This window comes from Oncorhynchus kisutch, linkage group LG26 (genome assembly GCF_002021735.2).
Source record: "Oncorhynchus kisutch isolate 150728-3 linkage group LG26, Okis_V2, whole genome shotgun sequence".
NCBI lineage: Eukaryota > Metazoa > Chordata > Actinopteri > Salmoniformes > Salmonidae > Oncorhynchus > Oncorhynchus kisutch.
The window spans coordinates 18,120,853-18,246,866 of NC_034199.2; the positions used below are offsets into that span (position 1 = coordinate 18,120,853).

The 126,014-nt window shown below is 42.3% G+C and overlaps 2 protein-coding genes across 3 annotated transcripts; one reads left to right on the forward strand and one right to left on the reverse strand.

Moving 5' to 3' along the window:
* Window positions 1-6,469: 6,469 nt before the first annotated feature.
* LOC109870971 (uncharacterized) lies at window positions 6,470-13,976 on the forward strand. The gene is made up of 4 exons (XM_031805507.1): window positions 6,470-6,626; window positions 8,166-8,223; window positions 10,371-10,512; window positions 11,218-13,976. Exons 2-4 carry the CDS (start codon window positions 8,166-8,168, stop codon window positions 11,450-11,452), a joined length of 435 nt encoding a protein of 144 aa, XP_031661367.1. The 5' UTR covers window positions 6,470-6,626; the 3' UTR covers window positions 11,453-13,976.
* On the reverse strand, window positions 11,718-116,045 carry LOC109870970 (anion exchange protein 3). 2 transcript variants are annotated; one of them, XM_031805505.1, is made up of 25 exons: window positions 115,911-116,045; window positions 87,225-87,427; window positions 61,723-61,885; window positions 60,539-60,801; window positions 59,754-59,962; window positions 53,961-54,172; window positions 41,782-41,924; window positions 40,919-41,099; window positions 40,665-40,800; window positions 37,092-37,199; window positions 35,056-35,233; window positions 33,126-33,234; window positions 31,386-31,570; window positions 30,975-31,203; window positions 30,646-30,861; window positions 30,113-30,261; window positions 29,627-29,821; window positions 29,343-29,546; window positions 29,019-29,108; window positions 26,951-27,117; window positions 24,449-24,702; window positions 17,697-17,866; window positions 16,197-16,370; window positions 15,465-15,666; window positions 11,718-15,323 (listed from the first exon to the last, which is right to left on the reverse strand). In XM_031805505.1, exons 2-24 carry the CDS (start codon window positions 87,276-87,278, stop codon window positions 15,586-15,588), a joined length of 3,870 nt encoding a protein of 1,289 aa, XP_031661365.1. In that variant the 5' UTR covers window positions 87,279-87,427; window positions 115,911-116,045; the 3' UTR covers window positions 11,718-15,323; window positions 15,465-15,585. The 2 variants fall into 2 exon arrangements, with proteins under 2 accessions (XP_031661365.1, XP_031661366.1); XM_031805506.1 differs by lacking the exon at window positions 37,092-37,199 and having other exon boundaries at window positions 12,988-15,323; window positions 115,911-116,044.
* Between the last annotated feature and the right edge of the window lie 9,969 nt (window positions 116,046-126,014).

Sequence of the window (126,014 nt, forward strand, 5' to 3'; positions counted from 1 at the left end):
TTCCGACTGGCGGCTCTGGCTGCTCCATTCCGACTGGCGGCTCTGGCTGCTCCATTCCGACTGGCGGCTCTGGCTGCTCCATTCCGACTGGCGGCTCTGGCTGCTCCATTCCGACTGGCGGCTCTGGCTGCTCCATTCCGACTGGCGGCTCTGGCTGCTCCATTCCGACTGGCGGCTCTGGCTGCTCCATTCCGACTGGCGGCTCTGGCTGCTCCATTCCGACTGGCGGCTCTGGCTGCTCCATTCCGACTGGCGGCTCTGGCTGCTCCATTCCGACTGGCGGCTCTGGCTGCTCCATTCCGACTGGCGGCTCTGGCGGCTTCTTGCAGACTGGCAGCTCTGGCGGTTCCATGCAGACTGGCAGCTCAGGCATCTCCTTGCAGACTGGCAGCTCCTTGCAGACTGGCAGCTCCTTGCAGACTGGCAGCTCCTTGCAGACTGGCAGCTCCTTGCAGACTGGCAGCTCCGGCTGCTCCATGAAGACTAGCAGCTCTGGCTGCTCCATGCAGACTGGCAGCTCCATGCAGACTGGCAGCTCTGGCTGCTCCATGCAGGCTGGCAGCGCTAAACAGGCAGGAGACTCCGGCAACGCTGTAGAGGCGGAAGGCTCTGGCAGCGCTACACAGGCGGGAGACTCCAGCAGCGCAGGAGAGGAAGGCTCTGGTAGCGCTGAACAGGCGGGAGACTCCGGCAGCGCAGAAGAGGAGGAAGGCTCTGGCAGCGCTGGAGAGGCGAGGCGCACTGTAGGCCTGATGCGTGGTGCTGGCACTGGTGGTACTGGGCCGAGGACACGCACAGGAAGCCTGGTGCGGGGAGCTGCTACCGGAGGGCTGGGGTGTGGAGGTGGTACTGGATAGACCGGGCTTCCATCCACGACGCCGCGCTGCCTCCTCATACCAGCGTCTCGCTTTTTTCCGCCTCCAGCTCTTCCTTGGGGCGGCGATATTCCTCAGGCTGTGCCCAGGGTCCTTTACCTTCCAACTCATCCAAATAATGCAGCCTCTCCCACTGCTGCTGTTGCTGCTGCTTGTTACCACGCCGCTTGGTCCTGTTGTGGTGGGTGATTCTGTAACGGTTTTCCTGTTGTGAAGGAGACCAAAATGCGGCGTGATTATATTGATTCATGTTTAATAACAAAAAGGATAAACACGAACACTACAAAAACAACAAACGTGGAAAACCAAAACAGCCCTATCTGGTGCAAAACACAGAGACAGGAACAATCACCCACAAACACACAGTGAAACCCAGGCTACCTAAATATGGTTCCCAATCAGAGACAATGACTAACACCTGCCTCTGATTGAGAACCATATCAGGCCAGACATAGAAATAGACAAACTAGACATGTAACATAGAATGCCCACTCAGCTCACACCATGACCAACCAAAACATAGAAACATACAAAGCAAACTATGGTCAGGGTGTGACAACCACTTTGTAAAAAGTATAAACATTTATGCACTCACTAGTGTAAGTTGCTCTGGATAAGAGTGTCTGCTAAAATAAAAATGTATTACACTCTTTGTATACATAACCTGGTTCAAGCATTCATGATATTACCCCGAAGAAGGCACAGGGATGCTGAAACTTTGGTGTTTTACCCAATAAATTACTGGGAGCTCGGAGTGTGCGACTCTATTTTTATAGCCTATAGTTTACTCACCATTAGTCAGCACCTCCAACTTTTTAGGTGTGCGCCACCTCATGCTTTTCACCAAAAACATGTTTTCAAATGATTTCACTTCCATAAGGGGAGTACACAAAAGTGTGTTTGTGCTCTGATGGGACATTCATTGTTTTCTTTTATTGTGTTATCGACCAAATTGGGTTAAGGACGGTCACTACTGTAGTTAAATATTCATAGAGAATGTCTGTCGTAAAAATGTTGTACCGGGAACAAACACAATATGCAATCGTACATGCATGTGTGTGTGTGTGTGTGTGTGTGTGTGTGTGTTCATCATTGACTAAATTAGGTGGAATTTAAAAAAAGACAATCTTTAGAAACTAAATCAAATATGGGCCTTGGATCTTTGTCCAGGATTCATCAGGCATCCCCCAGGTGACAATCCATTTGTTGGGTTGGGTATCGATCTGGAGGCCCAGGGATAAAGGACTCCTTCCACCCAGGGAGCCTGAGCAGGGGACGGACCTGAACTGGTACTCCAAGATGAAAGCCTCTTGCTGTAGGTCTATCTGAGGGAGAACAGCCTCGAGGAGATGGATGCACTGGATGGAGAGGCTGAGGCTAGCAGGCTGGAAAGGGCACCCTCAGGGGGGAACCTGCAGCCCTTACTGTCATCTATGGCCCGTAGAGTCTCCTCCTGCTGTCCTCACCGATCCCTCACCTCAAAGTCATGGAACAAGGTAAAATAGAAAACTGACAGATGCTTAAGCTTACAGTGTCCATATTAGGACAGCATGAGGCTGACAACTCCCTGAGAGGTTGACACCTGATTATGACTCTGAGGCTATACATGTATGGATACCATATACTGTATATAGCTTTCTTATTGTTATTTTATTGTATAACTATTTCCTTTTTCTATTTCCTACTTTTTAACTCGTTGTTGGGAAAGGGCTCATAGGTAATCATTTCACAGTAAAGTCACCGTTTCAATTCGGCGCATGTGACAAATACAATTGTATTTTATTTGATACCAGCTAGATAAAATGTGAATTATCTGTCTCACTTCTCCGCTCACCATATCAGCGTAGCGTTTGAGAACTGGGTGAATCTCAAGCTCCATCAGCAGGTCTCCCAGCAATTTCCTCCCATGGTACCACTCCATCCTCAACCTCCTCTCTAGCTCCAGACTCGGGTTGAGGCCCAGCTCCTCTGCCTTCCTCTCCCCCACCTCAGTGACCTCCTGCTGGGCCTCATGTTCTATCATCAGCCTCTCCTGTCGGGGCTTGGCCTGGATGTCCTGTATCCTGTAGGTGGCCTTCTGTAACTCACCTCCAGAGCTAGCACCCACTGCTCTTTCCCAGCCAAAGCCATAAGCTCCCTGCTAGACTTCCTCAGTCTGGCTTGGGCCTCTCTGGCTATTCCCTCCCTTCTCCTCACAACCAGGATATGCTCATCATTCCCTTCTCATCTCCCGCCGGTAGACCTCTGGGGATATCTGGATAGCCTTCAACCCACCGCACCCTGCTCTCCTACCCATGTGTCAATGCTGGTGCAGGTCTACCCACTGGTAGTCAAGTCGGGCAGCCCTAGAGCTCTTATAGAGGATATCCGGTACAAGCCATTGAACCTTGACGAACCACTCAGCCCCATCAGCATTGGTCAGTAGACTGAACTTCTCTGCCTTGATTGGACCAGGGACAAACATCAAAGCCCATCTGCATCGGAGAACAAAGAGCTAATTGGCCACCTTGGTCGGAAACGTAGGGGGTGGGCCTTAAGAGTCAGAGGTCAAAGGGACATTCCAAACAGAATTGGCAGTGCTCTTGTCTTTGTCAATGACGTACATGTTTTTGCAGAGAGGGACTATCACTTTCTCGCCAAAGGTCTCTTTCAAGGTGCACAGATGTTCGACGAAAGAGAGAAGCCACGTGATGCAGTGTTTTGTGTCTGAGCCTCTGTAGCCACTGACTACCACCACCAGGCACCTCTGTAACCTCAGAGAGGAGAACCCACAGCTGCTCCAAGCTGTTGATTCATCCTGGCTTTTCATGGTCAGGGCACACAAGACTGACTGAAGAGTGTACATATTGAAGGAGTGTTTGCAGTGTTGGACATGGTCCTGGAATGAGGCACTCTCTCTCTTGAGGCAGGTGTACAGGTTATCCATGGTTTCTGCTTTCCCGTCTAGCAGCACCTATCTGAGGCAAAATTTTCCATTACACCAATAAGACACACTGTCCAAACAACACAGTTTTTCACTTTCACAAACAAGTATTTTCAGTGCGGACCCTGTGCCATCTGTATGTTTGCCCTGACTCTAACGATATTATGCAGACAACTAAGTGAAATGGAAATGTTTTCATATGACCATTCCTGCACATTTCACAAGTAGCTAATTGATTATTATTATATTATGTGTATGTTGCTTAGCAGCTCGAGATGGATGTGCATTAGCGAAATCATTGAATCATCACATTTTGCACTTAGGGGAAAAATACATGACGGGGGTTGCTGAAAGGTATTTTCACAGGACTCCTGAAAGATTCATCTGTCAAGTGGTCGTCTAGTCGAGGCACATGAAACACCACACAATGGTGTTCAAACTTTCCATTGCTCACTCTTGAGTTTAATTGAAAGGAGCAGAGTGAAGAGAAGGGCGCTGTTTTGACAAAAGTTAACACCCAAAACAAAAACATTTGACTGATGAGATGAAAGGTTTGAGGGTGACTTTTTCCAGCTTTGCTTTAATTGCTTGTTTAATTGTAGAGAAAGTGGGGGTCACCAAGTCTAAAGGCTTCATGAATAGCGGCCATTAGGCTTTAAAAAAAATATTATAATAATTAAAAAGTAAGTATGTGTGTGATTGTGTGTCTTAGCCTCCGTGTGTGTCCATAGTAGGGCTGGATGCTCATCAGAACATTCGGACAGTTGTGATCTGCAATCCAGGCCTCTTGCCATTCTTCAATCCATCTCGGGAACATTCCCAGAGTGCTGCATTCCGGAACAATTGTTCTGAGACCCGAGATGTTTTTAGAACAAGAGAGACTTGGAAAAGTTCAACCACTCTCTCCTAGGAAACAACTACTGGCACAGCCATACAACCCTAAACAGTGCTTTTTTTCAAACTTGTTTAGACACTTATCCTTCATAGTTTATGGAACAGATCACATTACCTTTTGGGATTTAAGAATAACATTTGACATACATTACATTACAGAGGGTACTATATTATTGTGCTAGTGGCTGCCAAGCCATAAATATGTCAACCTCACTCTGGCAACCATAGGCTTAAACATGCTGTCACTAAGCAATGCCATAGGGGTATGACAGCTACAAGTCACTCCTATTGCACTAGCTCTGGGCCCTGTCAACGTGTTGCGAGGCGAGTGTCACAGTCTGCAGGACATCTACAAGCTTGTCTGTTTACACAGCTCTACGTCGCTATTCAGTGTTTTAGAAGGTAAAGAAAGAGACAGGCGGGCACGGACTTAGACATTAGGCTCGTGAGTAAAGGTGGCTACTTCACATAGCAGTACTGCTCCTTTGGCTATAGTAGTCGATCAAAAACAACGACTGAGTGTTGTCTTAAAAGTTGTAGGACATGAGCATTTTTAACAAGTGGTTAAAAAGTCACAGCATCAAACCAAAAAATATATTATTGAGAGTTTATAAATAAACGAGACGGTTAAGTTATGATCCTTTTTTTAAAGGCTTCTCTGGAGCATATTGACTACCAAAAGGCTTTATAATTACAAGTAAACTCTTTTGCTTGATTGTAGGATTGGGTTGCATTTGGCACCTTCCAGTATCAGGATTGAGAAACTCTTGGGTGCGTAACAGAACTTCATCCATATCTGTCAGTGTAGTATGTGTTCCGAGAAACAGCTTGCCTAATGCTGTGTGTGCATGAAATATATATCTCACCGTAGACAATCCAATGACAATAAAAAAGGTAATGCAATGATGGTGGCGGTTGTAGCGCTAAATTGAATTAAACTGTCTACACACCTTATTTTTCCTCATCCACTACTGCAGATATATCTTGGGCTTATTTAGGCCATATACAATGTAGTTCAAGTTTAAATCAAGTCACAATTCACACGGTTTTACTCTACCCATTGTAGAGACAATGCTACCCATTGTCTTGTGCCTTGCTATTAGCCGGGAGACACCGAGGGGTCAAGAGCAGGTCTGGGAGCAGATTTATGGCATGTAATTACTCAGGAAATATCAGTAGGGGGAGAAAACTCAACACTGTGTTACTCTCAGATAAATCTATTGCCTCTCCCTGCTGTCCAATCTATTTAGGTAATATAGAACTGTAATACGATGCTTGAAACAAAAAAAATATGGACATGAGGGGAGGGTGACTTTTTTAGTGGAACTAGGGCATCAATTTACAGCTTAACAAAACTATTTAATTGGATGCTGTCTGTATGTGTGTGTGTGTATGTGTGTGCATCTCTGTCTGTCTGTATGCACTTCTGTGTGCCTACAATAGGGATGTGTTGTGGTCACTGTATGTGTACTGTCTGTCTCTGTCTGGTGTGCAGTGTTGCTAGTTAAGGGTAGAGAGCGGATCACCAAGCCTGTACCCTCTCTCCCCATCCCTTCTTCCCCCATCTAGGCCCTCCATCCCACCCCAACATTAATATACTGTACACTTTAACATACCAAAATGTAAGGCCTGCTTGTCCGTTTCACTTGGGTATAGCCGGAGGATGGGGTTTTAAGTATAGAAGCATGGGAAAGGAAGCAGCCTGAAAGTGGTTTAGAGCTGGGAGATTGCATAAACACAACTCCCAGTCCCACGGACTGATAAGACCCTGAATCCCTAAAGGGGTTCTCATTCGCCTCAGCCATGAAACAATGTTTCCTTGGTTAGTTGGTTTTCAGCAGCGACTCTACTTCACAGGAGACCGACTGGGCTCCAGATTTTGTGTGTGACCTTCCAGGAACAGAAGATGAATTAATCTACAGATATAAGTCAAGGTATTATCTTACCTCATTTGCACACACTGTATATATACTTTTTCTACTGTATTATTGACTGTATGTTTGTTTATTCCATGTGTAACTCTGTGTTATTCTATGTGTCAAACTGCTTTGCTTTATCTTGGCCAGGTTGCAGTTGTAAATGAGAACTTGTTTTCAACTAGCCTACCAGGTTAAATAAAGGTGTTTTCAACTAGCCTACCAGGTTAAATAAAGGTGAAATAAATACATAAAAAATGTATCCAGTTGTGTAAAAGTACTTAAGTAAAAATACTTGAAAGTACTAATTAAGTATTTTGTTGTTGTGTATATGTATTTAGTTTACTACACTACATCCCTAAAGAAAATATTTACCTTTCACTACCATACATTTTCTCTGACAACCAAAAGTACTCATTACATTTCGAATGCTCAGGCAGGACAGCAATATTGTCAAATTTACACACCTATTAATACAACACATTGTCATCCCTACGGCCTCTGATCTGGCATATTCACTAAACACAAATAGTGTGTTCATAAATGAGTGCTGGCATGTGCCACTGTCTGTTCATAAATTTAAAAAACTAGAAAATCATGCCATCTGGTTTGCTTAATATAAAGAATATGATATATAGCTTTATATATTACTTTTTACTTTTACTTAAGTAAATCGGTTGAGTGCAGTCAAATGCTGTACTTTTTAACTAATTGTTTGGTGTTTGTAAATCTATCACAACTCCCAGTATAACTTTTAGCTTTAAATGACAAATCCATCCTGGTTGTACCATTGTACCAGTTTTGACAGTATACGTAGACACAAACCGTACATTAGAACATTTAGATGGTACATTTGTCTGCATTCCTCTCCACATCTGTTTTCAGTGACTCCCATGTCCCAAGAGATAAATTCATTAATTTAAAAAATATTCAGTAACCAGCTGGCCATTCACTTTTTTACCAGCTATTAGAGATAAAAATACAAATGTTTCGTGTCAAACAATACAAAGCAACTTGATATTTCAATCATATCAGAACATAAGCGGATGTTCTCTTTCCCTCTTCAGTCATCTATTTTTATAGAACTAAATGACACGACAAGTGATTATCCATTTGAGTCACTTTTCTGCACAGAAAGAATGCTAGTATGCTAGGGCGAAGTGAGGTGATAGTCTGGCAAGGCAGGGCATGGATTAATAAGTAATTTTTCAAACTGCCACAAGTTGAGGGAAAATTATGTGTAGAAGCAGTTGCTGGCATGCATTTGCCAGACTGTAATGTAGTTATCTGTAGCCTGGTTCTGGCATAAGCCGGCTTCAAACCCTATTGCTAGTGTACCATGTGGTCTTAATGATGCAAGCCTGAGGCCTGAGACCTTTACTTTACATTTGCCTTGTATTCTATCAAATGGTAGGAAGCAACATGTTGATGGTGACGATAATCAGTAGGACACACTATCTGCACACCTGATAGGTAGTTGCAGGTGCAAACATTACGTATTGCCATTACTGAATTGTCATTGTTTGATTAACTATGGACAGTATCTATTTCTGACAGATGGAGAATCGACAGACTATTTTGACCTGCCTTATTGTGATCCTCGTGGCCTTATCACGTGAGCAACAATTACACTACTTCGCTTGACTTGGTCCTCCAACCTACTTTTCAATGCCCTGTTGAGGACAGTTAAATTGTTATCCTGATCCAGCAATGTCTACAGCAGTCTAGTCCTCTAATTGTCATGCTACAGCAAAAACATATAAGGCCTTTAAAAGTGGGGGAGAAAGCAATACAGTGCCTTGCAAAAAAGAGTATTCATCCCCCTTGGCGTTTTTCCAATTTTGTTGCATTACAACCTGTAATTTTAAATGGATTTTTATTTGGATTTCATGTAATGGACATACACAAAATAGTCCATATTGGTGAAGTGAAGTGAAACAAATAACTTGTTTCAACAAAAAAAAAAGTAAAAATGTCAAATTAGTGAGTGTATATGTATTCACCCCCTTTGCTATGAAGTCCCTAAATAAGATCTGGTGCAACCAATTACCTTCAGAAGTCACATAATTAGTTAAATAAAGTCCACCAGTGTGCAATCTAAGCATCACATGATCTCAGTATATATACACCTGTTCTGAAAAGCCCCAGAGTCTGCAACACCACTAAGCAAGGGGCACCACCAAGCAAGCGACACCATGAAGACCAAGGAGCTCTCCAAACAGGTCAGGGACAAAGTTGTGGTACAGATCAGGGTTGGGTTATAAAAAAATATCTGAAACTTTGAACATCCCACAGAGCACCATTAAATCCATTATTAAAAAATGGAAAGAATATGGCACCACAACAAACCTGCCAAGACAGGGCAGCCCACCAAAACTCACGGACCAGGCAAGGAGGGCATTAATCAGAGAGGAAACAAAGAGACCAAAGATAACGCTGAAAAAGCTGCAAAGTCCCACAGCGGAGATTGGAGTATTTGTCCATAGGACCACTTTAAGCAGTACACTCCACAGAGTTGAGCTTTATGGAAAAGTGGCCAAAAAATGCCATTGCTTAAAGAAAAAAATAAGCAAACACCTTTGGTGTTCGCCAAAAGGCATGTGGGAGACTCCACAAACATATGGAAGAGGGAACTCTGGTCAGATGAGACTAAAATTGAGCTTTTTGGCCATCAAGGAAAAAGCTATGTTTTGTGCAAACACAACACCTGTCATCACCTCGAGAATACCATCCCCAAAGTGAAGCATGGTGGTGGCAGTATCATGCTGTGGGGATGTTTTTCATCGGCAGGGACTGGGAAACAGGTCAGAATTGAAGGAATAGTGGATGGCGCTAAATACAGGGAAATTCTTGAGGGAAAACAGTTTCAGTCTTCCATAGATTTTAGACTGGGACGGAGGTTCACCTTCCAGCAGGACAATGACCCTAAGCATACTGCTAAAGCAACACTCGGGGAAACATTTAAATGTCTTGGAATGGCCTAGTCAAAGCCCAGACCTCAATCCAATTGAGAATCGGTGGTATGACTTAAATATTGCTGTACACCAGCGGAACCCATCCAACTTGAAGGAGCTGGAGCAGTTTTGCCTTGAAGAATGGGCAAAAATCCCAGTGGCTAGATGTGCCAAGCTTATAGAGACATACCCCAAGAGACTTGCAGCTGTAATTGCTGCAAAAGGTGGCTCTACAAAATATTGACTTTTGGGAGGTGAATAGTTATGCATGCTCAAGTTCTGTTTTTTTGTCTTATTTCTTGTTTGATACACAATAAAACATGTTTTGCATCTTCAAAGTGGTAGGCATGCTGTGTAAATCAAATGATACAAAAGGCAACAAAATAGGGAATATGCCAGGGGGGGGTGAATACTTTCGCAAGCCACTGTATATCTCCGAACTGTCCTATTCCAAATACAAGAGCTTTGTGGTCCAACAGTTGTTTCGCTGTCAGTTTTTATACCACCTATAAATAATGGAAAAACACATTCTAACTAGTGTCTACTTATTCAGTAGTACTAAAAGAGACATGGAATATTTCACCGCCTCCTCCCTCGCTCCGTAATGGTCTGGGATTTATATGAAACATAATGTTTTGTTGACACATCCTTAACAGACATGAAATCACCAACCCACTGCCGAAAATCTACAGTTCTATTGAATGGTTGATGTTTTTTTACTCTTATTTTGTAATAGATTGGGAGTTGGGATAAACGAGTCTGCTGTCACGATGTGTTTACTTTTCACCAACTCTTGTTTTTTTTCTAGGGCTTAGCGAGGGTGGCTACGTTGCACAGTGCAACAGGCTGACGTTCGACCACTACGTGCATGGTTACTGCCTCCCAAACTTCAACCAGAGCATGGAAGCTAGCAACTATCAGCACAGATGTCCCTGGCCTACCTTTAAAGGGTGTGTGTGTGTACCCCTACAACAGAGGGGTTTGGTGTACAGCCTGACCTGTCTCTAGCCTTCCTGCCTATTGTATTTTGTATTGAGGGGGGGGGGGGGGGCCTGAGCTCACATCCCCTGGCTGATGAGTGAGAACAGAGGAAAGGGCTAAGTATAGCCGCGTATGACCATTTTTAATGGCTATATCGCTAAAGATACAACCTTTAGTCATGGGAGAGTCAGACCTTTCCTGTCGCCAGGGTGTTTTTTGTGTAACTTCATGTTAGAGCTGATTCAATGTTTTGGGGTGGTAGCCTAGTGTACATGTCTAGCCACACTGCACCACTCGTATTTCTCCGACATCACATGTTTGTTCAGAACGAAGATGTAGTGCTAGCCCATTAATTACACTGTAATAATTCATATATTACTGTTGACATCGCCTGCAGGGCCCAAACCCTGGAGAACTAAATGGTGTGTTTGGGTGGTGTCTCAACCGGTTACACCCTGAAATTTGAGCGATTGGTTCACAGTAGTCCAGGCTGTTTAGTACATGCTACTTTTATTAGTCTGTTTTGACAGTGGCTCCGGCCCATTTCTCTCCTCTTTCTTAATGAAGTGTGCACTTGTTCACTCCCCACTAAAAGGAATGGAGTGAGTGAATGCCCACTTCAGGAGAGAAATAGGGAAATGGAACATTAAGTTTTTTCCCCTTTTCACCATCAGCTCCTACATCATTTTGAATCACTGTGTGGAACAAGTAGCCACCAGTACCAGGTGTGTGGAGCCTTCACTGAAGGACGAAATCTTCCTAGAGGTACACCAGATGTTCTTCTCACTCTGCTCGCGTGTGGAGGACCCGGCTTTCGCTGTCCTGATGTTGCTGATTCTGCCTTGTATCATCACCATTCTGCTTCTCCCCCTGCTGTGTGTCCACATCACCACAACCACTGGGCTCTGAGAACCAACCCTCTTGGTGGACAAATCTTACAAATGCACAAACACACACACACACACATACAAAATAAACTTTCACGTGAGACACACTAGACGTAGCCAACAGAAAGTTGGATATCTGTTTAACATTCAGAAACACACATTTTTGTACACCCATATATTGTATGCTGAATAATGGTACTTATAGTATTGTAATACCCTGTTATGTTCTTAAATAAGCCTTGAATAAAAATGTGATAGATTTATTTGAAACACATAATAAAGATTTATTTGAAACACAAATATTTATTTTCAGACAAAAAAATAACAATTTGTTTTACAGTAGTTTGAAAACCCCTTTACAATAATAACAGGCTGAACCGCTATTCAAGTATCCACATAACATAAGTATCTTTCAGTATTGCTAATGCTAAAGTAATTCATAATTTATCATAAAATTAACTCACATACTTTTTTTTCTCAGACAGACAAACCCCACTTCATCAGGTATCGTTTTCAGAGCAGAAAGACTTATCTTTGTGTGTGTATGTGTGTCACTATATTTGTGTGTGACATGGCTTCAGGATGATTTTAACACAGGTATAGCATGTATAAACCATACTCACCTTCTTAAGAGTGACACTAAAAACATTGTCCTTCATTGAGAGATATGTCATAAGTTCTTCATTACAAGTGAGCTGCAGGAAATCCTTTAAATGCCACAAGACCGTCAATTAAAGTCAAATTCACCTACCTAACAATAAACCCGTTATCTACTTCCCCAGAGTCTGATGAACTAGTGGATACCATTTTTATGTCTCTGCGTACAGTATTTGCGAGTCAATGCTAACTAGCATTAGCACAATGACTGGTGCTAATGCTAACTGTTCCAGTAGACTTCCAGTCATTGTGTTAATGCTAGTTAGCATTGAGGTAACTAGCTCGTAGCTTCATTGTCAAAATCTTGAACTATCCCTTTAAAGGGGACCGTCACCTTTATAACTTTGTATTCATTACATGGTGCAAACTTGTAGGACAAGTTGGGAATGACCCATTAATAAAAATTAAAAAACTGGACATACAATAGGATGTTGCCACAGGGTTAGCAGTGCTATCTTATTACTTATGAAGGTAGATACATAAAAGATATACAGGTAATCTAATTGCATACATTTCTGATTGTCTACAGTACTTCCTAACGCCTTCACAAATGTCCTAGTCATCCAATCAAATGAAGAAAAAAAAGATCCCAGAGACTTCAAGTGAGAGACGGGTAAGTAGCAGCGGCTAACAAATAACGCTATATTCCTAGATTTTGGGTGGGTGGTCTGGTCTGTACTAGCATGGAGGTATCAGGCGACGAAACATTGTGGATTCCCAACATCTAACATGCCAGGCCTTTTTCATGGGCCTAGAACTATTTTCTTTTCATGTCCCTGCTCCAAATCTTGAGGAATCCAGACAGAACAGAAGAAAGTGGCTACACTATACCTTTTTATTATCTTGAATAATAACCACTCTTCCAAATCTTTATTTTTTTTCCCAGTGATTGAGTGATTGTTTTACTGAGTGTAGGCATATCCACCACAGGGCCACGGGGATCTCTGGTAGCCCTCAACACACCAGCAAGCCCGTGTTCTCAAACAACAATGACCTTTCCCCATTTTTCCTTCACATCAAGTGAGGGGGAAGCTTTCTCCCCTTGCCCTCTTCCCATTTTCATGTCTGACGCCATGGTAACAGTGATACCTTTTGCCTTTGACATGCCAAATACAATGCCAGTAGCTGTCTATTACTCCAAGCCCAGAGTAAAGCACGGCCACTTTGGTCTGAGATTCTATTGACTTAAGTCCTTCCTTCAGAAGCCAAGTTGACGCTAGCATACCTCCAGTTTAACAGAGCAGCGGAAGAAACAGTGCAGACAAAGTAGAGACTATCAAAACAACATCCCTGGAAACTTACTATATAGGCCTGTACATTCAATACGTCTCACACGGTAGGGGCTAAGTAGGTTGTCCATACACAACATGCCATTGCAATTCCAGTATCTACACTCTTAGGGAAAAAAGCTGCTAAATAGTAGTACCTTGTAGGGTTCTTCGGATTGTCCCCATAGGGGGAACCCTTTGCAGAGGGTTCTATCTTGAATCTTTTATATAGTGTTCGTTATAGAACTCCCTGTATATGGTTCTACCTAGAGCATGCTGGGAAATACTGTATGATATATGGTTCTATGAAGAACCCTTGCCTTCCAAAGAATCCTTATTGCCATCCAAAGAATTATCAAAGAACTCTTTCCTCCAAAAACTGTTCTTAGAATATTAAAGGTTCTAGGTAGAACCCTTTCCCTTACAAAGAACCCTTGTCTTCCAAAAAGGGATCTTCAGATGAAAACGGTTCATGGTAGAACCCTATCCCTCCACAAATAACCTTTTTAGAACCTTTTTTTCTAAGAGTGTAGTGTTTGTACGACAAGAGTCAATAAGACATGTGATGTTACACTTCTCTAGTGGGGTCTATTTAAAAAAAAAAAAAAGCATTATCATATTATACAATACATAATTTCGACAAATTCAGCAGATGCTTCAATATTTGAAACATGGTCTCCACTTCACGTGTATCAATTTAAACCTATGGTTCTGCAGCACTGTTCATGATAACATAGTCCATTTTAAACAGACAAACATTCTGTGTGGGGTAGAAACCTGAACCTTGGGGAAAAGAGTCCATTCCAATCACTGTACATGTTAAACACATGCCAAGTTGTATATTATCACTTCTGAACCACCTGTGTGTATAATTTTAAATATTTCCTTGAATGGTTTGTGTACACAACAGGGACACAAAACCAATGATCAATGATCTATTTGCTTTACAAAGGTTAGTTTTACCTTATGCTATAGTACCCTTCACACCCAACAGTTGCCTACAGAACATGGAAGTACACAATGACAGTGGTGCTACACAGTGATTTTGATACCTGTGGTATAATTCCAGTGACTTTGACAAAGGTTTTGAATAATGTTAATAATTGCAAATTCCTCCAACTAACAGGCATTTAGAATGCATCCCATATGTCAATATCGCTTCATATAATTTTGGCAACTAACAACAAACTAAAGTAAATAGGTAGGCTAACATTTAATTCGGTAAGAAAAATTTAAACATGTTCAAGGTCAGCAGATCTCAATGTGTTTACTTGTATGCATCCACAATCATTGGATTGGCCTGTTGGGCAGAATATACCTTATAAAGTAACATCTCTCCAAAACACACGTAATCCTCATGTACTGTATCTTCGTTTCCGGGAGAACTGCATTGAGAGGGGATCAACAAATGTATCTTCTCCTGTTATTGGACCAGGGAACTGGTGTGTCGGTGCAGGTGAATCACAAAGGTCAAAAGGTAACGTATCCTGTGAGGAGCACACAACTAAAGGGAGGGCACACAGTGAAAATAATGCCGAACTTCCTGTTTGGTTAACGTGGTCATTGAATTCCACTGATAATGGCTACAGTACGAAGAAGGGTAAAAAGGCAGTTATGCTGAGGAGGGCAGTGGAGTATTGGCTCCCAGTGAAACCAGTGTGGCTGTCATACAACCAGTGTTCATTCCACCAGTGCCCCAAATAAATGGGACTCCAACACTGGGAGGGAAAACCAACCTACTGGAGTACTTGGGGTTGTTGTCATTGCACTTACGCCCGGAACCTGTAGAGAGCTTGACCGTTAAAAGTAAGAGGAAGAACCCATGTCCAGGGTTTGAGTGGGGACGAGTGTTTATGAATTATTGGTCTGTGTTTAAAAGGTGCAATGTCCATGTCACGCACTTGAGGATTCCTGACACGCTCAGCAACAGTAGGGCAGCAGAGCTACTGACCTCTTTGAGAGGAAAAACTGTTGCAGCAGGAAAACCAGAAACAAATTATAACAGTGGGGTTATTCCTTTACATCATTTTTAGATCAAAGTACAGCAGAATTTGAATATAATATATGTATATATACACATAATGTTTCTCTGTTGGACGAAAATCCTACCGTCATCTGAGTGTTTTCAAGACACAGCTCCCAGACGTAATAAGAAACATGCTCGTGATTGGAAGATGGAGAGAGCCTTGGAAGATGGAGAGAGCCGATTGGGCCTACCCGTGTGACGTGTCTACACAAGCATGTGAATCTCATTATACTCGTCCCGACCATCCTCGTCAAAGTTGGGGGAGTCCTCATTTTCCCCGTCGAGCTGTAAGAGTGAGAGATGTTGGGATGTCATCAGAATCTTCACTCATAGTGTCTTGATGCTTTGGCCAATATAGTGAAACAATAATAGAAGAATAGGCATTTAGCAGACATTTGAATCCAAAGCGATTTACAGTCATGCGTGCATACATTTTACACGTGGCTGGTCCCAGGAATCTAACCCACAATTCTGTCATTGTCACACAACACAACACAACACAACACAACAACACAACACAACACAACACAACACACACACACACAGTGTTTTGATCAAGTCCATTCTCCAGGACCCCTGCGTCCTGTTTTCGTTAAGATCATGTGGTTTAGAGACTTGACTTCGAGGAGATAAACATTTTACAAATGTATTGTTAACTGAATTAAAGTACTGTGTAGCATGCACATTTCACAAATAAACAGAAATCCCCTTGCGAACACAGGACATCAGTGTTATTATTTGTAACGTGTGACCCAATGTTGCCTGGACCAGATGATTGTGCCTGAATTCAGAGAATTCCAGGAATGTCCACCTACCGCCTGAAGCTCACGCTCCTCAAAGATCCGGGAGAGGATGAGGCGGCGGAGCGGCACGGTCATGATGAGGATGAAGGGGAAGGCGAGTGAGGCCACGGTCGACTTGACCACCCACAGTAGCACAATGCAGGCCAGCTGGATGATGGTGAACATGTTCATACGCCACGTCTTCACCTGTGGCCAACGCACACACAAACATGTAAATGGGGTTAGTTATACTGCTTATGCTTATGACAAGTCTTACATACCTGCAGACTTTAAGTACAGCCTTACCCATAATTGAAATAAATTGAATTCATATTTTATATTCATTTGTTTAGGAATAATGATCTGGGCAGGACAATTAACACATACTGTTCATAGAGATGAGACAGACAGACACTGAGTGTACAAAACATTAGGAACACATTCGTCGGGGCATGGACACTACAAGGTGTCGAAAGCATTCCACAGGGATGCTGGCCCATGTGGACTCCAATGCTTCTCACAATTGTGTCAATTTGTCTGGATGTCCTTTGTTTGGTGGACCATTCTTCATACACACAGGAAACTGTTGATTGTGAAAAACCCAGCAGAGTTGTGGTTCTTGACACACTCAAACCAGGGCACATGGCACCTACTACCATACTCCGTTCAAAGGGACAAATATTTTGTCTTGCCAATTCAACCTCTGAATGGCACGCATGTACAATCCATGTCTCAATTGCCTCAAGGCTTAAAAATCCTTCTTTAACCTGCCTCCTTCCCTTCATCTACACTGATTGAAGTGGATTTAACAAGTGACATCAATAAAGGATCATATCTTTCACCTGGATTTACCTGGTCAGTCTTTGTCATGAAAAAAGCCGGTGTTCCTAATGTTTTTTTGTACACTAGTAAATACATGTTATATCACTGTCATAATTCAACCCCATCCTGTCACCGAGTTAAGATTTGCTACCCTGCCCATGGAATGACTATGGAAATGATTATATGGCGGGGCAGCAGGTAGCCTAGTGGTTAGTGTTGGGCTAGTAACCAAAAGGTTGCTGGATCAAATCCCTGAGCTGACAAGGTAAGAATCTGTCATTCTGCACCTGAACAAGGCAGTTAACCCACTGTTCCCTGATAGGCTGTCATTGTAAATAAGAATTTGTTCTGAACTGGCTTGCCTCGTTTAATAAAGGTAAAAAAAAATTGAATTAGATGGATTGAGCTCCATCTAGTGGGTGGATCCCCTTCTGTCTTTCACTAACATTGACAGCCTGCACCTGACTAGACACGGATCAAAAACATACCTATTGCAATACCGACATTAGATCAATGTCTATGGTCAACTTTATCCTTTTATCATTTGATTGCAAAGTAAGTCCACACACACAATTCCACTCAAGTCCGACATCATGCACAAATAAACTCACAAACAAACATGCAAAACCAGGATACCAAAATAGATTGGGCACAAATCTATAACAAAAGAGGTCGAGTAGACTCTCCATCGTATTCTGCTATTGGGCTCACCTTGGTCACGTATATGTGGTCGGGGTGGTGCTTGGCGGGCGTGAACATGAGTGTGATGCGCTCGTAGAGCTGGATGCCAGTGATCGACGTGACGCCCATGTAGAGGAAGATCCCGAACAGCACGGCCAGTGGGATGTTACGGAGCACGTCCGTCATCACGATAGACATGCCTTAGGAAAACACAAGTCAAAGGTGAAAGGTCAAATGTGTGAGATCCAGGTCGCATGGGGATCTGTAGGTTGGTTGAATTCAGATCGACTGAGCCAGTTCAGCAGTAATCTTGGTTAACCCGGAACTCAAATCTGGTTATATTGAAGTAGTCTGTCCACGAGTGAATAGTTCTGGTGTAACACCATTCAAGAACGTCTGTTACAGTACCTTGAAAACGCATTCATTCCCCTTGGTGTTGTTCCTATTTTGTTGCATAACAACCTGTAATTTAAATAGATTTTTTATTTGGATTTCATGTAATGGACATACACAAAATAGTCCAAATTGGTGAAGTGAAATGAAAAAAATTACTTGTTTCAAAAAATGATAAAGTGGTGTGTACAGATGTATTCAACCCCTTTGCTATGAAGCCCCTAAATAAGATCTGGTGCAACCAATTACCTCACATAATTAGTAAACCTGTGTGCAATCTAAGTGTCATATGATCTGTCACATGATCTCAACATATAACCTGTTCTGAAAGGCCCCAGAGTCTGCAACACCACTAAACAAGGGGCACCACCAAGCAAGCGGCACCATGAAGACCAAGGGGCTCTCCAAACAGTTGGGAGAAGTAGAGATCATGGTTGGGATATAAATAATATCTTAAATTGACTTCGGGGGGGGGGGGGTTGAATAAAACATATTTTGCATCTTCAAAGTGGTAGGCATGTTGTGTAAATCAAATGATACAAACCCCCCAAAAATCTATTTTAATTTCAGGTTGTAAGGCAACAAAATAGGAAAAATGCCAAGGGGGGTGAATACTTTCGCAAGCCACTGCAGGTTTAACCACAGAGAACGCTATATACACAGATAAACTACACCACTGGTATTAGAACATAGTCCCTATCAACCATTGATTGTTTATTTTCCTATTTCTTAGTTTGCTGTCCATGTTACATTTCTGAGTGCAACAGTACAGTACACCTTAGAAGATACTCTGGGATACACTAGTGACCATATCCCCCATGCATCCCGCAAAGGTGGAGGTGTTGCTAACATTTACGACAACAAATGTCAATTAAAAAAAAGAAAAGAATGACTGCATCTTCGTCTTTTGAGTTTCTAGTCATAACATCTATGCAGTCTACTCAATCACCTTTTATAGCTACTGTTTACAGGATTACTGGCCCATATACAGCGTTCCTCACTGAGTTCCCTGAATTCCTATCGGACCTTGTAGTCATTGCAGATAATATTCACATTTTTGGTGACTTTAAAATGGAAAAGTCCACAAACCCACTACCAAATGCTTTAGGAGCCTTTATCGACTCAGTGTGTTTTGTCCAACATGTCTCCGGACCTACGCATTGCAACAGTCATACCCTGGATCTATTTTTGTCCCATGGAATAAACATTGTGGCTCTAAACGTTTTTCCTCAGAATCCTGGATTTACGGACCAATATCTTATTATGTTTGCAATCGCAACAAATAATCTGATCAGACCCCAACCGAGGATTATCAAAAGGTGTGCTATAAATTCTTGGACAACCAAAAGATTCCTAGATGCCCTTCCAGACTCCCTCCACCTACCCAAAGACGTAGAGTAATCTGTTAACCACCTAACCTAAATGTAACTTTGCGTATTACCCTATTACCCTAGTCACACCTTTTAAAAACAAAAAATATTTGTCACAAGAAATTAGCTCCCTGGTATAAAGAAAATACCTGAACCCTGAAGCAAGCTTCCTCAGACAGGGCCACAATGTCTCCTGATCCCTCCTGTCTCAGCCTCTAGTTTTTATGCTGCCATAGTTTATGTGTCGGGGGATAGGGTCAGTCTGGTGTATCTGGAGTATTTCTCCTGTCTTATCCGGTGTCCTGTGTGAATTTAAGTATGCTCTCTCGAATTCTCTCTTTTTTTTCTCATTCTCTCTCGGAGGACCTGAGCCCTAGAACCATGCCTCAGGACTACCTGGCCTGAGTCTCCTTGCTGCCCCCAGTCCACCTGGTCGTGCTGCTGCTCCAGTTTCAACTGTTCTGCCTGCGGCTATGGAACCCTCATCTGTTCACCGGATGTGCTACCTTGTCCCAGACCTGCTGTTTTCAACTCTCTAGAGACAGCAGGAGCGGTAGAGATACTCTGAATGATCAGCTAAGAAAAGCCAACTGACATTTTCTCCTGAGGTGCTGACACTGTTGCACCCTCTACAACCACTGTGATTATTATTATTTGACCCTCCTGGTCATCTATGAACATTTGAACATCTTGGCCATGTTCTGTTATAATCTCCACCCGGCACAGCCAGAAGAGGACTGGCCACCCCTCATAGTCTGGTTCATCTAGGTTTCTTCCTAGGTTCTGGCCTTTCTAGGGAGTTTTTCCAAGCCACCAAGCTTCTACACTTGCATTGCTTGCTGTTTGGGTTTTTTGGCTGGGTTTCTGGACAGCACTTTGTGACATCAGCTGATGTAAGAAGGGCTTTATAAATAAATTTGATTCCAGAAAATTGGAATGGTAATGGCGCTCCACCAAACTGGAAGACTTCAGACTATCTTGGAAATACAGTACCGTGCAATATCGTAGAGCCTTCACTGCTGCACGATTAGCATATTTTTCCAACCTAAATCTAAAGCATTTTTTTGATACTGTCACAAAGCTAACTAAAAATCTGCATTCCTCAAGGAGAGGATGGCCTTCACTTCAGCAGTGCTGAATTCATGAACTTCTTTGATGAAAAGATCATGATCATTAGAAAGCAAATTACAGACTCCTCTTTGAATCTACATATTTTTCCAAAATTCAGTTGTTCAGAGTCTGCACAGAACTGCCAGGACCTAAGATCAATGGAGACACTCAAGTTTTTTAATCCTGTATCTCTTGACACATTCACAAATATAGTCATGGCCTCTAAACCTTCCAGCTGCCTACTGGACACTATTACAACTAAACAACTGAAAGAGCTACGTCTTGTGCTTTGGCCCTCCTATGTTGAACATAATAAACAGCTCCCTATCCTCCATATGTGTCCCAAACTCACTAAAAGTGGCAGTAATAGAGACTCTCCTGAAAAAGCCAAACCCCCCAATCCTCTCAAAAATGTTAGAAAAAGCTACTGCTGTCCTGAAGACAAATAATGTATACGAAACGCTCCAGTCTGGTTTGAGACTGCACTTGTGAAAGTGGTATATTACCTTTTAATGGCGTCAAACCAAGGCTTTGCATCTGTCCTTGGGCTTCTAGACCTTAGTTCTGATTTTGACACCATCAGGCACAACATTCTTTTGGAGAGATTGAAAACCCTAATTGGTCTACACCAGGTATTCCCAAACTGGGGTAATGCCGTCGGGGGTACGCCAAATAAAAAAAAAATATATTTGTGGAGGACTTAATTCTTCCTGCTGCCGAGGATAAGTTTGGAACAATGCTGCGGTAAAAGGCCAACAAAAACTATACAGACAATATCTTCATCGAACAACACTGTTTCACGACGCATCAGTGACATGGCAGGAGATGTTTTGAAACAATTACTGCTTTGCATACAAGCCAGTGAATTCTATGCATTACAGCTGGATGAGTCAACAGACGTTGTGGGCCTGGCACAGCTCCTGGTATATGTCCGTTACGTTTATGGGGGGGCCAATTAAGGAAGACATCCTTTTCTGCAAACCTCTGGAAACCAGGACAATAGGAGAGGATATATTTAAGTACTGGACAGCTTTGTGACATAAAATGGACATTGGTGGTCAATATGTGTTGGTACTGATGGCACAAAAACCATGACAGGGAGACATGGTGGAGTGGTAATGTGCGTGCAAGCGCTCCAGATGCAACTTGGGTACACTGCAGCATCCACCGAGAGTCTTGCTGCCAAGGGAATGCCTGACAGCTTGAAATACGTTTTGGACAATACAGTGAAAATGGTTAACTTTGCTAAAGCAAGGCCTGTGAACTCTCGTGTATTTTCTTCACTACGCAATGATATGGGCAGCGACCATGTAACGCTTTTGTGCTCGTTATTAAGAGGCAAAGTATTGAAACTGTTTTTTAAAATTTATTAAGAGACTAGCTTAAAGTTTTCTTGACTGACCACAATTTTCACTTGTCTGACCGCTTGCATGATGACGTGTTTCTCACACGACTGGCCTGTCTGGGTGATGTTTTTTCTCACCTGAATGATCTGAATCTAGGATTACAGGGACTCTCCGCAACTATATTCAATATGCGGGAAAAAATTGAGGCTATGATTAAGAAGTTGGAGCTCTTCTCTGTCTGCATTAACAAGGACCACACACAGGTCTTTCCATTGTTGTATGTTTTTTTTGTGTGCAAATGAACCCAAGGTTATGGACAATGTCAAATGTGATATAGCGAAGCACCTGAGTGAGTTGTGTGCACAATTACGCAGGTACTTTCCCAACTCGGATGATACAAACAACTGGATTCGTTATCCCTTTCATGTCCATGCTGGTCATTTATGAACATTTGAACATCTTGGCCATGTTCTGTTATAATCTCCACCCGGCACAGCCAGAAGAGGACTGGCCACCCCACATAGCCTGGTTCCTCTCTAGGTTTCTTCCTAGGTTTTTTTCCTTTCTAGGGAGTTTTTCCTAGCCACCGTGCTTCTACACCTGCATTGCTTGCTGTTTGGGGTTTTAGGCTGGGTTTCTGTACAGCACTTTGATATATCAGCTGATGTACGAAGGGCTATATAAATACATTTGATTTGATGTCCTGCCTCCAGTCCACTTACCGATATCTTACAACAAGTGGTTCTGTGAAAAATTGAATTGAATCAGAAGCCACTGCCAGATTTCTGGATTGGACTGCTCTCAGAGTATCCTGCCTTGGCAAATCACGCTGTTAAGACACGGATGCCCTTTGCAACCACATACCTATGTATGACAGGATTCTCGGCATGAAAACTAAATACAGGCACAGACTGTGTGTAGAAAAAGTCTGAGACTCTCCAATACAACTCAACATTGCAGAGTTAGTCTCATTAATTTTTTTTTTTAATGAACAAATAAGGTTTTATATGTAAGGTGTCTAAGTAAAGAGCAAAATGATTGATTATTATTATATGTGGTCTGGTCCTATAAGATTTCTTTGTCACTTCCCGCGAGCCAGGTTGTGACAAACTCACACTCATTCTTATATTTAATAAATATAGGCTTACAATGATTGCAAAAAACAGCTGGAGGCTGGGCTTTCTCCTATAGAGCTACATGTTAATTGAATGGTCTGCCTATCCATGTGAGAGACACAGACTCGGTCTTGACCATTATGTCTTTACTGAAGACTCATCTCTTCAATAAGGCTAATAAATTTAATCTGGCCAAGGGGTGCAACCAATGGACTGGAGTTACGAACCGCCCTTGCTGTCTCTGCCTGGCCGGCTCCCCTTTCTTCACTGGGATTCTCTCCCTCTGACCCTATTATGGGGGCTAAGTCATTGGCTTACTAGTGGTTTTCCATGGCATCCCTAGGAGGAGTCGTGCCGCGCTTGTTTCGCTATACTCGACTTGAGTGGGTTGAGTCACTGACGTGATCATCCTGTCTGGTTTTGCAGCGCTTCAGGCTTGTGCGGTGGAGAAGATCTTAGTGGGCTATACTCAGCCTTGTCTCAGGGTAGTAAGTTGGTGGTCTATTGATATCCCTCTAGTGGTGTGGGACCGTGCTTTGGCTAAGTGGGTAGGGTTATATCCTGCCTGGTTGGCCCTGTCTGGGGGTATTGTCAGACAGGGCCACAGTGTCCCCCGACCCCCCCATGTCTCAGCCTTCAGTGTCTATGCTGTAATAGTCTATGTGCTGGGAGGCAAGGGTGAGTCTGTCCTATCTCATTAATTTTTCCTGTCTCATCTGGTGTCCTGTGTGAACTTAAGTATGCTATCTCTAATTCTCCCATCTCTCTATCTGTCTCTGTCAGAGGACCTGAGCCCTATGACCATGCCTCAGGACAACCTGGCGTGATGGCTCCTGACTGTCCCCAGTCCACCTGGTTGTGCTGCTGATCCAGTTTTTGCTGTTTTGCCTGTGGCTATGGAACCTTAACCTGTTCACCAGACGTGCTATCTTGTCCCAGACCTGCTATTTTCGACCCTCTCTCTCTCTCTCTCTACCGCACCTGCTGTCTCGACCTCTGAATGCTTGGCTATGGAAAACCAACTGACATTTAGTTCTGAGGTGCTGACCTGTTGCACCCTCTACAACCACTGTGATTATTATATGACCCTATTGGTAATTTATGAACGTTTGAACATCTTGAAAAACGATCTGGCCATGTACTCTTATAATCTCCACCCGGCACAGCCAGAAGAGGACTAGCCACCCCTCAGTGCCTGGTTCCCTTCTAGGTTTCTTCCTAGGTTCCTGCCTTCATAGGGAGTTTTTCATCGCCATGGTGCCTCTACATTTGCATTGCTTGCTGTTTGACGTTTTAGGCTGGGTTTCTGTATAAGCACTTTGTGACATCTGCTGATGTAAAAAGGGCTTTATAAGTACATTTGAATTGATTTTGATCAATGACACCTTCCTTCACATCACACCAGGGCCTACACCCAATCCTTTCCAGAAAAACAGCATCCTCCTCACCCACGAGCACGGCAACTACCAGGCCCGTCACCCGCTGCTCCTTCACCTCCTGGATCATAGGCTTCTCGCCAGGCGCTGTGGCCTTGCTCATGACAGTAAGGGCGTTGACATGCGTGACAGAGCGCACAGTGGCGGCTGTGAGCCAGGGCAGGCCTAACAGAGGGCACATGGCGCCCAGCGTGACAATGAGCAGCAGGTCCAGGTGGAAGCCCGATCCCTTGACCAGGCGACGCTCCTTCTTGCTGACGATTAGTCTAGGATGGGAGGATGGAGGAAGAGTAAAGAGAGGGGGGGTAAGGAATGGGTAAGGAAGGTGTAAATCACACACACCTGTACACATACATTCACACATGCATCCACATGCATGTTTACACATACATGCATAAACACATATGTGCAAAATCACATGTATGTTCACACACACACACAAGTAAACACCCAGCACACGTATGCAGCCCAGGTCACCACATATAGAAACAAGCACTATTTTCATGTTCTTATTTGTTTAGTATTGTGCCTGTGATATAAAGTCAGTAATCTTCACTCTACTCCAATGTGATTGGTAAATGCCAGAGAAGGAACAGATGTCAGTTGGTTAATCATTATGGCCTGCAGCCAATTGATAGTTGACATTGTTGAACTTGCAGTACCTCCAACTCTGTTTATAGATTTGCTTCACAACATCATCCTACCAAAAACGGGTTTCTCGATAGCAACCCCTACACTGATATCACCATGGTTACCCAACTAGCACGTATGAGACAACATATATCCTCATCGCCTAGACGGCATCCCTATCCGTGTCCTCAGAACATGCGCAGACCAGCTGGCTGGTGTGTTTACGGACGTATTCAATCTCACCCTATCCCAGTCTGCTGTCCCCACATGCTTCGAGATGGCCACCATTGGTCCTGTGCCAAAGAAGGCAAAGGTAACTGAACTAAATTACTATCGCCCCGTAGCACTAACTTCTGTCATCATGAAGTGCTTTGAGAGGCTGGTCAAGGATCATAACACCTCCACCTTGCTTACCACCCCAATAGGTCCATAGACGCAACCCTGCCATAACACTGCACACTGCCCTATCCCATATGGACAAGAGGAATACCTATGTAAGAATGCTGTTCATTGACTATAGCTCAGCATTCAACACCATAGTACCCTCCAAGCTCATCATTAAGCTAGAGGCCCCGGGTCTCAACCCCGCCCTGTGAAATTAGGTCCTGGACTTCCTGACGGGCCACTCCCAGGTGGTGAAAGTAGGAAACAACATCTCCACTTCGCTGATCCTCAACACTGGGGCCCCACAAGGGTGCGTGCTCAGCCCCAACCTTTACTCCTAGTTCACTCATGACTGCGTGGCCATGCACGCCTCCAACTCAATCATCAAGTTTGCAGATGACACACCAGTAGTAGGTTTGATTACCAACAATGACGAGACAGCCTACAAGGAGGAGGTTAGGGCACTAGGAGTGTGGTGTCAGCAAAACAACCTCTCACTCAACGTCAACAAAACAAAGGAGATGATCATGGACTTCAGGAAAAAGCAGAGGGAGCATCCCACCCCCCCCCTATCCACATCGACGGGACAGCAGTGGAGAAGGTGGAAGGTTTTAAGTTCTTCGGCGTACACATCACTGACAAACTGAAATGGTCCACCCACACAGACAGTGTGGTGAAGGTACAACAGCGCCTTTTCAACCTCAGGAGGCTGAAGAAATTTGGCTTGGCACCTAAAACCCTCACAAACCTTTACAGATGCACAATTGAGAGCATCTTGTCGGGCTGCATCACCGCCTGGTACGGCAACTGCACCGCCCACAACCGCAAGGCTCTCCAGAGGGTGGTGCGGTCTGCACAACGCATCCACCAGGGGTAAACTACCTGCCCTCCAGGACACCTACAGCACCTGATGTTACAGGAAGGCCAAAAAGATCATCAAGGATAACAAGCACCCGAGCCACTGCCTGTTCACCCCGTTACCATCCAGAAGGTGAGGTCAGTACAGGTGCATCAAAGCTGGGACCGAAAGACTGAAAAACAGCCATCACTAACACAGAGAGGCTGCTGCCTACATACAGACTTGAAATCATTGGACACTTTAATAATTGGATCACTAGTCACTTTAATAATGTTTAAATATCTTGCATTACTCATCTTATATGTATATACTGTATTTTATACATTCTATTGCATCTTACCTATGCCACTCTGTCTTTGCTCATCCATTTATATATATTCTTCTTCCTTTACTTAGATTAGTGTGATTAGGTAGTTGAAGTGGAACTGTTAGATTACATGTTAGTTATTGCTGCACTGTTGGAACTAGAAGCACAAGCATTTCACTACACTCGCAATAACATCTGCTAATCATGTGTACGTGACCAATAAAATGTTATTTTATTTTATCTAGTCTAACAAATGTGACTGGCATAACCATGGTAATTGACTCCCTCTTCACTTCTAAAGTGACACGTTACCATAGCAACAGGCAGCACTTACGAGGTGATCTGTGTCTCCATGAAGATGAGGATGAAGACAAGGAGGGCGGGCACCACCGAAGCCCCCATCATCCACAAGGGAAAGGGCTTCTTGTCACCGAATGGACTGATCAACCAGCCCCGCTTGTCAGGAGACGTGACCGAGAAACCAGATGGTACATTCAGCTTCTGTAAAAATTATAACGAGCAAGAGCAGGACAGTTTGTTGTGAGTGACTTTATTTTAAATGTTCAATGTGTATCAGGGATGTAGTGGAGCCTTTAGATATGTGACTTGTTTCAGGAAACTAGGCGTTTGTCGCGCGTCACCACTTCACAGGTGAGCCATTTGAACGTAAACTTTTTGGGGAGCAGAAATGCCTTCTGGAACATGCAAACTTTCATGTGCCTTAATAACAAACGTGTAAGCCATCTGTACATACGAATACAATTGTTAAATTATGAGCCTAGATGGTTTAGCCAGGGAAAAAGTCAGCTACCTTCCCGCTGGCCATGATTGGCTGAGATAATGAGTGGGCTGGACATCCTGAGAATTGATTTCGGATTGGTCTACCAAGTAGCACGCTTCTGTCTATAACAAGAGCTGGTCAATATGTGTAGGTAATCCTTTCTAACCCTGCTTTTTTGAAAGATATCACGTAGTAGAACTACATAAGTGTTGCTCTCCACTTTCTGTCTGGAGGACCAAGTTTTGAAATCAGTGGAATTAGACTATGATAGCTAAGGAGACAGAGAAAATTCTGACGTTTGATTGCAAATATGCAGACGGAGTCGAAAAGAGAACACACTGGTGTGTAAAAAACCTGCCTCCGGATTACATCTTCAAACTAAGGGCAACCATGGCATCCGTGACAGAGATGGTGAAGCGTCCATCCATGTATATGGTAAGATAGTCTAGGTAGCTACATTTTCAGATAATTTAGATTTTCAGATTTTCTAATTTTGTCAGAAAGTCATTTCAAGTTAAAGTCTATGTTAGCCAGCCAGCTAACACATGTTTAATCTGTGTAGAAATATTATTCATATCTAAGAGCCATTTGCATTGCTAGTTATAGCCTAATGTTAGTTAGCTAACATTGATCCTGGTTGGTTAGCTACCTGCAGATTCATGCAGGGTAGTACCGTTATGAGATGGGATTTTGGTTCATTGTTTAGCTAGCAGGCTAAATGTCTAAACAAAATACTCCAGTATGCAAGTAACCATTTAAATAGAATGTTCATGATGTCACTGTGACAACTGTCGATAGACATAGCTGGTAAATTCGCTCTGGCTATCTACTCCGATTTCAGAGTACTCTCGTCTGAGTGTGCTAGAGTGCAGAATAACTGACACATTTACGAACGCTCAACACACGATGAATATGGCCGGTGTCAGTAAACGTTGGCAAATTAAATTGTTACCAGCAGCACAGTTGCAGTCATCTCTGCTAGGGCGAGTAAAATGGTCAGAGAGAGCTGTTTACTCATTTGTGTCTGGAAGTAGCTAGCAAGCTAGCCAACATAAGTCAGTCAGCTTGGGTGCTTGACTGCTGTTGTTAGGGCAGAACGCTCGAATCAACCCTGCACCTTGGCCAGAGCGTCCAAAGTGCGCTCTAAACGCTCCAAGAGCAAAACGCTCTGAATTTACAAATAGACCATCTGACAGCACTATGAATTTACGAACGCCCAGAGCACACTCTGCACTCCAGATTAAATTTACGAACAGACCCGTAGTATAAACCAGCCTTCAGTCTTGAAATCTTTGGTTGTTTAGTACATGGCCTCACATAGATGGGTGGGGCTAAAGCTTAAAAGGGTGTGAACGATGCCAAATGGGTGTAGACAAAGAAGAGCTCTCCAGTATGTGTACCAAAACATTCAAGGGCCATTTTATCAACTTTCAAAGCAGAATTACTTTTCCATTGTTCCTCAAATGTAGTGTATGCTATACCATTTTTGGTATAGCATACTTTTATCCTCTACTTTTATCCAATGTAAAAAACACAATTTCAAATTTTGAAACATAAGACCGAGTCAGGCCGGTCAGTCACATATACGGATGTAGGTGTTGGCAATGGCAGTTATGGTTACCTGGGTGTACGTGTCGGGGATGGAGTAACTCAACAGTACAGAGAAGAGGATGGAGATGGGGATGCCAAAGTCTCCGATGACTCTTCTGGCCTGGGGGGGATCACATGATAAAACAGAACACTCTCCAGATCATAGGGTCACTAGTATAGATTATACTGTATACGGTAGGTGTAAAATAGGAAAGCTATATTCATACTGCATTTGTGACATTGTTATTGTTATTATTAAGGGAGAAACACTTGGACCAAAACCTATACGTTGGATTGAAATGAGCCCAGAGAAAACAAATGAGGGGTTTCTGAGAAAATGGCTGGCATAGGTTACCTTCCCGCCCAGGAAGCGACTATTGCGCAATTTCCTGAGGAAGAAGGCCACAAAGAAGGTGCCAAGCATAAGGACGAGAGACAGCAAGGCTGTGTTGGGTTGGTTTAGGACCGGGCCCCCGGGGTCTGTGGGGTTGATGAAGTCCATACCGGGCAGGCTGAGAGCAGGCGGGTAGCTTCTCATCAAAGGATGCTCCTGGAATACCTGTAAGATGGAAAAAGGCTAAATACCACATCTGATGTATCAGACTGTCCTCATGTAAAACATTACCCATTGGTTTTTACCTTGATGAGCTTCGAGAAGGTCTCATAGATGAAGATGAGCGAGATGAGGAAGGCGAAGATCTCCTGGGTGAAGGGTGAGATGTATTTGACCAAGAAGCTGCCCTCGGCCGCTACTATCAACAGCACTATGAAGACGAGCCAGAAGCCAATCCACACCCGGCCAGTCAGGTACTCAAAGCCCTGGGCCTGGCAGAACTGAGGGTGGAAGAGGGTGGAAGAGGGAGGGAGGGAGAGATAGGAGAGATAGGGAGGAAGGGAGAAAGAGAGGCAGAAAGGGAGTGAGAATGGAAGAGTGAAATAGATATTTAATAGGCTCCGAACTGGGGAAAATGGGGTTTCAAATGGGCTGTGCAACATGAAGTAGCCTATTAGATACACATATCTTACGCTCTTAAGACCTCTTTTTAAAATGCTTTTAATTATCATGATTTTTGGATGATTCTTGTCCACCATCGCCCTGCTGTAAATGTGTTTATTTTCAGGCACCTTGTAGAAGGCCTCCTCAAACACCAGCAGCGGTCCTGAGAATCCGATGATGAGCAGGGGCTGTCCGGCCAACAGCGAGAACAGCACCCCCAGGGTCGCCGTGGAGATGATAAGCTCAGAGACTCCCATCATGCCCTCTGTTTTCTCTCCTGTTTAATTGGAAAGGATATTGACTGAGCTGTAGTTTTTAAACTTCCTTTATGTATCTTCTCAGTCAGTAACAGCTACTTTCAAGTTAATGAGAACACTATTGAATATTGTACAATATTAGATGAACTAATCAGTATCTAAAACCTACAGTGACATGTAGAGGTACAAGTAAATTGTGAAAAACAGCTAGCTATGTTGTCGCAAACGTTTTTGGCAATGGGGTGTTATATTAAGCTAGCTGGTTATTTAGTTAGCTAGCACTTTATGGAGTACAAATCCTCTCAGGACAGCTAGCAAACATTTCATCGTTTGTTCTGAAACGTCGGTGAATCACATTCTTGAGGTAGAAGGAAAACAAATATGTGCCGGCAAAGCTCTCTTACCCAACAGTCCTCCGAAGGTGATGGTGGGCGAGAGGGCTGCGAAGTAGATGAAGATGATGGCGGCAATGCACTGTGAGTCCAAGGCGTCCTTGATGTCACTGGCGTAGCGTGGGTAGCGTCGCCTGATGTCATGGATGAGGCCCCCGAATGGGATGCCTGACCGCTTCATGGGGTCCACCTCTTGGTCCTCCTCTTCCTGCTCGTCCTGGCTCACCTCTGCAGTGCAGTGAAACAGACAGACATCCAGTAAGCCTGTGTTTTTCAATCTACTCCTGGGGAACTCCAAAGGGCTGCAAACAAAATAAAGAAATAAATACAATTATGATCACCTTTGGTCTCCTGGTCTGTCCCGGGGGTGGTATGGGTCATGCCCTTCTTAATGTTCTCTCTCTCCTTCCTCTTGCGCAGCATCTGCTTCTGGAAGGAGGCTACCGTCTTTAGCAGGTCCTTGCCCTCCACGTCCGACGGGGGGATAACGATGCTGCAGTCCAGGAACTCATTGATGCCGTTCAGCAGGTCCTGCCGGTCATCCGCGAAGTAAGCCACCTCGTGGAAGTTCTGGGGATGTTTTGAAGAGATGAGTAATGGTCTCACTGACCCAGACTAAACCTCAATTTTTTTCCCAGGACTTTTAATCTGTCTGGGAAACCAGACCTAAATGTTTGTACTATTTGTACCATTTACAGCTGAGAGGAATTATGGGAAAAGTTGTGTGCCATGTTTTTTTTCAGGTCAGCTACCTTGTCAGACATCAGGGTGGAGAAGGAGCGTCCGATCTCGTGATAGTCCATGTTGGACTGAGCGGGGCCGAGCAGGGCAAAGAGGAAACGGACTGGCACCGGCACCTCCAGGACCGACTCCAGCAGCACCGCCTCACTCAGCCTGATGAAGGCCATGGCCGGCTGCTCCAAGAACTCCACACACCCTGAGGAATGACACACAGTTAAGGATCTTTGGAAACAATGCTAATGTTAATAGGTAAGGGGTAATTGGTGAGGGCTAAGGGAGACAAGCTAGGCTAATATTGCAGCCAATGGGTGTTTCCAGGGCAAGCCATTTTGCCTGAGAAATAGCACCACACATCTGCTACTACTGTCAGTGGAGAGATGAGTTGTGCCAATTAGAAATGAAATCAACGCTAACAATTGGTACACACCGCCTTAAGGCTGACATGTGAACGGACAGAGCCAATACTTACACAGGCAAATGTAGCCGTGAAAATAAATGTACAGTACATCCAAATGCATGTTTCACACACACATACAGTACCCGGAAAACGTTTGGACACACCTATTCATTCAAGGGTTTTTCAAATTTTTTACAACTATTTTCTACATTGTAGAATAATAGTGAAGACCTCAAAAGTAACCAAAAAAAGTGTTAAACAAATCAAAATATATGTTATATTTGAGATTCTTCAAAGTAGCCACCCTTTGCCTTGATGACAGCTTTGCACACTTTTGGTATTCTCTCAACCAGCTTCACATGGAATGCTTTTCCAACAGTCTTGAAGGAGTTCCCACATATGCTGAGCACTTGTTGACTGCTTTTCCTCCCACTAAGAGCAAACCAGATGGCGTATCTCTGCAGAATGCTTTAGTAGCCATGCTGGTTAAGTGTGCCTTGAATTCTAAATAAATCACTAACACTGTCAACAGCAAAACACCTCCTCCTCCATGCTTCACAGTGGGAACCACACATGCGGAGATGTCCATTCACCTACTCTGCATTTTTGGTTGGAACCAAAAAACTCACATTTGGACATCTGACCAAAGGACAGACTTCCACCGATCCAATATCCATTGCTCATGTTTCTTGACCCAAGCAAGTATCTTCTTCTTATTGGTGTCCTTTAGTAGTGGTTTCTTTGCAGTAATTCGACCATGAGGGCCTGATTTCGGCAGGGTAGCCTAGTGTTTAGAGCGTTGGACTAGTCACCAAAAGGTTCCAAGTTTGAATCCCCGAGCTGACAAGGTACAAATCTGTCGTTCTGCCCCTGAACAGGCAGTTAACCCACTGTTCCTAGGCCATCATTCAAAATAAGAATTTGTTCTTAACTCACTTGCCTAGTTAAATAAAGGTTAAAAAAATAAAATAATTCATGCAGTCTCCTCTGAAAGGTTGATGTTGAGATGTGTCTGTTTCTTGAACTCTGTGAAGGATTTATTTGGGCTGCAATTTCCAAGGTGCAGTAAACTCTAATGACATTATCCTCTGCAGCGTAGGTAACTCTGGGTCTTCCTTTTCTGCGGCGGTCCTCATGAGAGCCAGTTTCATCATATGACATGACCTTCATGTATAAAATATATTTTGCTTAGATTAACATTTTTTTTAGTTACTACATGATTCTATTCTATCTATTATTTAATTGTTTTGCTGTCTTCACTATTATTCCACAATATATAAAATAGTAAAAAAGAATGAAAAACACTCATGTCCAAACTTTTGACTGGTACTGTATATATACTCCTTGGGCTTACCCACTAAGACCACGGTTGCTTCGGCGTCCTTGGGAATCTTGGCTAAGAGTTTTGTGTGTTTGGTAACCTGATGGTCGTGAGCCGTCGGCAAGGGGGGGTGATGTGATTTCTGAAGTCACAAACCAGAAAAATGTTAACAGGCGAAGCGTAAACATAAGGATGTATTTCATGCTAAGCCTGTGTAAGGCCTGTGCTAAACAAAAGCTTTGCCAGACGGTCACAGAACATCCATAGGCTCTCTCCTTGGTATTAGTTGATCCAAACCCTACATTTGTCAATTTTACAGACTGTTATGAACTTCGAACAGTCGTACAGTGTCTATCTAGCATTCATCTGCAGACACAAGTCAACACAACGTCAGTGACAAAAGTACAAAATGGTAAAATCACTTTCAAATATTTTAATACGACTGGAGTTTTAGATTTTTATGAGCTGTTTTAAATTTGCCAAAGTTTCAAGCCACGGGGAACATTAAAGTTTCACAGTTAATGCATCAAGAAGTTTTAACAAGGAGCACCTGTAAGCTGACTAAGAACATCATTCATCTCATGTGGGTGGAGTGGCTAATGGAAGTTTTTTTTGTCTCCGATTCCAAGCAATATCTGGGGTTTTCTGTTTCCCACTGTGGCTGCATTACTGAACTCGACGCATATCTCAGATTTGTTTTTACACTCTAATATACACTCAGTTTGCACAACATTAGGAACACCTTCCTAATTTTGAGTTGCACCACTTTTGCCCTCAGAACAGACTCAATTTATCAGAGCATGGAATCTATAGGGTGTCCAAAGCACTCCACAGGAATGCTGGCCTATGTTGACTCCACAGTTGTGGCAAGTTGGCTGGATTTCCTTTGGGTGTTGGACCATGTTTTATACACAATGGAAACTACAGAGTGTGAAAAACCACACATACACAATCCATGTCTCAAGCATTAAAAATCCTTCTTTAACCTGTCTCTTCCCCTTCATCTAAACGGATTGAAGTGGATTTAACAAATTATATCAAAAAGGGATTATAGATTTCAACTGGATTCACCTGGTTAGTCTGTCATGGAAATAGCAGGTGTTCCTAATGTTTTGTGCACTCAGTTTGTGTGATATACAGTACTATACAATGGAGAAAAAAATTGAATATGACATATAGTATTGTATTTCTATTTCAAGGTGGAATTTGAGCAATATCTCTGTGCCTCAGAACGTGAAATCATCTACTCAGACCATTCTTCATTTGTTTTCAAAGGAATTGGACAAGGCCATTGAGCCAAGAAAAGGTGTATTATGTCCATCTGAATAAACATTCCGGCTTGTAACTGAGACACAAAGATGCAGACACAAATATCCAAAAGGCTAACAGTATCGGACCAATAGCTTTAAAGGCCCAGCGCACTCAAAAAAATGTGATTTTCCTCTGTTTTATATATACTGTACTTCCACACTATGAGGTTGTAATAATAATGTGAAATTGTGAAAATTATGATAATATCCTTTTAGTGTAAGAGCTGAAACGACCGCCTGAAATTTCAGCCTGTTTTGGTGGGATGGAGTTTTAGCCTGCCTGGTAACATCACCAGGCAGTAAATTAGTTAATAGACTAATAAGATAATTCCAAACCTCTCTGCAAATAACAGCTGCTTGTTTTCCATTTTCCACTTTCCACTCATACCACTCCCAGACAGTCCTAGAGAAATGTTGCTTGAACAATGGCTCTTTGCTAAGAAGCCAATCTTGTATCTTTTTGAACATTTTAATTTAAAAAAATCACAGTTAAGATACTTAATTTTTACCCAGAAATCATTTGATATTGAGATTAAAAAACGGTTGTATTGGGCCTTTAAACATATATCTCCAGTCCAGCCTATAGATGTGCACAAGACTAAACAAAAAAGCAACACTTTGCCCACGCCCCTCATAAACAAGCTCACAAACACCTCTTTGTCATGGTCTGGTGCTTTGTTGTCATGGTGGTGGTGGACCGCTGCATGGTCTTCGGCCACAAGGGGCAACGCAGTGTTGGGAACGTGGTTGTGGTTGCGGTGGAAGCTGCCTTGAAGGCTGTTACTAGAGTGGTTGCGATGGAAGAGGCCCTCCTTTTCGTCGTTGGGGTGGCTGGAAGCAGGAGACACAGGAGGTTGTATTACAGTCGGGAGTTGCCATGCAATAAGACTGGAACTTCATGAACATTGCTATACAATATAAAGTGGTTATTATGCACTGCGATGTCAAAATGTATTGCGTCCATTCAAGAAGTGGATGATAGTTAATGGAGTCAGTATCAAAAGAAACAAATCCTTCATATCCTCTACATACCGTCCAACGACTCTTATTAAGGATATGTTATGAAGACTCTTATTAAGGATATGTTATAAAGACTCTTATTAAGGATATGTTATAAAGACTCGTATTAAGGATATGTTATAAAGACTCTTATCAAGGATATGTTATAAAGACTCTTATCAAGGATATGTTATAAAGACTCAAGGATATGTTATAAAGACTCAAGGATATGTTATAAAGACTCTTTAAAAAATTGACTCAACCTATTCAAGTGGGTGACACACTGGTGGTTTTCTATGTATTCCATGGAACACACTGGATTGTGTTAGGTGTGCTCCTCTAAAACAAGACAGCAATGTGTGTGTGTGTGTGTGTGCTTGCGTGTGTGACCAGGCCCCTCACAGCACACAGACAGTTTGATCACACTCACACTCCGGTCCAGAGGTGACATCACCTCCATCATTAGGTCCGTTTGGTCTTGTTACCCGTCTCCCGAGTTGGACACAATAGTTCAACAAAACAAAAGAACAAGGTGTGCCACCACACCGAATTGTGCTCAAGCAGCACCCAGAGAATCTTTAAACGGGAATGAGTAAGCGATGAGCTAAATTCTACAGCCACCTTGATGCATTTCTTTCCACATCATAAATTCCTATCTTGGACTGGCTCAGCCAATTCGAAGGCTTTTCCCATGGAAAGCAGCTGGTGACATGGTGGAAAATGTTGCTGAAAGGTTGCAACTGACGGGGTGTGTGCAACAAGGCCTGGTGGCGGAGTGTTGATGACCGTCTGTTATGTGTGTGTGTGTGTGTGTGTGTGTGTGTGTGTGTGTGTGTGTGTGTGTGTGTGTGTGTGTGTGTGTGTGTGTGTGTGTGAGAGAGAGAGAGAGAGAGCGAGAGAGAGGGAGGGAGAGAGACATAGTTTAATATATTCAACCAAATGTGTTTGTCTGTGTGTGTGTGTGTATAAGTGATGCATGTGTGTGTGTGTGTGTGTGTGTGTGTGTGTGTGTGTGTGTGTGTGTGTGGTGCTCTTATAGTGAATCTGTCTAAATGGTTGACAATGGTTCAATCTGGCCCAGAGTTTGCTCTATGGTTGGTGACAGACTGCCAGGTGACTTGTCACTGACCCCTGGTGTAACATGGCTTACAGGGAGGTTGGCACTTGGCACCATAAGAGACAGACAAGGCAGGTTCCAGTTCTGGGATGAAGCCACAACCCATGTTTTGACAACAATGCCTGGGATAAATATAACTGCAAGTACATTTGTCCTCAAGCTTCACTGTCAAAATGAGAAAAAACATTTTTTTCTTGTTTTCCATAAGAGACAATAGTGACACTATTTTCATATTGTCCTTTCTGACTCTGAAATGTGTAGATGGTGACCTGTACCAATTTAAACATCAAACATTATAATAGCAACAGGTATAAAAGAACACACTAATATAACACAGCAATCGATCAATTTCAGAACACAATAGGCCTAGTAGCCATGACTTCATCCCATCATCCAAAAGGCATACATAACATTTAGATCAAAATGGATGATTGCTTGAAGCAAACCCAGGAACACACCACAACATTAGTAAGAAAACCATGGCTGCTGAGTCTCTGCAAATCATTAATGTTCCACCACAGAGTACCTCAAGGCACCATGCAAGGTGAATACTGTTATGGCCAAACATGGTACCATTCTGTCCTCTTCTTTACTGGAGGGCTTGTGTCGGGATCTGGGACCAAGCTGGGCCTAGGGACCAAACTGGGCCTAGGGACCAAACTGGGCCTAGGAAAACTGAATCTGAGTACAGAGACAGATAGAAGAGAGGGTTCACACAAATTTGAAAAGTGCGTGCTTGTGTGTGTGTTTATGCATGCGTATGTTGGAATGAGGCCACATAGGCCTGTGTCCCAACATAAGGTGACTTCCTGGGTTGTATTCAACTATTGCAAGCTACCACATTGAAGGCAACAAAACACATAGGAAAAGTCCTCCTCTATCCTTCAGTCATGTACTCATACTGCTCATCCCTCAGCCTTAAATTTAAATGGACTGCTGACACTCATCAAGTCTTTTCTCCCTATATATGGGGTGGCAGGGTAGCCTAGTGGTTAGAGCGGTAGACTAGCAAGTTCAAACCCCCGAGCTGCAAGAAATGGTTTCAATTGTTTGTGATGATTTAAAACAGTGAGATCCTTCATTTAACTAGGGAAGTCACATTGAGATTGACATCTCTGTCAAGTGAGATTTTGAAAATTGTTTTAACTGGGCTATGTATTTAGTATTAATCTCCCCCTATTTATTCTATCATTTGGTTGTAGGTCCAACTATAATCACTATATGCATCCCAAATGGCACCTTATTCCTTAAATAGTTCACAACTTTTGACCAGAACCACAGAGCCCTATGTGCACTAGGTAGGGCAGGGGTCTCCAACCCTGTTCCTGGAGAGCTACCCTCCTGTAGATTTTTGCTCCAACTCCAGTTGTAACAAACCCGATTCATCTTACTAACCAGCAGATTATTAGAATCAAGTGACCTATATTAGGGTTGGAGGTTACCTATATTTGGGTTGGAGATGACCTAGATTTGGGTTGGAGGTGACCTATATTAGGGTTGGAGGTGACCTAGATTTGGGTTAGAGGTGATCTAGATTTGGGTTGGAAGTGACCTATATTAGGGTTGGAGGTGACCTAGATTTGGGTTGGAGCCACCGTCCTGAACCTACAGGACAGTAGCTCTCCAGGAACAGGGTTGGAAAGCCCTGCCATATGGAATATGGTGCTGTTTGGGACAAAGTCATGGTCTTTCATTCTATGTATGAGATCTGATGGAGACTTAGGGATGATGATAAACAAACTTGAGGTCATATATTATATACAGTGCATACGGAAATTCATGATTCAATCTTCCAGTCACATTTCATAGGCCTCTATGAGAGGAACTACCAGCAACATAACCTATGTACAGTGTAGAGGTCGACCGATTAATCGGAATGGCCGATTAATTAGGGACGATTTCAAGTTTTCATAACAATCGGTAATTGGTATTTTTGTACACCGATTGTGGGTGATTCTTTTTAATTTTAATTTTTATTTAACTAGGCAAGTCAGTTAAGAACACATTCTTATTTTCAATGATGGCAGAGGAACTGTGGGTTAACTGCCTTGTTCAGGGGCAGAACAACAGATTTGTACCTTGTCAGCACGGGGATTCGTTTTTGCAACCTTCCGGTTACTAGTCCAACGCTCTAACCACCTGCCTTACATTGCACTCCATGAGGAGCCTGCATGGCAGGCTGACTACCAGTTACGCGAGGGCAGCAAGAAGCCAAGGTAAGTTGCTAGCTAGCATTAAACTTATCTTATAAAAAAACAATCAATCTTAACATAATCACTGGTTAACTACACATGGTTGATGATATTACTAGTTTATCTAGCGTGTCCTGCGTTGCATATAATCGATGCAGTGCCTGTTCATTTCTCATCGAATCACAGCCTACTTCGCCAAAAGGGTGATGATTTAACAAGCGCATTTGCAAAAAAAAGCACTGTCGTTGCACCAATGTGTACCTAACCATAAACATCAATGCATTTATTTAAAATCAATACACAAGTATATATTTTTAAACTTGCATATTTAGTTAATATTGCCTGCTAACATGAATTTCTTACAACTAGGGAAGTTGTGTCACATCTATTGCGTTATGTGCAAGCAGTGCAAGCAGTCAGCAGGGTATATACAGCAGTTTGGGCCGCCTGGCTCGTTGCGAGCTGTGTGAAGTCCATTTATTCCGGACAAAGACCGTAATTCATTTGCCAGAATTTTACATAATTATGACATAACATTGAAGGTTGTACAATGTAACAGCAATATTTAGACTTAGGGATGCCATCCGTCAAACCCAAATATAGGTCACCTCCAACCCTAATCTAGGTCACCTCCAACCCTAATATAGGTCACCTCCAACCCTAATCTAGGTCACCTCCAACCCTAATATAGGTCACCTCCAACCCTAATATAGGTCACTTGATTCTAATAATCTGCTGGTTAGTAAGATGAATCGGGTTTGTTACAACTGGAGTTGGAGCAAAAATCTACAGGAGGGTAGCTCTCCAGGAACAGGGTTGGAGACGTTTTGTTTTCGAAATGATAGTTTCCGGATTTGACCATATTAATGACCAAAGGCTCGTATTTCTGTGTGTTATTATGTTATAATTTATTCTATGATTTGATATTTGATAGAGCAGTCTGACTCAGAGGTGGTAGACAGCAGCAGGCTCGTAAGCATTCATTCAAACAGCACTTTCGTGCATTTGCCAGCAGCTCTTCGCTGTTCTTCAAGCATTGAGCTGTTTATGACTTCAAGCCTATCAAATCCCGAGATTAGGCTGGTGTAACTGATGTGAAACGGTTAGCTAGTTAGCGGGGTGCGCACTAATAGCATTTCAAACGTCACTCCCTCTGAGACTTGGAGTAGTTGTTCCCCTTGCTCTGCAAGGGCCGCGGCTTTTGTGGAGCGATGGGTAACGATGCTTCGAGGGTTGTTGTCGATGTGTTCCTGGTTTGAGCCCAGGTAGGGGCGAGGAAAGGGATGGAAGCTATATTGTTACACTGGCAATACTAAAGTGCCTATAAGAACATCCAATAGTCAAAGGTACAGTATATGAAATACAAATGGTATAGAGAGAAATAGTCCTATAATTCCTATAATAACTACAACCTAAAACTTCTTACCTTGGAATATTGAAGACTCATGTTAAAAGGAACCACCAGCTTTCATATGTTCTCATGTTCTGAGCAAGGAACTTAAACGTTAGCTTTCTTACATGGCACATATTGCACTTTTACTTTCTTCTCCAACACTTTGTTTTTGCATTATTTAAACCAAATTGAACATGTTTCATTATTTATTTGAGGCTAAATTGATTTTATTGATGTATTATATTACGTTAAAATAAGTGTTCATTCAGTATTGTTGTAATTGTCATTATTACAAATATATATGTTTTCTTCAATCGGCCGATTAATCGGCATCGCCTTTTCTTTCTGGTCCTCCAATAATCGGTACCGGTATCGGCGTTGAAAAAAATCATAATCGGTCGACCTCTAATACAGTTCATTATATATACAAAAAAATATATATTTAATCAATTTTAGAATAACATTGGAAAAAGTGAAGGGGTCTGAATTCTTTCCGAATGCAGTGTGCTATTTTATGTGGGATAGCCCTCTGAGCTAAAGCCTGGGCAGCTGACCACTCACTGGTGTTTGAGCAGCAGGGCACGGAGCACGTTGGCCCGGTCCTCCGCTCTGATCTGGTCTGAGATGATCATGGTCTCCACCACCAGGTGAGCAATACCAGGCAAGGTGGTCTGCTCCAGGTCCAAAAGGACGGCACCTTATGTGGGATGGCAGGGGGAGAGTGAAGGGCACAGATTTACTACCTATTGTAGTAGAAAAGTTTTATCAATAGTCAATTTGTGACTGTGTGTTTGTGTGTGTGGTGAGGGCGTCACCATGTGTGATGGTCCTGCGGAGCTCCAGCAGACTACGGAAGGAAAGCGAAGCCACGTGGGGTTTTCCCCAGCGGTCTGTCTCCTCTTCCACATCCTCCTCAAACTTGATCCAGCGGGCCGTCTCCTTCCAGCGCATTTCCTGGTTCTTATCCACTATCAGCTCATTGAGTTCCACAAACACCTATAGAGACCAAACAGACACCTAGTTATCCATGACTTCCCATATGGCTCATCTTCTCTTTTTCTTTTCTTGGTTTGTTCAAGAACTGAGAAAAAAGTTGAAAATCTATTGAATGGAAAAATGTCAAATTCAATTATATTAAAGTCTATGAAGTAAAGCAGAATGTTTTCTTCTTAAGTCTAGGGAAAAAGGTTTTGGTCTAATTGACATGTGTGCTTTGCACTGTCGGAGACTTATTGAAATGTTTCTGCAAGGAATGTTCTTGGAGCACACAGCGAGCTAACAGAGTCGATGTTAGCTCCAACCTTCCTGGAACATTAAAGGGACCAAATAGACGGCGATCACTCCTTTGCCAGACTATGACATCATACGAATGGGACACAAGGGAGCTACTCAGATAACACTTTGATAGAAATAGTACACAAAGTTAGAAAATATGTTGCAAAGGTCACGGATTAGATTATACAGTCTCATAATAGATCTTCTAAGTGTTATGACTGAGGGCTTAGGCCTACAGTATGTCGTGACTCCAACTGTGAAGTGAAGTTCCCTGGCTTTAGATCTGCTAAATGTTTAGTAAGCAATTACTATGAAGATCCTATGTTTTCAATGATTTAATATTTCCAATTAGTCAATTAATCAATTGACCAATCAACTGGTGCCGTGGAGTCTGTTCTCTCACCTCATGGGTCTTCTTGTCAGCCGTCCTCTTCTTCTTCACGCTGGACAGTTGAGAAGAGCTGTTGGTGGTCTGGAGGAGCTGGCATCGAGATGACTTCTTCACCAGGTGACGCCTCACTCCAGGGTTGTCCTCGAATCGGTGACCTTAAAGCACAACAACAGGAGCAATTGTTAATGACACTGGGAGGTCAGCTGCAGAAAAGGTCAACTGTGCTCACTGGAAGGCGTAGTATCGTACACACTCAGGTTGTATGAGGCATTTGACATGTGTTTTTACTTGTCTGCACAACACAACCGTTGTGCGGTGTCACATTTTGTTTTTGCAAATATCACAACTGTTATGTCACGTGTGTGTGTACCAGGCAAAAGACTGGCTGAGTACGGTCTCTATGGGGGAGCTCTGTCTTATGACAGAGAATAATAAATCAATCTGATTATAGATGTCTATTAAAAGCGCAATAAGCAGTTGAAACAAGAACAAAGCGCACTCCCTGCCCCTGTTTCAGTTAAAATCTGCTGGATAGGGCTGGAGAAATGTAACCACTCTCAAATTCATGTTTTGAGGCTTTAGTGTTTATTTACATTTACTTTGCTTACAAACATTGGAGCAAAACAAGCTTATATTTTGGGTTCTGACTGGGTACTTCAATGGGTACATAATCATGATGGTCGATTGCCCCTTTAAAGTTTCCATGGGAAATAAAGGGAAAATACGGCACACAGTAGGTACATGGGGTAACAGAGGAGCTGGGCAAACAGACGGGTCGTTATGTTGGGTGGTTTTTCGCCCACCACAGACCTTTAGAGAATAAAAAAAAAGCCTGATTCAATTTTGAAGCTCTTCAGGCCACAAACCATATTTTATTGAATTTTGCGTAATTGATGCTGTCTACTCCTTAGCGATGCGGGCCTGGCGATGTGGGTGGAACGAGGAAGAGGACGCTCTAAGGACAAGGGTGTGTGTGTGCATGTGTGTGTGTGTGTGTGTGTGTGTGTGTGGGTCGATGCTAGTTACACTGCCAATCAAAGGGCTGGTTTTGCAGACACTCTGGGGAGAAGGCCTGGCCAGACCACCTCTAGACCTCAGCTGTTTTCTGTTGTAGTCACACCCACCACAGTGTGTGCCATAAACAAAGTCTAGGAAACAGGTTGTTTTGTTCCCTCTCTCATCCTCCATCCCTCTGACCCCAAGTTCATCCCTCCATCCTTCTATTCTTTCATTCTGTGGTGTTGTTCAGGCAATATAATCATCATTACAAATGCTCTATGCTAACAGGTTTGGGAGTGCTCCCAGGGGTAACTCGGTATTGAAGTGGAAGAGACACCCTTTGGCTGGACTCGCTCTGAGCTTTGCTAACTAAGTAAAAGTTATTCTGCTGCTCGTAAAGTGCGCAGCAAATTCCCCAGTGTTGAATGAACACTGAAAGTGTGAACCCATATAGACACTGAACTGTGTTGAACTAATAAACTGCTTAGTAAAGCTTTATTTGCATATTTCCCAGAGTGCCTTCCTTTTCAAGTAAATTGTAGAGTTACCACCCATGACTGAATTTGTTAATGACAGAAACATGGTTGTTGCATTCATACATTTTCAGTCCTATGAACTTTACAAAGTGCAATCCTAAGTGAATGTTGTCATTATATTATATTGCAATCTATTTCATGAGGCCCTACACTCTAAACATAATAATGAACTCTGTAAGTGTTGAATTAACACTTATTGGAGTAAAATAACCCCTTGCGTTGGTGTTAACACTTTTCAACATGGAATTCGAACCCGGGTCCAACAACTGTCAACCCAACATCTTAGTCATTGCGTCAAAAGATCTGAACCTCTTGATGAGGTCTATAGGTGTTGGGTTAAGGTCGCTACAATATGCATGTAACTTTTGTATATACTTGTGAATTCAAGTCATCATCATCATAACTTCCCAAAGTATTGCCTGTGATCTTGAGTAGCTTCTGAATGCCCCGTCTGTAGATGCTATCTGCACTCTGTGCCCCTCTAATACCCACTCTATGCCCCCCTCCTATGCCCTACATAACCCCACTTCTCTCCCTCTGTGCCCCTTCTGTGCCCTATTTGTGCCAATGAGTATGGCCTCGACAACCCCACTTTTCTCCCTCTCTGCCCCCTTTGTTTTCGATTCTACAATTACCAGTCTGGATGGAAAAGATTTGATACAGATTAACACAGTAGTGAACATAGTGTATGCCCTCGGTAACCCCAATTATTTGCCATAGTAAGCGACCAGTGTCTGTCTCTCCAATGTCCTCTGTAGCACCCCGTGCAGCTTCACCCTCTGTAAATCCTCTAATGGCCCTTAGTGTGGAACTCATGTCATTCTGCAATCGGTATTCCACTGCTCTCTCTGTAGCCCGTCTTTTAGTGAGTAGTGTGTATATGTGGCTTACACATCTTGTATATCGTCAATTCCTGGTGGCAGCGTGACTTTCCCAATTAGGACAATTGAGATATTGATCAATCAACATCATCATCTTTCAGCTGCAAAACAGTCGACCACAAGCTTCCTCCAGTAGCTACGGTCACTAGCGAGGTTTGCAATTTGACGTGGTTGTGAATGATCAATAGGTGACTCTTCTATGGGCCCATTAGTAACCCTTGTCCCTTCTCTTTTGCATCTCTGGGAATGCTCTGTAGCTAGTTATATCCCTTAGGTTAGCCGCTTGTGGCATCTATATGAACCCAGTAGAAGGTGTAATGTATATTCAGTATGTATTATCTATACAGAGGGGCAGAGAGCCATCACCAAAGTCAAGCAAAGAAACCAGATGATGAACCAGAAAACAGATGACACTTCTCTGAACACCTGTCCCCTTTCTCCCTCTTTCACTCTCTGATGAGCTCTTTGGGTCCATTCTGGTCGTCATTGGACACCAGTGCCCACACTGTCATTGCGACCAGCACCGAGGTAACCCTCACAGCACTACTGCAGAAGTGTCCAAATCCAGTGCCAGTCATAGAAACAACAGTATAGTTTGTCTATGGGATTTCATTCTGCCCCAGTAAAGGAGGGGCCCAGGACCGAACAGGGGCCACATGATCAATAGTTTAGCAGGGGACAGCGAGGGATAGAGAGGGTTCCAATTCACCCAGGCCAACCAAGCATTGGCAGAAATTAGCTTGTATTTATTGCTCCATACAATCAATAAAAACAACTCTGAATTCTCACTAATCAATTACCAATGTCAGGGCTTTCCACCAAAAGAGTTGAGTGCTACTCCTCCACTTTAGACTCACATTCTCCATTCGTTAGTATGGAAAAATGTACAGTTGCTCTGAAGTACTGTAGATGAGTGAATGGGAACGCTGATGTATTTCAGCAAATGGAGCCATTTATAGCCATGGGAAACAATGTAAGCTGAAATGTATGTCAATGGAAAAAACAATCAATCAAATACTAACTAGCTGTATCAATAGTCATACATTATCTCAGGCATAATTGAATGAGAACAAGGTACTGTATGTGCTTCTAAGAATAAAACAGATTCTAATATTGGCAAATATGAGCCTTATCTGGAAACAGTATACAAAACAAAAAAAAACGAATTCATGATTCAATTTTCCAGTCACATTTCATAGGCCATTACAGCCTTATTCTAAAATGGATTTAATAAAACATGTTCCTCATCAATCTACACCCAATACCCCATAATGACAAAGCGAAAACAGGTTTTTAGATTTATTTGCAAATTTATTGCAAATAAAAAACAGAAAAACCTTATTTACATATGTATTCAGACCCTTTGCTATGAGACTCGAAATTGAGCTCAGGTGCATCCTGTTTCCATTGATCATCCATGAAATGCTTCTACAACTTGATTGGAGTCCACCTATGGTAAATTCAAATGATTGGACATGATTTGGAAAGGCAAACAACTGTCTTTATAAGGTTCCACAGTTGACAGTGCATGTTTGAGCAAAAAGGTTGCAGTATCTGCTTGAGGGGGAATGTACACGGCTGTGACTATAACCAAAGAGAATTCTCTTGGGAGGTAATACGGTCGGCATTTTATGGTGAGGTATTCTAAGTCGGGTGAACAAAAGGACTTGAGTTCCTGTATGTTATCACAATCACACCCTGAGTAGTTAATCATGAAACATACACCCCCGCCCTTCTTTTTCCCGGAGAGATATTTATTCCTGTCTGCGTGATGAACTGAGAACCTAACTGGCTGTATGGACTCCCGAGAGAGAGACATATTTCTGTGAAACAAAGTATGTTACAATCCCTGATGTCTCTCTGGAAGGAAATCCTCGCCCTGAGCTCGTCAACTTTATTATTCAAAGACTGAACATTAGCGAGTAATATACTCAGAAGTAGTGGGTGGTGTGTGTGCCTCCTGAGACGGACTAGAAGTCCATTCAGTGGGGATGCTTAACAGCAGCAGGGATTAGGAGACCAGTCAGGATCGAAGCAAAGTTGAACGGAGCAAAGTACAGAGAGATATTTGATGAAAATCTGCTCCAGAGCGCTCAGGACCTCAGACTGGGGCAAAGGTTCACCTTCCAACAGGACAATGACCCCAAGCACATAGCACACAAGACAAAGCAGGAGTGGCTTAGGGACAAGTGTCTGAATGTCCTTGAGTGGGCCAGCTTAAGCCCCAACTTGAACTGGATCCAACATCTCTGGAGAGACCTGAAAATAGCTGTGGAGCAACGCTTCCCATCCAACCTGACAGAGCATGAGAGGATCTGCAGAGAAGAATGGGAGAAACGCCCCAAATACAGGTGTGCCTAGCTTATAGCGTAAAACCCAAGAAGACCAGAGGCTGTAATTGCTGCCAAAGGTTCTTCAACAAAGCACTGAGTAATGGTCTGAATAAAGAAATTAGCAAACATTTCTAAAAACATATTTTTGCTTTATCATTATGGAGTATTGTTTTTAGATAGATGAGGGAATTTAAAAAAAATCCATTTTAGAATAAGGCTGTAACCTAACAAAATGGGGAAATAGTCAAGGGGTCTGAATACTTTCCGAAAGCCCTGTATGTTGCAGTATGTTGTCCCCTTACACAGTTATCCTAACCTACATTAGGTAAGAGAATATAATGTTACCATTGCTGTATTAAAATGAGAATGATGATAATAATGTGATAACAATCCCAACTCCTGAATCCAAGTGCCGACACTCTAAACATAACAATTAACTCTGTAAGTGTTGAATTAATGCTTATTGGTTGAACATAACCTCAGTGTTGGTGTAAATAACCAGAGTTGAAACAAAGCCACACTCATCATTATCATATCTCCCAGGATGCTCTATTTGCACGTTGAGTTTCACAACTGTTTGTTTCAATATCTATGTTTTGATTGATTTATTAAACTTATGCTTCTCAAATATAAATGATAAGTATTTTCTAAACTAATCCAATTATGTTACTTGGGCTTATTGCATCCATTATTGAAATGGTTGTTCCAGTTTAGATGCTTTAGGTAGTCTCATATTGCAATCTTCCTGACCTTGGCAGACATTCTGAATCCAGGTTGCGGGTGATAAAACGTTCCAAAAATTGGTTATGCCCACGCTGGCTGGCTTTCAATAGGAATTACACATATATCTGTCAGGTTTGGTAAATAACACAACATGTTGTCTTGTTCAGATTACCCAAACATGAGTTAATTTAACCACCAATTGGGTTTTCATTCATTTAATTCATTAACTTTTAACAAACTCATACACTTCTGTAAACTTCATTAAGCTACAAAAGTGTCAGTGTTTGACCGTAACATGTAAAAACAATTCAACAGAACTGATGAACAGAACTACACTCACATGTGGCCAAAAACAACTTCCTGAAAGTCACACCCCTACTAAGCCACGCCTCCAGTCTTCTAATCTGACCCGCTGGGTCATATCTCAATAACCCAGCATCAACAAACCAACCTTGCTATTTTTTTAAATGCCTGCAACCCAGCAGTTGGGTCATCCAAACAACCCAGTATTTTTTTTTTGAATAAGGCTTATGAAATACACTGTAATGGGTTAAATAATTAAATGTCTATGATAACATACTCACTCAGGATCTCACTCGGTGAAGTCCATAAGACTGAAAATGGATGAATGCAACAAGCACTAAGCAGTGTGTTAAAACAATACTGTAAAGTGTCTACCCGGGTCCACACTCTCAGTGTTAATTTAAAACTTGGGAATTTGTTGTAAAGTGTTGTCCATTCTTCCATGACCACACACTGCTTCCCTTGGGGGGTGGGAGCCCTGGTACTTACGGATGTGCTCCAAGGGGTCTGGGTTCTCAGGGGACCCCGTGTGGTCATGGATGGACTCCAGCAGGTCACAGTCATCGAAATCAAAAACAAACTCCTCAAAGTCCTCCAAGCCCACCATGTTGAACTTAGAAGCGCGGTGCACAACCTCTGCTCCCTCGCTATGCTGGAGGAGCACAGGGGGACACTGGGGTGAGGTGTCCAATGTCCCTGATCTGTGAACGTTGGTGGTTGCCTTGGTGTTGGTCCCTTCTGAATAGGTGTGTTTGTCTCCAATGACCTCCTCCGAAGAGGGGGCTGGTGGTCCCTTGTTCTCTTGCCCCCCGGGGTCTGTCATCTCCTGGGTCGGTGCCGGTGTCTGTGGTGCCTCCTCCCCACCCTGCTCCAGGTGGGCGCCCTGCTCATCCAGGGTTCTGGCGATCTCTCGCCTGCCGTCTCTCGCTGAGGGGTTGGTGTTAGCTGTCAGCCAAGCCTGGGCGTCTTCTGTGTTATTCGTCAGGAACAAAAGCAAAGCTGGAATAGTGGTTGCTGGTTACCAAAACACTATGTCCACTCTGCAGACTACTATGAGCTCAGGTGTAGGTTTTTGAATGTTTTTTGGCAGGTGTTCTCTCGCTGGCTGCCCCAGAGTTGATTCTATAGGTCCTATTCTGCACTAGTTGTTGTCGCTGGAAATCCACTCTACCAAGTGAGGATACCCTATGGAGTACGAAGAATGGAAATGAGGAAAAAAGTGTGGGAGAAAAAGACAAAAAAAGACTAAAAACAGATGTTTATCTTCTCAGCGTCCTCCTAATTAGCCCCAATCCACCTCAAAAGCGGAAGAGAAATGTCACACTGCTGCTATCCTCCCATCAGCGCAGACGGAGGTGTAAGTGGTGTCGGTAGTAGAGTTAGTGGTACAGCCTCAGGCAGCGCAGGCTTGAGCAGGCAGAAGTGTAAAGCTCTGAAGGCCTCCCTCGTGCTGGTCCCACAGCAAGAATAACAGGGGGCTCGAGCTGTCACAAACTGATCCGCTTTTTTTCAGACCTCCCTCTAACCTATTGGGCCAATTCAACCGTTTCCGTGACGCTGGCTGTCCATTGATCCTGGGATGGACACTTGGCTGGGGCGGGGTATGCTGGTGGGGTGAGGGCAGGCAGCAAGAGCAGAGTTAAGGCTGAATCAGAGGATCAATAGGAAAACATTGACGTGATAGCTCTCTTCTTCTTTCAGAAAACATCCACACATCTGAGAAAATCATAATTCCGCAACACAGACACACAGTCACATACAGACAAACAGTAGGCATACTGCTGTTACACAGCATGGTAGTCTGCTTTGGAGCAATAGCCTGTCTCCAGCACAGGTCTCCATGGAAACTGTGATTATTTCTAGTAGTCTGCCACTATTCATCCCACAACGGGTACCTGAGCTGAACACTGACCTTTCCTCAAACGTGTTTACAGTGTGTGCGCGCGTGCGTGCGTGAGCATGTGTTTCACTTGCTTAGAGTCATTCTGAACATAAGCACCAGTTGAATCTTCAAGACATTCCTGCTCTATAACATTGTCAAGCATGCTCACTAGTAATCCATATCACAACTATGCTCTAGCATTACCAAGCAGGGTCACTGGTAACCCACATCAGCCATGTTACTCTCAGTGAATGAACAAGTACACTCTCAGTGGGGCAATGGAACTCACAGTGCCATGGGCAAGATAAGCCAAATCTCTGTGAACATTTCAAATGGTTATCATGAAAGCTATAGTACTAGATTCAAATGCAGTGCTACAGTACATCCTCTATGTTTTACCCCTGGACGTTTTAAAGTTATGTCCTGTTAAAAAACTATGCCAGGGCTTTAATGCCAGTTAACAATCATCAAACGTCAAACCGTAACCCTGTACCACATCAAACTATCATTGTAAACCACAAATATACTGCTGTGTGCTGTGACTGAATGACAATATGGACTCGTCGGAGTGGAAAGTGACAGGGAGGAGGTGGAACGGATATGAGCTATACGATATATGTGCTATAGCCTGACATCTTACTGTCCTATCGCCTACATCTGATAGCCTGTCTGTTTCATAGTGGGTGCCCTGTTTCTTGTTCCATTTCCATCTGGTCTGAGCATCTGGTCAAGGCTTCCCTTGCTGGGTGGGTCATAGCAGGAAGGGCCTGGGGCAGGGTTGCTGTCAAGGAGAATCAGCAACTGATCTCCTCTGTTAATTATTGCCCAGGGATCGTGGAATGGGCCAGGGAGTGCTACCCATTTATTTGTCATAAAAATAAAGAGAGTCGCTAACCCTATATATACAGTACCTGTCAAAAATGTGGACACACCTACTCATTCAAGGGTTTTTCTTTATTTTTACGATTTTCTACGTTGTAGAATAATAGTGAAGACATCAAAACTATTAAATAACACATATGGAATCATGTCGTAACCAAAAAAGTGTATATATTTGATATTTGAGATTCTTCAAAGTAGCCACCCTTTGCCTTGATGACAGCTTTGCACACTCTTGGCATTCTCTCAACCAGCTTCATGAGGTAGTCACCTGGAACGGATTTCAATTAACAGGTGTGCCTTGTTAAAAATGTATTTGTGGAATTTCTTTCCTTCTTAATGCGTTTGAGCCAATCAGTTGTGTTGTGACAAGGTAGGTGTGGTATACAGAAGATAGCCCTATTTGGTAAAAGACCAAGTCCATATTATAGCCAGAACAGCTCAAATAAGCAAAGACGACAGTCCATCATTACTTTAAGACATTAAGGTTAGTCAATCTGGAAAATGGCAAGAACTTTGAAGGTTTCTTCAAGCGCAGTTGCAAAAACCATCAAGCGCTATGATGAAACCGGCTCTCATGAGGACGGCCACAGGAAAGGAAGACACAGAGTTACCTCTGCTGCCGAGGATCAGTTCATTAGAGTTACCAGCCTCAGAAATTGGAGCCCAAATAAATGCTTCACGGAGTTCAAGTAACAGACACATCTCAACATCAACTGTTCAGAGGAGACTGTGTGAGTCAGGCCTTCATGGTCAAATTCTGCAAAGAAACCACTACTAAAAGACACCAATAATAAGAAAATACTTTCTTGGGCCAAGAAACATGAGCAATGGACATTAGACCGGTGGAAATCTGTCCTTTGGTGTGATGAGTCCAAATTTGAGATTCTTGGTTCCAACCGCCTTGAATGGATGATCTCTGTAGTTCCCACCGTGAAGCATGGAGGAGGAGGTGTGATGGTGCTTTGCTGGTGACACTGTCTGTGAATTATTTAGAATTCCAGGCACATAACCAGCATGACTACCAAAGCATTCTGCAGCGATACGCCATCCCATCTAGTTTGCGCTTAGTGGGACTATCATTTGTTTTTCAATAGGACAATGACAAAACACACCTCCAGGCTGTGTAAACGTTATTTGACCAAGAAGGAGAGTGATGGAGTACTGCATCAGATGACCTGGCCTCCACAATCACCCGACCTCAACCCAATTGAGATGGTTTGGGATGAGTTGGACCACAGAGTGAAAGAAAAGCAGCCAAGTGCACAGCATATGTGGGAACTCCTTCAAGACGGTTAGAAAAGCATTCCAGGTGAAACTGGTTGACATAATGCCAAGAGTGTGCAAAGCTGTCATCAAGGTAAAGGGTGGCTACTTTGAAGAATCTAAAATCTAAAATATATTTTGATTTGTTTAACACTTTTTTTGGTTAGTACATGATTCCACATGTGTTATTTCATAGTTTTGGTGTCTTCACTATTATTCTACAATGTAGAAAATAGTAAACAATAAAGAAAACCCTTGAATGAGTAGGTGTGTCCAAACTTTTGACTGGTACTGTATATAAACAACATACCTTAAATAGAAAAACACACAGATAATATTATTATACAGATGTGTAATATATTTTTACATCAATAATGCCCTACAATTGCATTTTTCTCTCCACTTTTCCCCTTCAGGTACATGCTCTATGGCAGGGTTCCCCCACTGGCTCCCAAGTTATTTTAATTTTGGAAATATATTCCAAAATATTCCCACGCATAATAGAGAGATATATGTGATAGTATACAAATGTATACAAGGTTTGAAATGATTATGTTTAAGTCAAATATTATATATGTTTGGGCTTCTTGCGGTCAATTTGCAGTCAACAAATGATTTGTAATTATGTTCCGGCCCCCTGACCTTCCATTTAAGAAAAAATCTGCCCGCGACTGAATCTAGTTGATGAACCCAAATCTACAATAATACAGTACTTCTCTCTCTCTCTGGAGTGCAGAACGTGACGTTGCTGGATGCAAGCCTCAGTCTGCTCCATTGTCAGTGAATGCATGATTCACAAATCTGCGAACTGTGGATAAATGAATTGTCTTATTGAAAGCGTACGTACGAATGAGCTATTTTGCATCAGTTTTAAGTCTGGAAATGTGTACTTTTCCACCTAAAATATTTTATTATTTATCATATTTATTTTATATCATTATTTTATATCATTATTTTATATTTAATATATTATTATATCATTATTTTACGTCACCAACTACCACAACAGCAGAGATGGGTAACAACTGTATATAGAGTGCCCTCGTGAGGGAAACGTCACGATATGCCCTTATAAGGAGTTTGACGTCACTGATTTAAAAAAAAGTAGAAGTAGTGAGGATACTGAAAGCTGCAATATGTAACTTTTTGGGCAACCCAAAAAAATCCACATAGAAATGTGAGTTATAGATCTGTCATTCTCATTGAAAGCAAGTCTAAGAAAAGGTAGATCTGTTCTATGTGAGCTATTGGTCTGGAGCCCCAACCCAACCCCAGCATCAACACAGACAGGTGGTACAGATGTGGCAATTGTGCTCCAATGTCTACAAATGAGGAATGTTTGTGCTGCAGAGAATTCTAATATGTGACTACAATTGTTACAGACATGGAGTAACTTATTGATGATGAGGAGCAGTTAGTTTGCTTTTGCGACCACAGGGATTTTGCTGCCAACAAAATCACTGGTGTCCTGGTAACATTTTCTGTATTCCAAAAAGGAATTGAAGACACAAACCTGTTCCTGCTTCGCTAAATGGACAGTTATCCAACTGGTAAGTAGCTAAACTTTACTTTAATGAATGATCACTTATCATAAACTTCTATGAGCGAACCATTAGTTGGTTTATGTTTTCACATTAGCCCAAACCACTATATGGCCTATGTTTATTTCTCACAATGTTTTTGGGATATTCTGTTTAGCAATATAGGGTGACACAATGTCTATTATCTCCTCAATCCTCCTTGTCATAAATACAGTGCATTTGGAAAGTATTCAGACCCCTTGACCTTTTCCACATTTTTTTACATTAAGTTACAACAGAGTGGGCTGTTTTTAACCCAGCAATTTATTTTTGTGTACTGGGGCATTAGTACATCATGCTGTGTGTGGTAGGTGATTTATGATTGATATTTTATCCCTGTACTTTTATCCCTTCAATCTTCCCCCGCAGAACAACTGGGAAGGCAACTGGAGCCACCTGTTTTCGTGAGGTATGAAGGTGTTTTGTCCTCCCTGTCCGTCGAGGTGCCGATTATGGAACCGAGAGTTTGGCTAAAAATGTATTTACTAAGTTCCAAGTCGCAAGGTATGGCCTAGGTTCATTTGAACCAGCACAAACTAAAAATGGTACGCCTTTCAGAAAACAGGGGCTAAGCCATGCATGGTCAACCCGCCTCCAGGAGCTGGGTGTGCAGGCTTTTGCTCCAACCCTACATAAATACACCTGATTCAGCCAATCAAGGTACAGAGAAGCAGCTGATTAGTAGGATCAGGTGTGTCTGATTAGTGCTGCTGGGGGTCAGCTCTCCAGCCCTATGGTTGGCTAGAGTGGTTGATTTGGGGACTGGTCCATTCTCTATGTTTAAGTATGTGTGTGTGTGTGTGTCTTACTTTTCATGTCGTCCAGATCAGCGCTAGCCAGCATCTCAGCCTCAGCGTCGTCAGTGGGCACTTTCTGGTACACGGCTGTTTCCATGGTCGTCATACTGCCGATGCAGATGCGCTCCCGCAGGTCGTAACTGGTCCTCGGTGCAGGGTGGAGGGGACTCCTCCTGAACCAGCCGCAGGTGGTCACACTAGGGGGGTCCACAGAGGGGGGGCACCTGGGGAGGGGAGGACAGTGGGGTTCACTTGAGTATGTGTGAAAATCCATCGTAAAGATTCTTCCAACATTTGCTTTAGAAGTATGTCAGGTAAATATCTGTAATCCATTGCATCAACTATCATGAAGGACAAACAGCCATAAACCATTACATAGTGGTGCTTTTTATCCCAAAGTATTAGAACTCGAGTATCTACTTTCTACTTTTTCTTCTTCAAAAATTAACATGAGCTCAGCCTATACAAACAAACATCTTGACTGGCACACACACACAGTATGAATCATCTGGGAGCGGTCAGATTGTTGGATGTAGTGTGGTCCATCTTGCAACAGAGGGCGCCAGAACACAGCACAGCAGCACAATATCTTCACCACAACACTGGCTTCCTCACAGGGTGAGTCGTTGGCTGCTTTCACTCAGACAACGATGGCATAACAGTACATGACATTGTTACTACGTTTCTTGTTCACTGCAGCAATAATAATAAATCAGTGAGATTAACCGCCCTGCAGAGGGGAGAGACAATACCTGGTTTGCGTTCATTAGGCTCCAAACGGAAGAAAAACGAATTTATAATAAAAAATGCTCATGTTTCTTTTCTGTTGCAAAATGTTTTGCCACGTTGTGCCCTAATGAATATGTCCCTGGGCTCCACACAGTTCCACCTCCCAGGATGCTCCCATACATAATTCAAACCATTACCAAATAATTCATATTCTCATAGCTGTATGTGTTAATGAGACAGATGCGTTTACTCATACAGTACAGATCATATCTACATACCCCCCCCGAGACATGATTGTGACAGGCACACTTTGGCCATTTGAATACTTCTCTTGCAAAAGTATTCAGACCCCTTGGATTTTTTTACAGTTTCTTGTGTTGCAAAGTGCTATTAAATAAAATAAAATATCAACAATTTACAGAAAATACTCTGTAATGTCAAAGTGGAATAAAAAAAGCAAAAAATACAATACAAATATATATATTTTTAAATGTAATAAAATGTATTAGTAGCATAATAATTCAATTCCCTGGGTCCATACATATTAGAAACACCTTTGGCAGCAAGTCTTCTGTGAGTCTTCTTGTGTAACTCTCAAAGAGCTTTGCACACCTGGATTGTGCAATATTAGCATATTATGCTATTCAAAATTAGTCAAGGTCTTTCAAGATGGCTTATACAGCGATTTTCAAGTCTTGCCATAGGTTGTCAAGCAGATTTAAGTCAAAACTGTAACTTGGCCCCTGTCTTCTTGGTTCTTATTCACTGTCTTCTTGGTAAGCAACTCCAGTGTATATTTGTCCTTGTGTTGTTGGTTATTGTCCTTCTGAAAGGTAAATTAATCTCCCAGTGTCTGGTTTAAAGCAGATTGAAGCAGGTTTTGCTCTAGGATTTTGTCCGTGCTGAGCCCCATCCTGATAAACTCCACAGTATTTGCTGATGACAAGCATACCCATATCGTGATGCAGCCACCACCATGCTTGAAAATAAGGAGGCAGTGTCTCAGTGGTGTGTTGGATTTGCCCCAAACATATGGCTTTGAATATAGGACAACACATTTATTCCATTTGTATATTTGTGTTCTTTGTTTCACTTCATTTAGGTCATAATTGTGGAGTCACTACAATGCTGTTGATCCATCCTCAGTTCTCTCCCATCACAGCCATTGAACTCTGTAGCTGCCCTACAATCACCAATGTAACATCCCTGGCCAGTTAAATTCCTCTCCTGCAGCTCAGTTCAGAAGGATGACAATATCTTTGAGGTGTCTTGATGGTTTAATACATAATGCACAGCATAATTATGAACTAAAACCATGAAGATTAAAGATATTCATGTCAGATAAGTTATTGTTAGCCATCAACCAATCACTTCCCTTTTTTATGAGGCATTTGAAATGCTCCCTGGTCTTTGTAGTTGAATCTGTGCTTGAAATTAAATGCTTGACTGAGGGACCTTACAGTGCCTCCGGAAGGTATTCAGACCCCTTGACTTTTCCCACATTGTTAAATTACAGCCTTATTCTAAAATGTATTAAATTGTTTTTCCCTCAATCTACACACAATATGTTGTGTATACTGTTGACAAAAATGACAATTGAATCCATTTTAATCCCACTTTGTAACACAATAAAATGTGGAGCTCTGCGGCCAGCTAACTCCACCCTAAACTTCCGGACTTGTATCTGTGCTGCTGTGCTGCTTGTTACTACTTGGCTATCTGCCAAACTTTTCAGTTTATACTTTTAATACACTTAGCAACGTCTTCATTTCTTCCTCGCTCAACTTTTTTCATTTCACTTTTTCACCCCTGATGCTTTATTGTGACGTGGTTCATCAGGACCTCCACCAGCTGAATAAGCTAAGTAGTAACATTAACATCAGCACTATGCCATCCAATTGCAGTCGCTGTACTCATAATGTACACAGTAACTACTGCCTTATGGTGAGAATAGACGTGTTGCAAGCACAGCTTCAGATGCAATCGTTATGCAAGGGCAATTTAAGTGTAGGAAAGGATGAAACAGTGTTTGTGCCACCAGTAAGTACAGATAGTAGTAGATATCCCCTTGCACAGTCCCTGCAGCCTAACAAGTTTCTTAAGGCTTCTGCAAAGCAATGGTGTTGGCGTGCTCAACCTGTGTCGCTCATTCAGCCAACAATTTTTTTATTTGGTTCCCCCCATTAAGCAACAAGTCGGAGTCAGAGGCCGCACCTTCTCAGGTCTCTCCTCCACCCATTACTGGGTCTGAGCCGCCGAAGCCTCCCACATTTGCTCAGACAAATTGAAAACCCTAGTCATTGGCAATATCCAGCCATACACTGTTTACCAGGGTGCAGTGCTACCGATGTAAAGGCTAATCTGAAGATGGTGCTGGCTAAGGCTAGATTATAGCGATATTGCTCTCCACCTCGGCACCAACAATGTTAGGATGAAACAGTCAGAAGTCACCAAGCTCAAAATAGCTTCAGCGTGTAAATCAGCTAGAAAGATGTGTCCGCATCGAGTAATTGTCTCTGGCCCCCTCCCAGTTAGGGTGGTGATGAGCTCTACAGCAGTCTCACAACTCAATCGCTGGCTGAAAACTGTTTTCTGCCCCTCCCAAAAGATAGAACTTGTAGATAATTGGCCCTCTTTCTGGGACTCACCACAAACAGGACCAAGCCTGGCCTGATGAGGAGTGACAGACTCCATCCTAGATGGAGGGGTGCTCTCATCTTATCTATCAACAAAGACCGGGCTCTAACTCATCTCGCTCCCCAATGAGATAGGGTGCAGGCCAGGCTGTTAACCAGCCTGCCAGCTTAGGTAGTCTGCCACTCGCACAGTCAGTGATGTCAGCTTAGCTATCCCCAATGAGACTGTGTCTGTGCCTCAAACTAGGTTGAGCAAAACTAAACATGGTGATGTTCGCCATCACATCTCACAATTTTGGCTACATAATGTTAGATCCCTCACTTCCAAGGCAGTCGTAGTCAATTAACTAATATTGGTGTGATTGGTCTGACTGAAACATGTCTCAAGCCTGATGAATTTACTGTGTTAAATGAGGCCTCTCCTCCTGGTTACACTAGTGACCATATCCCCCGTGCATCCTGCAAAGTCGGAGGTGTTATAAACATTTACAACAGCAAAACAAAAATCTAAACATTTCAAAAAAATTAAAAGTCTACGTTTTCATCTTTTGAGAATCTAGTCATGAAATCTATGCAGCCTACTCAATCACTTTTTATAGCTACTGTTTACAGGCCTCCTGGGCCGTATACAACGTTCCTCACTGAGTTCCCTGGAATCCTATTGGACCTTGTGTAGTCATGGCAGATAATATTCTGCCAGATAATTTTTGCTGACTTGAATATTCACATTGAAAAGTCCACAGACCCACTCCAAAAGGCTTTCGGGGCCATCATCAACTCCGTGGGTTTTGTCCAACGTCTCCGGACCCTGGATCTAGATTTGTCCTGTGGACTGGCTGACTTTTTCCTCATAGTCCTGGACTATCGGATCACCATCTTATTACGTTTGCAATCGTAACAAATAATTTGCTCAGACCCCAACCAAGGATCATCGAAAGATTCCTAGATGCCATTCCAGACACCCTCCACCTACGCAAGGATGTCGGAGTACCAAAATTAGGTTAACCACTTAACTGAGGATCTAAATTTAACTTTGCGTAATACTCTAGATGCAGTCGCACCCCTAAAGACAAAAAACATTTGTCACAAGAAATTTGCTCCCTGGTATACAGAAAATACCTGACCCTGAAGCAATCTTTCAGAAAATTGGAACGAAAATGGCACTCCACCAAATTGGAGGTCTTCCGACTAGCTTGGAAAAACAGAACCGTGCAATATCGAAGAGCCCTCACTGCTGCTCGATCATCCTATTTTTCCAAACTAATTGAGGAGAATAAGAACAATCCAAAATGTATTTTTGATACTGTCGCAAAGCTAACTAAAAAGCATTATTCAACAAGAGAGGATGGCTTTTACTTCAGTAGTGATGAATTCATGAACTTCTTCAATTAACTTCATTATCATTAGAAACTTCATGATCATTAGAAAGCTAATTGCGGACTCCTCTTTGAATCTGTGTATTTCTCCAAAGTTCAGTTGTCCTGAGTCAGCACAGGAGTGCCATGACCTAGGATCAATGGAGACACTCACGTTTTTTAATCCTGTATCTCATGACACATTAATGAAAATAGTCATGGCCTCTAAACCCTCAAGCTGCATACTGGACTCTATTCCAACTAAACTACTGGAAGAGCTACTTCCTGTGCTTGGCACTCCTATTTTTAGTTCCGATGTACTGACCTGTTGCACCGTCTATAACCACTGTGATTATTATTTGACTCTGCTGGTAATCTATGAACTTTTGAACATCTTGAAGAACAATCTGGCCTTAAATGGCCATGTACCTCCCCCCGGCACCACCAGAAGAGGTCTGGCCACCACCCAAAGCATGGTTCCTGCCTTTCTAGAGAGTTTTTCCGAGCCACAGTGGTTCTATTGCTGTTTGGAGTTTTAGGCTGGGTTTCTGTACAGCACTTTGTCACATCTGCTGATGTAAAAAGGGCTTTAAAAATATGTTGATTGATTGATTGAAGGAATCCAAGGGGACTGAATACTTTTGCAAGGCACTGGAAATGCTTTGATGTTTTTAGATGTTCACTTAAAAACAGAAATCTACTGGAATCGGGCATAATGAGCATTGTTTGAAGTGTACAAAATGAATAACATTGTAGGACGAGCTGGTATTTGCATTGTTTGATGAGATTTTAAAGATCTTAAAATGTTAAGTACGGACCTCTGTCACACAAAACAAATATTGTAGGCACTGTACTATTTTAGTGCACTTCAGTTTTGCGTTTTCTTAATGTATCATTTATCTTATCTAGCTAGTAACATCCTAGTTTCACCTCGTGCATTACGGCGAGGTGTGTTAACAAAATATGAAGTGTTGGATGGTTACTGGATATCGTAGTGAACAATACAATTGCCTGATTTGAAAATACTAATTGTTTCACACCACAGCCAATATACTGCCTATTGTCTTGCTAGCTACTGGGCCCACCTGTTGTTGGACTCTTCATCACCTTCCTCATCCTCCGGTTGATCCCGAACCTCCTGTTGCTGTTCCCCCTCCTCCTCCTCCTCCTCCACCACCACCTCCTCTGCCGTGGCCAGTGTGGCCTTCTCTGACGGCAGATGTTGTTCGCTCTCCATGTGGAAGGAAGTGAAAGGGAGAGCCGGATCCAAATCCTCCTCACTCCCCAAGCTAAACTGAGAGGAGACGTAGTTGGTTACAGTGGTCCTAGTACAAGGAATCCCTAACAGCTTCATCTGAAGGTTCAATCTAAAGGCCAGTTGATTGAGTTTAAGTGCCTGGACCGTGAGTGTCAGTTCAAGTCAGGTGCTGTCCTGTTCCAGTCAGGCGAACAAGGTGTCGAACATAGGACTCCTAGCTCTCCCTCTCTCTCTAGGGCACCTGTTAGACTAGTACTTGGCAGATCTTCATCTTTCCTGTGTCAGCTACTGCCCGCTTTTTATTAAAGGCCTCATATTACACAGTAGACCAAAATTCCCAGCCAACTTCACACATCACATGTTGAGCGTGACGGACATTTTTCTCTGGACCGGCTTTGAAATGAATATACTGAATGAATATATATAACAGATTAATATACTAGACTTCGACTTGCAACACTCAAAACATTGTAGCGCACTGTATAAATAATAAAGGATACATAACAATAATACACAGCAAATTATCCAGTGTTAAATCAACACTGGGGAATTTGCTGTGCAGGCATTCTGATTGGCCGTCAGACATTATCCCAACTTTCTTTGTTAAATTACCTGTGGTTGGTTGTCAGGCTGATCAGTGGGCGTGGCCTCTTGGTCCCGCCCCTCTGTCTCAGACTCCGCCTCCTCCTCCTCCTCATCTACCTCATGGATGGTGGGCGTGACCTCCGAGGGCGGCATGGAGGTCTTTTTTTTCTTTCGTTTCTTCTTGCGCCGGCGGTCGCTGTCCATGCTGAGCACCCGCTTGCGTAGGCGCTGGGGCGGGGGCAGGTGGGTGGACAGGGGGTGGTGAGTGTGGTGAAAGGTGTGCCGATGATCTGTGAAAGGGAACGTAGGAGTTTAAGTGAGAATAATGGCAAAGCATGCCGGCATAGTGCATTGTGTTTGTAAGAAGTGTTATGAGCATTTACAGCCCCTTTATAACATCTTACAGGTTGTTTTCAATAAAACGTCACTATATGGTGTAGAGTGTTCAATTTTCCTGCTTTGGGGCAAGCAGACCCAGAGCTCCGCTAAAACCATTGACAACTGCGTGCCGTTTGTTAAATAAATGTTAACTATTTGGTTGTAATGTCATCATCTCATGAAGAGCAAAAGTCAGACCTACAGATTTCAGATTATTCCATGCAAAACAATTGCTCACATTTAGCTCTATCATCAGTTAGGCAGCAAGTAACTGCATGCTTATGTGTCGGTGTATGCACCTAGGGCGTGTTTACCGTGGTGCTGTTGGTTGATGTTTACTTTGCAAGCTACAGGTAGAAAAGTTGTACAGTTGGCTGAACATTTAGTGTTAAGTAGACCAAATGTACTTTTCTTCTCCAACTAGCGCAGTTAAGTAACAAGATTGTTCAATTACGATTGCTGCTGACAGGCATGATATAGGCTACATTGATTGATGGACCATGTCAAATTGGCTAGCTAGTATTAACAGATCACTACAATATGGCAAGTTAACAAGGGTACTTTTAGGGGATACGCTACACTATTTCAAAATATTGTTTCATTTGCTTGCCATCTATAGTGGCGATGACAGTAGTCCAACTGACAACTTTACTAGGATGAGGACTTGCCGGTATCAAGCTGTTTCCAAAAGCATTATACCGGCAGGCTTAAGGAACCCCAACACTGATTCATGTTAGCAAAAACTGTTAAAAGCAGACATCCTGGGAACTTTTTCCCTGTGTTCTACAAAAGCATACCAGTATAGAAGTCTACAGATTGGTGAAAGGGCTTACACTCAAAATCCTTTTCGTTGTAGTTGCGGCCCATTTTGTCTCCGCTGCTGAACACGGACTCAGTGATGATGTCCCCGAACCTCTCCACTGATAATGCCTTCTCCCAGTCCTCCTCCTCCTCCTCTTCATGCTCCTCTGTGGAACCTTCCTCATCCTCCTCCTCCTGTAGGAGAGAGATAGAGAGAGAGAGAGAGAGAGAGAGAGAGAGAGAGGGAGAGGGAGAAAGAGGGAGGGAGAATGAATAGGGGAGTTTGTGCATATGTTGTCAATGTCACAAATTCTGCAGTTACCAAGTGGTTTATAGTCAAGCTACATCAATCGCGTTCCTACATATGTAATTACTCCAATGTATTACAATGGTTACCTAAATAAGCCAACTTTCAGTGTGTCAGTGAGTCGTCACAGACAGTGCAGTCCATTCACCATATGTGTGTATGTGCAAGTGTGTAGGGTAAGTGATAGGAGAGGTAAAGGTATGTAATAGTAGCATGACCAACTGTACCAGATAAGACAAACCAAAATACGTTAACAGACAGTATCAGTGTCCGCTCCGTAGTACTATGTATATACAACGGGACCTGTCATTAGCCAATCTACTCACGTGCAGCGGATCGATGCAGCAGAGCGCTGAGAGAGGGTGAGGCTAGCCTAATGCACTGCTGGGCTCTCTACTAACACTTTTTCGTTGTTGTCATGTTGTGTTGCTACCATGTTGTGTTGTCATGTGCTGCTGCCATGTTTATGCTGTCGTCTTAGGTCTCTCTTTATGTAGTGTTGTGTTGTCTCTCATGTCGTGTTGTGTGTTTTGTCTTCTATTTTTATTCAATTCATTTTTAAAGCCACCATCCCCACAGGAGACCTTTTGCGTTTTGGTAGGCCATCATTGTAAATAAGAGATTGTTCTTAACTGACTTGCCTAGTTAAATAAAGGTCAAATAAAAACTGTAATAACACACTACTGTCGCTAATGGGCTTACAAAAAAAGAAGACACCTGTACCGTGTCAGATATAGAATTGAAATGTATTCCATTTTGAGTTTGCAGCCCAATATTACACTTTATCACAGATGACTGAAATCTAACAAAACTGTTTTTACATAGAAACACCAGGTTTCATCGTTTAAAAAATATGAAAAAATATGAAAAATATGAATACCATTCCACTCGCGGCCACTAGGTAATTTGATTGCCGGAAAGGGCCCCACTAACACACTGCTTTGTGTAAAAGCAGTAGAGATACCACCCATGACTGAATTTGACGAAGACAAGCTTGTTGCATCTAATTTCAGTCCTCTGGAGTTCACCAAGTGAGCTCCTGAGTGAATATGTTTTCATTCAAATGTACTTTGTTTAAATGTCATAAAGAGTCAAAATCATGTTTTTCCGGAAATTGGATGATGCTTGAAGGAAACCAGATCAAAGTATGAAAAATGACTGTTCCTTCTACATTGATAAAGTTTGATCATAGTGTTACTGGTCCCCTCCCCATGTCAAACACTTGGATTCATTATATCGCTCTTGCTGCTGATGAGTCCCTGATCCACCTCTACGCAGACGACACCATTCTGTATACTTCCGGCCCTTCTTTGGACACTGTGTTAACAACCCTCCAGGCAAGCTTCAATGCCATACAACTCTCCTTCCGTGGCCTCCAATTGCTCTTAAATACAAGTAAAACTAAATGCATGCTCTTCAACCGATCGCTACCTGCACCTACCCGCCTGTCCAACATCACTACTCTGGACGGCTCTGACTTAGAATACGTGGACAACTACAAATACTTAGGTGTCTGGTTAGACTGTAAACTCTCCTTCCAGACCCATATCAAACATCTCCAATCCAAAGTTAAATCTAGAATTGGCTTCCTATTTCGCAACAAAGCATCCTTCACTAATGCTGCTAAACATACCCTTGTAAAACTGACCATCCTACCAATCCTCGACTTTGGCGATGTCATTTACAAAATAGCCTCCAATACCCTACTCAACAAATTGGATGCAGTCTATCACAGTGCAATCCGTTTTATCACCAAAGCCCCATATACTACCCACCATTGCGACCTGTACGCTCTCGTTGGCTGGCCCTCGCTTCATACTCGTCGCCAAACCCACTGGCTCCATGTCATCTACAAGACCCTGCTAGGTAAAGTCCCCCCTTATCTCAGCTCGCTGGTCACCATAGCATCTCCCACCTGTAGCACATGCTCCAGCAGGTATATCTCTCTAGTCACCCCCAAAACCAATTCTTTCTTTGGCCGCCTCTCCTTCCAGTTCTCTGCTGCCAATGACTGGAACGAACTACAAAAATCTCTGAAACTGGAAACACTTATCTCCCTCACTAGCTTTAAGCACCAACTGTCAGAGCAGCTCACAGATTACTGCACCTGTACATAGCCCACCTATAATTTAGCCCAAACAACTACCTCTTTCCCAACTGTATTTAATTTTAATTTATTTATTTATTTTGCTCCTTTGCACCCCATTATTTTTTATTTCTACTTTGCACATTCTTCCATTGCAAAACTACCATTCCAGTATTTTACTTGCTATATTGTATTTACTTTGCCATCATGGCCTTTTTTGCCTTTACCTCCCTTCTCACCTCATTTGCTCACATTGTATATAGACTTGTTTATACTGCATTATTGACTGTATGTTTGTTTTTACTCCATGTGTAACTCTGTGTCGTTTTATCTGTCGAACTGCTTTGCTTTATCTTGGCCAGGTCGCAATTGTAAATGAGAACTTGTTCTCAACTTGCCTACCTGGTTAAATAAAATAAAAATAAATAAATACAAATTATTAAGGGGACAAGGTGACATCACCTTAAATCTAATTTTAATACACCAATGGTAACATGATATTCCTTTACCTAATTAAAAGTACTGCCTTTTAACCAATATCGGCGAAGGTGTGTTTGCACTCTACTGGTGCCAAAATCTGACTGCAAGGTGTCTGCAAATATAATTAAAAGTTGACCCTATTCATCTATGGCAAAGACACATATGTGTTTCCCCTTTCATCTATGTCTGGTGCAAGCTAGTTACTGGCTAGCTGTGTCTTCAGACAGCATGGAACAAAAGGGGGGAAGGGTCATTAAAAACTCAGATGCAGTTACAGTCAACACATCCGTCAGTGCTGCTTTGAACCGCATAACAAGAGACATGCCAAACAGGAGATGTAGGAAAAAAATGAGTTGCAATGTGTGTCACCAAATTTGCTTGAGATAATTTTACTGCAACGCTGCCCACTGCATCCAAGTTGATTGACATAGGCGTTTGAAAGAGCTGCCAGTGAAGGCGAGCTCATGAATATAAGCTCCCTGCCCACTCAGCCTGTCTTTTCAAATGTCCTGGTAGTTAGCCATGAGAGAAAAAGTACTTTCAGAATGACTGTTCAGAACCTTTAACACAATACAATATAGCTGTGTTCAAATACTCATACTAACAGCACTAACCCTACTATTTCAGACATAAATTCAGCATGTAGTATGATTATTGGTCATAGTATAGATATAGTTAGTATGCCAAAAGTTCCCAGATGTCATACTACATATGACAAACTATGAAGCGCATAAGCAGTGGACACAATTTCCATGCTTTTAGGGCCCATAAGGCAATTCTTCTGAAAATGGGCGTGGCTTCACAAAATGTTCAGATTTGAAGAAAATGCCAGAAAATATGCAGCTGAAGAGAGGATACAAATTCAATGCTTTAGCTAATTATGACAAATGTTAAGAAGTGTTGAGCAATGTGAAAAAGTACCCTTACAAAAAAAGATTGCAGTCAAGTGTAGTATAACTGTAGTATGCTGCAAATATTGCATCCAAATTAACACAGGTTCTTTACTGCAGTAATTTTGCAGTGTGACTGCAGTTAGAGTGCAAGATAACTGCAGTACACTATAGTTATTCTGCAATTACTGAATCCAAAATGCCACAGTTGACTGCACTTTTACTGCAGTTTCAAAACTGCAATCTTTTTTGTAGAGTAATGACTTTTCAAATAAGTTACGTTATGTTGGCAATGTGTTAGCTATGCTAGCCTTATGAACCACACAGTTGCTTGCATGTACCAGTATGTTAGCTATCTACCTGAAGTTGGTTGGCTACTAATACATCGAACTTGCCTGTATATTAGCGTAACTAACTACCCAACATTTATTGACTTGATTATTCACGACATTCTTAGCATAGCTAAGTGGTATAATTATTTTTTGTTCTCAGTGGACATTGTTAGTGAAGTCGTAAGTTCTGCTAGTTCTGCTAGTTAGTCGTTGTTATGCTAACAAGCTAGCAAGAAGTTGCATAGCAACAGCATCAACTTCCAGCAGACAGGTGAAGCGCTTGTCCACTCAACTGAAATGATACCATTTGTTTACAATATACTAAAATGAAGTAATAGTATGTAGTATATAGTCATTAAGTATGTAGTATACAGTATGTTATCTGATGGTCCAATCGCACTCTATCCCCTATCAACACTTTTTAACTGTTGGTGCCAACGAGAATGACATAAGAAACTAGTCAAGATGACTAGCTTGATTGAGCCTCGGCCATGTATATCGAGTGTTACTGTATTACCTTATGTCTCACTTATTATGAAAATATATATGTTATTGGTGAGGATTCAAGAGGGGTGGGGGGGTTGTAAACTCTCTCTCTCTGCACTGCAATATGAAGAAGTCAAAAATCCTTTGTGAGTAGAGAGAAACTCTGCCCCAAAACTTTAACATCAAAACGTTGGATATTGAAACAATATTTCTAATATAAATAATGTGGGAAATGGTTGGTGGGGCTCTAAACAATAATCATGTCAATCAGTTGTTGTTTTGTGATATCATTAAGGACGGTATGTGATTTTAGCTTTCTAAATGAGATTGTTTTTCATGTAAAGTTTTACCCAGTCAGTAACTACGCCTACGTGAGCACAGACATTATCCCGAGAGTGTTTATGAAAGGGCTCCTAACTAAATGTACATTAGACCAGACAGCGTGGTGCAGTGGCTGCACTGTTGAGAAATGGTTTAAAACTAAAGACCAGTATATGTGCAGTGCGAGCTGAATACTACCATAAAGAAATGGTTTAAAGACTTCAATACCAGAAAATGTTTATACCCTCTGAAGCTCTCTCTCTCTCGAAGAAGAAGAAGACTGCACAGGAACATTCAGCTTACAGCTGTTTATGCACTGTTAGGAAACTCGATTGAAGACCAGAGTCAAATAAGGGAAAAGGGGATACCTAGTCAGTAGTACAACGAAATGCATTCCACTGAAATGTGTCTTTCGCATTTAACCCAACCCCTTTCAATCAGAGAATTGCGGGGGGCTGCCATAATAGTCATCCACGTCTTCAGCGCCCAGGGAACATTAGGTTAACTGCCTTGCTCAGGGGCAAAATGACAGATTTTTGCCTTCTCAACTCGGGGATTCAATCCAGCAATGTTTTGGTTACTGGCCCAATGCTCTAACCACTAGGCTACCTGCAATTTCCTCTCACTGCTATAGGTATCTCTAGGGTATCTATTCTAAATAATTAGAGTGAAGGACAAGGCCCGCTTAACACTGAGTGGTACAGCTCTGGAAGATCCGTTCTAACAGACACTCCGAGACCAAGTTGCACGAGTACAAAGGACATGGTGACCTCTGGTGGACACTTAGTGACTTACACAACCAGAGACTTTCTTTCAACTGACTCCCCAGAAAATGGATCGGGCAATTTCAACAGAGATGACAAAGACATACAAGCGTAAATATGTACATTGCATTTTTAAATTTGAATGAGTGGTGCTAAATATCCATATTTATGATGAGCGTATTATTCAACTGTATGTACGACAGTTGAATTCCTTCGTCTCTCCTTCTCCCGCTCTTTTGTTCTCCACCCCCTTTCATTGTATAACCAGCCGTCATAGGGACTTTTCATTGCATTATGCTAATATTCAATACTATGCTGTGTGTGTGTTTATGTATTTCTGTGTGATTATTTCATTAGTTAGTAAATAAATAATTAAGCCAATTTGTGTATGCTGATTCATCATGGATACTAGGGTTTGGGCAGATTTATAGGATACTATGATGTTCAGAATGAGACTGAAATAGGAACAAATGAGTGACGGATGATGGATAGTATATTGAGATATTGAGTTAAATTGGGAAATAGTAACTCGTTAACTAAAATGTTCCCGCGGTGCCCCAGATTACCACTTAATTCATTGTTATATGATTCATTTATTTGCGAAATAATTGAACTTGGTATATAATTATTTGATAAATAGCCATCACTGCATTAATGGTAGTCACATCACGACATCATGTGCTTATGATCATATATTTATACAAATTCAACTAACTGTTGTAGTTTTTGGCTCTTCCTTAAATATTTGGCAGCCATCAAATAATAATTTTTCGGTTTTCAAATAACTTGCATATATTCAAATACCTTCAAATATTAATTGTTTTTCTGAGACTTGTATTTGAATATCAAAGAAAATCTATATCAACTATATTTGACTGCCTTGAGTATTTGAAATGTTGGAATTTTCAAATAAATTACAAAATACAACTATTTTCTGCCCAGGTCTGCATGTGACGATAGCTCAGATGCACATTGTCAGAGGGGGCTTTTAGAGATGAGGTAGCCTCATCCTTTAGCTCCCATTGGCCTCCAGAAGCTTTCATCTGGGCTTTGAAGTTAAGATAAGAAGGGGTGGGGGTTGTTTGTTGAGGTGAGAAGGACCAACAGGTGCCTGTTCGGGAGGACAAAAACTGACAGGTACACTGTGTTGTTACTTGTTATAAGCATATATGAGCATTGGTCACCTGTTTTACAGTTGCACCAATACCACAACCATAATTTCTTCACAACAAGTGTTCTGTATAAAACTATATTTCGATTCAAACACATCTGACAATGCACATAACTGCCCTGGTTTAAAAAGCATAATTAATATTTCATATGCTGTGGCTAGGAAAATCCAGCACAAAGAATATCATTAAAATATTTAGAAGGTGCTGATAAGTGGAGTGACGCTGTGTGTGTGTGTGTGTGTCTTTCATCCAGACTCCATCTTTGACCAAACAGTAATACAGACGACACTACCTGTGAAGTCAGATGATATAGCATTCTCCCCATCACAGACAAGTGTTTGGCCATGTGCCTGAGCCCAGTCCTCTGTGTGTGCGCGCTCGCTCACTTGTGCATGCGTGTGCATTTGTGTTGGTCAGTTTCTGTGCATTTGTAATCATGACAATGTCAGTCACTATGTCACTCTTGTCGCCTCCTATCTCCTTTGCACAATCTATGCTGACATAGTCCATGCCTGGATGCCATCCATCAAAATCTGTACTGATGCTTATGATGTCTTTATGCTACAGGCTAATGTCCAAAAACAACCGGAGACACTCTACTACAAGAACTGAGTAAAGTGGTGATCTCCTGGCTAAAATCCTTTGCACAGAAGAGAGAGAGAGAGAGAGAGAGAGAGAGAGAGAGAGAGAGAGAGGCGGAGAGCCATGGTGGATACACTGTTCTCCCAAGGGGGCCAAGAGGTTTATGTCAACTAAGAAAGTCAAGTCACAGGCTAATAATCTCATTTCATGTGAGTTATTTTATGTTAGGAAGTTACTCTCTGGCTATGAATGAGGGAGGTAATGTATGACTGTATGACATGTTTAGTACTGTATATTCAGATGAGTGGAATACAGTATTCAATCAGTATTCACTGTACTGTCAAGCTCACTGTCACAGTTAAAAATGGAATTCAAGGTTTTATCATGTTCAAACAACATTCGTTGAGTTGAGACAAGTGTCTTTATACACCTATTGTACAGGCACACAAATATTTGTTCCAAATCTCCGCTTCAACTGAGAAAAGGACACAGGTAAAGAAGCAAAAGCACGATTTGAAGCATATTGCTTTTGACAACTATCTAAGCATCACATTGTACTCCCAACACAAGCATATTGGCCTGAACAGTGTTTGTCTCTCGTCTCTTCATCCTGCACATTGTATCTGGCTATTGTGTGAATGGTAATTGCCTTGTTGCTACATGTGGGCTTGAAAGAGTGCAGAAAAAAGGTTATGGATTGCATTTACATTTGTGACACTGGCGAGACAAACAAAGGACGGCGCTAGGAATTCAGGATTGGCCTACAGATGTGTTTGTTCTCTCTTCACCAGGGCTCTGAATAAACTGCAGATAGAGTTAGAAATGTCACAAGCAGCAGGCTCTGCCAGGTGTGATTATGCTGTGATACTTCGAGGTCATTTGTGGTTTAGTACGGTACCCTGCGTCACTACTTCATTGCTAGAGACCAGCGCAAGGGGGAGTTAGAGCACTGATTATGCTTTTGTGTCCCAAGGCGCTACTGTGTGTCTAGTACTGTAGCCTACTCCCGACCAGTCACGTTGTACAGCGCCTTAGTGGTGCAGTGATCTAAGACACTGCATCGCAGTACAAGCTGTGTTGCTACAGATGCTGTTTCAATACCCGTGTCACGCCCTGATGTGTGATTTGGGTAGGCATTCTAGTTTTCTATTTCTTTGTTGGCCGGGTATGGTTCCCAATCAGAGGCAGCTGTCTATCGTTGTCTCTGATTGGGAATAATACTTAGGCAGCCTGTTTTCCACCTGAGTTTGTGGGATTTTGTTTTTGCATAGTTGCTGTGGAGCCTGCAGAACTTTACGTTAGTTTGTATTTTGTTGTTTTTTGGTGTCATTTGAAAATAAAGTAAGATGTACACTTTCCCCGCTGCGCTTTGGTCTCATTCCGACGACGGACATAACAACCCGTGCCGGTCTTGACTGGGAGACTGTATGAGATGAGATGACTGTAGGTTTTTGGTTTCTCTCCCTCTAAAAACAGAAATAAATATTTATAACAAACTGGCTTTACTTACAAATTAGTAACAATGTCTCACCCCATGTTCAAGAATGGCCTTTTTCTCGCTCTTTTTAGATTATCATCTCCAAAATATTGTTATTTTGGAAGCAGAGCAATTATTATTAATTTAGAATTATATAAAAGCCCCTTGGATATTCTCACAGATATATTATTAACCCTGTTATTAGCAGGACAATATATACAGTATTGGTCATATTGGTCATGGCACCCGAGTGGCGCACAATGGGATTGCCTTGCAGTTCTTCAGCTGTATCCACTGAAATAGCGGTGGGCGAGCAAGGTTCAAGTCATGAGGGCAGGGGGCACGGGATGGGGGAAGGGGGTTGGAGGAAGGGGGAGGGTGGACCCCCACCCCCACCCTGCCCCACTGGGTAGCACAGAGCAACAATTTAAGGGGCATTGCACTAATAATGGCGCTGAAACATTCCCGCTGTTCTTAGTACCAGTCTGCATGTTCAAACTAAAACAATGTAACTAATAATGGTGCGAAAAATGCCCCTTAGATATGATTTCGGAGGGCAGATATTATTGAATATTAAAGCATTAGACCTCTCACTAAAGGCGTCACTGAAAAGTTATCCTTAAATCCGAACTGGATTTACTGAAAAAGGATATGAAAAGCACACATTTGGAAATCCCAAACTCTAAAAGTAATTGGAAAGATAGATACAAATTATTTGTGACATTGTGGTTACAATAAACAATGTAAACAAGATGCTGTGTTTTTATTTACAGTAGTGATTGACTGCTGGAGGCATTTTGAAAAGGTTTTCAAACACTTGTAGGCCGATTAGCAGGACAATAGACTCTTTATTGCCCGGCTACTGTAGGTGTGACACCTTTTCAGTATTCTTCACCCTGCCACAAACTCCACCTTTAACACAGTTACCATTCAAAAACGAGCTGTTTATCTAAAAAAAGAAAAAGATGACATTGCGACCAAAGAGAACAGATGAAATAGACATCGTTTTCATCAAGCCAGCTTATTTCGATGGCGCTACCTGTTCCAGGGTTAGGACCATAACCACGACAGGATCAACAAAACTAAAAGTAGTTTGGTTTCAGTGCATTTTCTTCAAAGAAATGTATATAGCCTGTCAATGTGTAGGCATACTGTGTAATAAAATTGATAATGAAATAAAGGTTAATAAATCAAAAAATGGTGTACTAAAAACGTTAATGTGTTTTTGCAGAGCATACAACCATGCCGGCAACCCTCCGTGGAGATCAGAGGACAAAGGGCTGGACGACAGGCCGCACTGGAAAAATGCATGGTTGCCAAGAAAACGGTTACTTTTGCTAGATTATTCAAACGTGTATGCAGCATTTGTGTGTTGGGAGTCACTTCTAATTCTTAATTGATCTACCGGTTCCATCATTGGCCACTGTAATCGATGGGGGCTCAGGGTGGTACCATTCAGCTCAACTGATGAAGGTGCACATGGATCAGATTCAAACATTGAAGACCGAGATTGAGTCATTGAAGGCAGACCATCAGAAAGAGAAACATTATCAGAGGGCAGAGGTACAGGCGACAGCTGATGCATTGGTCCAGAGCCAGGCGGCATTGGTGGAGAGTCAGGCATAGAAAGACGCGTTGAAAAGGGTGAGGAACGAGATGGAGTCACAATCCATGCCAGGCACACCTGTGAGCTCTGGAACTCCACCTCTGACAGGCAGAGTCAACATACCTGGCGGGTTTATCAGGTCGTTGGTTCACCCTGACATTTATATTCCTCTTCTGACAACAGAACTTGACCAACTGCTCACCAGGCACAGCAAGGGCCGTCCGGACCGTTATGCTGTTCAGCTATTCCAACGATGTGTAACCGAAGAGAAATAACATGGGTGGGCAAAGAATACCAACTGGGATGGATCCTGAGGCAAATGTGTATTTCTTAGTTAGGTTGGCTATATCACAATCTGCAGTGATTAGTTCCAATATCAGTTTAATCCACCAGAAAAGACAAAACAAATAATACAACAAAAAGTATATATTATTATGTATCACATCCGACCATGAAATGGGCACAATTGGCCCAGTGTTTCTCTCCCTCTAAAAACAGAAATAAATGTTTTGGCCTTTACAAATATTATTTGGTCCTTTATTCAGATTACAATCACTCACTTTAGTCTTTTTGAAAACCAAATAACCTCTAAAATATTGTTATATATTAAGTTGGCACAGTCGTATAGCTCGGCACCTATATAAAGCTGAGTGACTCACTCATTCATGGCTTTGGAACAAAATAAATACTAGTAGTACTAATACTAGTAGTACTAACAATCTTTCTGATAGTCTTTAATAAATAAATGTTTTGGTTATCCTGACCTGGACACCGTGTACAGTATTATAATAGCCCCTCCCGAGTGGCGCAGCTGTCTAAGATGCTGCATCACAGTGCAAAATGCGTTGCAACAGATGAAGGTTTGATACCTGTGCTGGCCGACACCTATGAAGTGGCTATTGGTTTCATTAATCAAATCAATGTAGCAAAATTTCTTAAAATCAGTCCCATATACTATGTTCTTACAAAAAAGGTTTTAAATTCTCTAGTACAGCCACTATTGAAGGCTATCAAATACTTTTCAAAGATGCCCTCTTGTGGTCAAACTAGCACTAATGGTAACAGTGGTTGGTAACAGTGCCATATAATTAATGGTAACAGTGGCATAGAATTCTGTGGCACCATGCAAGCTGTGCTGCAGTAAGCTGCAACTTTTAAAGGACGAACCACTGTAGGACACTCTATGGGCAGCAGCTAGCAGACTTCTCCATTCCCAAAACTGCAGGCCTTTAGGTAGTCATCTAGAACCTGTAAAACATGGTTTTCCGTCCAGTACCAGTTAACAATGATCCATATTGGGCACACATTTACGATGTCCATCTAATCCAAGTTTGTTGTCACAATGCCCCCTCTCCCTGCATGTTCTAGCGTAGGCATAGTTGTGTTTCTTTACACAAACCTAACTCTACCCATGTACTTCTCTCTCATGCCTACAGAGGCTATGCCATCCCACAGGCTTCCTGGAACTCCCACCTTGAAAGAGAAGGGTTACACAGGTATGCAAACCTCTTTAGTGCTGTGAATAGTTTGGAAGTGACCACACAGCAAAATATCCAAGGACCTGGGAGTCCGATTTGACTGGATTCCTTTGGGCTTCAGAGGTCCTGCCCCCCTGATCTCCCCTTGTTACTGCAGCTGACATAGTGCTGAAGCTGGCTGGTGGCTGCTTGGATGACATCACCATGGTAGCCCAGTCCCAGTTGGCCCCTGTGGATAGGGCTTGCCTACATGTGGTTTATGTTAACCCCACTGTTGCTGACCCCCACCCATCCCACCTCACCCTACCCCAGTGGGGATCAGATGTGCCATCGCTCTAGCTGAGGTAAACGTTGGAAGAGCAGACAAACTAAACGAAACAGGTCTCCACCTTAGCTTTAGATTTATTCTGTGTGTGTGTGTGTGTCTGTGTGTGTGTGATAACTGATCCTCCCACCTGCAAAAGTAACAATTCTAAGCATGTTGTAGTAGAAAAATGATATGCTGCCATACATGGTGACTCATCAGTATCTACTTACTGGAGCTCATTCTGTGAGACTGCAGACTCCTTATACATTGAATCTAACACACACACACACACACACACACACACACACACACACACACACACACACACACACACACACACACACACACACACACACACACACATTAATAGTCCCATAGCCCCTGTATGAGTCATCACTGCTAAACCCATTTAATCAGACTGAATATCATCCATTGATTCTGCAGCAGAGAATACTAAAAGAAGAGTGGGATATGCTCAGCATTTTCACCTTGAGGATATACAGGGGGGCAAAAAAGTATTTAGTCAGCCACCAATTGTGCAAGTTCTCCCACTTAAAAAGATGAGAGAGGCCTGTCATTTTCATCATAGGTACCACTTCAACTATGACAGACAAAATGAGGAAAAAAATCCTGAAAATCACATTGTAGGATTTTTAATGTATTTATTTGCAAATTATGGTGGAAAATAAGTATTTGGTCATCTACAAACAAGCAAGATTTCTGGCGATCACAGACCTGTAACTTCTTCTTTAAGAGGCTCCTCTGTCCTCCACTCGTTACCTGTATTAATGGCACCTGTTTGAACTTGTTATCAGTATAAAATACACCTGTCCACAACCCCAAACAGTCACACTCCAAACTCCACTATGGCCAGGACCAAAGAGCTGTCAAAGGACACCAGAAACAAAATTGTAGACCTGCACCAGGCTGGGAAGACTGAATCTGCAATAGGTAAGCAGCTTGGTTTGAAGAAATCAACTGTGGGAGGAATTATTAGGAAATGGAAGACATACAAGACCACTGATAATCTCCCTCGATCTGGGGCTCCACGCAAGATCTCACCCCGTGGGGTCAAAATGATCACAAGAACGGTGAGCAAAAATCCCAGAACCACACGGGGGGACCTAGTGAATGACCTGCAGAGAACTGGGACCAAAGTAACAAAGTCCACCATCAGTAACACACTACGCCGCCAGGGACTCAAATCCTGCAGTGCCAGACGTGTCCCCCAGCTTAAGCCAGTACATGTCCAGGCCCGTCTGAAGTTTGCTAGAGAGCATTCGGATGATCCAGAAGAAGATTGGGAGAATGTCATATGGTCAGATGAAACCAAAATATAACTTTTTGGTAAAAACTCAACTCGTCGTGTTTGGAGGACAAAGCATGCTGAGTTGCATCCAAAGAACACCATACCTACTGTGAAGCATGGGGGTGGAAACATCATGCTTTGGGGCTGTTTTTCTGCAAAGGGACCAGGACGACTAATCCGTGTAAAGGAAAGAATGAATGGGGCCATGTATCGTGAGATTTTGATTGAAAACCTCGTCCATCAGCAAGGGTATTGAAGATGAAACATGGCTGGGTCTTTCAGCATGACAATGATCCCAAACACACCGCCCGGGCAACGAAGGAGTGGCTTCGTAAGAAGCATTTCAAGGTCCTGGAGTGGCCTAGCCAGTCTCCAGATCTCAACCCCATAGAAAATCTTTGGAGGGAGTTGAAAGTCTGTGTTGCCTAGCAACAGCCCCAAAACATCACTGCTCTAGAGGAGATCTGCATGGAGGAATGGGCCAAAATACCAGCAACAGTGTGTGAAAACCTTGTGAAGACTTACAGAAAACATTTGACCTCTGTCATTTGCCAACAAAGGGTATATAACAAGGTATTGAGATAAACTTTTGTTATTGACCAAATACTTATTGTTCACCATCATTTGCAAATACATTTTTCTGGATTTTTTTTTCTCATTTTGTCTGTCATAGTTGAAGTGTACCTATGATGAAAATTACTGGCCTCTCATCTTTTTTTAATTGGGAGAACTTGCACAATTTGCACAATTTGAGAACTTGCACAAAAAACTTGTACATAGATGGTGTTTGAGGGAAAATAACCTAGCTCTAAACTGAAGTTTTGCTTTTCTGAGAGTTAAAGGCAGAGTTAAAGGCACCCCAGCTAGAACATTCTGAGAATCATGTGTTTCTTAGAGCTTGGTGAGAGTGTGGTTGTCCTATGGTTATTTTGCATACAACCTTCCCACAAATTTCTGGGAATGGTGCAGGATAGTTGCTTGGCTTTGGAACATTCTCAGCACATTTAAATAACTTATAAAAAAATATAAAAAAATAATATTTCATTCCTTTAACAGATTTCTTTTTAAATGTTTACATATTTTCATGTATTATTTCCTGCAAACCCTACCACCCCTCCCCTAATTGGAGTAAACTAATAAGCAACAACACTTTTTTTATGGCGGTTTTGGAGCAGTGGCTTCTTCCTTGCTGCGCGGCCATTCAGGTTAAGTCAATATAGGACTCGTTTTACTGTGGATATAGATACTTTGTACTTGTTTCCTCCAGCATCTTCACAAGATCCTTTGCTGTTGTTCTGGGATTGATTTGAACTTTTCACACCAAATTACATTCACCTCTAGGAGACAGAATGCGTGTCCTTCCTGAGCGGTATGATGGCTGCGTGGTTCCATGGTGTTTATACTTGCGTACTATTGCTTATACAGATGAACGTGGTACCTTCAGGCATTTGGAAATTGGAAATTGGATGAACCAGACTTGTGGAGGTCTAAAAAAAAGATCTTGACTGATTTCTTTCGTTTTTTCCCATGATGTCAAGCAAAGAGGCACTGAGTATGAAAGTAGGCCTTGAAATACATCCACAGGTACCCCCCCAAGTGACTCAAATTATGTCAATTAGCCTATCAGAAGCTTCTAAAGCCATGACATAATTTTCTGGAATTTTCCAAGCTGTTAAAGGCACAGTCAGCTTAGTGTATGTAAACTTATGACCCACTGGAATTGTGATACAGTGAATTATAAGTGAAATAATCTGTCTGTAAACAATTGTTGGAAAAATTACTTGTGTCATGCACGAAGTAGATGTGGTTGAAAAACAAGTTTTAAATGACTCCAACCTAAATGTATGTAAACTTCTGACTTCAACTGTATATTTTGTTTGTTTTTAGTCCTGGCCTTCCTATTTCTGATGTCCATTCAGTTTGATTTCTATTTGACATATATTTTTAACAGTATATTTTACATTTGTTATCTTGTTGTTATTTGTCCCACCCTTCAGCACCATTGAACCCCTCCCATCTATCTCTTAACACCGTCTATATTGGATTTCTGGTAAGGCGAGGGGTGGGGGTGTGTCTTTTTGTCAAAGCAGCTGGTGAGCGATGTCTAATATTAAAGAAGTCTCAAGGCATTGCTCGCCTGAGGTAGAGTACCTTATGATAAGCTGTAGACCACACTATATACTAAGAGAGTTCTCATCTATATGATTCGTAGCCGTCTATTTACCACCACAGACCGATGCTGGCACTAAGACCACACTCCACCATCTCTATAAGGCCATAAGCAAACAAGAAAATGCTCATCCAGAATGCTCCTAGTGGCCAGGGACTTTAATGCATGCAAACTTAAATCAGTTTTACCAAATTTTTACCAGCATGTCACATGTGTAACCAGAGGGAAAAAAACTGTAGACCACCTTTACTGCACACACAGAGATGTGTACAAAGCTCTCCCCCGCCCTCCATTTGGAAAATCTGACCAAAGTTCTATCCTCCTGATTCCTGCTTACAAGTAAAAACTAAAGCAGGAAGTACCAGTGACTCGCTCAATACGGAAGTGGTCAGATGCTGTGGATGCTACGCTACAGGACTGTTTTGCTAGCACAGTCTGGAATATGCTTGGGGATTCATCCAATGGCGTTGAGGAGTATACCACCTCAGTCGTCGGCAACGTTGTCCCCACAGTGACCGTACGTACATATCCCAACCAGAAGCCATGGATTACAGGCAACATCAGCATCAAAATAAAGGCTAGAGCTGCTGCTTTCAAGGAGTGAGACACTAATTCACTCACGTCGGTAGCCATGAAGTGCTTTGGAAGGCTGGTCATGGCTCACATCAACACCCTCATGCCAGAAACCCTAGACCCACTCAAATTCGTTATACCGCCCCAAAAGATCCACAGACGACGCCATCTCAATCGCACTCCACACTGTCCTTTCCCACTTTTACAAAAGGAACACCTATGTGAGAATGCTGTTCATTGACTACAGCTCAGCGTTCAACACCATAGTGCCCACGAAGCTCATCACTAAGCTAAGGACCCTGGGACTAAACACCTCCCTCTGCAACTGGATGCTGGACTTGCTGATGGGCCGCCCCCAGATGGAAAGGGTAAGCAACAATACGTCTACCACGCTGATCCTCAACACTGGGGCCACTCAAGGGTGTGTACTTACTCCCCTGTTCACCCACGACTGCGTGTCCAACACCATCATTAAGGTTGCTGACGACACAACAGTGTTAGGCCTGACTACCGACAACGATGATACACCCTATAGGGAGGAGGTCAGAGAAAGTATTTTGGTCTGTAAAGTATTTTCCGTTATATGCCCAGTAAGACTAGCTGTCACCATTGGCGTCGGCTAATGGGGAGCCTAATAAATCAAATGAAACAGAAGGCTGGTTGACCAGCATAACCAGGTAGACAAGTGGTCACCAGCTGTTTGATCGCGATCGACTGGTCGATCTCCAAGGCATTCATAGACAATAGGCAAAAAATGATGTAAAGAACGCTACCTAAAGCCTTGCGTTCCTATTTTTATTTATTTATTTGCGCTATTGGTGGTAGGTGCACCAGATTCAGCTGCCACGTCTGTCTGCAGTAACGTAGCAGGCATAAAAGAAAGTTAAAGCAAAGTTCATACTGTGAGATTTCTAAACATTTTAAAACCAGGAGTAGAGAGACAAATACAAATACAGCAAAGAGATGCTGTTTTTGAGTGTGTTCATGTTTAAGATTTTACTCAGCACTGTCAACACCTTTTATGAAATACTTTTATAAGCCATAACAGGTGCATTCTTCCTACTTCCACTCGCACTACAACCAGCACTGCAGCTGTAATTAATGAGTGTTTTGACTTGCTTTGTTATTAATGGCTCTTTTTTAATATCGAGGAATATTTCACTTTCTCTTTTCATTGGAGTAACAACATGAATTTGTGCATGAGGCATGAGTTTCTCTATCAGCTGGAAGACAGTGTCCCTTTTTGGTCAGTATCAGCAGATAAAAGGGAGAGCGGAGGGACGTTGAGAGGCGGACCCTCAGTCTGCTGCTCTCTCCCTCCACTGAGACTAACCATCAGATGCAGGCACCAGCAGCCCAGTAAAACTACAATAAAAAGCTAATTATTTCAGCTGCACACTCAGCTGTGCCTCACAAATAATACAACAACTGATCTATTATCGGAGTTATTATTTGGCATACTTCAAATATATAAATTGTCCAAACAACAATGCATTGGCAGGGCAATTCAAGCAAAGCCAATATGCTGTGATGTATTGGGCGTATAGCACAAACCTCATTGCTACAGTACAGTTTTTAATAGATTAATGTTGCATATACATATGTTTGTTAAGGTATGTAACAAAAAAATCTGTGTAGTAGATCTCGGCTTTCATTTTGAGAGAGTGATCTTGCCTCAGGTTGGTGACCACTGAGCTAGGCCATGCTGGTCAGACCAGCTCCACCAGCATCTGACCAGCGCTGACCAACATACACCAGAACGAACTAGCTTGAAATGTATGCTGGTCTATGCTGTTTTTTACAGCAGGCTATTCCTAGATAGATATTTTGTGACTGCTGCAAAATGTCAAAGTGAAAAAACAGACTAATGACTGGTTTGTCATGAGAAGAGGCGGGTTTAGCATTTAAACTACGTCATACTGCCCAGAGAGAGAGGGAAAAGGAGCCAAGAGAAAGAGCGTGAGAGAGAGATGACTGCTCAGAAAGAGAGAGAAATTACAAAAAAGGATTTAGAAAGGGAAATGCAGAGGTGAAATGGCATTATTGTTTATAACAGATGTGTCTATGAAAGGGCACATATTGAATTCACTCTCTCACAGCCAATCAAAGGAGATGTGGCACTGACAGGGAGAGGCTAAACTCTCGATGCTAGCTGATAGATGAACGGAGAGACAAAGCCTTCGATAGCCAGCCTAGTGTGCATGGGAAATGCCACACACACACACATGCTCGGGCAGGATTCAAAATGAGTGTGTTTCTGTACGCTTCAAATTAAATGCTGTCACAAACATTGTTGCGTGTATCTATCTCTACATGCAAACACATCTAAATACAGTACATCCACAGTATAATCTACAGGGGCCATACAAGTGTAAGGATACATAGCATGAGTGCCTCACCCTGCAGCTAAGCAGCTCAGTGGCTGGCTACACTGGCAGTTTGTTACCTCTGATCTCTCAGCAGTGATAACAGCTGGCGGCAGCAACATCTGCCCTTATTTCCCAACCATCTATCTGTCAACTTGTTCTACCTGGGAAGTGGCACATACCATCGAGCATACAGTGCATTATCCTTAAGAGGTTCTGTCAGGGCCAGAGGCTAGAGGTTCATTCTGATGCAGCATGACGGATACTGACTGGAGAGCTTAAGATCTTAACCTTTGATGTCCAGAAGGCAAGCTAGTAGACTAGTATTTACCCACAGTATTTTCTTCTACTTTCTATACTTGCTTACCTTCAGGGCCCACTGTGGTATTTATAGCTATTTTCAATCAGTTAAAATTAATACACATATGTATTTCATTTTTTAATGAAGGAGTGTCCCAGCTAGTACATTTGGTTCCTTGAAAGTTGTGGGACTGTACATTTTCGGATTCCCATTGGTTCTAGGAATGAAGCCATACGTTTCCTGACTGGAAAAAGTATTTTAAAATGTTCTGAGAGCATTACCAAAATGTAAATAAAATGTAACCATGTTTGAACTTTTAGGAAACGTTCTGTTAAAGTCCATATTGGATTTCAATATATGGCAAATAGAAATCAAATCAAACTTTATTTGTAACATGCGCCCAATTACAACATGCGTATACCTTACTGAAAAATGCTTACTTTCAAGCCCTTAAAGTACATTTGGTTCCTTGAAAGTTGTGGGAATCTTTTAAGCCCTTGGTTCTCTCCAGACCTGACTGCACTTGATCAGAACAAAAACATCCTGTGGCGTTCTGCATAGCATCGAACAGCCCCCGTGATATGCAACTTTTCAGGGAAGTTAGGAACAAATATAGACAAGCTAAGGCTAGCTTTTTCAAGCAGAAATTTGCATCCTGTAGCACAAACTCAAAACAGTTCTGGGATACTGTAAAGTCCATGGAGAATAAGAGCACCTCCTCCCAGCTGCCCACTGCACTGAGGCTAGGGAACACTGTTACCACCAAAAAATCGACTATAATTGAGAATTTCAACAAGCTACGGCTGGCCATGCTTTCCACCTGGCTACCCCTACCCCGGTCATCAGCCCTGCGCTCCCCATAGCAACTCTCCCAAACCTCCCCCACTTCTCCTTCACCCAAATACAGATACAGTGCCTTGCGAAAGTATTCGGCCCCCTTGAACTTTGCGACCTTTTGCCACATTTCAGGCTTCAAACATAAAGATATAAAACTGTATTTTTTTTGTGAAGAATCAACAACAAGTGGGACACAATCATGAAGTGGAACGGCATTTATTGGATATTTCAAACTTTTTTAACAAATTAAAAACTGAAAAATTGGTATATTGCACAAATCTGGCCTTTATGGAAGAGTGGCAAGAAGAAAGCCATTTCTTAAAGATATCCATGAAAAGTGTTGTTTAACGTTTGCCACAAGCCACCTGGGAGACACACCCAACATGTGGAAGAAGGTGCTCTGGTCAGATGAAACCAAAATTGAACTTTTTGGCAACAATGCAAAACGTTATGTTTGGCGTAAAAGCAACACAGCTCATCACTTTGAACACACCATCCCCACTGTCAAACATGGTGGTGGCAGCATCATGGTTTGGGCCTGGTTTTCTTCAGCAGGGACAGGGAAGATGGTTAAAATTGATGGGAAGATGGATGGAGCCAAATACAGGACCATTCTGGAAGAAAACCTGATGGAGTCTGCAAAAGACCTGAGACTGGGACGGAGATTTGTCTTCCAACAAGACAATGCAAAATCTACAATGGAATGGTTCAAAAATAAACATATCCAGGTGTTAGAATGGCCAAGTCAAATTCCAGACCTGAATCCAATCGAGAATCTGTGGAAAGAACTGAAAACTCCTGTTCACAAATGCTCTCCATCTAACCTTACTGAGCTCGAGCTGTTTTGCAAGGAGGAATGGGAAAAAATGTCAGTCTCTCGATGTGCAAAACTGATAGAGACATACCTCAAGTCACTTACAGCTGTAATCGCAGCAAAAGGTGGTGCTACAAAGTATTAACTTAAGGGGGCTGAATAATTTTGCACGCCCAATTTTTCAGTTTTTGATTTGTTAAAAAAGTTTGAAATATCCAATAAATGTCGTTCCACTTCATGATTGTGTCCCACTTGTTGTTGATTCTTCACAAAAAAAATACAGTTTTATATCTTTATGTTTGAAGCCTGAAATGTGGCAAAAGGTCGCAAAGTTCAAGGGGGCCGAATACTTTCGCAAGGCACTGTAGCTGATATTCTGAAAGAGCTGCAAAATCTGGACCCCTACAAATCAGCCGGTCTAGACAATCTGGATCTGGTCTCTTTATAAAATGATCGGTGAAATTGTTGCAACCCCTATTACTAACCTGTTCAACCTCTATTTCGTATCGTCTGAGATTCTCATAGATTGGAAAGCTGCTGCGGTCATCCCCCTCTTCAAAGGGGAGACACTCTAGACCCAAACTGCTACAGACCTATATCTATTCTACCCTGTCTTCTAAGGTCTTCGAAAGCCAAGATAACAAACAGATTACCAACCATTTCGAATCCCACCGTACCTTCTCCGCTATGCAATCTGGTTTCAGAGCTGGTCATGGGTGCACCTCAGCCACGCTCAAGGTCCTAAACGATATCATAACCGCCATCAATAAGAGACATTACTGTGCAGCCATATGCATCGACATGGCAAAGGCTGTCGACTCTGTCAATCACAACATTCTTATTGGCAGGCTCAACAGCCTTGGTTTCTCAAATGATTTCCTCACCTGGTTCACCAACTACTTCTCTGATAGAGTTCAGTATGTCAAATCGGAGGGCCTGTTGTCCGGACCTCTGGCAGTCTCTATGGGGGTGCCACAGGGTTCAAGTCTCTGGCCGACTCTCTTCTCTGTATACATCAATGATGTCGCTCTTGCTGCTGGTGATTCTTTGATCCACCTCTACGTAGACGACACCATTCTGTATACCTCTGGCACTTCTTTGGATACTGTGTTAACTAACCTCAAGATGAGCTTCAATGCCATACAACTCTCCTTCCCTCCTTCCTTCCAACTGCTCTTAAATTCATGTAAAACTAAATGCATGCTCTTCAACCAATCACTGCCCGCACCTGTCTGCCCGTCCAGCATCACTACACATCATTACTCTGGACAGTTCTGACTTAGAATATGTGGACAACAACAAATACCTGGGTGTCTGGTTAGACTGTAAACTCTCCTTCCAGACTCACATTAAACATCTCCAATCCAAAATTAAATCTAGAATCGGCTTCCAATTTCGCAACAAAGCATCATTCATTCACTTCATTTTTAGGGCCTTCCTCTGACACCGCCAGGTATAGAGGTCCTGGATGGCAGGAATGTACTGGGCCGTACACACTACCCTCTGTAGTGCGTTCCGCTCAGAAGCAACCAGTCAGGATGCTCTCAATGGTGCAGCTGTAGAACCTTTTGAGGATCTGGGGACTCATTAAAAATCTTTTCAGCCTCCTGAGGGGGAATAGGTTTTGTCGTGCCCTCTTCATGACTGTCTTGGTGTGCTTGGCCCATGATCATTTGTAGGTGATGTGGACACCAAGGAACTTGAAGCTCTCAACCTACTCCATTACAGCCCCGTCAATGAGAATTAGGGTGTGCTCGGTTGTCCTTTTCCTGTAGTTCACAATCATCTCCTTTGTCTTGATCACGTTGAGGGAAAGGTTGTTGTACTGGCACCACACGGCCAGGTCTCTGACCTCCTCCATATAGGCTGTCTCATCGTTGTCGGTGATCAGGCCTACCACTGTTGTGTCATCGGCAAACGTAACGATGGTGTTAAAGTCGTGCCTGGCCATGCAGTCATGAGTGAACAGGGAGTTCAGGAGGGGCCCCCATATTAAGGATCATCGTGGTGGATGTGTTGTTACCTACCCTTACCACCTGGGGGCAGCCCATCAGGAAGTCCAGGATCCAGTTGCAGAGGGAGGAGTTTAGTCCCAGGGTTCTTAGCTTAGAGATGAGCTTTGTGGGCACTATGGTGTTGAACGCTGAGCTGCATTTAATGATTAGCATTCTCACATACGTGTTCCTATTGTTCTGGTCTGAAAGGGCAGTGTGGAGTGCAATAGAGATTGCATCAGCTGTGGATCTGTTGGTGTTGTAGGGTTTCTGGGATAATGGTGTTGATGTGAGCCATTATCAGCATTTCAGAGCATTTCATGGCTACAGATGTGAGTGCTATGCGTTTGTAGTCATTTAGGCAGGTTACGTTATTGTTCTTGGGCACAGGGACTATGGTGGTCTGCTTTAAACATGTTGTTATTACAGACTCAAACAGGTAGAGGTTGAAAATGTTAGTGAAAGCACCTGCCAGTTGGTCAGCGCATGTTTTGAGTACACGTCCTGACAATCCGTCTGCCCCTGCGGCTTTGTGAATGTTGACCTGTTTAAAGGTCTTGTTCACATCGGCTACGGAGTGCATGTTCACTCAGTCGTCCAGAACAGCTGATGCTCTCACGCATGCTTCAGTGTTACTTGCCCTGAAACGAGCATAGAAGTAATTTAGCTCATCTGGTAGGCTCGTGTCACTGGGCAGCTTGTGGCTGTGCTTCACTTTGCAAGCCCTGCCACATCTGACGAGTGTTGAATCGTTTTACACTGGCTCCAATCTTAGTCTTGTATTGATGTTGTTACTGTTTGATGGTTCGTCGGAGGGCATAACGGGATTTCTTATAAACTTCCGGATTAGAGTCCCGCTCCTTGAAAGCGGCAGCTCTACCCTTTAGCTCAGTGCGGATGTTGCCTGTAATCCATGGCTTCTTGTTGGGGTATGTACATACGGTCACTGTGGGGACGACGTCATCGATGCACTTATTGATAAAGCCAGTGACTGATGTGGTGTACTCCTCAATGCCATCGGAAGAATCCCGGAATATATTCCAGTCTATGCTAGCAAAACAGTCCTGTAGTTTAGCATTTGCTTCATTTGGCCACTTTCTTATTGACCGAGTCACTGGTGCTTCCTGCTTTAGTTTTTGTTTGTTTAGTTTTTGTTTTTGTTCGCCCTCCATTTGCCAAATGGACTTTGTACGTGTTTCTGTGTGTGGAGTAAAGGTGGTCTAGAGTTTTTTCCCTCTGGTTGCACGTTTAACATGCTGGTAGAAATGTGTTTTTCCTGCATTAAAGTCCCCCGCCACTAGGAGCGCCACCTCTGGGTGAGCGTTTTCCTGTTTACTTGTGGCCGATACAGCTCATTGAGTGCGGTCTTAGTGACACCATTGGTTTGTGGTTGTATGGAGAGAGCTACAAAATAGTGTGGTCAACAGCTTATCATGAGATACTCTACCTCAGGCAAGCAAAACCTCAACACTTCCTTAGATTTCATGCACCAACAGTTTGTTTTACAAATATACATAGACCGCCACCCCTTGTCTTACCAAAGGCCGATGTTCTATCCTGCCAAAAAAGCTGAAAACCTGCCAGCTATATGTTATTCATGTCGTCATTCAGCCATGACTCATTGAAACATAAGATATTACAGTTTTTAAATGTCCCGTTGGTAGGATATACGTGATCGTAGTTAGTCTATTTTTATTATCGATTGATTGTACGTTGGCTAATAGGACCAATAGTAAAGGTAGATGACCCTTTCGGCGACGGATCTTTACAAGGCACCCGGATATTCGTCCACGATACCTTTGTCTCTTTCTCCAGCGAATTACGGGGATGAATGCCTTGTCGGGTCTGAAGTAAATCCTTCCCGTCCGACTTGTTGAGGAAAAAGTATTCCTCCAGTATGGGGTGAGTAATTGCTGTCCTGATAATAAAAAAGGCTATTTTCGGTCATAAGACAGGGTGGCAGAAAGATTATGTACAAAATAACTAATGCGATAAATAAATAATGCGAAAAAACATACACAATAGCACAATTGGTTACGGGATCGTAAAACAGCAGCCATCTCCTTCGACGCCATCTGAATACTTTACATAAGTATTCTGACCGTTTACTCAGTACATTGTTTAAGCACCTTTGTACCGCAATCTTTAAGTCATACCACAGAATTGGATTGAGGTCTGGGCTTTGACTAGGCCATTCCAAGACATTTAAATGTTTCCCCTTAAACCACTCGAGTCTTGCTTTAACAGTATGCTTAGGGTCATTGTCCTGCTGGAAGGTGAACCTCCGCCCCAGTCTCAAATCTCTGGAAGACAAACAGGTTTCCCTCAAGAATGTCCCTGTATTTAGTGCCATCCAGTGTACACCCTAAAGTGGTCCTATGGACAGATACTCCCTTCAGGGTTATCATTGGTCTCTTTGTTGCCTCTCTGATTAATGCCCTTGCCTGGTCCGTGAGTTTTGGTGGACAGTCATCTCTTGGCAGGTTTGTTGTGGTGCCATAGTCTTTCCATTTTTTTAATAATGGATTTAATGGTCCTCCGTGGGATGTTCAAAGTTTCAGATATTTTTTTAGAACCCAACCCTGATCTGTACTTCTCCACAACTTTTCCGTTTTAAAAATAAATACATTTTGAAATGTTATTTTTAAAATTTAACTTCACCAATTTGACTCGTTTGTGTATGTCCATTACATGAAATAGAATAAAAATCCATTTCAATTACAGGTCGTAATGCAACAAAATAGGAAAAACACCAAGAGGGATATATACTTTTGCAAGGCACTGTACATATTGTATGTGTAACATATATTGAGCTGCGGAAGTAATGTCCTCCTAAAGGAAAATAAACATCATAGATAAATAAATCAATCGATCAATCTTACCTGATGCAGGTTGATCAACACATCCTTCTCAGGGGCATGGCCTCCTGCAGCCATGGGGTCCGGGGTCCGGCGGAGTGGGAGTGGGGGGCTATGTGTGGTTAGGGAGGGAGGTGGGTGGAGGTGGGAGGAGAGTAGCTAGAGCTTGGGGATCAGCCCTTCTCTTTCACAGTGGGGGTTTCAGGAAGCCTGTGGAGTGGCATAACCTGTGTAGGCAAGAGAGAGAAGTACAGGGGGACAGTTAAGTGAGAAGGGAACCTAGTTTCGCCTGTTAACAGTCACACTGACAGACACACATATACAAACACCAACCCTAGCTTCAGTTGCAGACCTAACCCTAACTCCAGCCACAAACCTAACCCTGACCCTAGCCCCAGCCGCAATCCTAACCCTGACCCTAACCCCAGTCACAACCCTAACCCTGACCCTAGCTCTAGCTGCTACCCTAACCTTAGCTCCAGACGCAACCCTAACACTGATCCTGCCACAACCCTAACCCTAGCTCCTGCCGCAACCCTAAGGAGTTGGCATATACAGTATATGATATCAGTTAAAGCTAAGTAGGAGAAAAACATTGACAGTTCTTTACTCTGCTATTCTATTCCACAGAATGAATAGACATCGTATACACAAAATAACCAAACACACAGACTGCAGAAATACAGCAGGTCAGGCCCTCTCAGAATAGTGGTCAGTACAAGCATCTGCTTCTGATTATCCCAATCCAGTTCCCCTCCATGCCATCACTCCTGATGAATTACAGTGGCATCCTGCCATCCCCAAAGGCATGCCCAACACCAACTGTCTCTCTATCCTCCCTTTTCTCTGAGACCAATGCCCCTGACCACCTGTCTATATGTCTACTCTCTTATATGCCCAACAAACAATCTCAGTGCCAGCATGCTTGTCAGTGCAACTTTAGGTAAGGCCATTGGCCATGTGAATTTTGCAGCCCTCTCAACCTGAAAGGATGGCACGACGATTAATGCCTCTACAGCCTTGGCCCTTTAGGAATGTGCCTAATGACAGTCCTCTCTTATCACTGGTTGATAAATAGAGATACCAGGCTTTGGTGTCCTTTTAACTGTTGCAATGTTCTTTGGTGTCCCTAACATGTAATGTTTACAAGGTAGCTACACATAGTGTAACTACACAATTCATAAATTGTGTGATTTTGTTTATCACAATTTATTAGATTGTGTCTAATCACACATTATAAATTGATGCACATGTAATTCAAAAACAAATGGAAAGAGCAATAGGAGTGGTTATAACTTATCTGTGGCATTGACACGGCACAGAGTGGCATTACAAACGCAGCAGATTAAAATAACTGGCTGCAACTGTTTGACCTTATAAACAATACTTTACAGAAACAAAAGCTCTGTGACAGGAGCATGTTGTTTCTACTAATACACACAAGAACAATAGAGCTTGATTAAAGTAAACGTATCAATCCACAGCTACAAATGACTGTTGGAGCTATACAACCATGAAAGGATTAATTTAAATGTTCTCTAGATCTTCAATTCAGATCAAAATGTATATTATTATTCATCTCACTCACTTCTCTGCCCGTTACCTCTGTCAAACCTTCATGTCAGCAGGACTAACTTGTTTTTGGGGTTAATCACCTGAAGGGGCAGTTTGAAGGACAACGATCTGGGAAGTACTACATTCATTTCGTAAATCTGCAACAGCCGTCTGCCATACTTGACTCAACTATATTGACGCAAGCATGGTCCCTATAGGCCGACTTGCGTCACAAGTCTTAGCACGTTGCCAAGGAATCGTCTCGTGCAAGCCCCAAAACAGCTACGCTATATAGCTAGCATATTAATAGACAGACATTTATTTTAATGTTTGTTTACGTTATACAATAAACCAAAGTGCAAGTGGAAAACTGCTATCAATGTAACAAGGCTTGCCAAGGGCACCTTGGGATCACCTAATAATCCTGACGTTGCCAAAATAGCCGCGGCTGACTGATTTCTGCTTGGGGAGAAGCAACAGGTGTTTCTTTCTCATCTGTGTAAACATACCATGAACAGTAGAGCCGTAATTACCCAGGCCAGGGCAGTGGGAGAGAGGGCAAGGGGGCTGAAAACAATCTTTCCCCCCACCAAAGATCCGCCTGCCTGGATGACATCCAGGATCCGGACCAAAAAAATCTGGTCCAGACGCTTTGTTATGTATTTTTATGCCCAGTGCCAGTCGCGTTCGAGCTGGCTAGGATTGGTCGCTCAGAGAATAACTCGATATAACGAATAGTGTCCCCAGTGAACAGTATGGTACTTGCTGTGGGGCACTGGAACTGAGGCTCCCCATTGGTTAGAAAAATGCCACATATACTGTATGTGCCACATAAAATTGATAAACAACTATATGGTGAAAATTCCACAACAGCCTATAAGAGGGCAAGGTGGAACAATTTCCATTGTTCACTATTTGTAGGGTTGCAAAGCTACCGGTAGTAAGTTACCAAAGTTAGAAAAATCTTAGGTAAAATATGGCAATCTATGGTAAGTTTGGTAATTTATACTTTTAAAACTTTATTCATATATAGCATTCATTTTCTATATCTGTATCCATATTGTCCAGTAGTTTATAGTGGAAACACCATATTGTTGAAGAGAAAATAGCCTAATTTATGAGAAAGAAAAGCAGCTTAACTCTCCAACTCTTCCAACCATTGACTTTTTCACAACTGCAACCAGTTTGGTTGCAAATATTTACAACAAAGACATATTTCTATATTAGAATAAATAAGTGCTTGTAAAACATTTGACATAGAAATAATATTTCATGCTGAAACCCTCATATTAAACACCAATGGTATTCATTTAGTTGATGGTTCATATTTAGGATAATGTTTTACAGCTTTGTTATTCACATTTTTATTTTAAAATCTTATTTGAATATTTAATATATTTTACTTGTGATAAGGCCACAAAGAGTGCCAGAGATAGTTTCAGATACTGCCGATAACCTGAAGTACCCCAAAAGAACACTATATGTAATGTGATCCAATACACACAAAAAAACTTGAAAGTCACAAAAATTCTGGAAGTTGAAAGATAACAAGTTTACAGTAATATATCCTCCCTTTGCAACCCTACATACAGTGCCTTCAGAAAGCATTCAGACCCCTAGACTTTTCGATATTTTGTTATATTACAGCCTTATTCCAAAATGGATTACATCGTTTTTATCCTCATTAATATACACACAATACCCCATAATGACAAAGCAAAAACAGGTTTTAAGACTGTTTTGCTAACTTTACATAAGTATGCAGACTCTTTACTCTGTACTTTGTTGAAGCACCTTTGGCAGCGATTACAGTCACGACTTCTTTGTCTTGGCTGCGTGCTTAGGGTCATTGTCTTGTTGGAAGGTGAACCTTTGCCACTGTCTGAGGTCCTGAGCGCTCTGGAGCAGGTTTTCATCAAGGACCTCTCTGTACTTTGCTCCATTAATCTTTCCATCGATCTTGACTAGTTGCAGTCCCTGCTGCTGAAAAACATTCCTACAGCATGATGCTGTCCCCACCATGCTACACCATAAGGATAGTGCCAGGTTTCCTTCAGATATGACACTTGGCATTCAGGCCAAAGAGTTTAATCTTGGTTTCATCAGACCCGAAAATCTTGTTTCTCATGGTCTGAGAGTCTTTAGGTGCCTTTTGGCAAATTCCAAGCGGGCTGTCATGTGACTTTTACTGAGGAGTGGCTTCTGTCTGTCCACTCTACCATAAAGGCCTGATTGGTGGAGTGCTGCAGAGATGGTTGTCCTTCTGGAAGGTTCTCCCATCTCCACAGAGGAACTCTAGAGTTCTGTCAGAGTGACCATCCGGACCAAAGCCCCTCTCCACCTGATTGCTCAGTTTGGCCAGGCGGCCAGCTCTAAGAAGAGTCTTGGTGGTTCCAAACTTCTTCCATTTAAGAATGATGGAGGTCACTGTGTTCTTGGGGGACCTTCAATGCTGCAGAAATGTTTTGGTACCCTTACCCAGATCTGTGCCTCGACATGATCATGTCTCAGAGCTCAACGGACAATTCCTTCAACCTCATGGCTTGGTTTTTGCTCTGACACGCACTGTCAACTGTGGGACCTTATATAGACAGGTGTGTGCCTTTCCAAATCATGTCCAATCAATTTAAGTCATTTTGGGGTATTGTGTGTAGATTGCTAAATTTGTACAAATTCAATAAAAATGAAATGTTTAAATGTCTTGAGTCAATAAGTATTCAAGTTCAGGAGTAAAGATTTGCTTAACAACATAAGTTGCATGGACTCATTCTGTGTGCAATAATAGTGTTTAACATGATTTCTGAATGACTACCTCATCTCTTTACCCCACATATACTATTATTAGTAAGGTCCCTCAGTCCAGCAGTGAGGATGGATCAACAACATTGTAGTTACTCCACAATACTAACCTAATTGACAGAGTGAAAAGAAGGAAGCCTTTAAGGAACACAAATATTCCAAAATATGCATCCTGTTTGCAACAAGGCACTAAAGTAATACTGCAAAAAATTGGCAAAGCAATTCACATTTTGTCCTGCATAGAAAGTGTTATGTTTGGGACAAATCAAATACAAAACATTACTGAGTACCACTCTCCATATGTGACCCGTTTCAGGAAACTAGGCGTGTGTAGCATGTCACTACTTTACAGGAGAAACTTTTTGGGGGCAGAAATTATTTCTGGTAATGTGAACATTCATGTGCCCTAATAACAAATGTGTATTCCATCTGAAAATACAAATAACATTGTTAATTTTACATGCCTAGTTGATTTAGCCATGGAGAAAGTCAGCAACCTTCCCGCTAGCCATGATTGGCTGAGATAATGAGTGGGCTGGAGATGTTGAGAGATGATTTAGGATCGGTCTGCCATGTAGAACGCTTCTGTCTATAACATGAGCTGGTCAGTATGTGTAGATAATCCTTTCTAACCTGGCTTTTTTGAAAGATATCACGTAGTAGAACTGCATAAGTGTTGCTCTCCACTTTCTGGAGGACCGAGTTTTGAAATCAGTGGAATTAGAGTATGATAGCTAAGGAGATGAAGAAAATTCTGCCGTTTGATTGCAAATATGCAGACAGCATTGAAAAGAGATTACATCTTCAAACTAAGGCCAACCATGGCATCCGTGACGGGTAAGATAGTCTAGATTCTAGTCTACATTTTAGTCTAGAAAATAGTCTACATTTTCAGATATGATACGTTTTACATTTTGTCAGAAAGTCATTTTCATTTCAAGTTAAAGTGTACTGTTAGCTGGCTAACATTAGCTGGCTGGCTTGCTAGCTAACATTATGTGTATGATCTGTGTAGTAATATTATTCATATCTCAGAGCCATTTGCATTGCTAGTTATAGCTTCATGTTAGCTAGCTAACAATGAACATGGTTGGTTAGCTACCTGCAGATTTATGCAGTAGTAATGTTACGAGTTGGGATTATGGTTCATTGTTTAGCTAGCTAGCTACATGTCCAAACAAAAGACTCCACTATGCAAGTAACCATTTCAATAGAATGTTCATGATGTCACTGCGACAACTGTCGATAGACGTAGCTGGAAGCAGAATAACTGACGAATTTACAAAACCTCAACACCTGTTGAATATGGCCGGTGTCAGTAAAGGTTGGCTAAAAAGCATAGTTAAATTGTTGCCAGCAGCACAATTGCAGTCACCAACGTTCTGGATAACATAAAAACAGCCTAACCAGCTCTACTAGGGCGAGTAAAATGGTTAGAGTGAGTTGTTCTCTCATTTGTGTCTGAAAGTAGCTAGCCAACTTTAGCCAGTTAGCTTGGGTGCTTGACTGCTGTTGTTAGGTCAGAATGCTCAGATCAACCCTACTCATTGGCCATAGCGTCCAGTGTGAGCTCTGAATGCTCCGACACTGAATTTACGAAATTTAGTTTACGAACGCCCAGAGCCCACTCTGGCTCTCCAGATTAAATTTACAAACACACCTGTAGTATAAAACAGCCTTTCAGTCTTGAAATCTGTGGTTGTTTAGTACACAGCCTCACATGTGAATCCTTAAACATGACTAGAATCCACTACACCACTGGATTCTTGCCGTAAGCTCAGGCCCTTTGCATCGGATCATCGCTGCTAGTGAGCTGCTACCGAGTGACTAAAGTGGCTAACGCTCATGTCCCAAAGCTAGCACCAGTTAGCCGCGAACCTAGCAGCTTCCCTGTTTCATCTATTTTTTTATATATTTTATTATTATTTTTTATTTTTTTTTACCTTTATTTTACTAGGCAAGTCAGTTAAGAACAAATTCTTATTTTCAATGACGGCCTAGGAACAGTGGGTTAACTGCCTGTTCAGGGGCAGAACGACTTGTAACTTGTTAGCTCGGGGATTTGAACTTGCAACCTTCCGGTTACTAGTCCAACGCTCTAACCACTAGGCTACCCTGCCGCCCCTGCCGCTCTAACCACTAGGCTACCCTGCCGCTGTTCACTGGACCCTATGATCACTTGGCTACATAGTTGATACCTGCTGGACTGTTCATTAATCACGCTACTCTATTTTGTTAATTTTGTTTATCTGTCAGCCCCAGCCTCGAACTCAGGCCCTGTGTGTAGTTAACTGACCCTCTCTGCCCGTTCATCGCCATTTTACCTGTTGTTGCTGTCTTAGCTGATTAGCTGTTGTTGTCTTACTCGTTGTTGTCTTAGCTAGCTCTCCCAATCAACACCTGTGATTGCTTTATGCCTCGCTTTAATAGAGGTCGACCAATTATGATTTTTCAACCCCGATACCGATATCGATTACTGGAGTACCAAAAAAACGATACCGATTAATCGGACGATTTATACAAATGTATTTGTAAAAATGACAATTACAACAATACTGAATTAACACTTATTTTAACTTAATATAATACATCAATAAAATCAATTTAGCCTCAAGTAGATAATGAAACATGTTCAATTTGGTTGAAATAATGCAAATACAAAGTGTTGGAGAAGAACGTAAAAGTGCAATATGTGCTATGTAAGAAAGCTAATGTTTCAGTTCCTTGCTCAGAACATGAGAACATATGAAAGCTGGTGGTTCCTTTAAACATGAGTCTTCAATATTCCCGGGTAAGAAGTTTTAGGTTGTAGTTATTATAGGACTATTTCCCTCTATACCATTTGTATTTCATTAACCTTTGACTATTGGATGTTCTTATAGGCACTTTAATATTGCCAGTGTAACAGTATAGCCTCCGTCCCTCTCCTCGCTCCTCCCTGGGCTCGAACCAGCAACACAACGACAACAGCCACCACATCGAAGCAGCGTTACCCATGCAGAGCAAGGGAAACAACCACCCCAAGGCTCAGAGCGAGTGAAGTTTGAAACGCTATTAGCGCGCGCTAACTAGCCAGCCATTTCACTTCGGTCACACCATGCTTGACGCACAACGAAGAGCTGCTGGCAAAACGCACGAAAGTGCTGTTTGAATGAATGTTTACACGCCTGCTTCTGCCTACCACCGCTCAGTCAGATACTTAGGTATGCTTGTATGCTCAGTCAAATTATATGCAACACAGGACACGCTAGATAATATCTAGCAATATCATCAGTTAACTAGTGATTATGATTGATTGTTTTTTACAAGATAAGTTTAATGCTAGCTAGCAACTTACCTTGGCTTACTGCATTTGCGTAACAGGCAGGCTCCTTGTGGAGTGCAACGAGAGAGAGGCAGGTCGTTATTGCGTTGGACTAGTTAAATGTAAGGTTGCAAGATTGAATCCCCCGAGCTGACAAGGTGAAAATCTGTCTTCCTGCCCCTGAACGAGGCAGTTAACCCCACCGTTCCTAGGCCGTCATTGAAAATAAGAAAATGTTCTTAACTGACTTGCCTAGTTAAATAAAGATTAAATAAAGGAGTAAAAAAAATATATATATATATATATTTCTTTTCATCGGCAAATCGGCGCCCAAATATACCGACTTGAAATCGGCCCTAATTAAGTGGCCATTCCGATTAATCGGTCGACCTCTACTCTCTAATGTGAATATGCCTTATATATTGTTGTTTAAGATAGTTATTATTGTTATAGTTCACTGTGGCACCCCTAGACCCACTCAACATGCCTCAGATACCACTTTTGTCCCACCTCCCACACATGCGGTGACCTCACCCAGCACAACTAGTGCGTCCAGAGATGCAATCTCTCTTATCATCACTCAATGCCTAGGTCTACCTCCACTGTACCCGCACCCTACCATACCCTTGTCTGTACATTATGCCCTGAATCTATCCTACCATGCCCAGAAATCTGCTCATTTTATTCTCTGTCCCCAACGCACTAGACAACCAGTTTTGATAGCCTTTAGCTGTACCCTCATCCTACTCCTCCTCTGTTCCTCGGTGATGTGGAGGTTAACCCAGGCCCTGCGTGTCCCAAGGCACTCTCATTTGTTTACTTCTGTAACCGTAAAAGCCTTGGTTTCATGCATGTTGACATCAGAAGCCGCCTCCCTAAGTTTGTTTTACTCACTGCTACAGCACACTCAGCCAACCCTGATGTCCTTGCCGTGTCTGAATCCTGGCTTAGGAAGGCCACCAAAAATTCAGAAATTTCCATCCCCAACTACAATATTTTCCGTAAAGATAGAACTGCCAAAGTGGGAGGAGTTGCAATCTACTGCAGAAATAGCCTATAAAGTTCTGTCATACTTTCCAGGTCTATGCCCAAACAGTTTGAGCTTCTAATTTTAAAAATAAGTCTCTCACTGTTGCCGCCTGTTATAGACCCCCCTCAGCTCCCAGCTGTGCCGTGGACACCATATGTGAATTGATGGCCCCCATCTATCTTCAGAGTTCGTTCCGTTAGGTGACCTAAACTGGGATATGCTTAACACCCCGGCAGTCCTACAATCTAAACTAGATGCCCTCAATCTCATGCAATTATCAAGGAACCTACCAGGTTCAACCATAAATCTGTAAACATGGGCACTCTCATAGATATTATCCTGACCAACTTGCCCTCCAAATACACCTCTGCTCTTTTCAATCAGGATCTCAGCACTTCTCAAAACACTTCTGCGAGCAGGCCTTTCTAATCGACCTGGCCCGGGTATCCTGGAAGGATATTGACCTCATCCCGTCAGTAGAAGATGCCTGGTCGTTCTTTAAAAGTAATTTCATCACCATCCTAAATAAGCATGCCCCTTTCAAAAAGTGTAAAACTATAGATACAGATACAGATATAGCCATTGGTTCACTTAGACCTGACTGCCCTCAACCAGCACAAAAATATCCTGTGGCGGACTGAGTCCCCGCGATATGCAACTTTTCAGGGAAGTCAGGAACTAATACACGCAGTCAGTTAGGAAAGCTAAGGCTAGCTTTTTCAAACAGAAATTTGCATCCTGTAGCTCTTACTCCAAAACGTTTTGGGACACTGTAAAGTCCATGGAGAATAAGAGCACCTCCTCACAGCTGCCCACTGCACTGAGGCTAGGAAACACTGTCACCACCAATAAATCCACGATAATCGAGAATTTCGATAAGCATTTCTCTATGCGTTCCTTCTGGCTACCCCAACCCCGGCCAACAGCTCCGTACCCCCCACAGCTACTTCCCCAAGCCTCCCCAGTTTCTCCTTCACCCAAATCCAGATAGCAGATGTTCTGAAAGAGCTGCAAAACCTGGAACCGTACAAATCAGCTGGGCTAGACAATCTGGACCCTCTCTTTCTAAAATTATCTCAGCTAACTGGTCACCATAACAACACCCACCCATAGCACGCTCTCCAGAAGGTATATCTCACTGGTCATCCCCAAAGCCAACACCTGCTTTGGCCACCTTTCCTTCCAGTTCTCTGATGCCAATGACTGGAACGAATTGCAAAAATCGCTGAAGTTGGAGACTTACCTCCCTCACTAACTTTAAGCATCAGCTATCTGAGCAGCTTACCGATCGCTGTAGCTGTACATAGCCCATCTGTAAATAGCCCATCCAATCTACCTACCTCATCCCCATATTGTTTTTATTGACTTTTTTTTTGCACACACTGTATAGACTTTTTCTATTGTGTTATTGACTGTAAATGTGTTTATTCCATGTGTAACTCTATGTTGTTGTTTGTGTTGCACTGCTTTGCTTTATCTTGGCCATGTCGCAGTTGTAAATTAGAACTTGCTCTCAACTGGCCTACCTGGTTAAATAAAGGTGAAAATAAAATGTAAATAAAGCGATGGGTGCTTAAAACTTAAGAGGGTGTGGGTATAGACAACAAAGAGCTCTCCAGTAGGTGTACAAAAACATTAAAAGGGCCATTTTCTCAAAAGCGAGGTTACTTTTCCATTGTTCCTCAACTGTAGTGTATGATATACAATTTTCTAGCTCTGAGTCTCTAGTTTTATCCAATGTAAAAAACACACGGTCAGTCGGTCAGTCAAATATTTTACAAGTATAGTGGTGGTGGCTTCATGTTATGGGTATGCTTGTAATCATTAAGGACTGGGGAGTTTTTCAGGATTAAAAATAAACAGAATGGAGCTAAGCACAGACAAATTCCTAGAGGAAACCCTGATTCAGTCTGCTGGGAGATGAATTCTACTTTCAGCAGGACATTAACCTAAAACACAAGGTCAAATCTACACTTGAGGTGCTTATCAAGAAAACAGTGAATGTTCCTGAGTGGCTGATTTTTGACTTGAATGTACTTGAAAATCTATGGCAATACCTGAAAATGATAACAAACAATTTCAAAGAGCTTGAATATCTTTTAAGTATAATGGGCAAATGTTGCACAATCCAGGTGTGGAAAGCTCTTTGATACTTACCCAGAAAGGTGCCCCTACAAAGTATTTACTCAGGAGTATTAATAGTCAGGCTATGTAAATTAGATACTTCTGTATTTCATTTTCAATAAATTTGCTATAATTTCTAAAAACATATTTTCACTTTGTCATTATGGTGTATTGTTTGTAGATCGTTGAGAAAAAAATATATTTTATACATTTTGAATTCAGGAGGTATGAATACTTTCTGAAGGCCACAATACCAACAAGCCTATCAAAGGGCCCGCCTACTGTATTAAGACTATGGTGTAGCTAGCTACTAGTTCCAGCCTCCACCTCTAGATGCCCTTGAGATTCCCCAGTGTCTGTGAAAGTGGGCCACTGCACTCGGAGCCCGAACAAGTATATAGTTACGCTAAAACTGTAATTGAAAGGCATGCGTGTGCATGCTCCGTCTGTTGCAGTAAGCAGTTAAAAAATCCAATCATGATGAATAGCCTGGCCATAGATATTATCCCACCCATGGAGAATCCCCCTTTACGTTTTAGTGCTGAAGCTATCTGAATGTGACACGGCTCTAAGAATGCCAGTCTTGAGCACGACTAGTTTTACTGCCTCCTTGTGCCCTTAATAGAGATGTCTCGAGGTCTGCACAATAAATACTAAGGGTCCTACCTTCCCTTCTCTCTGGTATGCCAGGGTGTCTTCCTAGTTAGCAGCCAGTGGAGTGTGTCGCCACCCTGGCCACAGCTAACCTCCACAAAGAAAGGAACCTCTCTCCAGTCAACCACCTTAACCTCTCGACAGACCCGTATCAAATGACAAGCCCGTCACATTACAGTATCTGGCTGACTAACAGCAGGGTCTAGGCTCTAGGGGCTGTGGGGGGGGGGGGGGGGGGGGGGCAGTTATGTAGAGGGATGCATGATGAAGTGTGTGTGTCTTTCAGTGGTGTAAAGTACTAAAGTACTTAAGTATTTATTTTTAGGTACTGTATCTGTACTTTACTATTCATATTTTTGACTGCTTTTACTTCACTACCATACATTCCTAAAGAAAATAATGTACTTTTTACTCCATACATTTTCCCTGACACCCAAAAGTACTCGTTACATTTTCATTGCTTAGCAGGGCAGGAAAATGGTCTAATTCACACACTTATCAAGAGAACATCCCTGGTCATCCCTTCTGCCTCTGATCTGGAGGACTCACTAAACACAAATCCTTTATTTGTAAATTATGTCTGCGTATTGTTGTGTGCCCCAGGCTATCTGTAAATTTAAGAACATTTAAAATTGTGCCGTCTGATTCGCTTATTATTAACTGTTTATACTTTACTTTTGATACTGTACTTAAGTATATTTTTTCAATTATATTTACTTTTGATACTTAAGTTTATTTAAAACCAAATACTTTTAGACTTTTACTCAAGTAATATTGTTCTGAGTGACTTTCACTTTTACTTCATTGTCTTTTAAGGTATCTTTACTTTTACTCAGGTATGACAATTGGGTACTTTTTCCACCACTAGTGTGTCTCAACATGTTTATATGCCTGGCATCTGAGGAATGCCTCCATCCATCTCCCCTCATCGAATTAACTCAAAATAATGTTTACGACCACAAATAACGATAACTGTAGCAACCTTGTGTTTATGAAGATGGATATCGAGTTTTCCATGCAGGGCTACAGGCCTGAAGTTTGAGGGTTTGAGACCTGGCTGTGTGGTACCAGGACAACAACCTCTCCCTCAATGTGAGCAAGACAAAGGAGATGATGGTGGACTACAGGAAAAAGAGGGTCAAACATGCCCCCATTCACATAGACAGGGCTGTAGTGGACCGGGTCGAGAGTTTCAACTTCCTTGGTGTTCAAATCACCAACAAACGATCATGTTCCAAACACGTGTCGTGAAGAGGGCATGACAACGCCTTTTCCCCCTCAGGAGACTGAAAAAGATCTACAGCTGCACCACCGTGAGCTTCCTGACCGGTTGAATCACCGCCTGGTATGGCAACTGCTCGGCATCCAACCGTAAGGCGTTGCAGAGGGTAGTGTGTACAGCCCAATATTCAAGGCAGTGTTAGAGGAAGGCACAAAAAATGGTCAAAGACTCCAGTCACCCAAGTCGTAGACTGTTCTCTCTGCTACCGCACAGAAAGCAGTACCGAAGTGCCATGTCTAGGTCCAAAAGGCTCCTTAACAGCTTCTACCCCCAAGCCATAAGACTGCTGAACAATTAAGCTAATGGCCACTTGGACTATTTGCATTGACACCACATCCCCCTTTGTTTTTACATTGCTGCTACTCACTGTTTATTTTCTCTGCATAGTCACTTTACCCCTACCTACATGTACAAATTACCTAGACTAAACTGTACCGCTACCTCATGTTTACAGGCTCATTATTTTTATTTTAGGAAATATTTTCTTAAAACTGCATTGTTGGCTAAGGGCTTGTAAGTAAGGTGTTGTACACCTACACCTGTTGTATTTGGCATATGTGACAAATACATTTTTATTTGATATTGAAATTTTTTACAGCTTTGAATGATTTTATGTGTGGTATGACTGCTAGTTAGCCTATTGCAGACCTGGACAAATGGATCCACCTACCACTATTGTTAATAGGGGAGCTTTTTGAGCTGTGTGTCTCTGTCTCATGTCTTCACTGTTCTTTCATGCACAATGCTGCAACTGGCCTCTCCAGTGCCTATTTGTTTATTTCAACTTTATTTAACTAGGCAAGTCAGTTAAGAACAAATTCTTATTTTCAATGACAGCCTATGAACAGTGGGTTAACTGCCTTGTTCAGGGGCAGAACGACCGATTTTATCTTGTCAGCTTGGGGAATTGAACTTGCAATCTTTCGGTTATTAGTCTAACATTCTAACCACTAGGCTATGCTGCCACCTATCAGATATTGCTATTTGAAAACCCCTTGATATAAAGGATGCGCATGCAAGCAGATGAGGAAATGTGGCTAGGATGGAAGAAATTATACAGTTAAACCTACAAAAGAGCAAATGTGAACCAGGGAAAAAATGCACTACCCTCCCCTGTGCCCAGAAGAATTCACACAATCCTCCCCCATGCCACCAACATGAAGGATTGGGATTGAGAGACAGCCTGAGCTCATTTCTGCCATGTAGAGCCCTGCTCATTTCAGCATGTTAGAACAGGCACCCCTCCCTCAGTCTATAATCTGTGTCAAATCCTTGGCCCTAGGACAATCAATAGATCTAGTAACAAGCTTTAATAGGCACAAATTGATTCCATGTTAGACTTCGATTGATTGCAGGCAGTGCATACGGCAGATTTATCCGATTAATAGGCCAAGGGTGTTAGGGAGGAAACATTTCAAGGTAGTGTGGATGGTATTTGTGTGCTACGCAAGCGTGTTAGGGAGTCGGTAAGAATGAAACATGCATGAATGTGCACCACATTTGCCATGGGGGTATCATGGTCTGGAGAATATTATTCATTATGATCTGAAATACCAAACTGATCCTAGATCAGTATTACCACTCTGAAACGTTTTATGAATACATGTTCTGGTTGAAAAGTATTAAAGTGGCCATTACTTTGTGACAATGGCCACTGTAAGTAAGTGTCAAGGTTTATACAGAGTTTGCCTAACAAAAACGGCAGACTGACTTATAGCTGAGAATGCTATCCTGTCACTTGTGAGAACTTCAGCGGTAGGGTAGTCGAGAATACTCAGTTGAGGCAATATCTGCCCACTCTAGGCAAGCTGTAAGCCGTCCTATTTGTTGATGTATGGGTCTATATTTAGAGACTGCTGCTGCAGACACCCTAGGATGATTCACATTAGGGCTGCACGATATGGCAAAAAAATTATTTGCGTTTTTTACCCAGGTCAAAACACCTGGGTAAACTGTTAGAATCACAGAAATGTAATTATCAGTCACGCCTAGTCCTGCTCCCCATTATTACACACATCTTGATTATCTTCCCTTTATTTAGCCCTCAGTCATCAGGCAGTATTGGTTTGTTTTCATGTTCAGTACGGTATTCCTGTTTTGTTCATCTGCCTTATTATTATTAAACTCACTTCCTGCACCTGCTTCCTGACTCACTGTGTATACGTCACAGAATACTGCCGCATTAATTATGGAAGCAGCAGAAGAAAAAGTCCTCAGACAGGTGGTGAACTCCGCCAACACCACAATCAGCTGGTGCAACTAGGTGCAGCTATGGAAGAGGTCCTCCGCGTACCTCCACTGCCCCGACGCCTTCCGAGAGGTTTCACCTTCAACTAGCGGAGGGCCTTCTACCACGAGTCGTCTCAGCGAGTCATTCCCCCAGGCTACCCAGCAGTGCACCCAGGGAGGCAATCCCCAATTGCCCCTCCTGGACAAGTATGATGGGACCCCGTCATACTACTCCAGTGATCCCTCTATTTCGCCCATCAGACAGGAGCCCCCAACACAGCGAGGTCCAAGTTTGCCACAGTCATATCCCTGCTGATCGGGCGGGAGTTGGAGTGGGCTACAGCTGTCTGGGAGGAGAAGAGGAGGAAGATCTGAGTTCCTACGAGAGGTTCATGGCTCTTATCAGGGTGGTTTTATACCATCCACCGGAGGACAGAGGGGGAGGTGAGCGACTATTCCAACTCCAGCAGGATGGCCAAATCGCTGATCAGTACACCCTCACCTTCCAGACCGTAGCAGCCTCCAGCGGATGGAATGAACCAGCGCTCTGCACCCTATTCAGTAGAGGACTGTGCAAGGAGGTTGGCGCACCGGGACGACAACCTTTACTTGGACTCGCTCATCGCAATGGCCATACATCTTGGCAACCTTCTTCGGGAGCGCCGGCACCTACCTCTCTCCTCGCCCTCCTCCTTTGGCTGTCCTGAGGCAGAGCCTGACCCCATGGAGTTAGGGGCCACACACCTCTCTGCGGTAGAGCGGCATCACCGGAGACAGCTGGGGCTCTGTCCCTATTGCGTCCTGGAGGGGCACCAGCTTCAGCTGTGTCTGGTGCGTCCCAACCCGGGATCAACAAGGGCAGAGGAGAGGCCCCGTGATCTTTCGTCTCCCAGGGTAGGAGTGAGTATTCCATAATCATCATTTCCCGCCAAAACCTTTCTGGTTTCCATTTCGCTGGCTGTCCCTCAAGTGTTGTCTCTACAGCTCTAGTGGACTCCAGTGCCATGGGGAATTTCATCGACCAGCCTCTGTCTCCACGCTCAACCTAACCTCATACCCACTGATCTTTTCCCGTCCAAGCCCTGGATAATCAACCATTGGGATCTGGCACATCACAGCACTACCTACCTTCACTGTGGTACCCATGCACCAGGAAATCCTTCCTTCCTCATCATCCCAGTACCCATAAACAAAGTAATCCTCAGAAAGTCACCACCTGGGCACCAGGATGCCGGAAGACTGACTTTCCCATACCCTGTGGTTCCACGTCAGTTGATTGCCCTCAAGCCCATCATTCTGCCCTCCCGTATTGTTGGCCTCATATTTTGGGACATCCGTCAGGCTCTGGAGAGTGTACCCGCTCCTGCTACCTGCCGTCCTGAAGGCATCTACGTTCCCACTGGAGTAAGAGTTTGGCTGTTGACCTGGGCACACACATCCCTCGCCGCTAGACACCCAGGTATCACCCGCACCATTCTATCCATCTCAGATAAGCACTGGCGGCCCTCCTTGGCACAGGAAATCCCCAGCTATGTCAAGTCCTGTTCAATATGTGCCCAAACCAAATCCTGCCGACATGCTCCAGCAGGAAAACTCCTTCCCCTTCCTGTGCCTCAGTGGCTTTGTCCATTGATTTCGTCACTGATCTCCCTCCGTCTGATGGTTTCACCACTATTTTGGATGTTGTGGACAGATTCTCTAAATCCCACCGTTTTATCCCTCTCTCTGGTCTCCCTAACGCTCTCCATGTCTCTGAGGCACTGTTCCAGCAGATTTGGCCTTCCGTAGGACATTATCTCTGACCGTGGCCCCCAATTTACGCCGCTGGTATGGAGAGCTTTCATGGAGAAGCTGGAGGCCATGGCCAGCCTCACCGTACTGGCCTCAGTCCAACGGTGGAGAGGACCAACCAGGAGCTGGGAGGTTCCTTAGAAGTCACTGCTAGGACCAGCAGGGGGAGTAAGCCTGGTTATTTCCCTGGGTGGATTATGCCCAGATCTCACTTTGTCATTCCTCCAATGGGCTGACTCCCTTCCAGTGCGTCCTGGGATTTCAGCTGGCCCTGGCCCCGTGGACGCCAAGCCAGACCAAAGCCCCTGCGGTGGATGAGTGGTTCCAGCGCTCAGAGGAAGTTTGGAACACTGCCCACATGAGGCTCCAGCATGCTGTCCACCACCAAAGGAAGCAGGAAGACCATCATCCTGGTGATCATGTATGGCTCTCCACCAGGATCCTCCTGCTCCGCCTGCCCGCCCCCCCGGGGCTGTTCTTTTGGCCAGCATTGTCGGGGGTACTATCACACCAACTCCAGCGCTCAGGTTTTCTGACAACCATCATAACGCACACCTGCTCCCCATCATTACACACACCTGGTATACAGTGGGCACTTCGAATGCAGTTTTGTTTGGCATGACAATGAATTCAAAAGTTATGGAGGAGATGGTTGTGACAGAGTAGGAATTGCAAAGATTTCACATTATCTGTGGTTGTGAGGCTGGTTGGACGTACTGCACAATTCTCTAAAACGACGTTCGAGGCGGCTTATGGTACAGAAATTAGTGTTCAGTTCTCTGGCAACAGATCTGGTGGACGTTCCTGCAGTCAGCATGCCACTTGCACGCTCACTCAAAACTTGAGACATCTGTTGCATTGTCTTGTGTGACAAAACTGCACATTTTAGAGTGTCCTTTTATTAGCACCAGCACAAGGTGCACCTGTGTAATGATCATGCCTTTTAATCAGCTTCTTGATACGCCACACCTGTCAGGTGGATGGATTATCTTGGCAAAGGAGAAATGCTCACTAACAGGGATGTAAAAAAAATTGTGCACAACATTTGAGAGAAATAAGCTTTTTGTGCATATGGAACATTTCTAGGATCTTTTACTTCAGGTCATGAAACATGGGAACACTTGGGAACACACAACACTTTACATGTTGCATTTACATATATATTTTTCAGTATATACAAGTACATTTTCAGACTACATTTTTTGAATATTCTTTGCCTTATCCTTTTAGATTAAGAACAAGCGTTTAAACAAACAATGATTACATACTCCACCACTGGTAACGGCCTTTATCAGGGCAAAAGTCTGCTAGCAAGATTTGCCCAATCTCATTGGATTTAGCCAGCTAGCTAACTAGCGATTAGCATTAGGGGCTAACACAATTATTTGTAGTTTTCTATGACCAACTAACTAGTGTTTTGCAGAGAGCAAGTTACACAAATGAATAGTATAATCAGTAGCGATTTTAGAGTGTAAATCTTGGTGGGGCCAAAAAATAATAATGTGGGGTGCATGCCAGCAAAGCCACTACACAACATAACAATAAACAATACATTAATTGCATTATAATGGTGACAAACGGTGCCCAAAAACTGCTAGGGCCTACATAGAGCTGTCCCAACAGCAGAGTCCCAACACCTTACCACTGCTATCAACGGAGCCTCGTCTGGCTTCGAAACAGTTAATTCGGCCTCATTTACTGCCTTTTAAAAACATGCTTAAATAAATGTGGTCTCTACTGACAATTGAGATGAACAAACTATGTCATAAGGGAACGACAAGCGGATAAGAGGCAATCCGTAATTTTGATTAAGACATTAATGAGCAAGCTAGGACGTACGTAGTCATAACTATTTGTTCAGCACTTTTGAAATGTACAGCAACAGAATTCAGAACATGGGCCGTTCTTATAGTATTCTCCCTGTACACCAAGTCAGAACCATAAGATAAATAAAGGGGGCACATAAGCAGACAACGAAAGCTCTTACAATATTTGATGATTACATTTCTCAAAAACCGGTTATAGGCTACATGTGCACCACCAAGTCAGAACATTAGGTGAAATTAAGAGGTGAATATAGACCAAATTATTAGGGTGAGGCACATGGGCAACTAACAGCTTACTAAACAACATATACTTAAGTATTACTTTCTAAGCTGCAGTCTACATATCTCCCTGGCATATTAAATCATTTATGCAGCAGCATACAAGACATTTTTGGACTCACCTTGTTGTGCTGTGCTCACTTGAACAGGAAGGTGGCGCAGCAGTCCTTCGTGGGCAAATTTAGTCATCAAAGTCATCAAATGTAGTCATTTAATCAAAGGGAGCTCGACAAAAAATGTTTTTTGAATCATGATGACGTTAGTGATCTTCAGGTCGTAGCTCTAGAAAGAGGCCCGAGTTCCAGATTTACAATTCCGAGTTGGATGAAAGTTCAAAATGTATTTTCCCAGTCATAGCTCATTTTTCCCGAGTTCCCAGTTGTCTTGAACTCACTAAAGTCTGATTTTGCAGTTTCGAGTTAATAGTTGTTTTAGGCACAAATCATGCTTCATTGACATTCACCAATGTTGAATGCTTATCATTTTAAACTAGGAAAAGAGACCCTTAATCTTAGACTTTGGACCAGACCTCGACTCCACTGAATAGCAGGCTAATGATTGCTTTGCAATGCTAGCAGTTAGCCACTGATTCCTTCCAAACCACTCATTGCTAAATTTGCGATTTCCAACTTGTTGTGTAATGTTTATGTCCATTGGCCGATAAGCACCGATACGTTTTATCTATAATTTCTCTACATTATTTATCTTCATACGACAAGGATTAAAAAGGATTTGCCAGTAGATTGTCGACTTAATTCATGATGATGACTGCTAGCTAAGATTCTGAAAGTCAGTCCAATCAAAGCTACTGTAGATATAAAGTGATTTGATGTAATTGTATCTGTTGCCAATGACCTTGAGCCTTCTTGGATAGGCACTTCTAATGTAACTCTATGGCAGCACCCAAGGGGCTTGAATGTTCGAGCTCTACCCTTAGACTTGGTGGTGACGTAGTGTCCCCATGAATGACAGAACACTGAGCCAATCATGGCGCAACGCACCATATTTTTGTAACACTTGCATTTTAGAGCTGCCCTACTCAAGAAAACTAAATAGAGACCATGTATATGTGGCTTTATTAACTCAATGATATAAATGTTTTAAATTGTTTGCAAACTGATATGTGACATGTATTCATGGAAAAATTATATGCAAAACAGGCAAGCCCCCAGTCAAATTAGTTGACTGTTTTGTCAATGCATGCATAACTAATCTCGAGCATGAGGAACTGCTTGCCTTAGTGACCGTGGGTGGGGCTTGGTGTGTGTGGGATTGGGAAGAGGCAAAAAGAGGAGAGACGAGAGAAAACTCCATCAAATCGAGCAATAAATCAAAAGTTTGTTTTTTTAGTTTAAAAAGTGAAAAAGTGCCATTCCAAAATAGCACAGCTATTGCTATTTCGATATAAAACGTGATTAATCTTGCAGCCCTAGGCCTCACCCAGCTAGAACATTTGGTTCATTTGAAGTTGTGTGAAAACTACGCTTTTGGTTTCCCATTGGTCCTGGGAACGAAGCCATACATTTCCTGACCGGTAAAACAGAAAGTTATTTATACATTCTGAGAACGAAAGTGAAAATGTTGCCTGTTTTGGTAACGTACATCTTTTGGTTGCAGGGAGGTCCTGAGAACAAGTTACTATGATTCATTGAAAGTTTTCCTGGGAGGTTTTATTAACGTTCTGAGAAAAATGTTCAATAAGACTGTCAGCTTAGGTTAATTGTTTTACACTCCAAGCACAGATAGGACACATGGAAATGTATTTGAATTAATCATGCAAACACATTTAACATTTTTGGATGGCATCTGTGTAATTTGAACCTACAATGTTTGGTTGTTTATCCATGGAATTAGACCACCGCGCCACCAGGATGGAGCTAGCATGCCATTTTTTTTAACCCATACAATGCTGTTCATTTTAGTCTATTCAAACAGACCCCATTTCAAAGGACCAAGCACTCATTAAGAACAGGTGTGGCCAATTAGTGGGTGCGGCAAACACACCTGAACATACTTAACAAGATAGCGGTTAGAAAGACTTTTGTTGACACTGAAAACGGAATGTATATGTTGTTAAATACCATTCTGGAACATTCTTTGAACGTTACTAATGTTTTCTTCTGTTTTTCATGGAATGTTTTCTAAATGTTCTGAGAACACAACTTTACATAGAGGTTTCCTTGGCTCTGAGGAAACATGCATAAAACATGCTGAAGTACTGAAAATCCCACAGAAGAACATTGTTTCTTAGCGTTCTCTGAACTATTTGAGAACATTCCCAATGTCAAACCAGTTGGAAATCGTTTCTAGAACATCACCAAAATGTAAGTTAAATGTAACCATGTTTGAACTTTTAGGAAACATTCTGTTAAGGTAACAAAATACCAAGAAAATATATTTTTTGGGTCAAGTTGCATGAATGGTCCAAAGCCAAGCAACTTTCCAGCATCATTCCCAGAACGTTATAGGAAGGTTGTATGGAAGATAATCATAGGACAACCACACTCTCACCAAGCTCTGTGAAACATATGGTTAATTTACCTGAGAAGTCTAGTAACCCATTTGAAATCACTGACTGCACTTCAGAGATTATGAATGTGACCCCGGCTGGGCAAAATGCCATATGGCCAGGAATTAAAACCAATTGCTCAAATTCTGCTTTCCTCACAATATAGGCTTCGCTGGTTGGAAGGTAAGACTCTGATACATAAAATATGTGTGCTTATTGTCTCTTGTAACAACATGCTGTGAAGAAATCATTAAAGGTTTCCAGCACAACATGTATCTTTTAGTGTATAGTAGACAGGGATGTAGTGGAGGGTAAACGTAAATGCCGTTTACTCAGACATATGTATTTGTGAAATAGCATTTACTCACCATTTGATTTAGTTAATTATCGTTAACCCACTCATTATTGCATTCCCAGTGTTGATAAATGCTCAGAACACTAATATTCATATATATTTTTAAAAATGTATTTTTACCTCTTTTTTCCCCCTTTTTTTCGTGATATCCAATTGTTAGTTACAGTCTTGACACATCGCCGCAACAGTTAAACTGGCGACCATGTCAGCGTGCATGCAGTCTGCACACCACAGGAGTCACTAAAGCACAATGGGACAAGGTCCTCCCAGCCGGCCAAGCCCTCCCTTAACCCAGACGACACTGGGCCAATTGCACCTCAAGCACTGTGATGCAGTGCCTTAGACCACTGCGCCACTCGGGAGGCAGAATGCTAATATTCTTGATCTAAGTTCCAATTGCACCTGCCTCTCTGCAAACTAGTGAAATAATGATTCAGGTATGCTCATTATGTTCGCCTGCTCTTCCCAGATTCGCCTTCTTAGCAGTGCATTCATTCACCACTCTGTTCAATGGCAAACGCACAGACCGAGACATGAAATTACCTACCAACGCTGGCATGTGACAAGTAGAGAGAGAGAGACACCGCTGACAGTGGCCTTGCGCGATGCCGGACGTAAGGCATTTTTTAAAACAACCCTCAACTCCTGCCATCCCTTGACATCCACCCCCCAAAAAAACAGAGTCTCTGAGAATGAGCGTACAAAAAAAAGTTGCTTAAATTTCAGTCAGATGGCTACCTACTGTAACTCAAGTGCTCTGGCTACAGTTAGCTAGATAGCAAAATATAACTAGCTGGCTATATGCATGAAGTTAGAAGCTGACGTTAAACGGAGACTGACCTCAGAAGGAGAAGTTGACTGAAATTAAGCTAGCTATAACTTAACAAAATATAGGCTACTATAAGTTCACATAACAAACTAACTTTGTTTTACACAGAGTAGTTTGACAGACAGTGGTGAGGCAGGATACAATGCAAACAGAAAGAGTAAGCACGCAGAGAGAAAGGTTAAAAGTACAGTAGTTCCCAAACTTGTTATCCAGCTCCATGTGGGGCCCCCTCATATCCATTTATAACTTGTTTCTCTTCAAATGGATATATAATACAACATTTTAGAAATAACTAAGGGCCATTCTCCATTTTGTACTTTATGCATGAACAGTACAGAACAGAAAACTGAATTAAAGTGCAGCTCACATGAGTTACTAAGAACACAAATGTTATTTAAAAGATAACACATTTCAATATAAACATATCCACATCCTATGTTTCTGGACGTTTCTAGTGTCCAGTCCAAATGAACTATTTTGTGACAGATGAGCTGATGTGCATTTTGTGTCATGTTAAAAGACATGCTTCAGAACTTTGCCAACTACAAAGCATTTCTTAAACCTCCCACTTTGGGCTGGATGTGTCCATGTGTAGGTCATAAATGCTTAATCTATAAACAGAATTACTGTCTTGGCTAAATTAGCCATGAAATCCCTAGTTTGAAAGTGACTGTTTTTCTAGAAGCACCATTTCCCCTACATTTCCCCCATGTGGGTCATTCCCCTAACAATTTGAGTTCAACCAATGAGCTTCAGCCCCTCACCATATGAGTGACAGCTAGAAAGAGGCACATCAAGCACACACAGAGAAAGTGAGAGAGAGCAATGACGAGGTGCACATATCTTCACATATGTGACGTAGTACGCCATTTTCAGGGACCACTTTTGTCTTGAGTGTTACTTTCAGAACTACTGGCTAAAAAGTATACAAAAGTACCGGAGAATCTCTTTAACTACAGAAATATACATTAGGCCTTTCCTATAGACCTGCGTAAAAAGGAAACCAAACAATACAGTTCTAAAAATGTAATATGTTTTGGTTTATATCGGTGGTTATTCGGCTTATCTCGATCCGTCTCTGGAATTGATACCCACTTTTTTACCACTACATCACTGACAGTAGATATGTGTATTTAAGCAATATAAGACCTTATTTCCTGAATATAATTCTATAATTGTGATACTGTTTAAACTGCCTGAATGTTTAATGATAAGCATACTGAATTGAAATTGAGACCTCATAATACAGGCGCCATGTGGTTTTCAACAACAGGACACTACCCATCTCCCATTCTGCAAAATCAATAGGCTTCTAGGGACTAAGTCATGCACTTGGTATGTCAATTTAGCCTCTGCTATCCTAGCCTGGTCTCAAAGACTAGATGTAACATAGTAAACGTCGATCTGCCACACTCATATGTTACGTTTGGTCTGGTTACATGAAACAGAAGGTTACTTAAGACAAAAACTAAAGGCGAGTGGTTGGTCGGGGGGATGGCTAGACGTCCAACGCAAAAACATTTTTGAATCTCATCATGGACCACTTTAGCATTTTAGCTAATTAGCAACTACTTACTAGTTTTTATCCAGTTATCACGTTATGTTCTGAGAGACATATGTTTCTTAGAGCTTGGTGAGAGCGTGGTTGTCCAATGGTTATTTTGCATTTGTATACAGGCCCCTTTATTTTCTCAACAAAAATAACGTGTTTCAGCCTAATTCTAAAACGATTGAAATAAAATTGCTCCTCATCAATCTACACACAACACCCTATAATGACAAACCAAAAACAGGTTTTTATATATTTTTTGCAATATATATATTTTAAAAAACTGACATCACATTTACGTAAGAATACAGACCCTTTACTCAGTACTTTGTTGAAGCACCTGTGGCAGCGATAACAGCCTTGTGTTTTCTTGGGTATGATGCTACAAGTTTGGAACACCTATATTTGGGGAGTTTTCCCATTCTTCTCTGCAGATCCTCTCAAGCACTGTCAGGTTGGATTGGGAGCTTCGCTGCACAGCTACTTCAGGTCTCTCCAGAGATGTTCGACCAGGTTCAAGTCCAGGCTCTGGCTGGTCCACTCAAGGACATTTAGAGACTTGTCCCGAAGCCACTCCTGCGTTGTCTTGGCTGTGTGCTTAGGGTCATTGTCCTGTTGGAAGGTGAACCTTCGTCCCAGTCTGAAGTCCTGAGCGCTCTAGAGCAGGTTTTCATCAAGGATCTCTCTGTACTTTGCTTTGTTCATCTTTCCCTCGAACCTGACTAGTCTCCAAGTTCCTGCTACTGAAAAACATCCCCACAGCATGATGTTGCAACCACCATGCTACACCGTAGGGATGGTGCCAGGTTTCCTCCAGAAGTGATGCTTAGCATTCAGGCTCAATAGTTCAATCTTGGTTTCTTCAGACCAGATAAACTTTTTCTCATGGTCTGAGAGTCCTTTGGGTGCCTTTTGGCAAACTACATGCTATCATGTGCCTTTTACTGAGGAGTGGCTTCTGTCTGGCCACTCTACCATAAAGGCCTGATTGGTGGAGTGCTGCAGAGATGGTTGTCCTTCTGGAAGGTTCTCACATCTCCACAGAGGAACTCTGGAGCTCTGTCAGAATGACCATCAGGTTCTCGGTCACCTCCCTGACCAATGCTCCTCTCCCCTGATTGCTCAGTTTGGCTGGGCGGCCAGCTCTAGGAAGAGTCTTGGATGTTCAAACTTTTTCCAATGATGGTGGCCACTGTGTTTTTGGGGACCTTCAATGCTGCAGAAATGTTTTGGTACCCTTCCCCAGATCTCTGCCTCGACAAAATGCTGTCTCGGTGCTCTATGGACAATTCCTTCGACCTCATGGCTTGGTTTTTGCTCTGACATGCACTGTCAACTGTGGGACCTTATATAGACAGGTGTGTGCCTTTCCAAATCATGTCCAATCAATTTAATTTACCAAAAGTGGACTCCAATCAAGTTGTAGAAACATCTCAAGGATGATCAATGGAAACTGGATGCACCTGAGCTCAATTTCGATTCTCATAGCAAAAGGTCTGAATGCTTATGTAAATAAGGTATTTCTGTTTTTTTATACATTTGCTAACATTTCTAAAAACCTGTTTTCCCTTTGTCATTATGGGGTATTGTGCATAGATTGATGAGGGGGGAAAAAAACAATTTAATCAATTTTAGAATAACGCTGTAATGTAACAATGTGGGGGGGGGGGGGGGGGGGATTCCGAATGCACTGTACAACCTTCCCACAAGTTCTAGGAATGGTGCAGGATACCCAGCTAGCACATAACATTCTGAGAATGTGTTTCTTAGGTGTGAATTTCAGTACTTCAGCATAATGTTTTCTACAGGTTTCCTCATGGTCCTATTTAAAGTCATGTTTTTAGAACATTAACAAAACTTTCACTTCTGTTTTCAGAAAGTAAAAACAAAAAAGTGTTCAGCTTTACCGGTCAGAAAACGTATGGCTTCCTTCCCAGTACCAATGGGAAACCAACAACGTACACTACCATTCAAAAGTTTGGGGTCACTTAGAAATATCCTTGTTTTTGAAAGAAAAGCATTTTTTTGTCCATTAAAATAACATCAAATTGATCAGAAATACAGTGTCGACATTGTTAATGTTTGTAAATGGCTATTGTAGCTGGAAACGGCTTAATTGTAATGGAATATCTACATAGGCGTACAGAGGCCCATTATCAGCAACCATCACTCCTGTGTTCCAATGGCACGTTGTGTTAGAAAAACCCTTTGCAATGATGTTAGCACAGCTGAAAACTGTTCTGATTAAAGAAGAAATAAAACTGGCCTTCTTTAGACTAGTTGAGTATCTGGAGCATAAGCATTTGTGGGTTCGATTACAGGCTCAAAATGGCCAGAAACAAATAACTTTCTTCTGAAACGTGTCAGTCTATTCTTGTTCTGAGAAATTAAGGCTTTTCCATGTGAGAAACTGAAGATCTTGTACAACACTGTGTACTACTCCCTTTTCAGAACAGCGCAAACTGGCCCTAATCAAAATTTTTAAAAGGAGTGGGAGGCCCCGGTGCACAACTGAGCAAGAGGACAAGTACATTAGAGTGTCTAGTTTGAGAAACAGATGACCACACAAGTCCTCAACTGGCAGCTTCATTAAATAGTACCTTACAAAACACCAGTCTCAACTTCAACAGTGAAGAGGCGACTCCGGGATACTGGCATTTTAGGCAGAGTTGCAAAGAAACTGCCATATCTCAGACTGGCCAATAAAAATAAAAGATTAAGATGGGCAAAAGAACACAGACATTGGACAGAGGAAGATTGGAAAAAAGTGTTATGGACAGACAAATCTAAGTTTGAGGTTTTCGGATAACATAGAACATTCGTGAGACGCAGAAAAAATGAAAAGATGCTGGAGGAGTGCCTGATACCATCTGTCAAGCATGGTGAAGGCAATGTGATGGTCTGGGGGTGCTTGGTGGTGGTAAAGTGGGAGATTTGTACAGGGTAAAAGGGATCTTGAAGAAGGAAGGCTATCACTGCATTTTGCAACGCCATGCCATACCCTGTGGACGGCGCTTAATTGGAACCAATTTCCTCCTACAACAGGACAATGATCCAAAACACCACTCCAAACTATACAATAACTATTTAGGGAAGAAGCAGTCAGTTGGTATTCTGTCTAATGGAGTGGCCAGCACAGTCACCGGATCTCAACCCTATTGAGCTGTTGTGGGGGCAGCTTGACCGTATGGTACGTAAGAAGTGCACATCAAGCCAATCCAATTTGTGGGAGGTGCTTCAGGAAGCATGGGGTGAAATCTCTTCAGATTACCCTCAACAAATTGACAACTAGGATGCCAAAGGTCTGCAAGGCTGTAATTGCTGCAAATGGAGGATTCTTTGATGAAAGCAAGTTTGAAGGACACAATTATTATTTAAATAAAAAAATCATTATTTATAACCTTGTCAACGTCTTGCCTATATTTCCAATTCATTTTGTGTATATTTTCATGGAAAACAAGGACATTTCTAAGTGACCCCACATTTTTGAATGGTAGAGTACATTCCCACAACTTCCAAGGAACCAAATGTGCTAGCTGTTTAGCTACTTTACAACATAGCATGTTAGTTAACCCTTCCTCTAACCATAACCTTAAACCTTTTAAGCTAACCTTAACCCCTAGCCACCTAGCTAACGTTAGCCACCTAGTCAATATCTATTGTTAGCCACAACAAATTGGAATTTGTAACATCATGTCATACCTATTTCAAATTCGTAACGTATTGTACAAATAGCATTTCGTTACCATATCATATGAATTGTAATTCGTAACATGCGAAATGGATGATGGACATCCACGCATTTTTTTAGAATACGAAACGTAATATATTACACTAAATGGAGAGAGATACATTAACATTCACTGTGTTACGTCTACCCCTGAGTCCAGGTAGACAATCCTAACATCAATTTCATGGATTGCAATGAGACAAAATAGAAGAGTGAAGGGTGCATTGAATGAATAGTTAGGGCATTGGGGGAATAATTTATGCATTTTGTATTGACTGAAATATCGCCGTACACGTTTACACCATCACTGCAAGTAAAACACTACTACCCTAACCTACTTTCAAGTCATTTGTGAATTCGCCCAATAATAAAGCTGATAGGATCCGCTTTCATCCAACAATTCAGTCCTTTGTTCTATGCGAACGAAAATCATATTGTCTACATATTGACTCAGTGGCCTAAATAGGCTAAGCACAATTGAAAACTATTGACACAAATAAAGCCATTAAATTCAGCGCTACGCCGCCTCCGCAGCAACTCATAATATCAGCTACATCAATATCGTGAGCATCTTGCGATACACAGCGCTACCACGCGTCCTATATGGATAACCTGCATGGACCCTTTGATGTGCATTTGCAAGGTTGCATTTGAACGCTGCATGTTATCAAGTCCTTTGTCTCTGCTTTATATTAAACGCAAATAGGCTACTTTGTTGACTGGATAATGTGGTTAATGGCAGCTTGAAAGAGAAGACTCCAGAGGCTAAAACGGCTAGAGCTCTTTATTGTGCTTTCCGAATAACATTGCATCATTGTATGATATTATTGGTCAGAACCTTTTTCCTATCTGGATTGAACTCTTACCTGTGCGTTTGGAGAGCTGCCTAGGTGGAATTGGTAGCAAAGGCTTGCAGTCAAATTGCGCAGCAGTCGCGATGATGCTTCATAGTGGAAACGCGCTGCGATACAGCCAGCTTCGTGATGCTTCAACCACGTGATGCAGTGAAGCAACCTCACTCAAGCATCCAGATGTTGCCTGGCTACACAGACTCCTTGCTCCAGCTAAACGCTACGCCACGCCCACGGGTTTTAGTTATTTCTTTGCAATGAGTCTCTGAGTCTGATCTTCACTAGTTCCCACAGCCACAAATGTATAATTATTATTAACCTTTAACCCTAATTTAAGCGACAACCAATGCGTCTGGATCTGAGTACCTCCCTTGACCCTTCCCCTAATGCAAAAATATTCGGGGTCCTTTGACTGGTCCAAAAACTGATGTGTTGAGCCAGAACACCAGTTTGAAAATTCGTCATTGGCTTTGATACTCAGATTGGTTAGAGACGATCCAATCGCTGACGACCTAGTTTTGTACAATGCCCATCACCACATATGACTTCAATGATGGCAGTCTCAGGATGAAGTATATAGTGAACGAATTTAGTGTGTCGTCGTGCTAACCCAGATGAGCATCCACCACAGAATAGCCTACTGTTGTAGCCTTGTAGAGATTGACTGTAGCCCACAATGCTGCACATTTATATTAGATTTACTGTACATGCCTTCTTTCGATTAGACAAATGTTCAATAGCACATTGGTGATACTTTCTCAAGAAGTTAAGTGTTTAGTCATCAGTTTAAGGTCTGTTATGTAACAACTGGGATGTAGGAAACATATAGGAGTTTTCTTTATTGCATCTTAATCATGGAGCAGACATGCTTAGCCAGAGCAATACGGTTGAAGTTGATGTGGGCACTTTTTCAAGGGCACATCAACAGATTTTCCACTTAGTTAGCCCTGGGACTCGAACCAGCAACCATTTGGTTACTGGCCGAACACACTTACCCTTCAGGACAGCAGGTAACCTAGAGGTTATCTGCTTTGATTTGAGAACCTAATATCTTACATCCAGGCAAGATGTGAATCAGAGGAGGTTGGTGGGAGGAGCTACAGGAGGACAGGCTCATTGTGATGGCTGTAATGGAGTTATTGGAACGGAGTCAAACATGTGGTTTCCATATGCTTGATGTGTTTGACTCCATGTACTCCATTTCAGCCATTACAGTGAGCCTATCTTCTTATAGTTCCTCCCAACAGCCTCCTCTGATGTAAATGGTTAATCTCAGTTGACTCAGAACTCAAATGTTGCGTAATTTAGTTTTGGTTGGTGAAGTCTCCACCCTCGCAAAAGGATACTCTGTCAAAGCCCCCGATCTTAGTGATGTAAACCCAAACACCGGACCTACTGCTGCTCGTTATCCTACCCTCTAAGATAAATGGGTTCCAAAAGGGTTCTTCGGCTGTCTCCATAGGAGAACATTTTTGGTTCCAGGTAGAACTCTTTTGGGCTCCATGTAGAACCCTCTGTGTAAACGGTTCTACATGGAACTCAAAAGGGTTTAACCTGGAACCAAAACAGCCGAAGAACCCTTTTAAGTTCTAGATAGCACCTTTTTTATAAGAGTGTACGTATTCCATCCTGTCACGAGAGATTATTCTATTTATGTGCAGAATCTGTCCATGAGAGATTAGTTAATGGTTAAAATGTAGGGTTTTGGGTGCGATTCAAACCCTTTGTTCTGTGCCCTCGAGGCAGAGCAGCCCACAGGACAAGATTTAATAAGAAAAACTCTCCACTGAACAATATGTTTTCACACATTTGAGCTGTTTTCACAAATGTATTGTAGATTTCACAACTCATTATCACCCCGCAGGCCTCCCCGAGAAGTGACATGTGAATAGACCCTGGTTTGAACTCTGTGAGAAGAGTAGAATAGGCTTCTTCAAGAAGTGTAATGTTGATAGACCCTGGTTTAAACTCTTTATGTAGGACCAAAGCTGGTTACACCAAAATATCGAAAATTAGATTTTACGCTTATAATCCGTTTTCACAAATAACTCGTTGAAGTTACTCTGTCAATTTGATTGGGTTCAAATTCCAATGTATGGCATATAACGTTTCTAAATATCATTTTAAGATACATCACTTTCTTCAGATGCCCACACTCAAGCATCCATGATCAATTCTGCACTCTGTGATACTTTCCAAGGAAATAAATACAGGCCACATGAGGCATATACAAAATAATTACATTTTGTCTACACAATTTACTAACAAGAAATTCACTACATGACCAGAAGTATGTGGACACCTGCTCGTCAAACATCACATTCCAAAATCACCTCGCTTTGTGCATGGGGGCACTGTCATGCTGAAACAGGAAAGGGCCTTCTCAAAACTGTTGCAACAAAGTTGGAAGCACAGAATCATCTAGAAAGTCATTGCTTGCTGTAGCATTAAGATTTCCCTCCACTGGAACTAAGGAGCGTAGCCCAAACCATGAAAAACAGCCCCAGACCATTATTATTACCAAACTTTAGAGTTGGCACTATGCATTGGGGCAGGTAGCGTTCTCCTGGCATACGCCAAACCTAGATTCAAACGTCGGACTGCCAGATGGTGAAGAGTGATTCATCACTCCAAAGAACGCGTTTCCACTGCTAATGCTTGTCTATGGAGATTGCATGGCGGCCTTATTTTATACACCTGTCAGCAACAAGTGTGGCTGAAAGACGGATCCACTAATTTGAAGGGGTGTCCACATACCTTATGTGGACCTTGAATTTTTTTTTAATGTATACAGTATATCACAAAAGTGAGTACACCCCTCACATTTTTGTAAATATGAGTATATCTTTTCATGTGACAACACTGAAGAAATGACACTTTGCTACAATGTAAAGTAGTGAGTGTACAGCTTGTATAATAGTGTAAATTTGCTGTCCCCTCAAAATAACTCAACACACAGCCATTCATGTCTGAACCGCTGGCAACAAAAGTGAGTACACCCCTAAGTGAAAATGTCAAAATTTGGCCCAAAGTGTCAATATTTTGTGTGGCCACCATCATTTTCCAGCACTGCCTTAACCCTCTTGGGCATGGAGTTCACCAGAGATTCACAGGTTGCCACTGGAGTCCTCTTCCACTCCTCCATGACGATATCACGGAGCTGGTGGATGTTAGAGACCTTGCACTCCTCCACCTTCCGTTTGAGGATGCCCCACAGATGCTCAATAGGGTTTAGGTCTGGAGACATGCTTGGCCAGTCCATCACCTTTACCCTCAGCTTCTTTATTAAGGCAGTGGTCATCTTGGAGGTGTGTTTGGGGTCGTTATCATGTTGGAATACTGCCCTGCGGCCTAGTCTCCGAAGGGAGGGGGATCATGCTCTGCTTCAGGTTGTCACAGTACATGTTGGAATTCATGGTTCCCTCAATGAACTGTAGCTCCCCAGTGCCGGCAGCACTCATGCAGCCCCCGACCATGAAACTCCCACCACCATGTTTGACTGTAGGCAAGACACACTTCTCTGGTTGCCGCCACACACGCTTGACACCATCTGAACCAAATAAGTTTATCTTGGTCTCATCAGACCACAGGACATGGTTCCAGTAATCCATGTCCTTAGTCTGCTTGTCTTCAGCAAACTGTTTCCGGGCTTTCTTGTGCATCATCTTTAGAAGAGGCTTTCTTCTGGGACGACAGCCATGCAGACCAATTTGATGCAGTGTACGGCGTATGGTCTGAGCACTGACAGGCTGACCCCCCACCCCTTCAACCTCTGCAGCAATGCTCGCAGCACTCATACGTCTATTTCCCAAAGACAACCCCTGGATATGACGCTGAGCACGTGCACTCAACTTCTTTTGTCGACCATGGCGAGGCCTGTTCTGAGTGGAACCTGTCCAGTTAAACCGTTGTATGGTCTTGGCCACCGTGCTGCAGCTCAGTTTCAGGGTCTTGGCAATCTTCTTATAGCCCAGGCCATCTTTATGTAGAGCAACAATTCTTTTTTTCAGATCCTCAGAGAGTTCTTTGCCATGAGGTGCCATGTTGAACTTCCAGTGACCAGTCAGTATGCGGGAGTGTGAGAGCGACGACACCAAATTTAACACACCTGCTCCCCATTCACACCTGAGACCTTGTAACACTAACGAGTCACATGACATTGGGGAGGGAAAATGGCTAATTGGGCCCAATTTGGACATTTTCACTTAGGGTGTACTCACTTTGAGTTGAGTTATTTTGAGGGAACAGCAAATTTACACTGTTAACCAAGCTGTACACTCACTACTTTACATTGTAGCAAAGTGTCATTTCTTCAGTGTTGTCACATGAAAATATATACTCAAATATTTACAAAAATGTGAGGGGTGTACTCACTTTGTGATATACTGTATATATTTTACCTTTATTTAACTAGGCAAGACAATTAAGAACAAATTCAAATTTTCAATGACCGCCTAGGAACAGTGGGTTAACTGCCTTGTTCAGGGGCAGAACAACAGATTTTTACCTTGTCAGCTCAGGGATATAGGCATACTACCATCATGTCGCATAAATCACAGGGCACCAACAAGTGCTAGAGCAACATAACTATCACTGGAGAGATTGTACAAAGAGATGGAATTTAAAGGGTATATAGGGCAGGGCAAGCTGTCTTTCAGAGTTAGCAATACACACTTTGCTCACTAGGTGGGGTACTGATACTAGATATAAAAAGTAGTTCAATCATTTCAGAATTCAGAGGCAATTCCTCATCATTTCCAACATTCTATAACATGGTTAACTAGTCACTGAAAGTAACACTTAACAACATTATTTCAATACTGAACTAATGTGAAATGAACAACCACAACTAGGCAAAAGCAAACAAGACGGGGTTGTTTGAAAAGTGTCATGCCAACATTAGATGATGAAGGGAGTGCATTTCCCTCATTATCAATGAGCTGTTGATTGATGTTCTTCCATTTGCCGACGGCAAATTGTGATCCGGCATCCTGGAATGTCAACGCCTGGATGACGGCATGATGACGGCCTACTTATAAACAGGAGGGAAAAAAACATAATTGTGATGGGTGGAAATCTGGAAGACAGATTATCTGAAGTTGCTGTGTGCCACTGCTACAAACAGAGCCCAGATGGAGGAGCAGGCTAGGAGAATAGTCTACCAGGGTTGTGTTTAGTAGGGCACACCATAAAATACACCATCACAAAACGCTTATGAACAGAAAACTAAAAGTTATTTTACTATTGGATGAGTTCAGATTTAAAACTGTTTTCTCCCTTCTGGACACAACCCAGGGCAAGTGTGTAAATGAATTCTTTTTTTTACAAGCGAGATGTTCATGTTGAACTTTATTCTCGTTTCCCTGTCGAAAAGAAAACAGAAGGGAGGTCTCCTATTACGAACTTTATTGCTGAGTGCCCTTCCCCTACGAATGTGGTTTTAAACATGAATCCACAAAACTTCTGAATAAACGTTGACACTTCATCCCCGTCTTGCCACGACGCCAACTAAGTGAAGCTATGACGTGAGCTGTGTTTGAGTTAAAAGTTCCTAGCAGTGTCAGACAATGCAGGGGTGGGGATTGGGGACTAGCCCTGGAAGAATCCTATTGATATTCATCAAGTGCCTTACATGGAAGATACAGTAAGAATATCAAGTTGAGATTAGCCTTAATAGTTCGAACATTAAACACATAATGCATGCTGTCGATAGGCTATGCATTAAAAAAAATGGATGGCTTGGCTATTATTTGAAAATGTTCCTCAGCCTGAAATGCCTCAATGCACACCTTAACCAATGTCAAACGTATACACAACTGAATCAAGTCTGAGTTTCATTTTTCAGGAGTGTAAACAATGTATTCCTCAGTAGTCCCGAGGGCTGTAACTATCCATTGTCTCCCAGTCTTCCAGATAGGGACCTAGGCACTGTGGTTGTGCCCTAGGGGCAAGGCTGTTTCTCCAGTGATTACAGACCTAGATCCCACAGGAGATAACTGCTTAAAGACCACCAGAAGAGTAGAGAAGAGAAGTGTTAAGTGCAGGTAGTCTGTTTCACATCACACATTACAGTAGACTCCCCCAAGGCTTTGTTGCATTTTTATGTCAGCGAGGTGCAGTTTGAAAATGTCCTTTTTCCTGTTGTGATGTAAAATCGAGTGGGGTATGTAAACAAATGATACTTTAGACTTGCTTGGACCAAGACGCATTTTTAACACGACTAATAAAGAATCAGAATCTGACTTGTGACTACATAAATCAAGTCCAAGAAAAAGGAAGGGATGGTCTTGTGAAGTCTCAAACGTGATCCCAGAGTGTCTTTGTGTCCTTATGAAATGCATCTATTGTGCAATGAATACAACATCATAAAATTAGCTGAAGCAGTATCTTCTCATACTGAATACTGAGGCTTCAGTGTTATAATGTCTCTGCTGCTTCCTTGGATAATTGTGAAAAGACAATATACAGTTCAGTATGTCCCTGTTTTTGTGTGCCGGTCATGCTTGGATGTTTAGGTTATGTAGTTTCAAGATGTAGATATTCGTTTTCAGATTTCATACAGGTAAAAAAAAGGCAGCAAATATGCAAATAATGAAAACATTCCTATTGGGATCCAAGTTCACGACAACTAAATATTTGAAAGGAACATTTCTGGGGCAGAAGATGAACAAACTGAAAGCAAAATTAAAACAGGCAAAACCAAGGTATCCGTCCAAGAAAACTCTGTATGAAAATTGCTCAATCATATAATATTTCCAACAGTGCCTTGCGCAGTGATTGAGACTTGTTAACAAAATAATCAAAAGAAACAAGTACTGAAAAAGTTCCGTAACAATAGGGACAGACCCGAAAAGACAGAGGACAGGCTGCACAAAGCAGAGAGCTCAACAGCAGAAGAACAACAAACACGACAATCTGACTTTACAAACAGTATCGGTATAGCCTCCACTTCCACAAAGGCCCCAAGGAGACAACCTGGAGTCAGGGGTAGATGAAACATAGTAAATGTAAATCTGTCTCACTCCATTTAGTATGATATGTTACGTTTCGTATGGTATGTATTCATTTGTGGATGCCCATCATCTATTTTGTATCATATGCTACGAATTGCAATGTGTACAATATGTTACGTATTTGCAATACAAATATGTTACGAATTCCATATACTAACATTAGTAAGGGGGCTAGGTGGCTAGTTTTAGCTAGGCTAGGGGTCAGGGTTAGGGGTTAAGGTTAGGATTAGAGGAGGGGTTGACTAACATTAGGTCAAATTGCTAATTAGCTACAATTATAAAGTTGTCTGTGATGTGACTCGAAAAATCATCCTTTGGGTTGCTAGACGTTCGTGTTATACACCTACCCATCCTCTCCGACCAACCTCCCTTTTTTCGTTTTTGGCTTTAAGGAGCTTTCTGTCTTATGTAACCATACCAAACATAACATGTCATTCTAATTTGAATGTCACAGATTTACATTTAATATGTTACGCCTTTGAGGCCAGGTTAAAGGAGTCGATAGTTTCAGGAGTCCTAGTTACACTCTGGAACAACAGAATGTTCCCTATTCTGTTCTGTTCTTGCTTGAGCTTCCTAGAATTTTGAAGACTGGCTCTGGTAATTGAATCCTGACAGAAATGAAAGAAAACTACATTTTAAGAATTTGAACCTTGGGATGACGTTTCAGTGGTTTTGTTCAACATGGGGGCATATTGGGACAAAAAGGTGTCGGCAACTTTACAAGTGTATTGTTGTGCCTTCAGAAAGTATTCACACCCTTGACTTTTTTCAACTTTTGCTGTGTTACAAAGTGAGATTAAAATTATTTAAATTGTAATTTTTTGTCAACAATCTACACAAAATTCTAACATTTGTAAAAAGTTAATGAAAACTAATACACTAACATAACTTGAATAGATAAATATTCAACCCCCTGAGTCAATGCAGAATCACCCTTGGAAGCGGTTCCAGCGGGTAAGTCTCTAAGAGCTTTGCACATCTGGATTGTACAATATTTGCACATGACTCTTTTTAAATTCTTCAATATCTGTCAAGTCGGTTGTTGATCATTGCTAGACAGCCATCATTGCTAGACAGCCATAGATTTTCAAGTTGATTTAAGTCAAAACTGTAACTAGGCCACTCAGGAACATTCAATGTCATCTTGGTAAGCAACTCCAGTGTATATTTGGCCTTGTGTTTTGGGTTGTTGTCCTTCTGAAAGGTGAATTTGTCTCCCAGTGTCTGTGGGAAAGCAGATTAAATCAGGTTTTCCTCTAGGATTTTGCCTGTGCTTAGCTCTATTCCATTGATTTGTATCATAAAAAAGTCCCTAGTCCTTGCCGATGACAAGCATACCCATAACATGATGCAGCCGACACTTTGCTTGAAAATGTGAATAATGGTACTCAGTGATGTGTTGTGTTGGATTTGACCCAAACATCATGCTTTGTATTTTGGACAAACAGTTAATTGCTTTGCCACATTTTTAAGCAGTTTTACTTTATTGTCTTATTGCAAACAGGATGGATGTTTTGGAATATTTATATTCTGTTCAGGCTTCCTTCATTTCACTCTGTCAATTAGATTAGTATTGTTGAGTAACTACAATGGTGTTGATCCATCCTCAGTTTTCTCCTATCACAGCCATAAACTAAGTAACTGTTTTGGCCTCATGTTGAACTTCCTGAGTGGTTTCCTTCCTCTCCGGCAACTGAGTTAGGAAGGATGTATGTTTGTAGTGACTGTGTGTGTTGACACACAGTCCAAAGTATAATTAATAACTTCACCATGCTCAAAGAGATATTCAATGTCTGCTTTTTCCCCCATCTACCAATAGGTGTTCTTTGTGAGGCATTGGAAAACCTCCCTGGTCTTTGTGGTTAAATATGTGTTCAAAGCTCGACTGAGGGACCACACAGATAATTGTATGTGTGGGGTACAGAGATGGGATAGTCATTCAAAAATCCTGGTAAACACTATTATTGCACAGAGACAGTGTCCCCACTCTGGTCAGTCTCACTAGAGGAAAGGAAGGAGAGAGCAAGGACCGTGAGAGGCGGACCCTCTGCTGCTATCCGCTGAGAGTGATGCCGTGTTCAAAACAACTGGGAAATCAAACATCTATGACTTCTGACTTCAGTGCAATCAAGACAACTGGGAACTCGGAGAGCCGACTGGGAAAAATTGTTTGGAACAGTCATCCAACTCGGAGTTCCAAGTCAGAAACTCTGACATGTTTCTAGACCTCCAACTTTCTGCCCTGGACATCACTGACGTCATGATTTGACCTAGTTTTCTTTGCATTAAATCATTGCAGTAAATAAAAAAGCAAATTATTTCAATTTATGCTCAGCTGTGCCCCGCAAGTGCTACACCAAAACTGATCTATTTTGTAATCAAAGTTCGAGTTTTGAAATATAATATGGTCTGAGAAGAACAATAATGGCAGGCCAGGCATACAGCTAATATGCTGTGATAATGTATTAGGCCTGCTGCACAAAGCTCATTCTTACAAAACTGTTTTTCTTAAGTTGATGTAAAAAAAAAAATCTTAGTTGATCTTGGGTTGCTTTTTGACTGCAAAAATGATCTTGACTCAAAAATGTTGGTGACCACTGGTCTAGTAGGAACATCGTGGGGACATAACAAAATATATAGTATTTTCCCAAAACACAGAAATTGTCCAGATGTGTAGATTATTATACAATGTTTCATTTATGGGGCAAAAATCATTCATCTTATGTTACAAGAACATTCCCAGAACTCATGTTATGTTCTTTACAAGTTCCTAACACATTTCTGTAGGTTGTGGTAACATTGTGGGGACATGACAAGAGATATGTTCCCAAAACACAAAATCTATCCAGTTGTGCTGATGATTATGTTTCTACTAGGTTGAAAAAACATTAGCCTGATGTTGCAAGAATGTTTGCAGAAAACGTTTTATGTTCTTTAAAAGTTCCAAAAACATATATTTAGGTTGTGGGAGCATTGTGGGGATATGACAAGAGATACTTTGTATATATAGTGTATATGGACACACCTTCAAATTTGTGGATTTGGCTATTTCAGCCACACCTTTTGCTGACAGGTGTATAAAATCGAGCACACAGCCATGCAA

Coding starts and splice junctions, on each gene's coding strand:
- LOC109870970 (XM_031805505.1), bottom strand. CDS start 87,278: ATGGCTGCAGGAGGCCATGCCCCTGAGAAGGATGTGTTGATCAACCTG. Junction 59,963..60,538: donor AGCCTGACAACCAACCACAG/GTAATTTAACAA, acceptor GTCTCCTCTCAG/TTTAGCTTGGGGAGTGAGGA. Junction 31,204..31,385: donor CCACCCTGATGTCTGACAAG/GTAGCTGACCTG, acceptor AAACATCCCCAG/AACTTCCACGAGGTGGCTTA.
- LOC109870971 (XM_031805507.1), top strand. CDS start 8,166: ATGGAGAATCGACAGACTATTTTGACCTGCCTTATTGTGATCCTCGTG. Junction 8,224..10,370: donor GATCCTCGTGGCCTTATCAC/GTGAGCAACAAT, acceptor TTTTTTTTCTAG/GGCTTAGCGAGGGTGGCTAC. Junction 10,513..11,217: donor CCCTGGCCTACCTTTAAAGG/GTGTGTGTGTGT, acceptor TTTCACCATCAG/CTCCTACATCATTTTGAATC.